This window comes from Argopecten irradians, chromosome 15 (genome assembly GCF_041381155.1).
Source record: "Argopecten irradians isolate NY chromosome 15, Ai_NY, whole genome shotgun sequence".
In the NCBI taxonomy this organism is placed as follows: Eukaryota; Metazoa; Mollusca; class Bivalvia; order Pectinida; family Pectinidae; genus Argopecten; species Argopecten irradians.
In genome coordinates, this window is record NC_091148.1 from 20,862,100 (window position 1) to 21,006,278 (window position 144,179).

Genomic DNA, 144,179 nt, shown 5'->3' on the forward strand with positions numbered 1-144,179 from the left:
AAAGTACTGGTACTCTAATCTCTGTAAAAATTGCTGTGGTTATCATGTTTGAAGAAAGATACATGACATTTTAGTGATACTTATTGTTTTTCACAAAGTTTACATTTAGTTGAAATCTTACTGACAAACCAAGAAGGGCTTTTCATTATTATTATGAGTTTTTTAAGGCGTTGTTTTTATGTCGATTTAATTACAATTTCTACAAAAAGCAACCAGATATTATCACAATTCATTATAAGTTTACATGTTATTTCGACAGCTAAATTGTGTAAATAATTGCAAAAATATCATTGATTCCCCCTTAATTTTACATTAAAAACTTAAAAAAGCCACACACACACACACACACACAAAATAGCTTGTTTCTTATATGAAAGGAAACCTTTCTGTACGAGTTATCTCCCTCCCGAAAACGTAAGGTATACGTTTGATGATACATTCCATTATATGTAAATGAGCTGTTACCACTGGCATCCAACAAGTTTTTATATATAAGAGAAATTATACAGCCGGTGGGAGGGTGGCATATCAGTTACAAGCAAAGGTCACCCCAATCCAACAAAGTAGAGTACTGGAACACTAATCAAGTAAAAATACAATTCACTTAACTCCAACTCAACTTATCACTGTAAAGTACTGGTACGCTAATATCTGTAACAATTGCTCTAGTTTTCATGTTTCAAGAAGGATACATTACATTTTAGTGATACTTATAGTTTTTTTAACAGAGTTTACATTTAGGTTACATCTTACTAACAAACTAAGAAGGGCTTTTCATTATTATTATGTGTTTTTAAGGCGTTGTTTTTATGTCGATTTAATTACAGTTTCTACAAAAAGCAACCTGATGTTATCACAATTCGTTATTAGTTTACATGCTATTTCGACAGCTAAATTGTGTAAATAATAACAAAAAAAACATCAGTGATTCGCCCTTAAATTTACATTAAAAAACCTTTATATGGCAGGATGGGAGGGTGGCATATCAGATACAAGAAAAGGTCACCCAATCCAACAGAATACAGTACTGTAATAAGTAAAAAATACAATTCACTGAACTCCAACTTGTCACTGTAAAGTACTGGTACTCTAATCTCTGTAAAAATTGCTGTGGTTATCATGTTTGAAGAAAGATACATGACATTTTAGTGATACTTATAGTTTTTTCACAAAGTTTACATTTAGTTGAAATCTTACTGACAAACCAAGAAGGGCTTTTCATTATTATTATGAGTTTTTAAGGCGTTGTTTTTATGTCGATTTAATTACAATTTCTACAAAAAGCAACCAGATATTATCACAATTCATTATAAGTTTACATGTTATTTCGACAGCTAAATTGTGTGTAAATAATTAAATTGCAAAAATATCATTGATTCCCCCTTAATTTTACATTAAAAACCTTAAAAAAGCACACACACACACACACACACAAAATAGCTTGTTTCTTATATGAAAAGGAAACCTTTCTGTACGAGTTATCTCCCTCCCGAAAACGTAAGGTATACGTTTGATGATACATTCCATTATATGTAAATGAGCTGTTACCACTGGCATCCAACAAGTTTTTTATATATAAGAGAAATTATACAGCAGGGTGGGAGGGTGGCATATCAGTTACAAGCAAAGGTCACCCAATCCAACAAAGTAGAGTACTGGAACACTAATCAAGTAAAAATACAATTCACTTAACTCCAACTCAACTTATCACTGTAAAGTACTGGTACGCTAATATCTGTAACAATTGCTCTAGTTTTCATGTTTCAAGAAGGATACATTACATTTTAGTGATACTTATAGTTTTTTAACAGAGTTTACATTTAGGTTACATCTTAATTACAAACCAAGAAGGGCTTTTCATTATTATTATGAGTTTTTAAGGCGTTGTTTTTATGTCGATTTAATTACAATTTCTACAAAAAGCAACCAGATGTTATCACAATTCGTTATTAGTTTACATGTTATTTCGACAGCTAAATTGTGTAAATAATAATAAAAAAAAAACATCAGTGATTCGCCCTTAAATTTACATTAAAAAACCTTTATATGGCAGGATGGGAGGGTGGCATATCAGATACAAGAAAAGGTCACCCAATCCAACAGAATACAGTACTGTAATAAGTAAAAATACAATTCACTGAACTCCAACTTGTCACTGTAAAGTACTGGTACTCTAATCTCTGTAAAAATTGCTGTGGTTATCATGTTTGAAGAAAGATACATGACATTTTAGTGATACTTATTGTTTTTCACAAAGTTTACATTTAGTTGAAATCTTACTGACAAACCAAGAAGGGCTTTTCATTATTATTATGTGTTTTAAGGCGTTGTTTTTATGTCGATTTAATTACAATTTCTACAAAAAGCAACCAGATATTATCACAATTCATTATAAGTTTACATGTTATTTCGACAGCTAAATTGTGTAAATAATTGCAAAAATATCATTGATTCCCCCTTAATTTTACATTAAAAACTTAAAAAAAAGCCACACACACACACACACACACACACAAAATAGCTTGTTTCTTATATGAAAAGGAAACCTTTCTGTACGAGTTATCTCCCTCCCGAAAACGTAAGGTATACGTTTGATGATACATTCCATTATATGTAAATGAGCTGTTACCACTGGCATCCAACAAGTTTTTATATATAAGAGAAATTATACAGCAGGGTGGCATATCAGTTACAAGCAAAGGTCACCCAATCCAACAAAGTAGAGTACTGGAACACTAATCAAGTAAAAATACAATTCACTTAACTCCAACTCAACTTATCACTGTAAAGTACTGGTACGCTAATATCTGTAACAATTGCTCTAGTTTTCATGTTTCAAGAAGGATACATTACATTTTAGTGATACTTATAGTTTTTTAACAGAGTTTACATTTAGGTTACATCTTACTAACAAACCCAGAAGGGCTTTTCATTATTATTATGTTTTTTTAAGGCGTTGTTTTTATGTCGATTTAATTACAGTTTCTACAAAAAGCAACCTGATGTTATCACAATTCGTTATTAGTTTACATGTTATTTCGACAGCTAAATTGTGTAAATAATAACAAAAAAAAAACATCAGTGATTCGCCCTTAAATTTACATTAAAAAGTTTTATATATAAGAGAAATTATGGGAGGGTGGCATATCAGATACAAGAAAAGGTCACCCAATCCAACAGAATACAGTACTGTAATAAGTAAAAATACAATTCACTTAACTCCAACTTGTCACTGTAAAGTACTGGTACTCTAATCTCTGTAAAAATTGCTGTGGTTATCATGTTTGAAGAAAGATACATGACATTTTAGTGATACTTATTGTTTTTCACAAAGTTTACATTTAGTTGAAATCTTACTGACAAACCAAGAAGGGCTTTTCATTATTATTATGAGTTTTAAAGGCGTTGTTTTTATGTCGATTTAATTACAATTTCTACAAAAAGCAACCAGATATTATCACAATTCATTATAAGTTTACATGTTATTTCGACAGCTAAATTGTGTAAATAATTGCAAAAATATCATTGATTCCCCCTTAATTTTACATTAAAAACTTAAAAAAGCCACACACACACACACACAAAATAGCTTGTTTCTTATATGAAAAGGAAACCTTTCTGTACGAGTTATCTCCCTCCCGAAAACGTAAGGTATACGTTTGATGATACATTCCATTATATGTAAATGAGCTGTTACCACTGGCATCCAACAAGTTTTTATATATAAGAGAAATTATACAGCAGGGTGGGAGGGTGGCATATCAGTTACAAGCAAAGGTCACCCAATCCAACAAAGTAGAGTACTGGAACACTAATCAAGTAAAAAATACAATTCACTTAACTCCAACTCAACTTATCACTGTAAAGTACTGGTACGCTAATATCTGTAACAATTGCTCTAGTTTTCATGTTTCAAGAAGGATACATTACATTTTAGTGATACTTATAGTTTTTTAACAGAGTTTACATTTAGGTTACATCTTACTAACAAACTAAGAAGGGCTTTTCATTATTATTATGTGTTTTTAAGATCTTGTTTTTATGTCGATTTAATTACAGTTTCTACAAAAAGCAACCTGATGTTATCACAATTCGTTATTAGTTTACATGTTATTTCGACAGCTAAATTGTGTAAATAATAACAAAAAAAACATCAGTGATTCGCCCTTAAATTTACATTAAAAAACTTTATATAGCATATGGCAGGATGGGAGGGTGGCATATCAGATACAAGAAAAGGTCACCCAATCCAACAGAATACAGTACTGTAATAAGTAAAAATACAATTCACTTAACTCCAACTTGTCACTGTAAAGTACTGGTACTCTAATCTCTGTAAAAATTGCTGTGGTTATCATGTTTGAAGAAGGATACATGACATTTTAGTGATACTTATTGTTTTTCACAAAGTTTACATTTAGTTTAAATCTTACTGACAAACCAAGAAGGGCTTTTCATTATTATTATGAGTTTTTAAGGCGTTGTTTTTATGTCGATTTAATTACAATTTCTACAAAAAGCAACCAGATATTATCACAATTCATTATTAGTTTACATGTTATTTCGACAGCTAAATTGTGTAAATAATTGCAAAAATATCATTGATTCCCCTTTAATTTTACATTAAAAACTTAAAAAAAGCCACACACACACACACACACACAAAATAGCTTGTTTTCTTATATGAAAAGGAAACCTTTCTGTACGAGTTATCTCCCTCCCGAAAACGTAAGGTATACGTTTGATGATACATTCCATTATATGTAAATGAGCTGTTACCACTGGCATCCAACAAGTTTTTTATATATAAGAGAAATTATACAGCAGGGTGGGAGGGTGGCATATCAGTTACAAGCAAAGGTCACCCAATCCAACAAAGTAGAGTACTGGAACACTAATCAAGTAAAAATACAATTCACTTAACTCCAACTCAACTTATCACTGTAAAGTACTGGTACGCTAATATCTGTAACAATTGCTCTAGTTTTCATGTTTCAAGAAGGATACATTACATTTTAGTGATACTTATAGTTTTTTAACAGAGTTTACATTTAGGTTACATCTTACTAACAAACCAGAAGGGCTTTTCATTATTATTATGTGTTTTAAGGCGTTGTTTTTATGTCGATTTAATTACAGTTTCTACAAAAAGCAACCTGATGTTATCACAATTCGTTATTAGTTTACATGCTATTTCGACAGCTAAATTGTGTAAATAATAACAAAAAAAAACATCAGTGATTCGCCCTTAAATTTACATTAAAAAACCTTTATATGGCAGGATGGGAGGGTGGCATATCAGATACAAGAAAAGGTCACCCAATCCAACAGAATACAGTACTGTAATAAGTAAAAATACAATTCACTTAACTCCAACTTGTCACTGTAAAGTACTGGTACTCTAATCTCTGTAAAAATTGCTGTGGTTATCATGTTTGAAGAAAGATACATGACATTTTAGTGATACTTATTGTTTTTCACAAAGTTTACATTTAGTTGAAATCTTACTGACAAACCAAGAAGGGCTTTTCATTATTATTATGAGTTTTTTAAGGCGTTGTTTTTATGTCGATTTAATTACAATTTCTACAAAAAGCAACCAGATATTATCACAATTCATTTTTAGTTTACATGTTATTTCGACAGCTAAATTGTATAAATAATTGCAAAAATATCATTGATTCCCCCTTAATTTTACATTAAAAACTTAAAAAAAGCCACACACACACACACACACAAAATAGCTTGTTTCTTATATGAAAAGGAAACTTTTCTGTACGAGTTATCTCCCTCCCGAAAACGTAAGGTATACGTTTGATGATACATTCCATTATATGTAAATGAGCTGTTACCACTGGCATCCAACAAGTTTTTATATATAAGATCCTTTATACAGCAGGGTGGGAGGGTGGCATATCAGTTACAAGCAAAGGTCACCCAATCCAACAAAGTAGAGTACTGGAACACTAATCAAGTAAAAATACAATTCACTTAACTCCAACTCAACTTATCACTGTAAAGTACTGGTACGCTAATATCTGTAACAATTGCTCTAGTTTTCATGTTTCAAGAAGGATACATTACATTTTAGTGATACTTATAGTTTTTTAACAGAGTTTACATTTAGGTTACATCTTACTAACAAACTAAGAAGGGCTTTTCATTATTATTATGTGTTTTAAGGCGTTGTTTTTATGTCGATTTAATTACAGTTTCTACAAAAAGCAACCTGATGTTATCACAATTCGTTATTAGTTTACATGCTATTTCGACAGCTAAATTGTGTAAATAATAAAAAAAAAAAACATCAGTGATTCGCCCTTAAATTTACATTAAAAAACCTTTATATGGCAGGATGGAAGGGTGGCATATCAGATACAAGAAAAGGTCACCCAATCCAACAGAATACAGTACTGTAATAAGTAAAAATACAATTCACTGAACTCCAACTTGTCACTGTAAAGTACTGGTACTCTAATCTCTGTAAAAATTGCTGTGGTTATCATGTTTGAAGAAAGATACATGACATTTTAGTGATACTTATTGTTTTTCACAAAGTTTACATTTAGTTGAAATCTTACTGACAAACCAAGAAGGGCTTTTCATTATTATTATGAGTTTTTAAGGCGTTGTTTTTATGTCGATTTAATTACAATTTCTACAAAAAGCAACCAGATATTATCACAATTCATTATAAGTTTACATGTTATTTCGACAGCTAAATTGTGTAAATAATTGCAAAAATATCATTGATTCCCCCTTAATTTTACATTAAAAACTTAAAAAAAGCCACACACACACACACACACAAAATAGCTTGTTTCTTATATGAAAAGGAAACCTTTCTGTACGAGTTATCTCCCTCCCGAAAACGTAAGGTATACGTTTGATGATACATTCCATTATATGTAAATGAGCTGTTACCACTGGCATCCAACAAGTTTTTATATATAAGAGAAATTATACAGCAGGTGGGAGGGTGGCATATCAGTTACAAGCAAAGGTCACCCAATCCAACAAAGTAGAGTACTGGAACACTAATCAAGTAAAAATACAATTCACATTAACTCCAACTCAACTTATCACTGTAAAGTACTGGTACGCTAATATCTGTAACAATTGCTCTAGTTTTCATGTTTCAAGAAGGATACATTACATTTTAGTGATACTTATAGTTTTTTAACAGAGTTTACATTTAGGTTACATCTTACTAACAAACCCAGAAGGGCTTTTCATTATTATTATGTGTTTTAAGGCGTTGTTTTTTATGTCGATTTAATTACAGTTTCTACAAAAAGCAACCTGATGTTATCACAATTCGTTATTAGTTTACATGTTATTTCGACAGCTAAATTGTGTAAATAATAACAAAAAAAACATCAGTGATTCGCCCTTAAATTTACATTAAAAAACCTTTATATGGCAGGATGGGAGGGTGGCATATCAGATACAAGAAAAGGTCACCCAATCCAACTAGAATACAGTAACTGTAATAATTAAAATATACAATTCAATGAACTCCAACTTGTCACTGTAAAGTACTGGTACTCTAATCTCTGTAAAAATTGCTGGTGGTTATCATGTTTGAAGAAAGATACATGACATTTTAGTGATACTTATTGTTGTTTTTTCACAAAGTTTACATTTAGTTTGAAATCTTACTGACAAACCAAGAAGGGGCTTTTCATTATTATTATGGAGTTTTTAATTAAGAGGCGTTTTGTTGTTTTTATGTCGATTTAATTACAATTTCTACAAAAAAAGCGAACCAGATATTATCACAATTCATATAAGTTATTTACATTGTTCTTATTTCGACAGCATTTAAAATTGTTGTAACATAATAGCACAAAAATGATCCATAGAATTACCCCTTATTTTTTTCTTTCAAACCTTTTAAAACATGCCACACTAACACCTCACACGCACACAAAAGAGCTTGTTTGTATATATGGTATACAATGGAAACACCTCTTCCTTTCACGTAGGTTATTCCCCTCCTCGAATAACGGTCAGGCTTACCATTTATGATGTTACATTTTCATTTATATGTTAAAAAGTTCTAGTTAGGCCACTGGACATACCCAATTCAAGTTTTTATTTATCAGAGTAAAATTAATGTTAGCTAGGGCAGTGGTTGGAGAGTTGGAGCACTACAGTTACAAGTCAAGGTCACCCCCAATCCAACAAAGTCAATAATTCAGTACAGGAACCCTAATCAAGTAAAACTAATACAATTCAACTTAACTCCAACTCAACTTATCACTGTAAAGTACTGGTACGCTAATATCTGTAACTAGTGTTTCAAAAATTGCTCTAGTTTTCATGTTTCAAGAAGGATACATTACATTTTAGTGATACTTATAGTTTTTTAACAGAGTTTACATTTAGGTTACATCTTACTAACAAACCCAGAAGGGCTTTTCATTATTATTATGTGTTTTAAGGCGTTGTTTTTATGTCGATTTAATTACAGTTTCTACAAAAAGCAACCTGATGTTATCACAATTCGTTATTAGTTTACATGCTATTTCGACAGCTAAATTGTGTAAATAATAACAAAAAAAAACATCAGTGATTCGCCCTTAAATTTACATTAAAAAACCTTTATATGGCAGGATGGGAGGGTGGCATATCAGATACAAGAAAAGGTCACCCAATCCAACAGAATACAGTACTGTAATAAGTAAAAATACAATTCACTTAACTCCAACTTGTCACTGTAAAGTACTGGTACTCTAATCTCTGTAAAAATTGCTGTGGTTATCATGTTTGAAGAAGGATACATGACATTTTAGTGATACTTATTGTTTTTCACAAAGTTTACATTTAGTTTAAATCTTACTGACAAACCAAGAAGGGCTTTTCATTATTATTATGAGTTTTTAAGGCGTTGTTTTTATGTCGATTTAATTACAATTTCTACAAAAAGCAACCAGATATTATCACAATTCATTATAAGTTTACATGTTATTTCGACAGCTAAATTGTGTAAATAATTGCAAAAAAATATCATTGATTCCCCCTTAATTTTACATTAAAAACTTTAAAAAAGCACACACACACACACACACAAAATAGCTTGTTTCTTATATGAAAAGGAAACCTTTCTGTACGAGTTATCTCCCTCCCGAAAACGTAAGGTAATACGTTTGATGATACATTCCATTATATGTAAATGAGCTGTTACCACTGGCATCCAACAAGTTTTTATATATAAGAGAAATTATACAGCAGGGTGGGAGGGTGGCATATCAGTTACAAGCAAAGGTCACCCAATCCAACAAAGTAGAGTACTGGAACACTAATCAAGTAAAAATACAATTCACTTAACTCCAACTCAACTTATCACTGTAAAGTACTGGTACGCTAATATCTGTAACAATTGCTCTAGTTTTCATGTTTCAAGAAGGATACATTACATTTTAGTGATACTTATAGTTTTTTACAGAGTTTACATTTAGGTTACATCTTACTAACAAAACCAGAAGGGCTTTTCATTATTATTATGTGTTTTTAAGGCGTTGTTTTTTATGTCGATTTAATTACAGTTTCTACAAAAAGCAACCTGATGTTATCACAATTCGTTATTAGTTTACATGCTATTTTCGACAGCTAAATTGTGTAAATAATAACAAAAAAAAAACATCAGTGATTCGCCCTTAAATTTACATTAAAAAACCTTTATATGGCAGGATGGGAGGGTGGCATATCAGATACAAGAAAAGGTCACCCAATCCAACACAATACAGTACTGTAATAAGTAAAAATACAATTCACTGAACTCCAACTTGTCACTGTAAAGTACTGGTACTCTAATCTCTGTAAAAATTGCTGTGGTTATCATGTTTTTGAAGAAAGATACATGACATTTTAGTGATACTTATTGTGTTTTTCACAAAGTTTACATTTAGTTGAAATCTTACTGACAAACCAAGAAGGGCTTTTCATTATTATTATGAGTTTTTAAGGCGTTGTTTTTATGTCGATTTAATTACAATTTCTACAAAAAGCAACCAGATATTATCACAATTCATTATAAGTTTACATGTTATTTCGACAGCTAAATTGTGTAAATAATTGCAAAAATATCATTGATTCCCCCTTATTTTACATTAAAAACTTAAAAAAGCCACACACACACACACACACACACAAAATAGCTTGTTTCTTATATGAAAAGGAAACTTTTCTGTACGAGTTATCTCCCTCCCGAAAAACTGTAAGGTATACGTTTGATGATACATTCCATTATATGTAAATGAGCTGTTACCACTGGCATCCAACAAGTTTTTTATTATAAGAGAAATTATACAGCAGGGTGGGAGGGTGGCATATCAGTTACAAGCAAAGGTCACCCAATCCAACAAAGTAGAGTACTGGAACACTAATCAAGTAAAAAATACAATTCACTTAACTCCAACTCAACTTATCACTGTAAAGTTGGTACGCTAATATCTGTAACAATTGCTCTAGTTTTCATGTTTCAAGAAGGATACATTACATTTTAGTGATACTTATAGTTTTTTAACAGAGTTTACATTTAGGTTACATCTTACTAACAAACCCAGAAGGGCTTTTCATTATTATTATGTGTTTTTAAGGCGTTGTTTTATGTATATGAAATACTCGGTGTCTTCCACGGTACATGTATACACGGTGATTGACTGAATAAAAGTATATTTGTACATTTAATTGGTATGACATAATGTCCATATCACATTGATAAGGAATCTCATTTTTATCAACGACTTTCTGGTTATATATTTGCGTAAAGATAATACCGTAAGGTCATCAAATATTTACCTTTACCGTATGGAATTTTGAAATATCTTATATTCATTAAATGTTGTTATTTAATGCGAATATAGATACATTACTAGTAAGCTGATATTAAAAAAATATATTTTGTCTTTTTCAGTATTAGGGAATTATCATCCGTGTTGGGAATTACTTTTTGATATTATCATTGGCCATTTTAAAACGCGAAGTTTACAAATCAGTAGATATGGATAAAACAGCATTTCACTATAATTATCTTTCAAAACAGTTCACTATTATGCTTTTTTTATACGGAACTTTACAAATGGAATCTATTGTATCGTATATACTGTAATATCAATAGCAATCTACTCATTGGTAGGCTATACTAATTGTCACTCATTATTTCCATAAATCGACAAGAGCACAGTAGGCGGAACTAAAATGTTGCTTTCGGGGCACCAGGTACATCGACGGATCCAACATTTGCATTAAGTCCTTATTGACGACATAGTTAATTACATACATTTGAAAGATAGTTTTCAGATTATGTTACGTTTATCTAAAGGCATTACAACAAACTCCTGTCACAACTAGAATAGTATGTCATTTGAAATGTCTCGTTATCGTATATTGAGTATACATGCTAGCTAAGAACATAGCTTATTTTATGTGTATAGCTCATATCAGGCTTAATCATGATGTTTTGTAATTAAGTTAAAGATTTTTTTTAGGAATCAGTCTAGTTTGGAGTTCCAAAATTATTGAAGATTGACCCTTTAAAGTATGATATACTGTCTTAATAACTTGAACCAGGGAACTTTTCATGAAATCAATATATTTTCTGATTGGCTGTTGATGACGGAATGATATCGCAGGCTTTTGATTGGTTGGTCTGGCCTGAGGGTACGTATCCCTATATTCGATCAGCAGCCATCTTTAATTTCCCTTTCACACATATAATATCTCAGAAATTTTCAAACCCACTCTTAACCCACCCTTTTGAGTAGCAGTTATTGGTTTTGTTCATAGGGCGGTTTTTTGTTTCATCCCCGCTTAGAATATTTGATAAGCTTTATATTGTCATGATATTGTATAGCATGTAGGTCTCTGTTACGGGTTCTGGGTCAACTACACTTAGGCTAGCATAATTTGGATAAAAAAAATATTGATTAGTTCCACCAAGCTCCAACGCGCTACATCCTCCATGGGTTTCAATAACCCACTACGCCCAATCGAACTACACCCTATGCTTATTTTAATACTGAATTCAGTACATTGCTCTACCATGCAATATCTTTATTGCATGAAGCGAATTAAGTAACTTACATATCTTAGTAAGCTCTAATAACTTCATTTCTCAATGGAGATTTTGGATTAAGCATTTACCTACGACCTGCGTGATATTCCGACATTGTTTACATTTGTGACCTAGTTTAACGCCAATCCAAATTTGAATTGATGTCAAAAGGTATATTTGTAATATTGTTGTTTCAGTAACGGTACACAGTTATCAGTATATGTACGTAACACATTTGCCGATTAATCCTTAATGAGGTGTTCAAATCAGGTGTTGATTACGTGTTCTGAATAATGGACTATTCAAACTTCAAAATGTTATTATTTTTATAAAATGTCACATGAAGCATCATTTAAAGCGTTATATTATTGTTTACATCTTATGATTAGGCGGTTGTGTGATTATGCCAATAGTTTAAGTTAGAAAAAACATATTGGGGGATAATTGTTTTAATTTTGTTAATTTGAGGCGAACAAATCTTAGTCAGTGTAAACCCATATCGATTGTTACCTTAATTTTGACCCTCGTCATTATTATCGAGTCCTATATCAACGAACAACATAATAAAACTGGTGTTTGATATGTTGTTTTATACGGTATACGTATGAAATCTGAATGTTTTACCAGATGAAGAACGAAATTCCCAAACAATTATAGTATGAAAATGTATTTAATTCAGATGTAAATTGTAATTGTTTCAGTTCTCTAGGTTTGAGAAATATGCTGACTTGCATGTTTCCTTCGATTTATAAACGTCAATGTGTAGTAATAGTTTATTTCAAATACAGGCACATCTGTATATGTATTTTCGTCAAATATTTTTCTCAGTGGTTTTATTTCATTTACCTACTCTAAATTGTATGCAATATTATGCCTTTTTCATTCTTTTCGATGCTCTGTGTCGCCCCAATATCACTCAGGATGACCATAGATAGGCTTGATTGTATATCATTACATTATATACCTAGAGGCTTGACATTGGTCCTGTGTTATGAAGGGCTACCATATTTGTTCAAATGATATCCTTGATCTGGAGTAGAGATAAACAAATCTAAAATTGGATTAAATCTTTAAACGACTTATTGTCAATACCTACATATAGCGAAGATGCCGATAGACTATGGGGCATGTTGCAAGATTGAGTGACTACTTCAAATGAAGGACCCTGAAAGTCATGGGGGTCAGTTTCATGTAGGGTGACGTATTAAAACGACTTTTAGTCAGTACCTAGTAGTTTAACTCTTTGCTGATATCGGGGCTTTAGCACTCTTAGGCATGGATCATACGCTACAGTGATTACACGACCAAATATGTGAAGATCTGCAAACAATCTCACATTAAGTTTACAATCTCCAGTATTCCGATGTTAAGCATGTAGTATGATGGATGAAGCAATCCCAAATGTATATACGTGACCTACTTTCAACTTCATAAAATATCCGATGTGTAAGTGATTAACATCAGTAAAAGTGGGCAATTTTACAATGCAGTTACAAATAAGTACTTGTATAAACAAAACACAACATGTCTGATGCCAAACCTGGGATATTTTGTTTTAGATATATTTGCTCAGGTGACCCTGAATGAAGGTCAGGGTAATTCCTGTTAGCAAATTTTATTAACCTCAGCATGATACAAACCCATGATAAGGTATAAATGCGTTATCTAAATTCAGAATAAGTCATTCAAAGATTTTTGATTTGTTATCCCTGTACCCTTCAATAAAAATCAAAGTCATTCATATTCGCACTGTGAATTGACCACACTTATGTAAACATTTATAAGATATGAATTAGCATAAACAAAATTAACGTAAGCGTACCTTTTAAAGCACGTGCAGTTTGGATAGAAAGACTTTGCTACATTGTCAAATACAATCACCAACTGTCCATGACGTGGATCCTGCAAAGATATAGATACCGATATAGAATATGTACATAACAATTATGGCAAGTACATCGATGTTGTATCTCAACTATTCTAATTGAAATTGGACTGTTACATGTAGGCATCTCTTTGAGTGTCAGTTTGTGCATTACTTAAAAGTAGATCAGGAAGATGGAAGTATTCTGGTTAGAAAATACTATCTCTTTTAATGATGTTTGATTGCAATGTGTTGGTGTACCGTTGCCATATCTTTTATCTACTCAAGTATAACAAAACTAACAGACAATTCTTGTTGATTAATTCTAAGATGTTTTCATGGCGGGTACACACAGATATTTCCAATAAATGGCACCGTTTGTGCATGTAAACATTCGGTTTCTCAATTCTGACACCACCAAAAGTCTATTAACTCTTTAAGCATGTATTTTGGAGCGTGTTGTATCAGGTCTGTATCTATGACCCCTATCATAGTGGACATTACTAAAACTACAAATTAATTAGTATTGCTCAAAGTCATTAGTAATATATTATTAATACATTTGAATAAGTCGTTTGCGAAAACATCGTTTTTTTTTGTAATTTTAGAAACCTGTTCTTGTCGACATAGAAAGCTGGTTTGACTGAGCTATAGCGTACATAAATAAGTGCCTGATCTTCTGACCATTTGTTTTACCAATAAAAGTACTTGATAATTCCCCGGAATATGTCAGTGTTTTTTTTGCACTAGTTTCGCATACGTATGATAGAATGATAGGTTTATGCAGTATATAGCCCTCCCTGTGATATGTGAAGGGAATAGCGTCACTAAATTGCTCATTAAATCCATATGGTTGTGTGGATTAGCAAAATTTACCTACATTCACTAATGCGTAAGTAACATGGTTTAATCGGTCAGCCGTGAAAAAAAACTATTCAATATATCTCTGTCTGTTCATGTTTACAATGATATTTGGACGACTGCTACTAAACAATCAATGCCCTAATTAAACATATTCTTTCATATTTGTTCATCTTTATATGTTACTCTACATACACGCAAATTGTTATCTGCCGACCTTCATTTTCATTATATCTTATAGTTGACGACATGCTCGCTGATGTTCAACGTTTGTTTGACATAGTTTTAGATTTCGCAAAAAGAGTAGCGCGGACATCAATCTTACCTCTACCCTTCATTGTGTTGAAACATTAAGTGATCAAGCGCAAAGTTCGACATTTATTCGACGCATTGATAACTGTCGGGGTCCGTGATAGTGGTGTGAACCATTTTATTAGTTCAAAACATCGTTCAACCAGTTATTCTGTATGGACCTCCGACATCAAAATGTCAAGATGATCTACCATCACTCAAGGGTATCGTGCAAAACGATGTCAAATACTTGATTGTTTTATCTTTTCATTTTACTAAAATACCTTTAACCTGTATTTACACTTGCTAGGCTTGTTCACTATGCGCAAATAGTAGCTGATTTTGTTTACCATAACTGCATGATTAGATTGAACTAGTGTAAAATAAACCTGCCAAACAAAGAAAATTTTAGAGATCATTTTATTTAATCAGATCAGAATTTTAAATATGTATTCAATTTTGCTAAAAGTTATTATATAGCGTAATAACATAAAGTATTTGAACTCGGCCACATGTGTGAATTCAGTGACCGTTATTGTGCAGCGAGGCGAAGCTGAACCACGCTTACACACTGGGGTTTGCCGAAGTTGTCAAAACACTGGTGTTCAAGTAGATCTATGCGTTTGAGATTGTCGTCTGACTTGACGATATTACATCCTTGAGAGCCATGTGATTATATAATCTACGCTTAGATCCATCGCCATCGATGAATGGAACAACTTCACTTGTGTTCGATAGATTCAATGTATTTGTGGTGACGCGTAAATGTCAACACGTGGATTACTAGCGGTACATGTTTTATAATACTCACGATTACAATCACAAAGAACAAAGACAAGAGGATATATTTATAACTGACCTCTGTCAGAGTGTCTCACGCCCGTCCAACCCCAAAGACTCGACCGTAGGACGAACACAGACACGGGGGTAATGTTTACATTTGACATCCATCATTTTTTCACAAAAAATGATAGCCCTGCACGTCGCCCCGGTCGGAATATTTATTCCCGTTTCTTTATACAACTGTTAATCTAAAAAAAATATCTGTATCATATATAAATATAAAACATATATGTATTGTTTATTTTGTTTTCCAAAATTCTATGAAACAACAATATACACGTAATGTTGTGCCAAACGTAAGCAAAGCCATGTGTTTCTTTAAAAAAGTAGCCCCTTTACGTTACATAGAACATTTTCGTACGCAAGTTCAAACTTCAATGTTACCATGCAGTTATGGTAAACAAAATCGGCTTGTACTTGCGTATAGTGAACAAGTGAAGCAAGTGTAAAAATAAAGAGTATGGTCCTAACCTCATGTTGAAGTACCCAAAATATGCATAGAAACTTGGAGAGTTAATAAAACTCTCCTATCGACAAGAAAAGGAGACTGTCAATTGTAGGTTATGTAGTAAATCTACTAATGACAACATCACTATGCATTTCTCATATAATGTGATCGTCTTTTCGATAGTCTCGGCACATTGTTGGAATATTTTGTAAATTGTATTGATGTTCATAGATATCTTCAATTTGATCATTTATCCTCGCCAGTAAGCAAGATGCTATAAAGTATGGGAATATGTGGTCAATTATAATGATATCAACAAACAACTTTATTGTTTTTTGTAAATGAAATAATGCAAGAACTGTCAATTTCCATTCATTTGTAAATATTTGACATATATTCGTATTTGTATTTCTCTGTATAGGTACTGCAAAATGAAACCAAAAATATATTTCTGGGAATCCTCTTTTTGGACACACGATTTCATAGAGAGGTGAATGTTTAGGAGCATACTGATTGGGTATTAAAGGTGCACCAGTTTCAATATTCAATGTGTTGGAAGACAGCAGTACATTTGTTTCTGACAGGGGAGATAATGAAGATGGATATTATGAAAATTTTGGTCAAATTTTAGTGCGGAATTCCACGAAAGATGGAACCTCCCATATCAATGTTTAACAAGATGGTACTTGTTCTAGCAAGATGGTACTTCTTCTACTACCAAATTTTATTCACAGTTGTGTAAGATGACCGTCTTCAACATTGGTGATGAATGACCGGACATGTAAACTCCATTTAACCTGAACAGTGGCAAACGTTAACACTGTCGTCAATAGACAATTATTTGGTAATGCGGTCTTAAAATAATGTCTGTCTGCCTGTACAGCGTCACCATAGTATATATTTAAGTATATGGTTATCCTTTTTTCTACATATGGTTATTATGTTTTAGTAAATGGTTATAATTTATTTACTATGTTGTTATATTTTTTTAATTTTTGAATTCACTAAAGCACTGACACGAGGCGTTGAATCTTAGATTGGTTCCCTAAACAGTCATTCAGTCATCGCTAATGCAGAAATAAAAAAAATCGGTAAACAGTTCCAAATCAGAGTCACGGAGACGCTTACCTCAGGCATAATGCAAAATAGAATCATACATCGATAAAATAGGAAAAAATAATATAAAATATGATGAAACCAAATAAAATAAAGATGAAAACCTAAACAATTTGGACAAAAATGTTAACAAAAACAAAATATAAATAGTGGTAATATTAAATCAAATATTGATAAAATGATACTATAAGTTTATAAGATAAATACTTGATAGTTATGGGTTTTATACACATGCACACTATGATATCAATGTATAATGTCCATAAATGTGGTAAAATGAAACAAACTTATTTTGAATAAATGCACAGAACACTTGACACCCAAAGACCAGAACATTATGTAGATGCGAATGATAAAGTAAAATTGTAAACTAACCTCCGGAGAGAAGTAACTATTCAATCCAATACACTACTCCAGAAGTCGCCATTATTGTCCAGTAACCTAAGCCAATACACAATGAAACTGAGCTACGTGTATGGCAAGACAACTATCATGCGTAGACGTATTAATTAAAGGGGTATATCAATATTCTATTTATATCAATATTCTATTAAAACAGCTAGGGTACTGGAAAGGCTGGTTTGCACTGGAAAGGCTGGTATGTACTGGAAAGGTTATTGGAAAATATCATATCTACAATATTGAAAAGTATAACCTTAACACACTCATACGATACATAAAAACACTCAAAAACTTTTCAAATATGAAAGGCTCCAAATTCTTTATATTGACTCGAAATACTGTAAATTACTACCAAAAACAATTACAACACGTACTGTTTCCCCGCACGATTTTTTGATGATGATAATACTGATATGCTTTACAAACATATTCTAGCATTAGTTAACAGATAAAAAGGAAAACGTTATGCTTCAATCGTGACACAAAGAAATGTCCCTTTAATGACCTTACCTAATGACCCTACAAAGATTGTTTAAACAATAGACAAACTGTATTTGTCACGAGACAATGTGCATTATCATCCAAAACACCTTTTACAACAGGGTGTATATGTTATATTGGGTGTCGACCTCGTTGCATATATACAAGCTATTTGACTGAATAAAAACATATGTAAACGTTCAGTTAATTTGCTATAATGTCTGTATCCATATCACATCAAAAACATATCTATTTTTTTATCACCGGCTCTCTACTTATATTTGGGTAATGATAATACTGAAGAGATAGTCAAATATGTGCATTCACTGTGCGGATATGTAAAAATTTAAATTATCGCCCTGTGGGAAAGTGACTTTTAATTATCATTTTTTTTATATTAGAACTTTGTTTTTTTTTTAAATGTGAAGTTTACGATTCCGTAGAGAATGATAAAAACAACGGTTCACACTATTGAACTTCAACAACAGTTCACTATCCCGTTGGACTGTTATACGGAAACCATTGTCTTTATAAATGGAAACATTCCTGTTGTATACTGTAATATCAATATATCAATACCTGTTCATTGGTAAACTCGCTATCTTGTTGCATCGACAACAGCACAGTAAGGGGGAACTAAGATGTTGCTTTTGCTGCGGCAGGTACAGCGATGGTTCCAACATTTGCATTAAGTCCGTATTGACGACAAAGTGAATCACATAATTGTTTTAATAGTTAAGTTTTCAGAATACCTTACGTTAACGTTTTAAAGGCACTACATCAAAATGTTATCAATTTCATAATATGTTATTTGAAATATATCGTTATCGTATATTGATTGTAAAAGACACTTAAAGAATATATAATTGTTATTGGTAAACTGAAGAATTTTCTCGCAATTAACATATCATACAGAGAACAATACACATCTATTGCTTTAATTGTCACTTCAGTTATATTAGCTTGCCTGAGTCCTACTATGTGTCGTCAGTTTTATTCCTGGTACTATTCAAATAATGCGATTGACTTCTAGGTTTAAAGGCTGTTAACATTTCGTAAGGATGTCACTGTTTTATTTAATTTCAATAGGAAATTTACTCAAATTGATGCTCAATCAGCTATAGCGAATACGTCTTGTTTTCTGCATCAGTCGACGTAACCGGGGAATAGATAGAAATGACACTGGTGTGAACGTTGAACTAATAACACAAACCAAATTAATGTTCCATAGACCTTATATAAGATGAAAAATAATTATCCCTAGCAGTTAGTGTGGACGTTAACTGATGTATAGGTTTGGACAATTACGTTGCATGTTCTATTTAAACAGCCTACACATATCTACAGTGAGGCAAAATGTTAAATGATGATGAAATAGAAATGTAGTCACTTTTATATATTTTATTTACAACTAGGAAATATATGTTTTATTCTGATATGTACAAAATGATAGTTGACTCCATTTTAGATATACACTTTATATTCTCAAATTGGTAACTTGGTAACTAAAGTGGTGTACGTAATGCTTATCGATATGTAAATAAAATACTGAGGTCATTCAATGCACTGTGTACTCTTTCATACATGATTAAGAAAACAGACCGAGAACGCCACCTACCCGACAACTTAGAAAAGTTTTTTTCCAGAGTGTTTTCATACCATTATTGTATTGTTAACTAAAAGGTTTAATGTGTGTTATATATATACAGTACAGTATGGAATTTCTCCGTACATATGTTGTTGACGAAAATGTACTACTCTAGTGTGATTATAACAATATGTTTTTGACACACAATTTATCAGTACATATTTTGTTGTCGAAAACGTGTTACTAGTAACACAGTTTCGTCAGACCACTTTCGGGCAACGTAGTAATTCACTATATCCGCAAATTTTAGGAATGAAAGATCGTGGTCATCTAGACGCTATCCTTCCTGGTAATTGGACCTTTAAAGCTATAAGAGTAACAGAGTTATGCCCCTTGCCCCTAACTCTAACAAGACAGAAATAGCTTGATTTAAAGAATATTTTACATTTAATATTAATAATCTCAAATAATATTACATAGATATTTTTTTTAAAAAGTCTTGCTTTAATTATTTTTTTGTGTTTTTCTGTACCTAAATTTTGAATTGCAATCTATTATAATCGTCTCCTTCCCATAAATCCAGTTTGTCTATCGAAATTATATTGAAAAACATCGTTATGCATACACTATATTAAAGGAATATGCAAAAAGTAAAACTCTGTGCCCCTTAACAATATGTAGCAATAGTAATACAATAAAATGGTAGCAAAATAGGGTAATTATTTGTTTGTATGTGTTTTAGTGGTGCAATACATGTCTGTTTAGATAAAATAAGTTGCAATACGTTTGTTCTCATAACATCACATCAAGCACACAAGAGTTGTTTCCCTTCAATTGTCATATGCTAATGTCACATATTATTGACAGCATAAACGAACGTTCGTCAATGTTACTAATGCATTTATATCCACAAGTGTTCTTCATATCATTAAAGTTCTCCACACACAAAATGAAATGTATAAAAAATGAAATGGGTATACTTCTAAAATAGCCTACATGACTGTATTTATCCAGATGGTCACCAGGGCAATCTGACTGACAGTAGAGGGGACTAAAAACATGTTCAGAGTAGTATAATGTCCATTCTCACAACAACGACTTATCAAACTCACATATACTCACTTATAGAACTAGATACTTCAGCATGGTTACTTTGAACACGCATCTGTTCGTTTTGATTACGAAGGGAAGACTATCGCTCAAAAGCCCCTGTAATGGGTTCGTGTACTATCTGTGCTGTGTGCATTGTAGGTCGCGGGTAAAGTTTTAACGCTGCATCTATCAAAATAAAACATACACATTCATTCAACATTCCTGTGTCGCCAAATGTACAATTATATTGAACGATTAATAGACCGTTGATAATAAGTAAACAAGTATCAAAAAGACAGATAATATATTGAATGGTTTTACAGTATCTGGTACTAGATACAGACGTGTAAAAGGAGACAAATCTGCCTCGGTTCCAGGGTCCCAAATGACACTCAATGCAACCTGTGTGTATAATAACCACCTGGCGGCAATACAGACAATGTTCCCTTGGGTGGCCTTTATAAACATGTACAGAAATTACTATAATATTGATTATAATTGTAAATGAAGCAGATAGTGTGTAAACAATACATGTTTACATATTGAAATAGGAGGATATAATCTGTTGACATTGATACTATTGTTATTTTTTTTCATTTTATTCAACTAAGACTCTTGTTGAATAACTTTAATATATCGTCCATTCAGATAAAAACTATACTTCGCGTTTCATATACTATATAGAATATCAATCAATAAAGCTAAATGATATCTTGAGAATATGTCTGTCGAATTAATGTACCTATGATTAAGAAACGTATAGAAAATAATTCAAGATTGCTTTTGTAAGGTGTTCTCCTAAGAAAAGGGACCGGAGATTTTCAATGTGTCCTAAGGGCTTTCATTTACCAGATACTTAGTTGTATTTTTTGCTCATCAATCATATCTACAATTTATTACATTCGATGTAAATTTTCAACTTCTACAGATCGAAATCCCTTAATTGGCTGTGGATATGGTATTACTCGGAAATCTAAACTTCGAAAACGGTGAGAAAGACACGAGCAACCAATTTTCAATGTTATAAAGTCCGGTTTTTTACCACAAAATATTGAGTGTTATTCAACTCTCATGGTATCAAATAAAAGATATAGCTGTTGAATAACAATTTGTTATACTAAACGTGGTATAAATCTGTTTGAATTATGATTGTCTGACACGGTGAACTTTAACCGAGCTGTTGTGATCGCCACTTGACGTTAAAACTGCTGTTGGAAAGCTCGCTAAGGCTTCTGTCTTTCTTAACTTTTAAAAAATAACTCACTCGTGTGGAATAATTTCCATATCCAACAACCACTCATTGTGTAACCTTTATTTATAATGCATCGTGAAAGCATTTGTTTTTGTTAACATGTTTAAAGATGCTCCATCGTTGGGAGAGCTTGACAGAACGCTATTCTCCATCTAAACAATAATAAGTGTCAAATCGTGTACATATACATGTCTAATTAATACACAAAATTAATTCTATAAAAAAATCAATTTGCTTTTCATGCAAGGGCAATCAGTACTTCATTCTATATAGGACACAGTGGCACGGATATATCTATATACAATTAATTATTTTTTATATTTTCATTTTGCAGTAAAATTGAAAGTTTATTTTTTAATAGCGGTAATTGTGTAAAGTTTGTATCTGTTGTAACTGAATAAAAATCATTTAATTAGACGGCCATTTTATGCGCTTAATATTAAACCACTTTTGTTTAGTTTGCTTACGTTACTATTTTTGATTAAATAGTTAGTTTTTAACAGTTCAAAGACCTTTAAAAGCATCCTCTATTTCAACAAATATAACGATTTAACATTGCATTGATATTCACAATAACTGTCTATTTGACATCTACGCAGACAGCACCTCAATCACACAAGAGTTTGTTCCATTTAATTGTCATTTGGTAAAATTATGTTTAAAGACACACATAAATTACAAAGCCAAATATCAGTCAAAGATTATATACCTCAGATAGCCTTGACACATGTACGATGCGTTCATTGTAGATCTCATGCGAACGATTTTGGTCGATACATCTATAACTATAAACTATAAAATATAGATAAAGTGTATATATAAGTTGTCAATTTGTGATCACGTGTTGCTCAATTTGCTGGACAAACTATTTATCATGTTCAAAAAGAATGCGTATAATTGATTTAATTAAGCAATGGAATCTTATTTATATGTATTTAGGTATAAAACATACAAAAAACTGCTATATCTGTTCCCAGAAGAATATACAGACGTGTATATAGGAACAAATCTGCCTTGGTGGCCAACTCTGTGTATATGTCCATCTCAGCTATATAATCACTTGATTGGGTCCCAAATGACACACAATGCAACCTGTGTATAACGACCCACTGGCTATAAAGACAATGTTCCCGATGATCTTTATAGACATGCACAGGTTTTACTTATAATGATTTTAGTTTGTCATCCATTCAAGTAACGACTGTTATACAACAAGTTTGGGCTTGATACAATCTCTAGAATATGCGTCAATAAAGCTGATTAATATCTTGTATTTAAGAGTCCGTCTGTTGAAATAATTTATCTACTTTATAAGGGCACTTTTAGAAAGCCTTTCTAATTTTTATTGTATTTTTCCTAAGGTATACTCCCTAGAATAAAGGCCATAAATCACCAATGTGTCCTAAGAATTCTCAATTGTATGTGCATTTTTATCTGTATTGTACCAGATACTGATACTTAATTTTCTTTTTTCCAATCAATCATATCTATAATAATAAAATATTATATAGGAATATTTGTTAATATGTTTAACTATCACTATTCATTTTCAGAACTAAAAGACGTTTACATTAGTCTAATGAAACCACTTTTTGTGTTCGTTTTTTACCTCTACCTTTTCTATATTTAGTTTGGATAACATATTTTTAAAAACTGAAAGACCTTAAACAATTTCCTCTTAAAGTCGTAAAGGTTAACAGTGGTTTACACATTCTTGCAATATTTTCTGAGAGCACAAGAAAGAATCTCAATCACTCAAGAGTAGTTTCCCTTCAGTTATCAGCAGCATAAACGAAGGTTCTAGAACCTTAACATATATGTTCCTAATCAAACTAAATCCCCTTTGTTTTTGTTTATATCGTCACTGTTCTCCACACAAAATAAAAAGGATACATTTATTGTCTAAAATGTCCTCTGCGGTTGTACATTTCCAGATGCTATGACAGTACGGGGAAGGTAAACATATTCCGAGATTGTCCAATTTCACAGGAGCTGTTAACAGAACAAAGGTACTCGACTATGTTGACTTTAAACGTACACTTGTTTGCATTACGACGCAAAGCATCAAGAAGATAATATCCCTCAGATACCCTTGAAAAGGGCACGTGTACTATATGTGATATATCCTGGTCTATCATTCTACGTGACGGTTTTTATATTTTTTTCAAATATGTTTAACTATCATTCATCATTTTAAGAACTAGAAGACGTTTATACGGAGCCACTTTGTTGTTTCCTTTTTACCGGTTTCGCATTTGTAGTTTGAATAATATATTTTAATAACTGAAATACCTTAACAACCTTCGCTTTCTGAAAAAAACCCAAACATAAATGTTAACAAGAGTTTACATACATGTATCCATGAACGAGTTTTAGTAAGCACAATCAGTGACAGCTGAAAGCGTCTCAATCACACAAGAGTTGTTTCCCTTTAGTTGTTATCTGTTAAAGTCCCATTACGTTATCGGCGGCATAACTGAATGTTCAATAATCTTAGTGTTCATAGTGTTCCAAATTAATTTTCTCTCCGCTTAGTTTTGCTTATGCCATCACAGTCCTCCACAAACACGAAGGAATAGGAATAATATACTGTAATGAATTTAAAAAGAAATTTCTTGTCTAACATATATACCCAATGCGACTTCACGTTTCCAGAGGATATGATAGCATGGGGAATTTAAAACATCTTCTGAGATATTAGGTGCTATGATGATAATAATAGATATTATAATGCCCATTCTCACAGGAGTTTTTAACAGAGCTAGGTACTTCATTATGTTGACTTTAAACACATACGCGTTCGCATATATTAAGAAGCGATGCATCAATAACGACATAATATACCTCAGATGCCCTTTAAATGGGGGTATGTACTATCTGTGATGTGTGCATTGTAGGTCGCGTGTAAAATAATGTTCGCTTCATCTATAAATAGAGAGACACATGCAAATGGTTAATGTGTCCACGTGATGCTCGATTTGTTGTACAAACTATTTATATTTCAAATATAATGTTTCTAACTAAAATGAACGAATAACGGAATCTTGTTTATATGCATTCAAGCATCAAAAAGGCAAAGACACACTGCTGGATAGCCGGATAGTATCAGGTCCTACAAAACATACGGATGGGTAGATAGAGACAACACTCTGTATATACCTGTATTTGCATTTTGCAGAGTTATCTGCTCTTGCAGATAGATTTTGATTGTGACGTAAAGTGTTTGCGAACGAAACGTCATACATATCAGAGAAAAAGACGTGAATTGCGCTCACAAAAAATTACGTAACAATCTATACCTACCCGCAAGGAAGCTAACTCTATCATATGCGAAGACGGAATACCCGAGCTGAGTGATACATATTTTTGTTATATTTTATGTCACTAATACCCCTGTTGAAAAACTGAAATGATGGAAACATTCATTCAAATAATGACATTGTGATACACATAGTTCTCATTTCATACATTCTCTGGGATATCCGTCAAGCATGTTGTAATTTGTCGAACAAAAGTAACATGTTATTGATACATTTCTACGAATAACCTTATATGTTTAAGTTTCAAATAAACTAAGATGATTTTTTCTCCTTTGTAGAAAGGCCGGATATTTGTTTGAATGATTCCCAATTCAATTTGAAATTTAAATGCATTAAACCAGATAATGAATAAAACTGTTTCTTTTTTTCTAAATACACTTAATTTTACACTTCTTTAGATAAAAGGAATATTGAGAATATTGACGTAAATCATCATGAAGTCAAACTTGAAGCCAGCTTTGTAAAGGTGACGTTGATACTCCGGATGTTTTTGAAGAATGTTTCCTTTCATTGATTTAATATAGCTTTTTTGAACTGAGAAGAAATAAACAGAAACAAAAACCGTTTATTGCATGCTATATAGTGTTTATTTCATTCTTTGCAAATTCTCAAGATTATTTTGTGGTTTTAATGAGGATAAGGCTATTTTTAAACAAAAGTAAATTTTGCTTTGTAAACAAGTAAATTGTTTCTAGTTAAAGTAATACAGTAAAACAAATTATCCATATTAGTAAGATCAAATGAAATGATTCAGAATTCGTTTGCAATCTTTCAATATCTACAAATTGAAAGTTAAATCATCGTAAAACCATGTAGATAAGAACACACAAATACATCTTAAGACATGTTAATTAAGTAAAGAAATGCACTTAAAGTCAAGTTTCTTTTACAATATATACGACTTGAATATAATCATAAAAATAGCAATGTGATTATTAAACAATTAGTTACCTGAAATGGGAGAATCATAAGACATGCCAATTACGACATTTTACTATGGCAATTTTAAGTCTACATACGGTCAAATAACTTCATTAAAGTATTAATACTGAAGCATTTTACATTGGAATTATAAACGTACATAATTTGACGTCGAATGTGAGAATTAATGGCTGTTTTTGTATTCGCAGTGCCCCCTTTTTACTGTTAATTTTGTGGAATGTCTCCGTATTGATGTATCGTATCGATATGTTTTTTTATTTAGTATAATACTCGTTAAATGTATGACTGGCCGATATATTACCTTTCAATTATGCGATGTAACTACAATGTATATACCAATTTTATCACACGTAAGCCAAAGTTTCTGATCAGCATTTAAACATTTCTTGTTTGATACTATAACGAACAAACATAATAAACTTTTTACATAAACAGATAAATACATTCATACCATGTATTTCATAGCGACATACACATTTCTTGTGTGATATCTTGTAAACATATATGTCAATAACGAACAAATACAAATAAACCTTGTCTCTCACTGAAGGACTCAGTTACGTAAGTATATAAATACATTTATATAATATACTTTAAAGTAATAGCAAGTAAGGTTTTACATCAGTGTGTTTGATTAACTATGTTCCAGAAGACTATCAACGTACATATTTTAGAGGCATTCCTATATTGTAACGCCTTTCTCTCCAGACAACTCTTAAATGTTGACCTAAATGTCTGTTTGTAGCTCGTCCATAATTACATTGAGCGGGTTCATTCTTACCCTAACCTGGTCAATATTATTTTTTGTGGAAAAAATAAATTGCATCAAAATAAGTACGTTTACGCTAGTGAGAAACATAGTTGATTTTAATATAATTACAAAAAATAAAGTTGAAATCATATCAAAATGATTAAAATAAAAACAATAATAACTATCGAAATTACATTATAGTATTAAGATAAAATAAGATAATAAGATAGAATCGATCATGCATCAATGTTAAAAAAATAAAGTGATTATAATAACATGTAATCAATTCCCAACGGATAAAGGAATATACAGAAACTGTAAATTATTGAAAAAAGAAAACGAAAAAAATATAGTGATTCCGTAAATTGGAGATCTTTACAGTTGATTGTTTTTTCAGCGTTCGCATAAAAAGTCTGAGAAAAATACAATCATTACTTTAAAGGCAAACTACCTTTCCGGAGCAAAACATAAAGGTTTCTTAAAAAACATTAATAACATCAGCAAACCGATGGCCTAAGATGAGGTTACAACATCAAATATATGCAAGATTTCCTGCGTAATATATGAAAACAGTAGAGAGTCATTTCGCTGTTTTGCCGTCTTGCGCTGTGATAGTCAACTACCGTGCGGTATTTAGGACGACGGTGGAAAACATTAGATAATCGACGTTATAAAAGTTAACATTTTATTTATCTGACTTAAATTGTTCAGAAGTTGATGATAAATGTAGTATTACCAGTAAATTAATAACTTTTGCGACTCTACAAAATTATCAACCTTGTCTTATATTCCCATTTCAAAAATTAAAAGCCGCTTCGGAAAGGCAGTGGGCCTTTAGTATAATATTTATCAGAAAAGAATTTTGAAAAAAAGTCAAATAATATTACCATTTATTTACACACTAAATCTGACCAAATCTGCCAAATCGAAAATATTCTAATTCATGTTAATAATTCGATTGCTGTTACGACCTATCACTGTGAACTTTATTTATTTTGCATCGATTGCGAATCTAGTCATATCAATGATCCCTTTCCAGGTTCGTGATATAAGCGCGCAAGTGGTCAAAGAGTAGGATGAAACCTATTTGTAATAGTTATGACAGTAATATGGAACTCAATTTGTCATAATTTTGATGAGATTAGACATTTTCGAAAAACATGTCGTAGCATGAAAACCTGCCTAAATACTGATAAATGTTGCTTATACGTTGTGTAAAGGATGATAGTATTTTACCCTTATACGGATTGATGATTAGAAACATTTCATTGGGCCCCTAAATGGTATTAAATTATCCAAAGCAATATCAGTAATTGAAGCATGATTAAAGCATATTGCAATATACAAAATAAAAAAACACATACATTTGAATACATCTTCAAAGAAAACACAAAAGATAAAATCATAATTATCCAGCGATGCAAAAAGCATTCATCAATGAACTGCAAAGTAGACAAATCTTAAAAGTATGTAACCTTCTTCAAGGTGGTACCATGGAATCGATTAACTGACTCATGTCGGTTGATAAGATGTCACTTTCCCTATGTGATTTCCTGGCAGAACTGATAGCACTTAACGACAATATGTCAAGGCAGTGTCAACCCAGTCCATGTGGCACATTTTCATTGCCTTCAGTATCCTGATGACGGTTGCTTGATCTTGGAAATTAAATATCCAAAGCTTAAGGAGAGCCTCGAACCGTCGTTCAACATCAGGGTGATTCAGTTCACATCTTTCTATGGCAGAGGCGGAAAGGCCAAGCTCCAGAAATAAGTTGAAGTAATTTTTACCGATATTGTTCACAATACATGTGATTTTATCGACGTCTACAGGTTTCACAAGCTCCTCATTTGATTCCATGCCATCTGCAACAAATAATTTTACACGGTTGTCAATAACTGAGTATTGAATCAAATTAATATGTAGTCGTAAAATATGTCACCAAAATACTCATGTACCCTAAATCAGTTAATGGGACGTCTACTAAAGATTATACTTGTATTCATATTACACCTCGTGATCTTATTATATCCTTTACATGCGCCATTTTATTTATCTTTCATCCGGATTGGTTTCATATCAACTGTATGTCCGATCTGGACACCGGTTATTACTTCTATTTCTATCATGATCATTACAATTCAAAACCATACGTGTATATCTTTTTAATTTCCCCGCTTGCTCTAGTAGTAATGCCACCAAGTTCAATAAACGAAACAGCCATACCATCAGCTTCTAAATAAAGCCCCCCACCCCCTTCAAACAAAAAAACCGGTTGGAAAGGTAATTTTCAGTCCATGCTATTTTGTCAACACGGTAATACTATTCGAATTTAAAGACCGCACACTTTTACAAAACCACATTTTAAATTTTTGACCGTTATATATAGGCGTATGTATACATTTTCAGTGATGCGACGGAAACGTAAAATATGCATACGCTTGACCAGATGGGAGTTCATCGCCTGATATATTCCCATCTGGTTTAACATAGATTAAACGGGAAACTGAAAGTAGAATAGAAACATATGTGAGCAGTTAAAGCAATCAAGTTACTTGATTAACTATTTTACTGTAACAGCTATATTTATGTCAATCGGATTCAGTGATAACATTTAACACAGACACGTTTAGTGATATGACATTGATTACATGGATTACTACGCAAATGGATAAACATAGGAATATTGTAGACCAGGTCATTTTCGAGAGCGATTGGATTTCGCGAATTTGCGAAATAACCCGATGCGAAAAAGATTTAAACCAAAATTACAGAAATCTTGTGACCTGCAAATGTGATAAATGAAGGTATGAAAATAATCAGGAAAAACTAAGTTTGTTTACGGCAATCATGATTTGATAATTTGAATGGATAAACATGAAATGTACAGTGGGAAGTGCATAATTGAAATAATAATAAATATGGAAAAAACTAATTGTTATTTACAGCAATCATGTTTAAAAAAAAATTGATAATTGGTATTATTTAAATCAATGCATTCTTATACAGTCTATTGATTTCCAATAAATATACCTAGTGTGAGGGTTTCTGAGCCTGCATGTATAGCGTTGCCTAGGTCATCACAAGCCATTTGAGCTTTCTCCATGGCAAGTTGTATGTGACGAAATGTGTGGTTGGGATAACAACAAGTCCAAACCAGAAACATCTTTGTAGTTTGTGTTTGAACTCCTGAAATCCTGGCTTCGTCCTTGATATTCGAAATCTGAGCTTCTGAAAGCCCAAGTTCGATAAAAAGCTTGACACAAAGAGATGACTCTATCACAAAAGAGAGTCGGCCGAGTTCCTTCGGTGTTGGCCTCCTGTCAAGGAATGTCTCCTCTAAAATAAAGTATAAATGATATATTTAGTGATATGCATTGTATTTTCATATACATTTACATGGGATATTGTGCATATCATTGTCCTTTAAAGTTCAGGCAAAAATAAATGAATGTGTCAATAAATGATGCGTAGGTTTTCATTAATCATTTATCTTTCCGGTGTTTACGTACCGCTATCGAATCCGAGTCTCTGTGGTGTTGTTCCGGCGGCCTGCACGATGATTGAAAAGAACAGTGTAGTACAGAGAAGTGATGTTAACGCTTAACTCGCATGGGAATATTGATGGTATAGATGATACGTGATACTGACGTTGATATTTAGTTGAATTATATTTGAATGAAATTTTAATTTTATTTTTTTAGAATAGTGTTACATAAATGCAAACAAGTATTTTTCTTTTCATATTTCAATTAACAGAATTATGGTATTGTACAAGTACAATGATATAAATATCAAATACGTTATTTAAAACGAACTGTATCCAATATATATAATATTTACAGATTATTTATACCTCTGTTATGCCCCAGACCAGTAGATCCGATCCTGTCAATCTGTGTTTCCCTCGACAGTCGTCTCCTTTACAGGGCATCCCTCCGCGGGCGTACATCACGCTGTACATATCTACTGGGGTGTCGTATGGATTCAGGTAAAAGTCGCAGTGCATCTTGTACGAATATTCATAATGCTGCTGACAGCTCATTGCCAACGTCTCCTGTAATATCCGTTCCAGAGTTTCCCTAGCATGACGCCCCGATCCTGGAGGAAGTTCTGGTTGTGAAGGACTGAACACAGTGACCGCTATGGTTGATCGTTCCCAGTGCATGGACAGTATCATGCTGCAAAGATTGTTGATCTCGAAACATCCAAATCCCCTGAAAAGGTAGATTGTATCTTGTGCAGCTGTTCCGGGTAGTGCTGATATTTTAAAAGTCCGTAAGATCACAGCAAAGACTCTGTTAAACAACTCTTCTGGTACCAAGTCATTGAATATCAAACACAAAGTTTTTGAGACAGCAAGTTGTTTCAGAGAGTAGGTGATCTCCCCGAGATCTCGGAGTTCTTCAAGTTTGCTTGGGACGGTATATGTCTCACTGAAGCGTAAATCACCCGTAGTGTTGTCAGCTATTTGCATTTTCACAATAAGGCCAAACTTCTCCATCAATGCAAGCAGATCATCTGTGTGACTCATGAAAGCGTTGTTTTGTCTTTGGTTGAGAATGCCAGTGATCAACTCTGGAGTCAGCTCGCCTTTAGTCTTATATTGTTCTAGATCGCGGGTCAGGATCATATCGTCTTGCTTCAGAAAAAAATCATCCTCTGTTATCAGCACAGAGAAAAAATCCACAAGGAACTGTGGATCATTGACTATGCAGTCAATCTCCCTAAAATAGATCACCGACCTCGTACAGTGTAGATATCTAGAAAAAAGATCACAACACTCTCAAATATCTACTGTATCACCATAAACATGATAATATAACAACACCCTCTATCATACTCAAAATGTGTCGTGACTGTCACTATTAAAGTAATAAAAGTATCCTTTAACGTTTTGTCGTTTTAATATTTCCCTATCAGGTAACATGTCGATATTTTGATTTTTTGTTTGTAGATCTTGATTATATCATACAGTATTTCGACCTTCCAACTCTTAAACGAACATTGTTTCAATGACTATATGCAATTGATGTAGGGATTGGAAAACACTTCAAGGAATTACTAAAACTATTAACAGACGGTTTCCAAAAAAGTCGAATCAAATACTTTTAAATTGCAAAATCTTATAGATACGAAGTATCAATATGCAGTAAATGTTTCAATGTTGACTTAAATATCACTGCACTTGTTCTTAAAACATGTTAAATGCAGTATGTATTTTCTCTTGTGAAAAACATAATTCTATGTTACCAAGTAAACGTCAATGATATAACATCGAATGTGATAACCAGTACTTTTACAAAGACGTTGATTAGTCGCTAATGTTTGTTTGGAATGCTGAACATGGTTCTGATGCTGATAAAACACTAGCGTTATATAGTTTTGATTGTAATGCGTAGCTGTAACGATACTCACTCCAGGGCTATTTTAATTTCTTCCTCATCTTTAAATGGGGCTATTGACTTTTCATTTATTTCCAGTACGTCATTCAACGTCAATATCTTGGTTCCGTGTTCTCTTTTTAACATTATCTCCATCTCGAGATGGAGCCATTTGTAAGGAAGTTCCCTGCCCCATTGGTCTTGGTGTTCTGCTAGATCTGTTATCTGCTGACGCAGCTTTCCAAGGTTCTCATTACCTTGTTTAGGCTCTAAAGTGTTATCTATTGTACAGAACCGGACATGTTTGTGGGACGACAGCTCCGGAAACTTCATTATGCTTGACTTTATATCGTCTATCCGACTTTTGTAGTCCTCCTTAACATAATCACAAAAAATTACCTGTTAAAACCATTATCAACAGAAAGTCAAACAACACAGATTAATGTCTTTTGTTGTTAACCTAAGTATATAACAGCAATTCGTGATTGTTAAACTAAATTATTCAGACTTTAGTGTCATTCTTGATGTCGCCATACAATTTGATAAATACTGATTAAACAATTAAAAGAGTTTAATGCAACAACAAGTAAATAATCATCTATTTTCATTGGAGTCTTCCTTTGTAGAAGATAAAATTGTACAATTATGTATGGATTGAAATTCAAAGGAAGACATAAACAGTGTGTAGTGTTCGCGTGTTGGAACTGTAATTATTGAATGATGTGCTTACAGCGGATTTTAGATAGTATTTTGGTATAAACATATTCATGTATATTGAAATTTATTAATTTTTCGAAATATTTAGAAATTTAAGAAATTTGAATAACGTATCTCCTGCTAGCATCACATGCCGAAAATTAACATGTATGTGTATGCTATATAATGTTGGAGATCTAGATTAATTTGATGATATCGTTATAAATATTGATGATTAAAACGTATCAGCAAAGTGGAGTATCTCTATTGGCCGCTTTAAGGCCACTCCGAGTTAAGCAAAATATTTTGCACGAAGATACCTTAGGGTCAGCTGCATATAGTATGCTATTCAGAAAATCCGATTTTTTTTCTGGGCTCATGGTAATTTCATAGGTCAAATTTTCATTGTTTCAGTCCAAATTAATTTTAATTTTAGTATAAAGATTTTTAAAATTTTATTTTTGCATGAAAATCTTTGTAAAGGTTTGTGAGGTTTAGTTTAGAGAAAATTGATGAAAACTTTTAAAAATGTTGTGTTGTGGATCTTGACATGGCCTGCATAAAATCATTATATCCTAGGGTCATATTTGCTGTGTCACGTGCATAAATTAGGTCATATGCAATGAATGGTATAACATTTACACTTAGCATACTATTGTTTGCCATGTTTAAAGCAGATTCTAAAACTATATATTCTTGTTATATAAGTTTATTGCAAGTAAAGTCTTCACTGAAGGTGGGAAGTTACAATTGTGCCTGTTGCCCCATTGTATGATCGGAAAAGTGATTTGTATTTTGTAACAATGTATTTTAGATTATTACGTCCTAGGGTCATATTGGCTGTGTCACGTGCATAAATTAGGTCACATCCAATGAATGGTATCGTCTGTCAAACTAAGTGTCTTCTGGATGTTCTATGTTTAAGTTGCTTTAATCACTACAAACCAGTTATTTTCAAGATAACACCCTCTAATGGTGAATGCTAGATGTCAAATATACTGTATTGTTTTCTAAAGTCATTAGATATTCAATATTTAGGCGCCTTTTACGAGCATGCAATGGGGGCAGCATGGCAAAATTCTAACATCATATTTGTATTGTAGGTGTTTCTTCAGATTCTTTCATAAAACAAACTCAATTAGCTTTAACACTTGCTTAAACATGGGAAACCTTTAAGTTTGATAATTGAAAAAGTATGCATGACCTAATTCATCCACATCGCCCGCCTCATGTGACCCTAAGATGCAATCATCTTCAGCAGATGATGACAAAATCTAAATTAAGCCCAAACATCAATCTATAAAATGGTGGAAAAATTAAAGAATTTCCATCTAAGTAATCACAACATTAAGATTCCAAATTTAGTGGCCTTTTTGGTCATGCAGATTATACAATTAAACATCATACCATTAATGAAGATGTTGCATGAAATAATCTCATAAAACAAGCATAATTATTTTATAAACCTGCTGTAAACATTGGGACAACAGAGGATGCTTAGTGGCCAGATGATTCAATTAATTGAATATGACCTAATTTATACACGTGACCTGGCCAATGTGACCTAGGATTTAATCATCTTAAGCAAGTCAAGATCCAATTGCAATCTTAAACATCAATCTCAAGCTATGAAATCGTTGAACAATTCTTCAACAATATGAAAATATTTAGTGTTAATTTAGTGTGAGACAAATACTTAGCTAGGTCACTGTGACATACTTTTAGAATTGTTCATCAGTTTTCTGAATTGAACTTCACAAACTCAATATTTACATCCAAAAGCTAAAACAATATTATCTATTTTCTAATATTTAATTAATTATTATTATTAAATTCACTGAATGGCTGTAAAACGATCCAAAGTGTTACCCCTCCGTTGGGATTCCAAGTTCAAATTCACTAGAAGATTAGACAATTTTTTGAATAATGATTTCAATGCAACCCTCGGAATATAAATTTAAAACGAAATGATAAACTATAAACCTACCGTCAAAATTATAGATTTAAAATTTTAATTTTAAATCAACAAACACAATCAACAATTCTTGATGAATGCAATTACGCGTAGAGCTAGGTTCATGTATATTGTTCTACATCAAAATTAATTTCGAAATGGTTCTTAGGGTTCTTGTTCTGTAGATTATAGGAACGCACTTCGAAGGATTTAAGAACCAACTTGAAGTTCCAAATGAGCCATAATACCATTTAAAAAAGATTATTTTTTTGTTTTATTCATTTATTATTTTATGTTATTTCATTTTTTTTTTTATAAAATTGTATTTCAAACAAACTCATTTCACCAGGAGTCAAATATTCTCTTTCTCTGAAGACAAAATAACGTTGCGTTAGATAATTAAGTTAGTAAGAGTTAATTTTACAATACAATCTTAGCATTTTATCAATTTCCCAATAGCCTTTAGTGAAATTATCGATATGTCGATTTAAAACAAATCATACTGAAAATCAAAAACGATTTTATTTCTTCCCTTTTCCGTATTAGGCTTAATGTTTTACAATGTTTTAATGTCTTTAACAACACTTTCCTTTTGTTTCGCGAATTATTTCCGATTTTTATACAGAGTTACCTCCCCTTGATCGATTGCTTTTACAACAAAATCGTCACAGGTGTTCTATCATACCATTCTACACTGAAAATGATAATACTAAAAACATGGTTATTGAGTCACTTTGAGTGCAACCTGTAATATACATCTATTGTATATACATACCATTCAATTATGAACAACAATAAACCATAATCAAATATAGCTACGCTCTAAACTTCCACGTTGTCTAAGTGTACTTACCGAAAATTGTTTCTTTAACTCGTCAAGGAATGTTCCTACCAATATTAGTGGGGGGTGATGTTTCATCCTTCTTCCTGTATTGTACTCTACTGCCGAGAAGGTTCCAATCATCCTTATCCATTTCTTCATTCGATCTTTACACAGAAAATATAATTTTGTCAGTTCAATATGATATAATTTTTATATATTTATATCTACTAAACTTAAATAAGAATAAAATAGTTATATTCAATTATATACCATCCTTATTCGATTTCTATTATACCAAAAGTAACATACATTTGATACGCATAAAGGCAGCAAATGATGTCAAGTAGGGTCGCTCTTAAAACATTGAAAACAATAATAAAATGGAGAAGAGATAGCAAAACACGCCATTTGTAATATAGTTTATTATCATACTTCACATGACTACATGCATCTGTTCTATTTACCTGTCTCCTGTTTGTCTTTCAGAAATTCTGGTAACTTGAAGGACTAGTAGTATATGCCATGTGACGATATGAAGACATTGTGTGATGTCTGGAACTGGAAAGTGGACCACCCATATCCCAAAGGGACACAAAAGCCATATCAGATATAGCGGCGTGTGTAGCAATTTTCAACTTCTATTATTTCCTTAAGCATTTCGGTTTGTGGCTGAGTACTGCTCGATGAGAACACTGGAATACGAAAACGAACATATATATACATTTTATCTTTAATTCGATATAGTCTAAAATGCTTTGCTACATCAACATTATGTAGATTCCATCGTCGGTATTGACCATTTCATCAAAATCATGCATTGAAATTATGCATGCTGAGTGGGTTAAAGGTAGAATCATATAGAAAGAAAAACACGACCAAACGTTAAAAACTGTTCGGGAAATGAATATAATTGGAGCCATTGTGTAATGAAATACCAAAGAGTATACATTATTTCAGAAACAACAAGAGGTACGAAGAAAAAAAAAAAAAGACAACTGTACCTAACTATCTGTTTTTTTCTGTTACATATGCGGCACGAATAACAGTTTTGACATCGGTATAACGTAAACATCATGTTATATCAACGTCAAGTCACGTCACCACTACTAAAAATTGTCAGGCGCGCTGCTGATACGGTATTTTTTCAAAGAACGTACTGCAAATGAAGGTACGGTGTAAAACAGTGTAAATGTTTTCCAAAATATGAAAACAGAAAACATGAATTGACAGAAAAAAAATGTATGGAAAACTTCTCATGGTCGAGAAATATTTTTCTCTAAAGGTGGTATTATCAACACTTACAGTGGCGCCACCTAATATTTCCCTATAATTTGGCTGTTCTATCACACAAATCGCCGCTGTCCTTCTGATATATTTCTTCAAATATAATATAGAATACAGTAGTTACCAAGTGTAAGTATATGCAAACGAGCTTCACACAATAACATTTACATATGCCCTTGTAAAGTCAACGGGAGGGGAGTTGCGTTCAAATTAGCATAATCGCAATGATGTATGAATACAAACGCAGTGCAGGTTCAGACTTCTCTAGTTCACGCTTTCGATAAGTTTTTTGCGTCATATAGTTGTCGGATTTTCAATATTAATATAAAGGTGTCTTTGTATAGATCCAACTATATTATGTATTCGACATCATATCTCAAATGATGTGATCCAAGCATTTGTAACTGGTAATAAACTACTGATTGAAATCGCAGGACGGGAAATACAAACGGGAGGGCTTTCCTCAGGAGAAGTGTCGGGGAATCCCAATAGTTACGTTAGATTGTAGGACACTACGTGTATGTGTGTACGGTTCACTCATCTTCAAATAAATTTACAGTATCATCTGATTGTCGGTGAAAAAAATGCTGGGATCGGTATAAAGCGAAAAAATGGGGTAAAAGATAATTTACAGGTTTCCAGTAGAAAAAACTGACAATTACATGTAGCCTATCCAGGGAAACAGTATCTATCAGTTTGAATTAGGCCCCCTGTCTTTGCATTCAATAATAAGGCATACACACACGCAAACACGTGTCTATTCTCCGTATAATAAAACAAAAGTCATGACTATGACCATTTTGTCTAAATCGCGTTCTTAGACCCGATACATACATGACATAAACCTTCAGTCAGTCTCAACGATCATACCATCTATAGGTCTATATAACAGTAACTTTCCCTCGGGTTGAAAAATCAAATATGGCGGCTCGCTACACTTCGGACCGCCTCGATACCCTGACAACGATACATACCGGTAGTTGTTCCGCCTATGATTATCTCAATTTCTTATTCGAAATGGACATTATTGATATATTATCAAAATTATAAAATGAAAAATTAATTTGAAAAATATTTGAAAAGCTGAAAGAAGAGGAACTATATATCTATTCGGCCATCCTGACTACCCAGTAGTTCAACCCAAACTAGCAGCCATCACCGTTTTAAATTTGACGTCAGAGTGGTTTTATGTAATGTAAATATATAGATTGAACAGTGTTTTAATTGCGTTAAAGGTAGTATGAACACAATGGGATACAGGACATATTGAATGTAGCGCCGTTAGCGCTACATGTAGAATATGTCTGTATCACATTTTGCGTTCATACCACCTTTAACGCAATCAAAACACTGTTCAATTTTTTTTTTTTCTATATCAAAGTACTAAATTTAAAAAGTTTAAATAGCTACAGTGTCCAATATTACCATTAGTCTCATTATCTTCACTTATAGGCGGTTTTCGTCATCATTCCGGGTCATTTCGTGTTCTCAATACTTCTTTTGGATCCCCTGTCATAATCATGGCTCCATTCTTTTGATCCCAAGTCTACTCGTAAAACCAATGCTGATAATAATTCAGCTCCTTCTGTTGGGTTACGTGACGCTAATGTCGGACATCACTCTTTTTTTCCGAAAGGACGGCAACTATGAGTTGTCTATTACCGATCCATTCACGGCCACATAAGGGGGACACACACTGGTGGTTGTTGAATACCTTCTCCCGGTCTGTCTTTAAACTTTGCCAAAATAGGTTTCGATGAAACCTGACATGATTCCGCATGTATTGTATGTTATTTTAATTTCAATAGTTGGGCCACCACTTATCAAACTACAGTTTGCCATCATTTGATTCGGTATTATTTCTTCCATTTTATTAAATTTCTCATGGAAATTAATGTTTTCTAATGAAATTACAGATATATTGTCTCGTGTAATAATACATTTCCATTCGTCATCATAGACGTATAAGGTAAACTCAGTAAGCTACCTTTACATTCAATAAATGGTGTAGACTGATGTATCTCTTTGACCGACTTGTAAATTGAATACTAAGTAATACCATTTTTAGATTATCTTAGACAATGGATATTAATTACAATTTGGTTAATTTGTTTTGTTCATTTGTCGTAAATTCTAAATGTGGTAAGAATGCATATTCGATCATATTCTTCTCCTAATTATATCGCCTCTTCATAATAATCTCGTTGAAACATTGATTTTCTATATGAAATATAGTAATGATTACTTACCAACTGTTTCCGGATCAAACCACAGCAGGGAGGTAGTGAGAAGTGAAACAAAATAAATAAATACGTTAGGAGTATAATATTGACAACAAGAATGTTAAGACTATGCAGAACAATTTACAGTAAAATTATTTTATTTTTAAGAATGCATGATGAATCAGGTCAATTTTCATATTCTATCCCCTCAACATACTTAATATTGTAGCTGTGGTATATTAATTATCATATGTATGTACGCCATGTTTTCAGATTTTATCACGACCGAAAAGAAGTAATGAAGTGAAACAAGAAATGAAAATTAAAAATTAGATTCATAACATTATCATGAATCAAATGTCGATTTTTCTAAAAGAAACTTATAAATAAATATTCAAGTCATGGTAGTGATAGAAGGAACAACAAATTTGTATAACAAAAGTTAATATATTTTCAATATTTTTGTTGACTTTGATTTATTCATCTGCATACGATTTCTAAATCTTTTATCACATTTCGGTTACATTGTCTATTGAACGTTAACATACCTTGATGCCTGATAATCTATACCACATCAACAACATAATACACGATATGATTTTATCATGTCATATTACATATCAATTTAATATCCGAAATTAAAATAAATAAATCCATTTTTTTTTCTAAAAATGTTAAGTTTCTCCCGAAGGAATGAATTATTGTAAAATATCAAAATATATTTTATTAAACACTATGATATCAAATTAAGGTTTCAGCAGTTTTTAAAAAATACTACCAACATATTGTCTAATGTAATATCACATTTCCATTGGTAATCATAGTTGTCTAATGGTAACTCGAAAAAGTAGCTTTACATTCAGTAAATTATGTCGACTGATTTGTCTCTTTGACCGACTTGTAAATAAAATAAAAAGTAATACCCATCTAAGATTTACATACAAAATAAACTATAATTACAATTAAATAACCTTGTTTTGTTCATTTGTCGTAACATCTAAATACTGATAAGGATTGCATAATCGACCCATTCGTACTTCTTATTCTATCTCCTCTACATAATAATCTCGTTGAAACATTGATTTCTATATGAGATATAGTAATGACTACTTACGTCCTGTTTCCGGAACAAACCACAGCAGGGAAGTAGTGAGAAGTGAAACAAAATAAATAAATACGTTAGGAGTATAATATTGACAACAAGAATGTTAAGACTATGCGGAACAATTTACGGCAAAGTTATATTATTTTTAAGAATGCACAAATGCACGATGAATCAGGTCAATTTTCATATTCTATCCCCTCAACATACTTAATATTGTATAGCTGTGGTATATTAATTATCATATGTATGTACGCCATGTTTTCAGATTTTAACACGACCGAAAAAAAGTAATGAAGTGAAACAAGAAATGAAAATTAAAAATTAGATTCATAACATTATCATGAATCAAATGTCGATTTTTCTTAAAGAAACTTATATATATTAATAAATATTCAAGTCATGGTAGTGATAGAAGGAACAACAAATTTGTATAACAAAAGTTAATATATTTTCAATATTTTTGTTGACTTTGATATATCTCTGCATACGATTTCTAAACTTTTTTTTCATTTTCGTTACATTGTCTATTGAACGTTAACATACCTTGATGCCTGATAATCTATACCACATCAACAACAAATCACTTCTTATGTTATCTCCTCTACAATAATTATCTCGTTGAAACATTGGTTTCTATTTGAGATATAGTAATGATTACTTACTTCTGTTTCCGGATCAAACCACAGCAGAGAGGTAGTGGGAAGTGAAACGAAATGAATAAATACGTTAAGCGTGTAATATTAACAACAAACACATTAAGACTATGCAGAGCAATTTTTAAGGAAGATTATAGAATATATTGTCTCGTGTAATAATACATTTCCATTCGTCATCATAGACCTATAAGGTAAACTCAGTAAGCTACCTTTACATTCAATAAATGGTGTAGACTGATGTATCTCTTTGAACGACTTGTAAATTGAATACTAAGTAATACCATTTTTAGATTATCTTAGACAATGGATATTAATTACAATTTGGTTAATTTGTTTTGTTCATTTGTCGTAAATTCTAAATATGTTAAGAATGCATATTCGATCAGATTCTTCTTCTTATTCTATCTCCTCTACATAATAATCTCGTTGAAACATTGATTTCTATATGAGATATAGTAATGATTACTTACTTCCTGTTTCCGGAACAAACCACAGCAGGGAAGTAGTGAGAAGTGAAACAAAATAAATAAATACGTTAGGAGTATAATATTGACAACAAGAATGTTAAGACTATGCAGAACAATTTACGGCAAAGTTATATTTATTTTTAAGAATGCATGATGAATCAGGTCAATTTTCATATTCTATCCCCTCAACATACTTAATATTGTAGCTGTGGTATATTAATTATCATATGTATGTACGCCAAGTTTTCAAATTTTAACACGACCGAAAAGAAGTAATAAAGTGAAACAAGAAATGAAAATTAAAAATTAGATTCATAACATTATCATGAATCAAATGTCGATTTTTCTAAAAGAAACTTATATATATATAAATAAATATTCAAGTCATGGTAGTGATAGAAGGAACAACAAATTTGTATAACAAAAGTTAATATATTTTCAATATTTTTGTTGACTTTGATTTATTCATCTGCATACGATTTCTAAATCTTTTATCACATTTCGGTTACATTGTCTATTGAACGTTAACATACCTTGATGCCTGATAATCTATACCACATCAACAACATAATACACGATATGATTTTATCATGTCATATTACATATCAATTTAATATCCGAAATTAAAATAAATAAATCCATTTTTTTCTAAAAATGTTAAGTTTCTCCCGAAGGAATGAATTATTGTAAAATATCAAAATATATTTTATTAAACACTATGATATCAAATTAAGGTTTCAGCAGCTTTTTAAGAAAGACTACCAACATATTAATTGTCTAATGTAATATCACATTTCCATTGTTAATCAGAGTTGTCTAATGAAAACTCGAAATAATAGCTTTACATTTAATGAATTGTGTCGACTGATTTGTCTCTTTGACCGACTTGTAAATAAAATAAAAAGTAATAATCATCTAAGATTTACATACAAAATAAACTATAATTACAATTAAATAACCTTGTTTTGTTCATTTGTCGTAACATCTAAATACTGATAAAGATTGCATAATCGACCCATTCATACTTCTTATTTTATCTCCTCTACATAACAATCTCGTTGAAACATTGATTTCTATATGAGATATAGTAGTGATTACTTACTTTCTGTTTCCGGATCAAACCACAGCAGAGAGGTAGTGGGAAGTGAAACGAAATGAATAAATACGTTAAGCGTGTAATATTAACAACAAACACATTAAGACTATGCAGAGCAATTTTTAAGGAAGATTACAGATATATTGTCTCGTGTAATAATACATTTCCATTCGTCATCATAGACGTATAAGGTAAACTCAGTAAGCTACCTTTACATTCAATAAATGGTGTAGACTGATGTATCTCTTTGACCGACTTGTAAATTGAATACTAAGTAATACCATTTTTAGATTATCTTAGACAATGGATATTAATTACAATTTGGTTAATTTGTTTTGTTCATTTGTCGTAAATTCTAAATGTGGTAAGAATGCATATTCGATCATATTCTTCTCCTAATTATATCGCCTCTTCATAATAATCTCGTTGAAACATTGATTTTCTATATGAAATATAGTAATGATTACTTACCAACTGTTTCCGGATCAAACCACAGCAGGGAGGTAGTGAGAAGTGAAACAAAATAAATAAATACGTTAGGAGTATAATATTGACAACAAGAATGTTAAGACTATGCAGAACAATTTACAGTAAAATTATTTTATTTTTAAGAATGCATGATGAATCAGGTCAATTTTCATATTCTATCCCCTCAACATACTTAATATTGTAGCTGTGGTATATTAATTATCATATGTATGTACGCCAAGTTTTCAAATTTTAACACGACCGAAAAGAAGTAATAAAGTGAAACAAGAAATGAAAATTAAAAATTAGATTCATAACATTATCATGAATCAAATGTCGATTTTTCTAAAAGAAACTTATATATATATATAAATAAATATTCAAGTCATGGTCGTGATATAAGGAACAACAAATTTGTATAACAAAAGTTAATATATTTTCAATATTTTTGTTGACTTTGATTTATTCCTCTGCATACGATTTCTAAACCTATCATCACATTTCGGTTAAATTGTCTATTGAACGTTAACATACCTTGATGCCTGATAATCTATACCACATCAATAACATAATAAACGATATGATTTTGTCATGTCATATTAAATATCAATTTAATATCCGAAATTTAAATAAATAAATCCATTTTTTTCAAAAATGTTTAGCATCTCCCGAAGGAATGAATTATTGTAAAATATCAAAATATATTTGATTAAACACTGTGATATCAAATTAAGGTTTCAGCAGCTTTTAAGAAAGACTACCAACATATTAATTGTCTAATGTAATATCACAGTTCCATTGTTAATCAGAGTTTTCTAATGAAAACTCGAAATAATAGCTTTACATTCAATACATTTTGTCGACTGATTTGTCTCTTTGACCGACTTGTAAATCAAATGAAAAGTAATACCCATCTAAGAATACATATAAAATAAATTATAATTACAATTAAATAACTTTTTTTGTTCATTTGTCGTAACATCTAAATACTGATAAAGATTGCATAATCGACCCATTCATACTTCTTATGTTATCTCCTCTACATAATTATCTCGTTGAAACATTGGTTTCTATATGAGATATAGTAATGATTACTTACTTTCTGTTTCCGGATCAAACCACAGCAGAGAGGTAGTGGGAAGTGAAACGAAATGAATAAATACGTTAAGCGTGTAATATTAACAACAAACACATTAAGACTATGCAGAGCAATTTTTAAGGAAGATTACAGATATATTGTCTCGTGTAATAATACATTTCCATTCGTCATCATAGACGTATAAGGTAAACTCAGTAAGCTACCTTTACATTCAATAAATGGTGTAGACTGATGTATCTCTTTGACCGACTTGTAAATTGAATACTAAGTAATACCATTTTTAGATTATCTTAGACAATGGATATTAATTACAATTTGGTTAATTTGTTTTGTTCATTTGTCGTAAATTCTAAATGTGGTAAGAATGCATATTCGATCATATTCTTCTCCTAATTATATCGCCTCTTCATAATAATCTCGTTGAAACATTGATTTTCTATATGAAATATAGTAATGATTACTTACGAACTGTTTCCGGATCAAACCACAGCAGGGAGGTAGTGAGAAGTGAAACAAAATAAATAAATACGTTAGGAGTATAATATTGACAACAAGAATGTTAAGACTATGCAGAACAATTTACAGTAAAATTATTTTATTTTTAAGAATGCATGATGAATCAGGTCAATTTTCATATTCTATCCCCTCAACATACTTAATATTGTAGCATGTGGTATATTAATTATCATATGTATGTACGCCAAGTTTTCAAATTTTAACACGACCGAAAAGAAGTAATAAAGTGAAACAAGGAATGAAAATTAAAAATAAGATTCATAACATTATCATGAATCAAATGTCGATTTTTCTATAGAAAATATATAAATAAATATTCAAGTCATGGTAGTGATAGAAGGAACAACAAATTTGTATAACAAAAGTTAATATATTTTCAATATTTTTGTTGACTTTGATTTATTCATCTGCATACGATTTCTAAATCTTTTATCACATTTCGGTTACATTGTCTATTGAACGTTAACATACCTTGATGCCTGATAATCTATACCACATCAACAACATAATACACGATATGATTTTATCATGTCATATTACATATCAATTTAATATCCGAAATTAAAATAAATAAATCCATTTTTTTCTAAAAATGTTAAGTTTCTCCCGAAGGAATGAATTATTGTAAAATATCAAAATATATTTTATTAAACACTATGATATCAAATTAAGGTTTCAGCAGTTTTTAAAAAATACTACCAACATATTGTCTAATGTAATATCACATTTCCATTGGTAATCATAGTTGTCTAATGGTAACTCGAAAAAGTAGCTTTACATTCAGTAAATTATGTCGACTGATTTGTCTCTTTGACCGACTTGTAAATAAAATAAAAAGTAATACCCATCTAAGATTTACATACAAAATAAACTATAATTACAATTAAATAACCTTGTTTTGTTCATTTGTCGTAACATCTAAATACTGATAAGGATTGCATAATCGACCCATTCGTACTTCTTATTCTATCTCCTCTACATAATAATCTCGTTGAAACATTGATTTCTATATGAGATATAGTAATGATTACTTACTTTCTGTTTCCGGAACAAACCACAGCAGGGAGGTAGTGAGAAGTGAAACAAAATGAATAAACACGTTAGGAGTATAATATTGACAACAAGAATATTAAGATTATGCAGAACAATTTACGAGAAAGTTATATCATTTTTTAAGGATGCTTGATGGATTAGGTCAATTTTCATATTCTATCCCCTCAACATACTAATTATTTTAGCCGTGGTATATTAATTATCACATCCATGTACGCCATGGTTTCTTATTCAAGCACGACCGCACAGAAGTAATGAAATGAAACTTGAAATGAATCATATGTTGAATCATTGTCATGAATCATATGTTGAATTTTATATCAGAGAAAAATAAAAAATATATTGAAGTCATGGTAGTGATAGAAGAAGCAAAAAAGCTAATTTGTATATCAAAAGTAAATATATTTTCAATATTTTTGTTGATTTTTATAAATTCATCTCCAAATGATTTCTAAATATTTTGTCACATTTCCGTTACATTGTCTATTTGACGTTTATCTATCGTGATGCCTTATCTAGATCACATCGATTTCATAATGAGTGATATGATTATTTTCAAGTCAATTTAATTATCGATTGAATATTTAGAAATCGGCATGAATGAAAACAGTTTGTTCAAAAAATGTTAAGCGTCTCGTGACCTAAGGAAAAATGGAAAGATGTCAAAACATATTTAATTGAAAGCTAAAACAGAATGAAAAAAACATTGAAATCATGGTAGTATTAGAAGGATAAAACAAATTTGTATATCAAAAGTATATATATTTTAAATATTTCTGAAGACTTTTGTCATCTACATATGATTTCTAAATCTTGTATCACATTTCGGTTACATTGTCTATTGGACGTTTGTTGATATACCTTGATGCTTGATCTATATCACATCATTAGCAAAATGATTGATATGATTTTTGTTAAGTCTTTTTAATGATGAATTTAATATCAGAATTTGGCATGAATGAAACAATTGTCTCTAAATTTCTTAAGCGCCTGCCGACGGAATGAAATATGGAAAAAATATCAAAACATATTTTATAGAAAACTGTGAGATATCCAATAAAGGTTCCAGCAGTTTTTTAGAAAGACTCTAATATATTGTCTATTGCAATTCAAATGTAATACATTTCCATTCGTTATCAAAATTGTCTAATCAAAACTCGATAAGACTGCTTGATCTCTTTCACCGACTTGTATATTAAATGCAAAATAATACCCATCGATGATTTACATTGACAATCAACTACAATTACAATTCAATTTCATTGTTCTTTTAATTTATCCTGAAATCAAAGTATTAATAAAGAATGCATAATCGATCAGATAAGTTATCTTATTCTATCGCCTCTACATAATTTTCTCCTTCAAGTATTTATTTCTATTTGAGATATATTAACGATTATTTGTTTCCAGATCCAACCACAGCTGAGAGGTAGTAAAAAGTGAAACAAAATGAATAAATAGGTTAGGAATATATTATTGACAACGAGTATATTAATAATATATATATTGATTTAACTATTTGTATCTACTGTTAATATCTAGGGAGACGGAAGTTATAGGCATGAACTATAACATCTGACAATAAAATATTCTGAAATGAAATATTCACAATGATTACTTTATCAAATGAAATATTCACAATGATTACTTTATCATTAAAGACCTATACCAATGTTAAACATACTTACTTTTCAATTTTTCAATCTCACTCTGATCAGTCTCCATTTTCAGGTTTTGATTTTGTTCCTAATTCACTGTAAGTATAATTGTATGAATCATAGTTCGATTCATACTTGATCATAGTTGTTTTTTAAATTTCAATATATTTATTTCAGAGTTCAACTACTATATATTTGATAAAACTGATTTACTACCAAACTAAAAACTGGATAAGCTAGTAAACTTAATGTGTATGTTTTATTCATGATTGGTTTTAGTAGTAATTTAGACTTAATTGTCAATACCATGCAACAAAGTGTAACATCGTTCATACCGCTATGTTTACATTGAACATTACCCACATTGAACATTTGAATCTATAGAGTATAATGTGTGTTATCGTGGTGTAACAGTATGAGGTCATTGTGACGTCAATTTTATAATACCTCATTAGTGTAAAATTACTTTTTTGATTATTAGTTGATGAGTGTTTGCTGATGTATCAGAATAAAAATGTGTTGATAAACATTCATTTCATAATAAACTTACATAACGATATTAATGCAAAAATGGATAATTCTTTGCTGTTCACATTACAGTTATTTTATTACAATCATCGAACTTTAAAATTCTCATGACCTCTATTTCAAAAATCACACAGTTACAGCTTGATATAGGTAATTGCCGTTTTTGCATGGGTTACATTCACTCTTGGCATTACTTACATATTACTGTGTGGTATGTCCATTTACGTAAAGCGCCATTAATTATCATTTCGTTGCTTGATATTGGTATTTACCCCATATATACATTTTAACTGATGTCAGGATTTATCTAAAATATTTGTATAATATTCAATAAATATAATACACGTATAACTTACGAAAAATGACAGTTACGCAACGTTTTAGTGAATGAGGCGACAATTATAATTAAACTGCCAAAATGACAATTATCTCCAGCTATAAACAACCTCATAAAGAAAAAAAACTATTCTTAATCATGCATTTGATAATCAAATGTAGGCTTGCAGTGAGTTCGAAAAAAAAATGGTTCTTTAATTGAATGATTAACTTGTTAACAAGTTAACACTAATATAACATTAGAAATGTTAGTAAAACATACACATGTTGAGAAATACACGTCACTAAATCATTACGAATACACACCTCTACATGTAGTTGAAAGTTACAATACGACACACTTGTTCACTATCCCAGGCTACCATAACTCAACCATGGTGTCGGATCTGACAAATATAAGAATGTACATAGTATTACGCAATTGTACAAATTGTGTTGATAAAATGATATACATAAAAACGAAGACAAACTGTTTACCATAGGTCTCCCTTTTCTTCACTTGTTTGTTTAAAACTAAGAAATCGATTTCTTTGACGATATATAAGTTCACAGTAAATAATATACACCAGATGTATGCTTGTCCTGGGAATTTCGAAGTCAACATGTCTCAAAACTACCCTGTAAAAACTAACACAAAACTGTATTGACAATTAAAACTGCATCAAAATCAAATTAACCTTACATTAAACCAGTCTGGAATGCAAGACCTGTGAAACAACTAATTACGTAAGCCATGGATCCGTGTAACATGTCTTTACATGAAGAATGCAGGCAAACACAAAATAATAGCATCGCTCTTTCTTCAAAGAACAGTCAAATTACATAACAAGGGCTCATCCAAAAGTAACAAACTAACACGCTTCCATCCGTCACGGTGCTAAAAGTCAAATGATATTGATTTGGTCAGTGAAACTGCTTTAAATTAGTAAGTTTCGCTGAACAAGACCATTTAATATCGATCACATGTTTCCACTATTTAATCTAGGTTGTACTCAATTTGGTTCTTACGTTTTCTAGCTCCACTGTGCTAATATTCTGTGTTCTATTATACCTCAACACACCTAAACTCGAATCAATATATTCGGCTATTCCATCGGATGCGAGATAGACAACTCCATTAAATAACAGTAAACACAATATTTGGTTGATAATTTCTGACCAAATTATCGATAGTGATGTTAGCGAAATTTACAGTGAAGGAGAAAACTCTGTGACAGACTAATACTTACTTTTACACACTTCAATGTAAAAATACTTCGGTCAGAGTTTGTGTTCATTAAACACTCATTCTGTAATTTTATTACCTTGCATATTAATTTATGAAGATTAAGGCCATTCATTTAGAAAAAAACTTTGAAGCCGTTCATTCCAGTATGTACATGTTCGATATCATGTTTCTTGGTCTCATGTCCTGATAATTATTGACAAGAAGTCTTTTAGATAATTAAGCTTATTTTATCCCCTTGACCTTGAATTAAGATCAATTCATTCATTTGAACAATCTTAATAGCTCCTCGTTTCGGAAAATCACGAACTTGCATTAACTGTGAAGTCACCAATGCCCGTATTCCAATATATAAAAAAGCAATAACATAACGACCGATGCTATGGAATTTACGTGAATGATGCTTGATAAAATATCCATATTAATATACCATAAAAATATCAGGTTATTATATTTAGCCGTATCATTGCTACGCCACAATTCATTTTACACTAAAATAAGTGTACAACATTGAGTCTGAGAAGTTGCATCAAACCTATGTATGTCTGTTGTATACTAATTATAAAAGAGTAAATATGGGGCAACGATATAATTCTAACAGTGTGGACAGAAACTTGTGTCGCATTTTCAAGATCTATTTAATGATTAACTTGAATATATTTTTTATGTTATGGAGATATAACACAAAAATCTGAGTGTTTATGATGAGAGTACACTCAGATTTTTGTGTTATATCTCCATAACATAAAAAATATATTCAAATTAATCCTTATAATTCAATTTTCTAAAGATAATCTCTTCAATATTCAAAATTCATTTTGGGACTCTTTTGTCTATGAAATCATTATGCCGTCATCTCAGCCAATCAGAAGCAACGTTACAAACGGCGACGCCATTTTTTCCTTTATGGGCTGATAAAATAATTTTTTAAGCCAATGGAAATGCTCGTAACAAGCAAAATTGAATTATCTCTTTATAAAGACAAAACAACCTATACTTATCTTATGGACGAACATATCTGACTTGATGTTATCAATTAATCAAAATATCAAATACCTACAAGCAAGGGCAGATAATCCACTTATACAATATGCAAACATAAAATACTAAACAAAACCTACTTATGTTTGATACGTCTGGGTTAGATACATACATGCTAGAATAGACTTAAAAGTTTAAGAACGTCCGATAGCACAAAGGCTATAATGAATAATTACAAGTTAAAGATACTATTAAGAAATGAAGTGATGATAGAATACTCCAAGAATTATGCATTTATCTAATAGATACAAATATTATCTTGAATTAAAAACAGCTTTAAATTCATGATTAGTTTTAACAATTTGTACTATGCGTTACCATACTTACGATGTGTAAAGCATTATTTGATATTTGAATTAGCGTGTAAGAAGTGTAGACAGTGTAAGCGTACCTTCTAGTCCACATAAAATTTGGATAGACTCTGGTACGGTGTCCAATACAATCATCAACTGTCCATGACTTCGATCCTACAAAGATATAAATATGGATATAGAATATATACATGAATAACATATGGTATGTATGTCGATGTTGTATCTCAACTGTTGTTATATTATGCCTTGTGAGTAGATATACATTGTAGCAAACTGGCGTCGTTTTCTGTGAACAAATATGAAGTAAGTATCGCGCCTTATGATTAAAAGCAAGGACAGATAACTCTACAATATGCAAATACAAAGTATTAAAGAAAATGAGGAAAAAAATATCAAGGAAAAAACTTTAATTTGATACGTGTGTGTTGAATGCATGCATACATACTAGAAAAGACATTTAGAGCATTTGATATTCGATTTAACATATAAGACAGTGGCTACAATTTATTACATTTACCATGATTTATAGATATATTTCTAGAATCATGTGAAGATTATTTGCCATAAATAGCAAAAAGAATACAACCGTCATCTGCTTAATGACATTAATTGCATTTTGATTAATATTCAGTGATTATATTGTTTCTGCTTTGAGTTGACTACATTTGTCTCGATTATTTTAGAAGAGGTCAATTCCCGTGAATATAGTGTAAACAGTGTTTACTTACCTTTTAGAACACGTGTTATTGTGATAAAAAACCGATGGAATAGTGTCAAATACAATCACCAACTATCCATGACTTGGATCCTACAAAGATGTAAATATGAATATAGAATATATACATGCAAATGGATTACATTTCATTTCATCAAATTTTATTGACAAAGATCGTACATGTCAACTGGATTAAACAACAGGCGAAGCCTATATAAGTTCTCTCCAATAGTGGCGAAAACGAGAAGAAAAACAATGAAACAAATTACACATAAAAAAAGAAATGAAAATAATGCGAAACATTCATAACACGGGTAAGGGGACATAACTTGTATGGGAATACCTCACACACCTGATACACACTACAGTCACAACTACATGTACAACAAAGGTTAGATTATAATAGTACCTAAATATTAAACATATATAGTCACTGGCAGGCTTGAACCAAAAGTCCATGTGCAATTATTGCTCTTGTCACTGCTACCAGCAACTATGAATAGGATTAATTATTATTAAGAAATTATATAAATATGTTTTATTTACAATTTAAGGATACTATTAAATGTACAGGTGCTGTCAATAGTGATGTTCAACCTGACTCTTATATCAATTAATATGAAATACAAATATTTTATCATTTATTCATTTCTTTCCATCCTGGCTTTAAAGTCCTATATAAATTAAAACGGCGAGTTTTCCCAATAAAGCATGGATTACATATGGTTAGTATGGCGGTGTTTGATATCAAACGATTTAATGCAAATTGAAGTGTTCATCATCGCAATAAGCTGTACGCAATGTCCATATATGTGATTTTGTCCATTGCGAAATAATCGTCTCTGCATTATAATCGTCTCTGCATTATACGTACTGTGAGGTGCAGAGACCGGACAAAACACTTGAACATGTCATATTTGTTATATATATTCCATGCATTTTGACAAATTTTCAACCAATGATCATAGCTCGTATGGCTATACTGACCGGCATGTCTATGTTACTCATATAATAATTGCCTGTATTTTCTCTTGGGGTTGTAGAATTATAGCGTTATGTATCGTGAAATGAGAGGAAATAGTTAATCAAAATGCCCCCTAAGTCAATATGATTGTTTATACTAAACATTAATTGAAAAGAGAGTACCTAATAATAACAATAGAACACAACACAATATAATTGAAATTTAACACGCAGTTAGTATATGTAATTTGAAATATTTTTTTGAAAATTATGTATCGTCCCATTCCACTCTATTCAGGGAAAGGGGGAAATCATCAGTTTAAATATAAGCCCATCAAACAATTTAATATTCATTAATAAAAAAAAATCCATATTCCGATGACTTTTTTGTCAACACCTATAACACCCAATCTTCTGGTTCAAAATTATGAACGTTTTTTTCACAGTTTATTCAAATTAACTCCAAATGAGCATTTCTTGGATCTGGATAATATCACTACTAGCAGAAATCTCTAAAATGACAATGTTCTTTCCACATTAACTTAACTAAGAAAAGTGTATTGTACATGACATGATCTTGCAATAACAGTTATTTCTTTTGTTTTGTGGTACAGAGAGAAAAGTTAATGCTGGTCCATTAATCAAATTTACCTGTATCACCACTCGTAAATGATATTGCAACTAGTTAGAATTAAATCCCTAGACTGACTGGGCTATATCGATGGTAGAGTCTAGATCTAGAGTATCTTAAACGGCAGCGGACATTTGAAAGAATTTGTTTTTTATACAAATCATATCAATAATTTACTTAGACAAATGCATTTTTATAAATGTTTTGTGCTAACGGTATTTACCTCATTAAGCCATGATCCGAATATAGTAGTCATGTATAGATTTCATGAAATAAACTTATTTATACGCAACGATTTCAGCATTATTCAGATTGGGTATTATAAACCTGGTGAGAGAAGAAACTATTAAACTCGGTACACTACTACTCCAGACGCCGCCATTGTTGTCAAGTAACTCAACATATTACTGCGTATGTGGGGTACATGTATAATTAGACCACAAGTATACACTAGGTAGACGTATTCATGAAAGAGGTATATGTATTTTTCTTTAAATAGCGAGAGTGCTGAATAGACTGGTGAAAAGTATTATATTTCCAGAGTGCTGAAAGGTATAACATATAAACATAGTGACAGACTTTATACGTACACTCACGTTAACAAAAATTCAAATATGCATAAAACCTCAATTTTATTAAATCGATCCAAAATATCACAGCCAATTTACAGCAAAAGCACGGATGAACCGACGATACAATAGCATGTATTTCCCGACACAATTTATTGATGGTTTTACCACTGGTATGTGTTCTAGCATTCATTAAAATATTTGTTTAAGACATAAAACAGTGACATAAGAAGAAATGTCCCTTTTATGACCTAAATCAATGGCCCCACGAGTGTTGTTCAAACAATATACTAAATGTATAGTGCACGAGGAAATGTCTTATTATAGATGCATTCAAAATAACATACAGTGGTTACATACATACATTATTCTTCCTGTAAAATATAACAAGCTTGGGAAGGAAGCTAATATTAGAGATTTTGAGATTAGAGATTCCCATTTTGCCCGACACAGAGTACGGACACCGACACCGACACGGACTTCCAAAATTCGGGGGCTGTCTCAAAATATAAATTCAACCAATTGAACTCGCCTTACTTTTTCATGTTCATTCCATGTTTATCAGAACATATATGTATATAGAATACAGTAATGATTATAATTCAGATAACTCAATCAGGTACTAATTAGGCATAAATTTCCTTGATTTTTTTATACGCTACTGATCAATATCACCTTTGTATTTAAACCAAACAAATAAAATATATCAGAAATTGATACACTTGCTTTCTACTCTGTAGATATACGGACACCTCTATATGTGAAATACTGGATAGATATTTAGAGGTCGTCCTTATATCAATAGTCAAAAGCCTGTGTATCAAATGAAAAAAAACTAAATGATATCGGTCTGGATATGCACTCAAGCATGACACAGGTAGATACTTAGAGACAGTGCTGTAGCATACGTAACTGCGAAACAAGCATATCAAATCAAACATGTATACTAAAGAAACTTAAACAATGAACACAGTTAGCAAAATTGAAAGTACCCCTGCGAGCCGTTGATGAATAATTCATGAACATTAATAAAATTCATGAATATTCAATTATTCATGCTAATTGTCATGCATTCATGAACTTAAACATTCATGAATAATTTAGGAAAAATATTTCATGAACACTCATGAATCTTTTCTCTTTTATTTTAAGAATATTCATGAACTTAAAACCATCATGAATGATCATGAATGTTTATTCATGATCATTCATAAGTTATTCATGAACTACAACTCGCAGCAGTATGCACAAACAATTCATGAATATTCATGAACTTAAGTCGTGTTCATAAAGTTTAATGAATGCAAGTTGGAGTCAGCTACATCTGAATTTCATGAATTCTACTGGGGGTCCAGGATTGAAATTTTCTATCAAACCAATTACAATTCTATTGGAATTAATTCAATATTTGATTAAACGATTTCTTATGACAATAGGTATAATTCATATATCAATATATAGCACCAGAAGAGTTTAAAATTGAATCCCCAATTGTTTACTGTGTTCATTATATTTTCATAGTGCCACGGATAAGCGCTAACAAAATCTGTTTGCAGGGATATGCAGCAATCAATTTCATAATACATTCCAAGTAAATTAGTATTTGTCCAAAACAAACCTGTAGCTGTAAAGCACGATATTATATGTAGATATTTCAATTCAATAACATTTGACAACATGTCACAAACCAATATATATGCATAATCGCTATAGCAATATCAGTGTGCAACAATTTCATGTTAAAAAAGAACTGCAGATAAATCCAAACTTACTGAAAGTGTTCATCTGTACTTGAAGAAATCTAGGAATGGAATAATTTGTTCACTAATGTGCCAAAACTTCCATTTTAAAATGAATTATGTTTCCCCCTCCACATGCCAGCAAATACAACAGACATTTTGGATCGTGACTGTTTTGACGGGAAATATATATAAAAGTCATGTGCCTCATGTGGTCATGTGACAAGTCATGCGATTTCAGTGGATATTCATTAAAATTCATCAAAATGATGAAATAGCATTTCAAGAATCATTCATGAATGAAACATTTTCATTCATTTTAAAGAATTTTAATAAATATCAGTCATGCATAAAACTTCATGAATAAATCTTGACACATTGATCATGAAGAACCCTGAATGTTTGATGGATTCATAAAACTTCATGAACAGTTTATGAGAGTCATTTGATGAATATTCTTGTTTTTTTCATGAACACAATCTGCTAATATTCTTGAAAGTTCATGAATTATTCATGAATATTTATGCCGTCATGAGTACCATCTCGCAGGGGCAATCACACATTTAAAGTTATATACAAGTTGCAAGCAGTATTAAATTTATGACAAAATATCAAGAACATACATATTTTGTATATCATCGACGAAATTTGATTGCAACCCCTAGCGGAGCCAATGTAATGACGAGATGTTGGGTAATGAATATGTATAATTAATAACGGGTTTTATTTAAAAACAGCAGTTTATTTATTCTGTTTTGTATCATTTACATTTAATTGATATTCAGTGTAACCTGACATTATAAAATGAAAGACAATACACAATCATTTCAATTGCCTTTTTTTGTTCTGAAAATGCACATTTGAAAGAAAAAAGGGTCCTCCTGCACATTTTTCGTACTTCGTTTTAGAACATTTTGGTAGGTGCAGAGCGCAGGGGGGAGGGGGGTGGAGTTACAAAATATTGAGAACTTGCCCCCCCCCCCCGCACACACACACACACATTAGGTTTCATCTTCCTACGCCACTGAGTATAGTGTGCATTACTTGTTCAAAACGATAAACTATTCAAAATTATACCTTACGAGTTATTCGTATGCTAATGACAGACCCACATATTCACACCAAACGATTTTCTGTGGCATTGTTATCTATTTATCTAAGTGGCCCTGATTTGGTATTTAAAGTATAAGATTGCATTATTTCATAGTGTCTATCGGTGACAGCGGACATCACATGTGCGCAGTGAGGCGTTGGGTATGGCGACTAATAAAAACAATAACAGATACATACATCCCTGCTACACAATCGATACTTTGACAAAACTGTGCACGTCCATACTTGCAAATTCTGATTTTAAAATGGTTTCTTATTGTTAGATAGGTTACAGACATTTACATTTTTATATTTACTATTGTTTATTGCTAAATATATATGTGTGTAGATTTAGTGCTGAAGTCAGCTTGCGAAGCGCAGCCGGTCCGGTACCCGTTTTTGTTCACACACGTAGAAATTCATGTTGTGGAAAAGTTGTTATGAATAGAGAATTGATTCAATGTATTATATTTCTGTTAAACATGAAAAACTTCACCGCAGGCCATAGCCCATAGTTGGGGGAAATTAATCATATTATTAAATAGCAAAACATATCTCAATAAGTACTTTTTAAAAATATATATATTGTTCTTAGCCATGCATATGTTGTTTTAAAGGAATGCTCTTGTATCGTTACAAAATCACGAATAGTAAAACATTGTGTTACACGTACGTACTGTACACGTACACGTTTTTGTATGGCTGTTGATCTCGAAAAATAAAATGGAGAAATCGTTCAGGTCATACTATAGATTCTATATTTTTTTTATTTTTTTTAAATTTTCACCCGCTTATATTCCATGGGCTGTTATGTGAAGTCTCAAATTGAAGTGATATTACTTTTAAATAGTTGAACACATATTATGCAGACGTACTACATTTCGATTTACGAATACCGGGAGATCGTAGACTGTAAATGTCGACCAGGACACATTGCGTACGGCTTCGAGAATCCTAAAATACTCAAAGTTTTGTTTGCAAAATGGATAAAAAATAACTATAAACTGTCCCATTTGTATGTCAAAAACTAAACTCCAAAATTTCTGACGAAAAAGTCATCCAGAATACGTAATTTTTTGACTCCGAAAATGGACGAAATTCGAGATCTCAGCAGTATTGTAATGACTGCCGTTCGCTTGGGGTAACCATCGGAAGCCAATGTATCATAATCACACATTGTAAGATGTTTTACCAAGAAAGACTTAAAACAGTAATCCCATATTATGATATTTCGGGAACTTAAATTGTAATTTCAAGCTTATATTTGCAATATTCTGTCAATGTAATAGGTAATGACGACCTTGTTTTTCTCGTGGCGGTCGAAAATGGAGTATAAACAGAGTAAAATCTATAAATACCATATGTTTATATCTATATATTATTGTTACATATTTTTATTTACACTTTTTGAAATTAAAATAACGCAATAGTTCTCGGATTGCCCTAGTATTTATTACAATAAAATGCAAACAAATATCGCAAGCGGCTGTGTTCACACCGTGTTCATTTGTACAGATATACGGAGTTGTACCTTTGAGCGCCCGGATGTACCTTTGTGTGACGTCATCGCCATCTTTTCTGAAATCTCCTATTGACATAAGCGGTAGCAGCTGCATGTGTATCTGATAGATTCCTACACTAAATGCAATGCTTATGAAAATGACATATCTAACTTTGTACATACGTCTTATTCTGCAGTTTTTCTGGTGCATACCAATACATGCAAAATATGTAAGACAACATTTATTTTGCACTGATTTTTTATTATTGTTGAATTCAAAATCAACATTGCAGCTGTTGTTAAGGCTAAATTAGTTCGTAGGTGGACCCTATATCTAGTAGTAAAGGATTGTTTACCTAGGGTGCTAATTATCAATTATGGTTATGATCTATGGACTAAATATGTTTATCCCCAGAGCACTTTTCCCTAGAATCACATATTGATATTGAAGATGTATGTGCCTTATGTTTCATACTCACTAATCAAGGGGAGCTTTCATATGGTATTTACCACCAACTTTGTGGGAATTAAAATATTTACAATGCGTATGTTTTGATTTCACAAGTACAAAAGAGCTGTAAAGGATATTGGTAGTACTGTCATACATCATTATAATTACATCTACATTAAAATGGTCACTACATGATGTCAAGTTTTGTCTACAATTTCATTCCAGTTTTTGACATCAAGACATCTTTAAGGCATAATAAACAAGAATTTTACAGTGCTTAGCTTCAAGCATCAATAAAACCATTTTATGATTTAGCAGCTCTGGCATTGGGTAATATCCCACGTCATTACATTTAAAGGATAGTAACCTATCTGAGATTGAATCAAACATATTACGAAACATCTAGAACTCTTCAATATTGAAAACAGCCATTTATCGACATGTGGAAAAAACTCATCTACTGGTATATCCACCTAAGCTGAAATGTACTATGCAGAAAATGTGTCGTCAGGGTTTGAGTGTATCATGGTGAACTAGCGGTCCAGACTGTTGTCCGAGTACACTTAAACATAACTCCTGTATACAGTACCGAGGGAATATCCACTTAATTACTTCCTGGTAAGATACCAATTACACATAATCAAGTTTGCAGTCGTAATACAAATATAAACAGATTGATTCATCACTAATAAAAACTAAATCTAGAATAGAAAAGGTTATACGTACTGTTCTTCAGAACATTTCTGTTAACGTGAGAGAATCTAGTTCATTGTTGGAAACGTCGCCATGTTTATTACCTTTCTGTCGATAAACCCACATTAAGGCGCATGCCAACTGTGAGGGACATGTGTATTGATCTACTAATTCCCTACCTACCGTACTATCTTTTGTGGGATATTTAAAGTACATGTATTATGTTTCTACAAGGTATTGTCATGTCTGATTTTTTCAATCTCTATTTTGGCAACTTTACAATAGAAAAGCACGGAAAACAACGCATACTATAACAGAATTGAAATGTAAAGAAAACATTCTTAGGGAACCTTCTGATATATTAGATGCGTTACATTCACATTTTAGCACAATATTTAAAGATAATCATAGTGATTTATTTAATGTTGCATTTGCAGATTTTGTCAATACAAAAGTTGAAAACATAAAGGCGAATGTCAAAGCTGAGAAGGAATGTTTTTTTTCGATACGGCTGTTACAAGTGTTGAAATATCTAATTTATGTAAAAAAAACTAAACACCAACAGGGCCGGAGGGCATGATGGCATAGTTTACGAACACTTGAAATATGGTGGCAAAAAACTGTTTGATTATATTGCATGTTCATTTAATATAGTCATAGGTAATGAGTATGTACCTAACCATTGAAAAAAAAAGATTTGATCATTACCTTATATAAGGGCCAAGGAAAGCCAAAAGAAATTCCGGACAGTTATAGGGACATTTCATTATTACCAGTGATTTTTAAGTTGTTTGAGATGATAGTTTTTTGGACAGAATAAGCTCTATTTTATGTTCGAAGAGCTTTCCAAACAGACAGCAGTCCGCGTACCAAAACCAGTAATGTAGTCTATTATATCCTTTAATTTACACGAATGTATTAATTACAATTTAGAACACAATTCAAATGACATGACTGTTTCATTGCTCAGGTGTGTTACCATAGAATCATACATTGACATCAGAAAATTATTGTTTGTAAGAAGAATTATTGCCATGGATAGTGGAATCTTGATTCACAAAATTTTTGTCACCATAATTTTTACGTCTTTTTTGAATACAGAAAAACAACAAGGTTTCATACCAGACATCATAAGTATATTACGAAAATACTCATTGTAGGATTCTTTTACTAATTATGTTAAATTTGATACTTCTCCTAGTAAAACATATTGCCGAAAACTTGTTTATAAAAATGTTTACAAATTTGATGAAAGATCACGTCTAGAACGTATGTCTGATGATATAGATTTTATTAGATTCAAATGTATTCACCCTAAAAATAGGTTGCACTTTCTTTGGGAACTCGCTGTAAAGTTCCCACAGCATAATAATCGTATACATTGTATTTTAAATGTCACGAATATCAAATTGTATGGAATTATGTCAATAGTGTGGAATGCTTTTTAATGATCATGTCACCCATATTATTTTGCATTGTGATAAAAATAGCGAAATTCGTGACAAGTCCAGGTGTTCTTTGGTGAATAATTTTGGATTATTAGAATTCATGTCATCGCTTCACAATTTAACAGATTTTGATTTATGTAACACCTTGTTGGGCAAAGAATTTGCCTATGATTTCTCAAACAGTGCCTTAGAGGAGTTTAGATTAGGAAATGTATCTTTTTGTATAGATCCCTGAAAGCATACGATCCTTATTGCTTTGAATAATCTTAATAACATTACGAAACATCTAGAACTCTTCAATATTGAAAAAAGCCATTAATCGACATGTGGAAAAAACTCATCAACTGGTATATCCACCTAAGCTGAAATGTACTATGCAGAAAATGTGTCGTCAGGGTTTGAGTGTATCATTGTGAACTAGCGGTCCAGACTGTTGTCCGAGTACACTTAAACATAACTTCTGTATACAGTACCGAGGCAATATCCACTTAAATACTTCCTGGTAAGATACCAATTACACATAATCAAGTTTGCAGTCGTAATACAAATATAAAACAGATTGGTTCATCACTAATAAAAACTAAATCTAGAATAGAAAAGGTTATACGTACTGTTCTTCATAAAATTTTTGTTAACGTGAGAAAATCTAGTTCATTGTTGGAAACGTCGCCATGTTTATTACCTTCCTGTCGATAAACCCACATTAAGGCGCATGCCAACTGTGAGGGACATGTGTATTGATCTACTAATTCCCTACCTACCGTACTATCTTTTGTGGGGATATTTAAAGTACATGTATTATGTTTCTACAAGGTATTGTCAAGTCTGATTTTTTTCGTACATTCTGCAAAATGATATGTTAGGCTCATGGTCTCACTGCAGTTCTAATATCGTAAAATTGAATTTATATTTTCGTTGTTGACACATGGCAGTGCAGCTGCAAACGTAATAACAGTCTGGGTGTTACAGTTAAATTCCCGTCTACTCCAGGTTATAGATAAACTAAACACGGCTATAAGAGCAAAATAAGTGGTACATATAGCACTTCCCATTATTGGATATTAAGTGGGAAACTCATTAAGTTCGTTTACTGATTTGATATACCACAAAGGTTTAGTGATAGCGGCATATCAAATGATTTAATTTATTTGATAAGTTCCATATCACAATCGGCGCGGTGGCTGATTGGTGTCAAGAAATATTACAAAAGCGGTTCACCTCTGGATCTTGAATTATAATCTGATGTGGGGCAATTGCAAAGTACTGACCGCTGGTCGGTAGTTTTTACCGGGTACTGCGACTTTACTCCACTGGCAAGTCCTTTAATTACATTGGCTGTTAATAAGACGATGCGATGAACTAATGAAACCAAACCGAATAAAAAATTCATTAACCCTACTGTAAGATTATATTAGCAAAACCTATTCCCATCGCATTAAATAATGTACCTCTGTGTAATGTAGACGTGATCACGTATTTAATTATAGGTTTCGACTATTATGTTAGATGTCCTCTTTATACAGCTAAATATGTGTACATATATAATAATAGTAGCGTTTGTTACAGGATAGCAATAACGCTTTTCTGTTGTTTCATATATATTTTAATTGACACCGGATAATTAGGACGCAACACATAGAATAATATAAACCTGAAAAATAATAATATAAGTACGATACATGGCATACACGTACTTTGTAAATGTCGATTATACATAGACAGGACTAGGCTTTATGAAACGTCACTCAAAAATATAATGTTTAGCTATGTTTATAGTTATAAAATTATAATGACAAGGTGTATTGTTTAAACAAGTAGACACCTTCCGAGACTGTTTATGTCTGGTCAAAATGATTAAATCTGTTTTTGGCCTATACCCCAGAGGTCATGTCCTTGGACCCTTGTTATGGCAAACGTGGCCTTTTCCCCCTAAGTCCATGGTTTTATTCACTCTTACTTTCACTTTTGCATGCTTCTTACACTTCCACACCCTGTCTGACATACATAATGCATAACTCGTCAAAACCACCCACTATAGACATGCACAGTACAGACTAAACAAACATGACACCACGATACTAAAACTAGAAAAAAAGTACTTTCCGCATTACACAACAACACAGACAAGTATATGTAATATAATAGACAGTTCGCAACCAACACTTAACTAATTAGAACGCTATTTTTAGTACTATTTTAATATACATATTAATATAATTAAAACATTTTTTTATCATGGTCATGTAGTTTTTTTAGTTGATATGTTTATTGTGCCACATTGTGTCTCTTTCATTGTTATCCATGTTAGGTGTCGACCCCTTCGGATATGGGCCCTTGTTCAATGGATCATCGACATCTAAATAAAGTTATCATAATCATCATTGATAATATTTAGTATCATATTTATATGGAGTTGATCAAAGTCAATTACAATGAAAGCAAATCAATAACAAATAAGCATCACTTAATTAAATCTTCATTCACATTGAATAGATATGTTATTACTCCAACACCTACAATAAGTTATCTTGTTATCATAAAATGCAGAAGATTTCAACCGCTAAAAGTGATAATTATAGATTTGCAGAAGAATCTGTGGATAAAGGCTCTGTGGTCAAGTCTAGACCACGTAGGTTGTAAGATGTTCTACTTTGTATACACGTATATACATGTATTTACTATATAAAAAGACACGGTCCTTTTATATCCTTTGGACGGCCGTAACGTATTTATGCGTAATTATGCATTTGCCCCTTTTCATGCACCCTTCTGGAGCCCCACTGATACCCTTGAAAACTAAACACAAGTTTTTTGAAAAGGAAATGTTCATCATTATGTGACATGTCAATATCCATTCGGTCAATGCATTAGTGACGTCACAAATTTGAACATTGAACGTGCTTGAATAAGTAACAAGAGGCCCAGAGGGCCTGTATCGCTCACCTGGTTTGTAATGCCAAGTAATGTTCTGAATGCTCTAAATCCCCTATTGGACCACACCCCTTCCGCCCCCCGGGGGTCAGAGCCAAAATTTATACAAGTTCTGTTCCCCTTCTTCCAAGGATGTTTATGGCCAAACCTGGTCACAATCCAAACAAAACTCTAGGACAAGAAGTGATTTATATGATTTACCTCTATTTCCCCTATTGGGCCCCATCCGTCCTGCCCCGGGGGGCCAGAGTCAAAATTTATACGAGTTCTGTTCCCCTTCCCCCAAGGATGTTTGTTGCCAAATTTGGTTACAAACCATGCAGAACTCTATGACTAGTAGTGATTTAAAGGATTTACCTCTATTTCCCCTATTGGGCCCCGCCCCTCCTGTCCCCGGGGGTCAGAGCCAAAATTTATACAAGTTCTGTTCCCCTTCTTCCAAGGATGTTTATGGCCAAACCTGGTCACAATCCAAACAAAACTCTAGGACAAGAAGTGATTTATATGATTTACCTCTATTTCCCCTATTGGGCCCCACCCGTCCTGCCCCGGGGGGCCAGAGTCAAAATTTATACGAGTTCTGTTCCCCTTCCCCCAAGGATGTTTGTGGCCAAATTTGGTTACAATTCATGTAGAACTCTATGACAAGTAGCGATTTAAAGGATTTACCTCTATTTCCCCTATTGGGCCCCGCCCCTCCTGTCCCCGGGGGATCAGAGCCAAAATTTATACAAGTTCTGTTCCCCTTCCCCCAAGGATGTTTGCTGTCGAATTTGGTTACAATTCATGTAGAACTCTAGGACAAGTAGCGATTTAAAGGATTTACCTCTATTTCCCCTATTGGGCCCCGCCCCTCCTGCCCCTAGGGGGTCAGAGCCAAAATTTATACAAGGTCTGTTCCCCCTCCCCCAAGGATGTTTGTGGCCAAATTTGGTTACATTCCATTCAGAACTTTATGACAAGTAGCGATTTAAAGGATTTACCTCTATTACCCCTATTGGGCCCCGCACCTCCTGCCCCCGGGGGATCAGAGCCAAAATTTATACAAGTTCTGTTCCCCTTCCCCCAAGGATGTTTGTGGCCAAATTTAGTTACATTCCATTCAGAACTCTATGACTAGTAGCAATTTAAAGGATTTACCTCTATTTCCCCTATTGGGCCCCGCCCCTTCTGCCCCCGGGGGACCAGAGCCAAAATTTATACAAGTTCTGTTCCCCTTCCCCCAAGGATTTTTGTGGCCGAATTTGGTTACATTCCATGTAGAACTCTATGACTAGTAGCGATTTAAAGGATTTACCTCTATTTCCCCTATTGGGCCCCGCCCCTCCTGCCCCCGGGGGACCAGAGCCAAAATTTATACAAGTTCTGTTCCCCTTCCCCAAAGGATGTTTGTGGCCAAATTTGGTTACATTCCATTCAGAGCTCAATGACAAGTAGCGATTTAAAGGATTTACCTCTATTACCCCTATTGGGCCCCGCCCCTCCTGCCCCCGGGGGACCAGAGCCAAAATTTATACAAGTTCTGTTCCCCTTCCCCAAAGGATGTTTTTGGCCAAATTTGGTTACATTCCATTCAGAGCTCTATGACAAGTAGCGATTTAAAGGATTTACCTCTATTACCCCTATTGGGCCCCGCCCCTCCTGCCCCCGGGGGGTCAGAGCCAAAATTTATACAAGTTCTGTTCCCCTTCCCCCAAGGATATTTGTGGCCAAATTTGGTTACAATCCATGCAGAACTCTAGGACAAGTAGCGATTTAAACGATTTACCTCTATTACCCCTATTGGGCCCCGCCACTCCTGCCCCCTGGGGGACCAGAGCCAAAATTTATACAAGTTCTGTTCCCCTTCCCCAAAGGATGTTTGTGGCCAAATTTGGTTACATTCCATTCAAAGCTCTATGACAAGTAGCGATTTAAAGGATTTACCTCTATTACCCCTATTGGGCCCCGCCCCTCCTGCCCCCGGGGGGTCAGAGCCAAAATTTATACAAGTTCTGTTCCCCTCCCCCAAGGATGTTTGTGGTCAAATTTGGTTACAATCCATGCAGAACTATAGGACAAGTAGCGATTTATAGGATTTACCTCTATTTCCCCTATTGGGCCCCGCCCCTTCTGCCCCCGGGGGACCAGAGCCAAAATTTATACAAGTTCTGTTCCCCTTCCCCCAAGGATTTTTGTGGCCGAATTTGGTTACAATTCATGTAGAACTCTATGACTAGTAGCGATTTAAAGGATTTACCTCTATTACCCCTATTGGGCCCCGCCCCTCCTGCCCCCGGGGGACCAGAGCCAAAATTTATACAAGTTCTGTTCCCCTTCCCCAAAGGATGTTTGTGGCCAAATTTGGTTACATTCCATTCAGAGCCCAATGACAAGTAGCGATTTAAAGGATTTACCTCTATTACCCCTATTGGGCCCCGCCCCTCCTGCCCCCGGGGGACCAGAGCCAAAATTTATACAAGTTCTGTTCCCCTTCCCCAAAGGATGTTTGTGGCCAAATTTGGTTACATTCCATTCAGAGCTCTATGACAAGTAGCGATTTAAAGGATTTACCTCTATTACCCCTATTGGGCCCCGCCCCTCCTGCCCCCGGGGGGTCAGAGCCAAAATTTATACAAGTTTTGTTCCCTTTCCCCCAAGGATGTTTGTGGCTAATTTTGGTTACAATCCATGCAGAACTCTAGGACAAGTAGCGATTTAAACGATTTACCTCTATTACCCCTATTGGGCCCCGCCACTCCTGCCCCTGGGGGACCAGAGCCAAAATTTATACAAGTTCTGTTCCCCTTCCCCAAAGGATGTTTGTGGCCAAATTTGGTTACATTCCATTCAAAGCTCTATGACAAGTAGCGATTTAAAGGATTTACCTCTATTACCCCTATTGGGCCCCGCCCCTCCTGCCCCGGGGGGTCAGAGCCAAAATTTATACAAGTTCTGTTCCCCTCCCCCAAGGATGTTTGTGGTCAAATTTGGTTACAATCCATGCAGAACTATAGGACAAGTAGCGATTTATAGGATTTACCTCTATTTCCCCTATTGGGCCCCGCCCCTCCTGCCCCCCGGGGGTGGGGGGGGGGGGACAGAGCTAAAATTTATACAAGTTCTGTTTCCCCTCCCCCAAGGATGTTTGTGGCCGAATTTGGTTACAATCCATGCAGAACTCTATGACTAGTAGCGATTTAAAGGAAATGGGACGGACGGACGGACGGACGGACGCCGCGCCATAACATAAGCTCACCGGCCCTTCGGGCCAGGTGAGCTAAAAAATTGAGGTATGAAATCCGGATTTTAGTGTGTGCCCGGAAACCTGTCGTTGTGAGCTTAATTATCAAGATACAGATATGTAGATGATCTTAAACGATATAAGAGATATCAACGTAACAGAAAATAGTGAGAAAGGGAAAAGAAAGGGGAAAATAGCACCGATTTCAAAACAAAAGTCCCACATGCAGGTATCTGCCTCCCATGACCAATTTTTGGTGACCTTTAGGGGACTTCCGGTGACTGTTTTTGCTTGTTTGCAGTGTGTACTGTTTGTTTGTGAAAATGGCATCAATCTAAAATTTAGATACAAACTGCTTTGAAATTCATGAATGGTATTTGTTATAACCTACTATCAAAATTAAGTCAGGTTCGAATCCTGACGGCCGTCGAAAGGATATTCAGTAGTATATATACATGTGTAGACACAACAGACAACCTACATTACTACAATCTGATTGAAATACAGATCCTTATAACCACTCCGTTCAATAGAGGATCTGACAACACTCCATATGGGGTCATGTTCGGATGACCTTTATACTACGAGATAACTACGTTCGTGAAAATAATTCTGACAGCTTTTGTGAACAATTTCGTCCCCTGAAATTCATCTTCAAGATTTTGTAGGCAGCAATTTGATTGGCCATTCCCAGAGGTCACCTGGACATTACACCTAATAGGCTGTTGTCAGATCCTCTTATCCAACGCAGTGATAATAAGATGATGATTTTGTATCTTACTGGTATGTATAACCCTTCTAAATGAATCCCGTGTCCTTCAAATTCATAGTATTTAAATTGGTTTGGTTTTATGAACAGTTAGGGTCATTAAGGACGGCCTCCGTGTATGTGGTGTCTTCCTTGTGTGAAGTTGCGTGTTTTGGGAGACTGCGGTATATTCCTGTTGTATCTTTCTGTATAGTGGGACTCTTGCCCTTTGTATAGTGTTAAAACACTGAATCATGCCGCCGTAGACACCATGCAATACACCTTATCCGGTCACATATACTAACAACGAGCGAACCAGTCTTCCGACTCCCTGAATGCTGAGCGCTACTTAGCAGCAAAACCTACCAATTGTATGGACTATGGTGTGTCTGCTGAGGAATAGAACACAGAGTCTACCTTACAGGCTAAGTGCAAGGCGTTGTCAAGGAATACGAACGTTAATAAGGAAGAAAAGATAAAATAATATCCTAAATTTAGCCGCCTTTTTCGATCATATAATAGAGGCAGCAGGTACAAGTATAACGCCCTATTTTCAGGGCAACCAATTATGCGTAATAATGTTTGGTTCTGTAGATTTGTTGATATATAGCATTGTAAAACATACTTGTATGCGTCTCTATCCAATGCTATTATTAAAACGATTAAAAAAACCACTTTTAAAATAATGAAAAAGCCGTAAATCGAAATTTCATTGACATGAATGGTTTGCCATAATTTGAGGTCATAGTTTTTGAGTGTCAATAACTAAACTAACCCGTATTCCTCGAAGTATGGACCAAGTCCTCTGAAGCTGAGTTTGAGATATTCTACTGTATTTGAAATGAAAAGTCATTTACAAGTCTTTATTTTATATATTTGTTAAAATCTAATGTATACTATGTAGGAGGAATGTTGTTATTGACAGTCAAATTGATATCAGGAAATGCTTATGATCGAGAGAGGAATACATATACTTACCTTGAACAATATATCATATATCAATTTATCAGAATGAAAAAGTAACAAACAAATATACAACTTAGTGCGTAAATTAATCACTGGTTTTAATGCCATATCATGGTATCGAATGAATATCCGTTTGACATTATGCATTCTTACTTTTCGATGGTAATATTGATTTTTTTTTCAATCACAAAATAATTTTTTCCCTTTATTTGTGTATCTCTGCTTAAATTCATCATGTAACTAGGGTGTCTGGGTACATGTCCTGGTGTTAATGTATGTTCTGTACATTTACTTATATATACATTTTCTTCGTGTTCTTTTGACATATGAGAGGTGAGTGAAAGTGTGACTCTGTCCCTTCAAGTGAAAAGTTGATATGGTCCCCACCGTGGTGAAAGACGTCAACGGAACACTGACATTAGTCAGTGAGTCTAACATTAGGCGGAGTCATGTAGGGGAAAAATCACTAACTAACAGTCATAATGTTATTAAGGTTCGTTGTTTTAAATTATCTTTATACAAATGAAATATTTAATCTTTCATTGTATAGCGGCTAAAGATCGCAGAATTTTAGTTTCGCTTTATCCACATTTCTTCTAAAATCCGCGAATTATAAACTCAAGTGACCTATTTCAAAATTCACTGACGTTTTGAAAAGGTATGTAAAGAGTACAACAACAATATCACATTGCTAAACAAATCAATGAATAAATATGTCGTCGGAATTACAGTATCGAGTTAAATCACTGATGTTCACTGTATTACGGCCTATTGATAATTTAACTGTAAACAATATACCCAAAAACGAATTAATCTTCATTACAAAGAACACAGGACCAACGATGTCAGTAATGCCATAGATCTGCAAATTATAGGTGTCGGTGTACTTGGAAATTTAAACCCGATAATATGACCTGTGAAGGAAACCACAAAATATTGACGCTGCCAATTTAAAGCTGTACACAATATTCAGTTAACTATGAACAATATAGTTTTTATTTTTACTATTAACGTTTTAGATAATCTAGTAAGGATCTGCATGTGTTCATATAGTAAATATATCTGTATATGGGTCAAAGTGGTTTTAAATATACATTGTATTGTTAATAATTGTATGACTATATTAAACTAGAAAATACAATAAAATGTAATTCATTATGAATAGGTATATGATAAACACCTACATATATAACTACATGACAGCATTCAATACATAATTTAAATTTATTATAGGTATCATTTTTTTGTGTTTTTCTTGTCCTTGTTTCTATTTTGTTATTTTCTTATTTAAACACATATATATACTTATTAATGAATGGTATTCGTTAAATACAAAACATTCTATAATTGATATAAATTCCTTATATTAAAGGGATAAGCGAAAATAAAATATATTTGGCCCTCAACGATACTAATACATTCAATAATAACAACAAATAATATGGTAAATATGTGTGTTACCGTCATGTATGAGTTTAATTGGTGCAAAACGTGTCAGTTACATTACATTGGTATACGGTAGTTCTCAAAATATCACATCAAGCACGCAAGAGTTGTCTCCCTTCCATTGTCACTTGTTAAAGTCTCATTACGTTATTGACAGCATAGACGAATGTTCTTATCTTAACATCTTTGTTGCTAATGCACTTAGTGCTGTTCACATCACAGTTATCCACATACACAAAATAAAATATATAAAAAAAATCATAAAGGTACACTTCTTGTCTACAATATCCTATGTGACTGTATATATCAAGATGCTCCCAAGATACATCGGATTGATAGTAGTGGGGAGTTATATATTCTGAGTTATTCGATGTTTTATGGTGTCGCTCCTCACAGGCTCTATAGGTCAAACTGGAAATGTGGAAAATGTGATACTTAAGTATGACTAAGTACTGTATTACGCCGAGTTAGTCTGTAAACAATAAATATAAACAAGGAATAAGAGAATATATTATCTGTAGACATAGTTACAGACATGCTAGTTGTTCCTATTGTTTTTTTTTTTTATTCTATGCCAGTAAAACAATTGATGAATAACTAAAATGGTAGAATCATTCCTTCAAACAATGGCTGCAATACAGACAATTCCCACGGTAATAAAAATATAGTATGTAATGCAACGTTACAACTCTTCATTTTTTTAGAATTAGACGACGTTTGCATGAGTCTAATGAAAACCACTTTTGTGTTTGTTTTGTTTACTCGTATTATCTGTGTTTGAATAATCATGTTTCAACAATACGAAGATCTTGAGAAAATCCTCTATTTCAACAAATATATAGGTTAACAGTGTTAAAAATTTCACACTGACTGTCCGTGTGACATTTCAGCCTGAAAGCTTCTCAATCACATAAAAGTTGTTTCCCTTTAATTGTCATCGGGTAAAGTCTTTTTTATATTCATTATGTTGACTTTAAACACGCACTTGTTCGCATAATTCACAAAGCTAAATATCAATCAGAAGATAATTTCCCACATCTGGTCTTAAAATGTACGTGTGTGATACTTGTACAATGTAGACATAAGTGGTCAATTTGTGTTCACGTGTTGCTCCATTTGCTGGAAAAACTATATATATTATATATTAAGTTTTAATAGAATGCATGTAATCAAAATATTTAAGCATTGGCATTTTATCTATAGGTATTTAGGTATAAAACAGACAAAGAAACTGCTAAATGGTTGAACATATCTGGTCATAGAATAAAACAATACAGACTTGTATATAGAAACAAATCTACCTTGGCGGCCAACTCCGAGTATATGTCCATTTCAGCTATATAATCACTTGTGTCCCAAATGACACACAATGCAACCTGTGTATAACGACCACCTGGCTGTAAAGACAATGTTCCCGATGGTCTTTATAGACATGCACATGTTTTACTATATAATGATTTTAGTTTGTAAATAATAAATGTAAACATATTGAAAGAGGAGGACATATTTTGTAGACATAATAAAAATTGGTTGAATGACTATTGAATCATCCGTTCAAGTATTATGTCTCATGGCAGGAAACAAAGTGTACATGTCGGAGACATCATAGTACTTATCTCGTATGTGTTTAAAATACATACAATGCAATGAATCATGCTCCACTGTGAGAGGAGAATCACATGCATGATGTATAGGAGGATCCTCCCCTTTAAATAGATAGAATGTGTAAAACATGTGTGTCCATGTTTGTTTGTTTGAGTTTTACGGCCCATCGACAACTAAGGTCATTTAGGGCCAAACTACAAGTCATGCATTATTATCAGGATAAAAAATCAGGGTAAGAAAAGGCAAGTAAGGATTAAATAAAACACAGATTGTAAACGTTTATTTGATAAAAAAGGGTTTGCATGGGATAAAATAGTTTTGGCTAAAACACACGAGAAAACTCATGCCAAATGTTGATGAAACGATGAAATGTTGAGTTGATACGATGATATGATGAGAAAAACGTTCATATTTTATCTAAAATACCGATTTCTCTGAGATAATTAAAAATACGATTATGTCTCACGGCATGAAACAAAGTGTACATGTCGGAGACATCGTAGTGCTTATCTCGTATGTGCTTAAAATCAATACAGTGCACTAAGATATGCTCCACTGTGAGAGGAGAATCACATGCATGGCATGTGGGAGGATCCTCCCCTCTCAATAGATAAGAATGTGTAAAATATGTGTGTTCAGTTCGGAGCCGAGAGAGAACAACGTCCTCTCTGCGGTCTCTCCGACTGGACAGTTTAGGATTAAGTGTAGGTTGAATTTTAAACCGTAGAAGCATTTCACGGTCTTCACCCCAATCAGAATGGGAAAGAACTCGTAGAATGTTCAGCGCCTTCGAGCACTTATCTTTCAGATGTTAAATATGTGGAACTAGTGGAATTTTAATTCCACTGAATGTGAGTCAGGATCATTGTGTGGTTTTCGTTTTTGACAGAGATGCATACAGACAGTTTTGATCTTGAAAATCTAAAGCCATTTTCGTCAGCCCAATTATGTAATTTGCCTAAACATTGTTGTAGTTGTCGTTCTATAGTGTGCATGTTTCTTGATCTGTAACGGATCAAGAAATCATCCACAAATAGAGACCCTTCCGTAAATTGGCCAAGACATTTAGTTATGCTAATAATTTTTAATCCAAAAAGTGTGACGGACAGGATACCACCCTGAGGGATGCCTATCTCCTGTGTTTTTGTTTCTGAATAAGTTGAACCCGTTCGAACTTTGAAATGCCTGTCAGATATAAAATTTGAAATAAACTTTGGCAAATTACCACGTATACCGATATCATGGAGATCGTTCATGATTCCATATTGCCAAGTTGTGTCGTATGCCTTTTCAAGGTCAAAGAATACGGCCATCAGATGTTCTTTCTTGGCAAATGCTTCTCGTATAAATGTTTCTAGTCAAACTAAGTGGTCTACCGTTACCCTGCGGTTTCTAAAGCCGCTTTGCAAAGGACTTAAAATATTGTTTGATTCCAGGAACCAAACTAATCTAGTATTTATCATACGTTCTAGAGTTTTACAAAAACAACTCGTCAATGAAATAGGACGATAGTTATTGGCATCAGTAGCATCTTTCCCGGGCATCGGAAGGGGTAAAATAGTAGATTCCTTCCAAAACTCGGGAATTGTGCCAGAAGAGTAAACTTGGTTAAATGTAGTTAAAAGACATTTTAGTGAAGAGTCTGGTAATTGTTTTAAAAACATATATGGAATTTCGTCTGGTCCAGCTGCTGAGTCATTTGATTTCTCAAGGGACTCGAGCAATTCTGGTATCTCGAAAGGCCTATTGTAACTTGCACTATTGGAGGATTTGAAATTAAGACGTCTCTTTTCCTTTTCTTTTTCAAATTTTTGATTTTTTTTTTAATGATTTTTGACGGATGAATTTTTAGCAAAATGTTTGGCAAAGGCGTCAGCTATTTCTGATGTTGAAGATAATAATAAATAATAATAATAAACTCTTCGATACGCCTACCTCTATCGTCAGTGCCTGGGGAGCCCCTGAGGCTATTATGACCGTTAAAGTTACCCATGATAATATATGGCACTGGTAGTTGTGATACGATGTCACTCAGTTCATCACAACTAAATGGAGTATTTGGAGGTAAATATATAGAACAGACTTATTTTTCGGTAAAAAGTTGTGCTTATAGCAACAGCTTGTAAGGTGATATTTAGCTGAATGTGTCTGTGAGGGACGTTTTTTACACCGCCACCGCCACACCACAAGATGCGCGGCCACCTGTTGTTGGAGTTTTTGTGTATAGTGTAAATTGTCTGATATTTATGGTGTCTTTCAGCATTATTTCTTGAAGGCAGAATATGGATGGGTTCTTTGATTGTATAAGATGTTTTAATTCTTCTATGTTCGCTTTAAATCCGCGTATGTTCCATTGTATGATAGTGTTTGTCTCTATGTTGCTCTCTGAGGATAGTTGATCGGACAAACAGGACTACTTGAAGTAGGTTGTTTGGTGGCGATTGTTGTCAACAAACTCGCTGTCGTCCGATAGAACATCATAGATATTCCGTCCAAGGATAATAATATTGTAATTTTATAAATATTTTGGTAAATTTTTGGTGCGGAATTCAACATGAGATGGCACCCCCTACGTAAAATTTAGCAAGATGGTAGAACTTAATTTCTTTTTATTCACGGGTATGCGATATGCCATTCTTCAAAATTAGTGACAGGTGACCAGACTTGAAATCTCCATTTAACCTTGACAGTGGCAAACGTAAACATATCGTATATAGGGACATCATTTGGTTCTGCGGTCATTTTACATCACTTAAATTGATGCCTTGCGAACGCTCAATAGAATTGCCTAGTTCATCCCAAGCCATATCGGTTTCCTTCATCGCATCTTGGATGTAACGAAATGTGAGATTAGGATAGTGGCATGTCCATCTAAGGAACATCTTCGAAGTCTGTGTTTCAACCCCTTGGGTTTTGGTTTCTTCCCCGATGTTTGAAATCTCTGCTGACGACAGACTTAGCTGAATAATGAACCGGCGAGATGACACTACGTCAAACGACAGTTGATCTAGTTCCTTCGAGGTTGGCCTCCTGTCTAAGAAGAATTCCAGTAAAACGAAGTATACAATTGTATTAAGAGTAACAGTTTTACAAAATACAGACTTCATCATTGTATCAAACTGGGGTATATATGATAATCATTTATGATATCTGAGGAATAATTAAATAAAATCCATGCGAATTTGAAATTGAATATTTCACTAAAATGTTTTGTAGTTGGCTGTGTGACATTTATATACTGTCATTGAATCCGTGTCTTTGAGGTACTGTACCAGTCTGTAAAATGCATGAAAACAATATAACTTAAAACAGTGATTCTATTACATTTGTTATTCATTAAAGGGACAATTCAGTCTAAGAGAACGTTAAAATTTGTACATGTATCGGAAAAAACAGTTCTAATGGTAATTAGATCAGTCGGTTTTACTGTAATATGCCTGAAAAGCCCACGGTGGCGACTTGTGTGTGAAATGTTCAAAATCGCTCGCTGTCCGCCATTACACACTGTGGTCAAACTTCTTGTATGCCGAACCCTGTCCCTTGCTCGTAGAGTAATGCAACTTTTGTCTAGAACTGCTTAAATTGCTCTGACAGTAGTGTGTTTACCTTGACTTGTCTCAATGGTTATGTTGTTCATTTGTTTAACGGGCGAGACTTTTGCTCGGGTAAAGGTACAGCGTCCATATTGTACCTGCTTAATCGTATTGATCAACGATTTGATATTTCAACGATATAAATTAAAATACTTAACAAAGTCGAGGAATTTATAAACGTTTTACGTTATATGTTTCATAAGAAATGTAGAACAATACATTTATGCTATATTTTGCTTCTTGGTTATGTAAAAGAATTAGCCTGAGTGAATTGTCTCTTTAAGATGTTTTGGTTTGTAGTATTTATCTTTACGATTTGCTATTTTTCCTTATAGAAAACTAATATGGTTTAGTTACCGATAAATGTTCTTAGCATCCAAGTACAATGAAGCTGATGTTAGACATATTCTTCCCGGTAAACGAGCATTACATATTTTAACTATTTAAATATTGTGTATACCTCTATTATACCCCAGACCAGTAGATCCGATCCTGTCAATTTGTGTTTCCCTCGGCAGTAGTCGCTTTTACAAGGCACCCCTCCCTGGGCGTGTATCACGCTGTATCTACTTGGGTGTCGTATGGATTCAGGTAAAAGTCGCAGTGCATCTTGTACGAATACTGGTAATGCTGTTGACAGCTCATTGCCAACGTCTCCTATAATAATCGTTCCAGAGTTTCCCTAGAATGACGTCCCGATCCTGGAGGAAGTTCTGATTGTGAAGGACTGAACACAGTGACCGCTTTGGTTGATCGTTCCCAGTGCATGAACAGTATCATGCTGCAAAGATTGTTAATCTCGAAACATCCAAATCCCCTGAAAAGGCAGATTGAAACTTGTGCAGCTGTTCAAGGTAGTGCAGATATTTTAAAAGTCCGCAAGATTACAGCAGACACTCTGTTAAACAACTCTTCTGGTACCAAGTCATTGGATATCAAACACATAGTTTTTGAGACAGCAAGTTGTTTCAGAGAGTAGGTGATCTCGTAGCTATTTGCATTTTTACAATACGGCCAAACTTCTCAATCAATGCAAGCAGATTATCTGAGTGACTCAGGAAAGCGTTGTTTTGTCTTTGGTTGAAAATCCCATTGATCAACTCGGGAGTCATCTCGACTTTAGTCTTATATTGTTATGATCGCGGGCCAAGGTCATATCGCCTTGCTTCAGAAAGAAATCATCCCCTGTTATAAGCAGAGAAAAGAAATCCACCAGGAACTGTGGATCATTGACTATGCAGTCAATCTCCCTAAAATAGATCTCCGACCTCGTACCTTGTAGATATTTAAAAAAAAAATCACAAGACACTCGAATATCTGCAGTATCATTATAGACATGATGATATCTCTATAATGTAACAACAGCCTCTATCATACTCAAAATGTGTCGTGACGGTCACTATTAAAGTAATCAATTGATTAGTTTACGTTTTGTCGATTTTATGTTTCCCTATTAATTAACATACCGATATTTTAATTTTTGTGTGAAACTGCATTTACATGTTTCAGTTTTGAATGTAAGATAAGGAGATTTGAAGTATTTACAGTATCTATACAAGATAAATAATATTTGTTATTCAAATAAAAAAGGCTAAGAAGATGATCTTTATGTACAGTGATAATTGTATTGATATTTTCCCATTGTTTCCAACAGGTACAGGAACTGACCCGCTCGATGACTAGATAAGGTCATGTCCATCCTAACCCTCGCTTTAGGTTCATTTTGTCTTCTAAAACTCAAATTACTTATCTCTGGATTCCCAGCCATGTGGGTATAAAGGGGAGTGAAAAGGCCGATAAAGCAGCTAAGACTGCTCTTCTTCTAGCACAAGCAGATTTGAAACTACCTTACACTGATATCAAACCTTCAATTCAGTCGGCCATTAAACACCATTGGCAACAAAGGTGGTGTACCGAGAAAAACAATAAACTGTTTGAAATACAACTTACACATAAAGCTGACAATGCAAGTTAAAAAGTATACAATTGAAAATAATTTTTTTTTCAATTTTCTTTTCAAAATTCGTTTCTGAGACAACCCCTCGCGTTTCTAAGGACGGGCAGTCGCCATTTTGTTTTAGCTCTGCTTGGATACAACACCAGGTACCGACCCCTATATAAAGCGCGTGAACCACACACACGTGCAATCAGTCGAACGCTTGCTGTTCAAGGTGTAACAACTAACACCTGACCGGCTCTAGATCTACTGTACTATATACCCAAGAGGTAATAATAATAAAATGGTTAGTTCTTTCAATGTTTTCTCAAATAATTTTGTTTGTTTGTTTGATTTATTAACGTCCTATTAACAGCTATGGTCATGGTCCCATGTATGCGGTGTGTTGCGTGTATGTTGTGCGAGGTGAGTGTACTGGGAGACTGCGGTATGTTCGTGTTGTGTCTTCTTGTATAGTGGAACTGTTGCCCTTTTTATAGTGCTATATCACTGAAGCATGCCGCCGAAGACACCAAGCAACACACCCCACCCGGTCACATTATACTGACAACGGGCGAACCAGTCGTCCCACTCCTTTTTTGCTGAGCGCTAGGCAGGAGCAGAAACTACCACTTTTATAGACTTTGGTGTGTCTCGGCCAGGGGACAGAACCCAGAGCCTTCCTCACAGGGGCGAACGCTCAACTCAAGGCCAAAAGTGAGGCGGTGCCAAGGGAGGCATTGGGAAAGATAAAGTCAGTTAGGAAGAATAGAAAAGATAAGATCCTAAATTTAGTCGCCTTTTACGATCATGCAATAGGGGCAGCAGGTACAATTCTAACGCCCTACCTGCAGGGCCATTTCTCAAATAAAGTTTCCAAGAACCATTTCTCAAATAAAGTTTCCAAGAACCATATAAAGATCTATATAGTTAAATTAAAAGTAATGGATGAATTTATACCTTCTTTCCACGTGCGAGATCCATTTTCATTATATCGTAAATAAACACGGAAATTCTAATATGTTGTAACATTGTCAAACTAAAAATAAACACTGCACTCACCTGACAAGGTTTCATTGAAGTGATATTGTCCGCTAGATCCCAAAATATGTCACATACGAGCTAATAAAACACTTCAATATACATTTCATGTATATATTACACTCACATGTACACGTGTGTACCTTTGGTAGTTTATATATGGAAGCGTCACTTGTTCGGGACAGGTGGTTCACGTGGCAAGTGGCCATGGTTTGTTTGTTTGATTTATTAACGTCCTATTAACAGCTATGGTCATGTAAGGACGGCCTCCCATGTATGCGGTGTGTTGCGTGTATGTTGTGCGAGGTGAGTGTACTGGGAGACTGCGGTATGTTCGTGTTGTGTCTTCTTGTATAGTGGAACTGTTGCCCTTTTTATAGTGCTATATCACTGAAGCATGCCGCCGAAGACACCAAGCAACACACCCCACCCGGTCACATTATACTGACAACGGGCGAACCAGTCGTCCCACTCCCTGTATGCTGAACGCTAAGCAGGAGCAGAAACTACCACTTTTTATAGACTTTGGTGTGTCTCGGCCAGGGGACAGAACCCAGAGCCTTCCTCACATGGGCGAACGCTCAACTCAAGGCCAAAAGTGAGGCGGTGCCAAGGGAGGCATTAGGAAGGATAAAGTCGAGTTAAGAAGAAGAGAAAAAGATAAGTTTCCTAAATTTAGTCGCCTTTTACGATCATGCAATAGGTGGGCCGCAGGGTACAATTCTAACGCCCCTACCTGCCAGGGCCAAAGTGGGCCGATGGCCAGTCCGAGTACATCGGGTACGATAGTATACGTGGAGATATTGGGGACGGATTATTATCAGGATTTATATGCATTTGTGTGGAAAGTTAATTTGTTGAAACATCTAAATGACAGCTTAGAAGAGTTGTCATGTTTGCTTGCTAAATCAAGCCCTACACTTATTTACAGGTAAGGGGTTTTGTTTATGTATTAGTAGGCGATACACAGTGGTTAACCTCTAGGTGTATATGTACATGACTGAGCGCACGTGTGTCGATTCACGCACTTTATCCAAGCAGAGTTCAAACAAAATGGCGTCTGCCCGTCCTTAGAAACGCAATGGGCTGTCTCAGAAACAAATTTTGAAAAAAACCTTTAATATTTTTTTTTTAATCTCAAATGTACATTTTTTACTTGCATTGTCAGCTTTAATCCTAAACTTTCCAGTCGGAGAGACCGCAGAGAGGAAGTTTTCCTCTCTTGGCTCCGAATTGGACACACATATTTTACACATTCCTATCTATTGAGAGGGGAGGATCCTCCTACATGCCATGCATGTGATTTTCCTCTCACAGTGGATCATGTTTTATTGCATTGTATTGATTTTTAACACATACGAGATAAGTACTGTGGTGTCTACGACATGTAAACTTTGTTCCATGCCGTAAGACATAATCGTATTTTCAATTATCTCAAAGAGATCGGCATTTTAACAAAATTTGAACGTTTTCTCATCTCATCTTATATTCATATCAACGCAACACTCATCGTTTCGTCAACATTGTGCATGGGTTTTAGCCAAAACTATTTTATCCTATGTAACTCATTTTTATTAAATCAACATTTACAATTTAGTTTTAGTGTTTACTTGCCTTTTTATTATCCTGATCTGATCTTTTTAGATAGAGTCCATGTGTATATCCTAATACTAATGCCTGCCCTGTCGTTTGGCCCTAAATAAACTTAGTTGTCGATTGGCCGTAAAACTCAAACAAACAAACAAATTCCCCACTAACAAATACAACTTCCAATATATGTATATATTTACTTACAGCAATATCATTTCTTCCTTAGCATCATTTGAAAATGACACAGGGCATCCATTAACCCGAGACCACGGGTCATTGACGCAGCAAAATTTATTTTGACTCATGATCTTTGCATGCCGTGCGTCAATTTGACGCCTCCCATTTCAATCTGATTAAAATACAGATCCTTATTACCACTTCGTTTAATAAGAGGATCTGAGAAAATCCCATTAGGGGTCATGTCCAGATGACCTTTGGAAATAGCCAATCAAATTGCTACTTGCAAAAATTTGACAGTGAATTTCTGGGGACGAAATAGTTCGAAAAAGCTGTCAGACTTATTTTGGTTTACGTAAGCATCTCGCCCAAAGAACACAACAAAGCTAATTGTATATGTATACTGGGACGAATTATCGTTTTCTATTGATGTGACAAGTGTAGAAAATGTATCTTATATTAAGACCACGTGGTATAAAGGTCATCTGGACGTGACCCACTACGGGATATTGTCAGATCCTTTATTTAACGGAGTGGTTATAAGGATCTGTATTTTAGTCAGATTGACTATTTTACCCTGCAGGTAGGGCGTTAGAATTGTACCTGCTGCCCCTATTGCATGATCGTAAAAGGCTACTAAATTTAGGATCTTATCATTTTTCCTCCTTCTATCCTAAACTTGACCTTTATCTCTTCCTAATGCCGTCCCTTTGGTATCGGTCTCACTTTTTGTCATCGTGAGTTGTAGCGTGTCGGCTAGCCCTGTGAGGAAGGCCTCGGGGTTCTGTCCCCTGGCCGAGCACACAGCCAAAGACTATAAAAGAGCTAGTTTTCCTGCTCCTGCTTAGCGCTCAGCATCACAGGGAGTTGGGACGAACTTGGTTCGCCCCGGTTGTCAGTATAATGTAGACCAGGTGTGGTGAGTTGCTTTGGTTGTCCTTCGGCAGCAAGCTTCAGGTGATAGTAGCCACTATAAAAAGGGCAATAGATTCCACTATGTAATAACAAGAAGAACACAAACGACATGAATATACCGCTGTCTTCCCAAAACACACGCACCTCGCACAACATCCATCGCAACCCCCATACTGATTACAAGGAGGCCGTCCTTACATGACCATAGCTGTTAATAGGACGTTAATAAATCAAACAAACAAACAAACTACCAGCTATGGTCATGTAAGGACGGCCTCCATGTATGCGTGTGTGTTGCATGTATGTTGTGCGAGGGGCGTATTTGGGAGACTGCGGTATAGTCATGTTGTGTCTTCTTGTATAGTGGAACTGTTGCCCTTTTTATAGTGCTATATCACTGAAGCATGCTGCCGAAGACACCAAGCAACACACCCCACCCGGTCACATTATACTGACAACGGGCGAACCAGTCGTCCACTCCCTGTATGCTGAGCGCTAAGCAGGAGAAGAAACTACCACTTTAATAGACTTTGGTATGTCTCGGCCAGGGGACAGAACCCAAAGCCTTCCTCACAGGGGCGAACGCTCAACTCAAGGCCAAAAGTGAGGCGCGTGCCAAGGGAGGCATTAGGAAGGATAAAGTTAGTTTGGAAGAAAGAAATGATTCTCAAGATTGTAATTAAATCTATTTGTTGCACAGCATTAAGAAGAACAAAAAAAAAAAAAAAAAAAAAACCAGAAAGACAAATTTGAACTCAAATCCTGAAGAGCATTAGGATACTACCAATTTATTTGAGACAATGTAGTTTTAAATCATATTTACCTTATACTTTGTTGCAATATACCTTGACAGGATGCCTGGTTTTGGCACTGCATATGAATGTCCTGTGGTGAAATATTCAATGCAATAATTATCCAAATAAACTTTATAAAAAACGTGAATTTTAGTAGTTGTAGATTAAATTTGATATTTTTAGAACTAATTGGTGTAAGGCAAAATAAACTTTATAAAAAAAACGTGAATTTTAGTAGTTGTAGATTAAATTTGATATTTTTAGAAATTTGAATTCAAGGAATACCAGTAAAAAAAACTTAAAATAACAAAAATCTGAGAAGCAACACATTGTCCTCAACAGGTAGTAATAGTTCATTTTCAGAGGGGATGATGCAGAACTAAGTCAGTGTTACATGATTTCTCCACTGTGCTGGCAATATGTATGCATCAGATTTATTACATACATGGAATTTTTGTGTATGATCAACAATCTATTATCTGAAAAGAAATAAAGAAATGAACACGGTATTGTCATGATTTACAATAAGAGCAATGTATAAGCATGCTTAAAAAAAGGTCTCCATGAAAGCTGGGTCCCACGTCCCGAGACTGTGTGCATTGGTCTCTTGCGGATGCACACCACTTTTGGGGGTTGTGTGTCGGTGCTGCGTCCCGCGTGATATAAGCGTAGCTGAGAGGCTTTCACAGTAGCATCCAATTTGAGCAAAAACCTGTTTGCCGTGGGTTTGCATCTCGTTATCCGGGGATAGAAGGTCCTGGTGGTGGCATTGAAACAGGTTTTGATCTTTTTTCTTCCTTTTTTTACTCGCTACACACTACCTTACGGCTTCAGACTCCGTGTTTAGACGAGAGGTAATATTGACCTTGTATTATCAATCGCCTGGTCATGCCCGTGCCCCTTGGTATTTCAGTAGATTTCACAAAGAAGGCCGGAGGCTTTAGGTCAATCGTGAGTCTAATTTGGATTTTGTCTTTATTCTGATCACGAGTCTTGTGGGTTTACTAAGTCTTGCGAGCGTGCTGTCCGCCAACCTTGATTTTGGAATTTTGTTCGTTCACGAAACATATCCTTCACGTAGTATACTATCTGTGGTAACCCTTGGCACTTTGGACACTGGATATTCCATCATAGTCATCGTGAGTGTCCCCCTGTTGGGCTCTGGGGTGGGTGGGGGCACAGCTAGCGAATAGTATAAACTCTTAAAGATGGCTTCCCAAAACAAACAAAATGATCTACATCCAAAATCTCCCCAAAAGGAATCAACCACAAATCAACAAACAAAAAGCGGTACAACAAACATATTCCCACAGTTTCTGGTCATGTCCTCTACACAGGCAAGACCACTGCAGGTTTATCACCCTTAATATTGCGAAAGGGCATCAAAGGCATTGCCGGCGATGTCAAATCTGTTAAGCCTTTGGGATCGGGTGATCTCCTAATAGAGGTTTTCCGCAAGCAACAAGCGGAGAACCTCCTTGGAACCACCAGTTTTGCCTGCCTCACTGTGTGTGTAAAACCACACTCATCATTGAATTGCAGCAAGGGGGTAATCAGGTGCCCAGCCTTGTGCAATGACAATGAGGCCGACATACTGTCATACTTCCAAGAGGAGTGCATTCCGGTCACGTACGTGAAGAGAATCATGACCATGAAATTTTAATCAATTTGACCGTTTGGTCCTGCCCCTCTGGTCCCCCAGGGGGTCATCGAGGACGGATATGGATGTTAAAATGCTATATCTTAGGCTAATAATTCTAATCAAGTTTGACTAATTTCCTACGGACATTGGGCAAATAATGTTCACAAATATGTTTTTCCTATATAAACTAAAGTAAACTTGACCCCTCCCCAGGGGGTAACGTAAGACCCCAAGGTCATATAATTCACAGTTTTTATAAAATACCTGAACAACAGGTGGCCGCGCATCAGGTGGTGTGGCGGTGGCGGTGCATAAAAACGTCCCTCACAGACACATTCAGCTAAATACCACCTTACAAGCTGTTGCTATAAGCGCAACTCTTCACCGAAAAATAACAGTCTGTTCTATATATTTACCTCCAAATTCTCCATTTAGTTGTGATGAACTGAGTAACATCGTATCACAACTACCAGTGCCATATATTATCATGGGTGACTTTAACGGTCATAAAAGCCTCTGGGGATCCCCAGGCACTGACGATAGAGGTAGACGTATCGAAGAGTTTATCGATAAAAACAGCTTATGTCTTTATAACACCAATGCCCCAACATATTTACACTCTGCCTCTGGCTCGCTTACCCACATTGATCTATCGTTATGCCATCCATCAATTCTTCTGGATTATGATTGGAGGGTCAACGATGATCTTTGTGGAAGCGATCACTTTCCAATTATATTAAAAAATATAGGGTCACCAAAACTTGAGGAGCCTATTCCTCGTTGGAATTTACATAAGGCGGATTGGGCTCAGTTTAAAACCTTATGCGCCGAGGAGCTCATCGAGGATATTTTTTTGAACCTCGATGACCCCATTAAAATTTTCACAGAAGCGCTCACTTCTATCGCTATAAAAACCATACCAAAATCCGTGCCAAAACCTACTAAGTTCCTTCTGTCAAATGATTCATTTATCAATAGATCTGGTAGAAATGCAGCTCTGAGGCGGTACTTGGCTTCGCCAACTGTCTCAAACTATAACAATTTTAAAATATGGAGAGCTAAAGCTCGAAGGTCTATTAAGTCCGACAAGAAAAGTACTTGGAAAGAGTACGTCTCAAAAATTAATTCCAATACATCTTCGAAGAAAGTTTGGGAAATGATTGGTAAAATCAGTGGGAAAAGAAAAGCAACACCATCCTCCCACCTCATTAACAAAAATAAAATATTTTCTTCAAAATCCGAAATAGCTGACGCCTTTGCCAAAAATTTTGCTAAACATTCATCCGTCAAAAATCATTCCAAAAAATTTCAAAAAGAAAAGGAAAAGAGACGTCTTAATTTTAAATCCTCCAATAGTGAAAGTTACAATAGGCCTTTCGAGATACCAGAATTGCTCGAGTCCCTTGAGAAATCAAAGGACTCGGCAGCTGGACCAGACGAAATTCCATATATGTTTTTAAAACAATAACCAGACTCTTCACTAAAATGTCTTTTAACTATATTTAATCAAGTTTACTCTTCTGGCAAAATTCCCGAGTCTTGGAAGGAATCTACTATTATACCCCTTCCGAAGCCCGGGAAAGATGCTACTGATGCCAATAACTATCGTCCTATTTCATTGACGAGTTGTATTTGTAAAACTCTAGAACGTATGATAAATACTAGATTAGTTTGGTTCCTGGAATCAAACAATAGCTTGGTTCCTGGAATCAAACAATATTTTAAGTCCTTTGCAAAGCGGCTTTAGAAACCGCAGGGGAACGGTAGACCACTTAGTTAGACTAGAAACATTTATACGAGAAGCATTTGCCAAGAAAGAACTTGTGGCCGTATTCTTTGACCTTGAAAAGGCATACGACACAACTTGGCAATTTGGAATCATGAACGATCTCCATGATATCGGTATACGTGGTAATTTGCCAAAGTTTATTTCAAATTTTATATCTGACAGGCATTTCAAAGTTCGAACGGGTTCAACTTATTCAGAAACAGAAACACAGGAGATGGGCGTCCCTCAGGGTGGTATCCTGTCCGTCACACTTTTTGGATTAAAAATTAACAGCATAACTAAATGTCTTGGCCAATTTACGGAAGGGTCTCTATTTGTGGATGATTTCTTGATCCGTTACAAATCAAGAAACATGCACACTATAGAACGATAACTACAACAATGTTTAGGCAAATTACCAAATTGGGCTGACGAAAATGGCTTTAGATTTTCAAGATCAAAAACTGTCTGTATGCACTTCTGTCAAAAACGAAAACCACACAATGATCCTGACCTCACACTCAATGGAATTAAAATTCCAGTAGTTGAACAAACTAAATTTCTTGGACTAATTCGAAACTGTCCTTTGTTCCACATATCAAACATCTGAAGGATAAGTGCTCGAAGGCGCTGAACATTCTACGAGTTCTTTCCCATTCTGATTGGGGTGCAGACCGTGAAATGCTTCTACGTATCTATCGGGCACTTATTAGATCAAAACTTGACGACGGCTCTATTGTCTATGGATCGGCTCGCAGCTCCTATCTACAGACGCTTGACTCTATACAGAATCAGGGACTGCGTCTCGCACTTGGAGCTTTTCGAACAACACCTGTGAAGAGTCTCCATGTGGAAGCTAATGAGCTATCTCTAGACGATCGACGAAAGAAATTATCCTTACAGTATGCTGCTCAACTGAAATCCGATCCCAAAAACCCCGCATTCGATCTTGTATTTAATCCACAACACCAGGACATATTCAGACAAAATCAAAAGCTCATCCCAACATTTGGCATAAGAATTTCAGAGTTTTTGCAGGAACTAAATATAAATTTCGACACCATTGACGAGTACACCGTATCGGATGTACCACCATGGCTCATTCAAACACCTGATATCAATTTATCTCTACATGAGAGGGCAAAATCCAGTGCATTACCCGAAGAACACAAATCCTCCTTTCGGGAGTGCATTAGGGCTTTCCCTGATCATGTTAAGATTTACACTGACGGCTCAAAAGATGGTGATAAAGTTGCGGCAGCATGCTGTACATCTAATCACTGTTCCTCTATCCGACTTCAAGATGTTGCATCCATTTTCTCTGCAGAATCTTGTGCTATCGGTCTGGCTCTTGACCACATCGAAGAACACCGCATTGAAAAGGCAATCATCTGTTCAGACTCTCTTTCGGTTCTTCAGGCTTTGAAATCAAGAAACCCTCTAATTCAAAATCTTTTAATCCGAACCTTTCGATTATCTTCTAAAACTCAAATTACTTATCTCTGGATTCCCAGTCACGTGGGTATAAAGGGGAATGAACAGGCTGATGAAGCAGCTAAGACTGCTCTTCGCCTAGCACAAACAGATTTGAAACTACCATACACCGACATCAAACCTTCAATTCAGTCAGCCATCAAATACCATTGGCAACAAAGGTGGTCTACCGAAACAAACAATAAACTGTTTAAAATTCAACCTACACTTAATCCTAAACTGTCCAGTCGGAGAGGCCGCAGAGAGGAAGTTGTTCTCTCTCGGCTCCGAACTGGACACACATATTTTACACATTCCTATCTATTGAGAGGGGAGGATCCTCCCATATGCCATGCATGTGATTCTCCTCTCACAGTGGAACATATTTTAGTGCACTGTATTGATTTTAAGCACATACGAGATAAGTACTACGATGTCTCCGACATGTACACTTTGTTTCATGCCGTGAGACATGGTCGTATTTTTAATTATCTCAAAGAAATCGATATTTTAAACAAAATATAAACGTTTTCTCATCATATCATCGTATCAACTCAACATTTCATCGTTTCGTCAACTTTGTGCATGAGTTTTCTCATGTGTTTTAGCCAAAACTATTTTATCCGATGCAAACCTTTTTTTTTATCAAATAAACGTTTACGGTCTGTGTTTTAGTCCTTGCCTGCCTTTTCTTACCCTGATCTTTTATCCTGATATCAATGCATGACTCGTAGTTTGGCCCTAAATGACCTTAGTTGTCGATGGGCCGTAAAACTTAAATAAACAAATAAACAACTTGGCCATTCGACAACCATGTCCATACCATACTGTGCCTGCTATTGCCATGTTCCTCACTTTTTTAATTTCCTCTAGGTTTGTTTGTTTGTTTGATTTATTAACGTCCTATTAACAGCTATGGTCATGTAAGGACGGCCTCCCTCTAGGTCATGAGGGTACACAAAAACTGATGATGCTGGTACCAGCTCTACCATCTAAAATTAACCATAGCATGCATCAGATATAAACTGCAATACATCAACTGGTGCTCTGACAGTCGTTGGGATAATAGAAATAATTTGTTTGTTTGATTAATTAACGTCCTACTATTTGGCCCTGCAGGTAGGGCGTTAGAATTGTACCTGCTGCCCCTATTGCATGATCGTAAAAGGCGACTAAATTTAGGCTCTTAACTTTTCTCTTCTTCCTAACTGACTTTATCTTTCCTAATGCCTCCCTTGGCACCGCCTCACTTTTGGCCTTGATTTGAGCGTTCGCCCCTGTGAGGAAGGCTCTGGGTTCTGTCCCCTGGCCGAGACACACCAAAGTCTATAAAAGTGGTAGTTTCTGCTCCTGCTTAGCGTTCAGCATACAGGGAGTGGGACGACTTGCTCGCCCGTTGTCAGTATAATATGACCTGTTGGGGTGTGTTGCTTGGTGTCTTCGGCAGCATGCTTCAGTGATATAGCACTATAAAAAGGGCAACAGTTCCACTTTACAAGAAGACACAACACGAACATACCGCAGTCTCACAAAACACGCACCTCGCACAACATACACGTAAAACACCGCATACATGGGAGGTAGTCCTTACATGACCATAGCTGTTAATAGGACGTTAATTAAACAAACAAACAAAGCAAACAAGTGCACCTCAACCAGGGGTATATCATCCTCAACCAGGAGGGACAGCTCCACCCAGTTGGTGCACCTGTACATGATGCAGAGAAATGCCCACAAAGCCCGAAAAGCTTTGTTGTGGAGGCTGTCCTGAGCACTGCACATCACAATTGGCAGTAGGTATTTGTAGATCATTTGAAATTATATTTTATATAATGTTTACTCTATTTGTTGTATTTCTATGTATCTAAAAATTATTTGTCCGGAATAGTACATGTGTTGATCAGCATAAGTAGACTATCAGTCGTTTATGACAGGTTTTATGCTAGCAACAATTGCTTTCTTTCATTGTAAATAAGTTGAAAGAAATAATTTGATCTTGTGATCATTATTCATTTCTGTGTGACGTTGGAATAATATCACGTTTATGTATTACTGGTTATAACTGTTAGGCATGAATCATTTGGTTTTATTTCATTACTTTTTGTCTTCAGGTACATATGTATACAGGTGTTGCGAGATCCCAAAACATTATGGGTAAAGAACAATTTAACATTGATAAGTCCCACCTTCCTATGATTGTTGTCATTTTTTTATGTAAACGTTGTGACATCATAATCATCAGTCGAAAGGTGCGACGAATCGATTGTTAATTGTACACTACTTTATTTGTGTCAATTTGGGAACCCGAAACACCTGTATTACATCAAAATGCGGTCTTGATTTTGGACGAGACCGTATTAGCCCTAGCTCGGCTTTACAGAAACGATGTCCTTGCTGTTGATGAACTGAATTATTACAATAAAGCAAATCGTCATGCTGCCTACAGGCAGTTCATCCTTTGGCAGCATGGAAGGCTCGGCGTTGGAATTCGCAGAGTGATTCCAAGCTGTTGTGTATAGAGAATTAGAGATAAATACTCTGACCAGTTTGGACAATATACTGGATACATTCTTTCATGTTTGGAATAAATTCTTAGACAATATCAATGTTGTAGGTAATGTGTTAGACTGAATAATCATCAGGCACTGATATTTTAAACGAAAAATGGGGCATTTATGGAATCAAAGAACTATACTTTCATCAAATTATTGTTTAAATTTGGTTACATTCCATGCAGAACTCTATGACTAGTAGCGATTTAAAGAATTTACCTCTATTTCCCTTATTGGGCCCCACCTCTCCTACCCCCGGGGGATCAGAGCCAAAATTTATACAAGTTCTGTTCCCCTTCCCCCAAGGATGTTTGTGGCCAAATTTGGTTACAATTCATGCAGAACTCTATGAGAAGAAGTGATTTAAAGGATTTACCTCTATTTCCCCTATTGGGCCCCGCCCCTCCTACCTCCAGGGGATCAGAGCCAAAATTTATACAAGTTCTGTTCCTCTTCCCCCAAGGATGTTTCTGGCCAAATTTAGTTACAATCCATGCAGAACTCTACGACTAGTAGCAATTTATAGGATTTACCTCTCTTTCCCCTATTTGGCCCCACCCCTCCAGCCCCCGGGGGGGCCAGAGCCAAAATTTATACAAGTTCTGTTCCCTTCCCCCACGGATGTTTGTGGCCAAATTTGGTTACAATCCATGTAGAACTCTATGACAAGTAGCAATTTAAAGGATTTACCTCTATTTCCCCCATTGGGCCCCGCCCCTCCTGCCCCCGGGGGTCAGAGCCAAAATTTATACAAGTTCTGTTCCCCTTCCCCCAAGGATGTTTGAGGCCAAATTTTGTTACATTCCATTCAGAACTCTATGACAAGTAGCGATTTAAAGGATTTACCTCTATTTCCCCTATTGGGCCCTGCCCCCCCTGCCCCCGGGGGGTCAGAGCCAAAATTTATACAAGTTCTGTTCCAATTCCCCCAAGGATGTGTGTGGCCAAATTTGGTTATAATCCATGCAGAACTCTATGACAAGTAGCGATTTAAAGGATTTACCTCTATTACCCTATTGGGCCCCGCCCCTCCTGCCCCTTGGGGACCAGAGCCAAAAGTTATACAAGTTCTGTTCCCCCTCACCCAAGGATGTTTGTGGTCAAATTTGGTTACAATCCATGCAGAACTCTAGGACAAATAGCGATTCATAGGATTTACCTCTATTTCCCCTATTGGGCCCCGCCCCTCCTGCCCCGGGGGGACAGAGCCAAAATTTATACAAGTTCTGTTTCCCCTCCCCCAAGGATGTTTGTGGCCAAATTTGGTTACAATCCATGCAGAACTCTATGACTAGTAGCGATTTAAAGGAAATGTTGACGGACGGACGAGGGACGCCACGCCCGCCATGACATAAGCTCACCGGCCCTACGGGCCAGGTGTGCTAAAATGGAAAAGAAAAAATGAAGGTTTCAATAAACTATCTTTTTAGGGATGGCGTGGTAGTGGGGGAAGATATTCTTACTGTTATTATTTTCTTGCCCAGGTTCTTTGCAGCATGTCAGATGTCATGGGAATGTTTGATTTCCTTGTGGTCTTTCTCTATAACACATTATTATATGAATTAGTTTTCTCTCAGACTTATCTCATCCGCCTAAATATGAAAATGGTTTTGACAAAATATCTGAAAGCTGAGATACAAAAGTATAATTCTGATCAAAACTAGAACTATAAGTCGTTGGTTGACTAATACCCCCACTTCCTCTTATTACAGGTGTCTGACTAGTTCTTGACAAATTTTCAAACCTGTGTATAATGGCCTGGTTACCATGGCAACTAAAATTTTGAATATAGAAAACCTGCATGCCCACCCCACAAAATCCAAAACAATATTGCCAAATTTCATTGAAATCGATCCAGTAGTTTTGTAATAAAAGGAGTTATTCTAAATATTTTGAAACCTGTGTATAGTGACCTGGTTACCATGGCAACTAAAATTTTGGAATACACAACAAAACCGTCAAAATCATTCATATCAGAATTATAATGGATTACTTTCATTCACACAACTTACTCATCATGGCTCCAATTTGGAGATGTGCATCAGTCACAAGTTCACAGACATCATTTTCTTCACTTTTAAAGTGTTCAGGGATCCTCTTAAAACCGCTAGTTCTAAATTTTGTGCTTTTCTCTTCAGTTTCTTCTTTTGTCCAATATGACGATGGACAGTTTTTTTGTGTGTCATTTTCCCATTACTGTTGTATGAGCAGTACTGTGCCACAGTGTCCGGGCTGTCCATGTCGTCCATCTACTTGCACAACACAAAAACTCATAACCCTCACCTTTGACTTTGTAAGGAAGGCTGTGTTCTGTCATCTGGCCTAGATTAATCTATATAAAATAGAAGTGTTCAGTTTCCTGAGTGCTTAAATGGATGTAGGATGACTTGTTTGCCCCTTTTCTGTAAAATGCTCCACGTAAGGTTTTGCTGTTTCAGTGTATTTAGCAACATGCTTAACTGAACTACAACATTTTACTATTGCTTCTCATACAAAAAAGAAATATAATAATAGATTGCTTACCCAATATAACCGGTTCTTTGTCCTTGAATCCCTTCTAGCACTTCTTTCTGTTTATCTGTCCAAAACTGATCAATTTGTGGTACCAAGTATCTAGACTGCATCCTTTCAAATGATGAAGCACTTAGGAAGTGTGTGTAAGTTGCAAAACTTTGCGAATAAAGGACATCTTGCTGATGTTGTTGCCTGATTGCTAATATAGCTGTTTTGCACATAGCAGATCAACTCCATTTAGCCCTCTGTTCAAGACAGGTTGGGAGCACCATCGAAATATGGTGTGACCAGATGAGCATGCCTGAAGAAAAATCAAAGAAATCAATCAGCACAATATTCAAAATCAGATGATCAGTTTTAAATATGGAAAAAAAACACCTCACAAGTGTTAATGCAAAATAATTCCACCAGTGCATATATTATCTCCATGTTCATGCAATAGGTAGGATTTGATTGGCTGGCATACAATTAACAAGGTTACATGTCAATTAGGTAGTATGTAAGAGGTCACTATAATAATTCTATTGGACAAAAAATAATGCAAGTAAAGGGGATAGTAAAGGGGATGTATGTGAAAGTTTTCAGATTAGTTTGATAATGAAATAACATACCCATGTGAGATATAATGCAGGACCCAGTTGAACTTGTTTCGGATGGTGGCTTCCTCCTTGCATCCCTTTAACCTGGCAAGACAGACTGATTTTAGTTTTTAGCCGACAAAAGCAACAGGCTCCAAGAAAGCTATGCAACTTTGGTCCTGTGTCAGCTTTTGGTGATCATTTTCATGAAGAATTCTTTCAATCCCTGTGCACCAACAATGTCTTCCTGATCCTCACCTGGGTTCGTCATCAATCTCTTCCTCCAAAGTATCAAATTACAAATACTATTTACATCAATATGTCATTTATGTAATGCTGTCATTTTATTGTCTAATTTCACACAAGGTCCAATATCAAAATTATCATAATAACAAAATTTTCTTGACCCATAACTACTAAGTGATTGTTAAAAAGAAACTTAATTTGAAGGACAGACAATACACTAAACAAGTTTAAGCCCATAATTCCCTTCCTGTGTAATTGATTATATTGGGAACTAATACACCATACATATAATTTTTAAGTACAGTATGTCTATCTTAAGTAACAAGTTCTATTCATTTTACATGAGGAACATACTTACCCTATTGTAAACATTTGAAACTTTGTTCACTAATCATAATTTCATCAATGTCTTCATCCCGATTTTCTTCACTAACTTCTACTGGTAAGGCTGAAATGAATATTATTATTTATTAGATTTGCTCTGATTTTCAACTTTTTTCGTTTGTCTAATATATGGTCACATGACATTCAATATATAGCATATTTTGACTCTGCGATTTCCATATTTTTAGAAGCACAGCGTCAATATTTTTTGTGGAGCCCTTCTTAGACACAACACTTTTCTTATCATAAATATGCATACATAATAAGAGATTGTTTTTGGCATAAACAACATATCTACCATAAGAAATAAGGACATTTAATTTTGTTTCATTCCATATGGTGTTACATCGCCCTTGTAGAATTTTGAATAATGCCCTCGGTCATTCTTTATTCCACTCGGGCGATATTACACCATATGAACCTCAACAAAGGTCCATTTATAATTGATATACATGTCATTAAAACAAGTATTTGCACTTACCAAGCATTGACTTAATAAATATAAACTATCCCCAAATCTTTTCGCTACAAAGTGTTTGGTGTAAATCAGTAAAAAAAAGTCACTGGAGTCCAAACATTGATTACCTAAAGATAGCAATAGTCTTTACCTTCACCTAATTATCATAAACAAGAGGCCCAGATGGCCTGTATCGCTCACCTGGTTTGTAATGCCAAGTAATGTTCTAAATACAGGTTCATTGTTTCTTTTCTGAAGGAATTCGAATATTTACCTCTAATTCTCCTATTGGGCCCCATCCCTCCTGCCCCCGGGGGGTCAGAGCCAAAATTTATACAAGTTCTGTTCCCCTTCCCCTATGGATGTTTGTGGCTTATTTTGGTTACAATCCATGGAGAACTCTAGGACAAGTAGTGATTTATAGGATTTACCTATATTTCACCTATTGGGCACCGCCCCTCCTGCCCCCAGGGGGTCAGAGTCAAACTTTATACAAGTTCTGTTCCCCTTCCCCAAAGGACGTTTGTGGCCAAATTTGGTTACAATCCATGTAGAACTCTAGGACAAGTAGCGATTTATAGGATTTACCTATATTTCACCTATTGGGCACCGCCCCTCCTGCCCCCAGGGGGTCGGGTCAAACTTTATACAAGTTCTGTTCCCCTTCCCCCAAGGACGTTTGTGGCCAAATTTGGTTACAATTCATGTAGAACTCTATGACTAGTAGCGATTTAAAGGATTTACATCTATTTCCCCTATTGGGCCCCACCCCTCCTGCCCCAGGGGGTCAGAGTCAAAATTTATACAAGTACTGTTCCCCTTCCCCCAAGGATGTTTGTAGCCAAATTTGGTTACAATTCATGTAGAACTCTATGACTAGTAGCGATTTAAAGGATTTACCTCTATTTCCCCTATTGGGCCCCACCACTCCTGCCTCCGGGGGTCAGATCCAAAATTTAGACAAGTTCTGTTCCCCTTCCCCAAAGGATGTTTGTGGCCAAATTTGGTTAATTCCATTCAGAACTCTATGACTAGTAGCGATTTAGGGATTTACCTCTATTTCCCCTATTGGGCCCCGCCCCTCCTGCCCCTGGGGGATCAGAGCCAAAATTTATAAAATTTCTGTTCCCCTTCTCCCAAGGATGTTTGTGGCTAATTTTGGTTACAATCCATGCAGAACTCTAGAACAAGTAGCGATTTATAGGATTTACCTCTATTTCCCCTATTGGGCCCCGCCCCTCCTGCCCCTGGGGGATCAGAGCCAAAATTTATACAAGTTCTGTTCCCCTTCTCCCAAGGATGTTTCTGGCTAATTTTGGTTACAATTCATGCAGAACTCTAGAACAAGTAGCGATTTATAGGATTTACCTCTATTTCCCCTATTGGGCCCCGCCCCTCCTGCCCCTGGGGGATCAGAGCCAAAATTTATACAAGTTCTGTTTTCCCTTCTCCCAAGGATGTTTGTGGCTAATTTTGGTTACAATCCATGCAGAACTCTAGAACACAAGTAGCGATTTAAAGGATTTACCTCTATTTCCCCTATTGGGCCCTGCCCCTCCTGCCCCCGGGGGGTCAGAGCCAAAATTTATACAAGTTCTGTTCCCACTCCCCCAAGGATGTTTGTTGCCAAATTTGGTTACAATCCATGCAGAACTCTAGGACAAGTAGCGATTTATAGGAAATGTTGACGGACAGACGGACGGACGGACGACGGACGCCGCGCCATGACATAAGCTCACCGGCCCTAGCATAAATGGAGTAGGATGACTTGTTTGCCCCTTTTCTGTAAAATGCTCCACGTAAGGTTTGCTGTTCAGTGTATTTAGCAACATGCTTAACTCAACTACAACATTTACTATTCTTTCATAAAAAAATAATAATAGATTGCTTACCCAATATAACCGGTTCTTTGTCCTTGAATCCTTCTAACACTTATTTCTGTTTATCTGTCCAAAACAGATCAATTTGTGGTACCAAGTATCTAGACTGCATCCTTTCAAATGATGAAGCACTTAGGAAGTCTTAGTAGCAAAACTTTGCGAATAAAGACTGTTCAAGACAGGTTGGGAGCACCATCGAAATATGGTGTGACCAGATGAGCATGCCTGAAGGAAAATCAAAGAAATCTATCAGCACAATATTCAAAATCAGATGATCAGTTTTAAATATGGAAAAAAACACCTCACAAGTGTTAATGCAAAATAATTCCACCAGTGCATATATTATCTCCATGTTCATGCAATAGGTAGGATTTGATTGGCTGGCATACAATTAACAAGGTTACATGTCAATTAGGTAGTATTAAGAGGTCACTATAATAATTCTATTGGACAAAAAATAATGCAAGTAAAGGGGATAGTAAAGGGGATGTATGTGAAAGTTTTCAGATTAGTTTGATAATGAAATAACATACCCATGTGAGATATAATGCAGACCCAGTGAACTTGTTTCGGATGGTGGCTTCCTCCTTGCATCCCTTTACCTGGCAAGACAGACTGATTTTAGTTTTAGCCGACAAAAGCAAAGGCTCCAAGAAAGCTATGCAACTTTGGTCCTGTGTCAGCTTTTGGTGATCATTTTCATGAAGAATTCTTTCAATCCCTGTGCCAACAATGTCTTCCTGATCCTCACCTGGTTCGTCATCAATCTCTTCCTCCAAAGTATCAAATTACAAATACATTTACATCAATATGTCATTTATTATGCTGTCATTTTTGTCTAATTTCACACAAGGTCCAATATCAAAATTATCAAATAACAAAATTTTCTTGACCCATACTACTAAGTGATTGTAAAAGAAACTTAATTTGAAGGACAGACAATACACTAAACAAGTTTAAGCCCATAATCCCTTCTGTGTAATTGATATAATTGGGAACTAAACACCATACTTATAATTTTAAGTACAGTAAGTCATTTAAGTAACAAGTTCTATTCATTTACATGAAGAACATACTTACCCTATTGTAACATTGAAACTTTGTTCATAATCATAATTCATCAATGTCTTCATCCCGATTTTCTTCACTAACTTCTACTGTAAGGCTGAAATGAATATATTATATATGCTCTGATTTTCAACTTTTTTCGTTTGCTAATATATGGTCACATGACATTCAATATATAGCATATTGACTCTGCATTTCCATATTTTTAGAAGCACAGCGTCAATATTCTTTTGTGGAGCCATTCTTAGACCAACACTTTTCTTATCATAAATATGCACATAAGAGATTGTTTTTGGCATAAACAACATATCTACCATAAAAATAAGGACATTTAATTTTGATTCATTCCATATGGTGTTACATCGCCCTTGTAGAATTTTGAATAATGCCCTCGGTCATTCTTTATTCCACTCGGGCGATATTACACCATATGAACCTCAACAAAGGTCCATTTATAATTGATATACATGTCATTAAAACAAGTATTTGCACTTACCAAGCATTGACTTTAATAAATATAAACTATCCCCAAATCCTTTCGCTACAAAGTGTTTGGTGTAAATCAGTTAAAAAAAGTCACTGGAGTCCAAACATTGATTACCTAAAGATAGCAATAGTCTTTACCTTCACCTAATTATCATAAAAAATATAATGCATTCAAATTTTATTTTGATTCTTACAAAATAAGTGTGATTTGGAGGAAAGTTATGAAGATGGAAAATACCTTATATCTTACACCAGGTATACATTGTAAACGCAAATAACATCATGAATAAATTCTTACTCGAATGGGTCAAGGATGCTTTCTGATTTTTTCTGTTTCAATATGCGCCCTTGCCGATACCTACAATAAGGAAAACAAACCATAAGCACACTGCATTGGTATTCAGATGTACATGTACACACATATATATGTATATAAGCATTTTGACACAAGAATTATACTCATTCCAATGTATTTTCATGTAAAATATCAGATTTATACAATCGTATAAACAATTGAATATCAATGTGTAAAATATGATAACTACATACACTTTATGAAATAAAAAAAATAAATAAATAAAAACATGAGAACTTTTATAATAAACACTTCACATATAGTTTTTTTATTATATGTTACTGTGTGTATAGCTTTTCTGAAGCAATGATTACTTTTTATAACAAGTTACAACTATTAATGTGAAATATACTTTGAAAAAACTTGTGTTATAAATCTTTCAAAACTGAAAACAGAATCATAGATATGCAGTACCTTGAAGGTTCTACATCACTTGTTGATGAAGTTGATTCTTGATCTTTCAATTCTTCAATTCCTGACATTCCAGATTCACCTTTAAGACAAAAAGAAATCAAAGTACTGAAAGTACTAAATGGCTCGGTCTCGATGATAGGAGGAATATATTTCTAAGGTCAATACTACTGTAGTTTTGTACAATAAGAAATAAATTTGGCTGGTGTTCCTTCCAGTTTGGACTATTGAGAATTCCTTGGACACCAAGGTGTAAAATAAGAGACGCACATTAAAATCTTGGAAGCCCATTCTAATCTTTCCTATGATGTTATATGTCAAATGATTTTATAACACCTTTAGCATTTTCCTTGTTAATTTGATGTTAATGAAAATATCCATTCTTAATGACTATTGTCATCAAGTTCCTGGGACCACAGTATCAGTTAACAAGTATTGTTTTGCAGCAGAGAAAGACAAGGGGCATACTTTTCTATGCCAAAATGTCTTAAATATAGAATATGTCTGTCCTCTAGAAGACTTATCAATATCACCATGTGATTTTTGAATAAATTGGTCAATTGGTCTACTCTTAACAAGTTTTGTAATTATTCTTTTGTAAAACAGCAAGTTGATTGATATACATTGTATCCGAACTTCAATTCAAACCGGATAACTTGTTAGCTCACCATAGACCATGAAATTGTTTGTACACTTTCTTAACTTCAGGATCGTTTTACAAAATTACAAATTAATTTTTTCACCTTTTTTTTAACACTTTTTATTTCCAAATCCCCATACCTCTGATGAGTATAATAAAACTGTCATTACAAGTGAATCAAATATTTTCAGTTTAAGATGAACAGGAAGAGATACATTCCTTTATTTCTTATAAACAGCAAACACCGATTTAATTGTTTGTTCAGCAGGTTTTTTCCCTTTCTTTAAAAACGCTACCATTAACATTATTTTCTGTACCTAGATATGTAAACAATTCTTATAAATCTAATTCTGTATTCCATAACATCAACTGGTGTTGTTGTACCGATTTACGTCTTGAGAATATCACAATTTTTATCTTTCTGATATATAGTTCTGATTTCCATGTTATGCAAAATTGTTAAAATTCATGTAACACTTGTTGTCGACCATCAGATATTTCTGATATCATAACAGTGTTATTGGCAAATAATATGATAAAAAGTTTGGGATACATTCCAATATCATATACCTTAACAAGAGGCCCAAAGGGCCTTAACGGTCATCTGACTACCTTGGCAATAGTAAAATTAATCGTATATGGTGTCACTTTGTCAGGACCATGTCAGGATTATTTTCAATTTCTTTCAACCAATTTTATTTCAAACAAGAGGCCCAAGGGCCTTAATATATAGGAAATTAATTGAATATAGTGTCATGGTAGCCATCTTCGATTTGGGATCAACCAAAGATGTAACAATACTTTGTCGGAACCATGTTAGGATCATTTCATGCAAGTTTCTGCCAATTCCCACTGGTAGAACTTGAGAAGAAGTTCAAAATGTGTTTTCAAGATGGCGGCTGTGGTGGCCATCTTGAATTTCGGATCAACCCGAAAAATAACAACACTTTGTCAGGACCATGTGAGGATCAATTCATGCAAGTTTCAGCCAAATCGCACCGGTAGAACTTGAGAAGTTCAAAATGTATTTTCAAGATGGCGGCTGTGGCGGCCATCTTGGATTTCGGATTGACCCGAAAAATAACAACACTTTGTCGGGACAATGTCAAGATTATTTCATGCAAGTTCCCCAGCCAAATCGCACCAGTAGAACTTGAGAAGAAGTTCAAAATGTGTTTTCAAGATGGCGGCTGTGGCGGCCATCTTGGATTTCGGATTGACCCGAAAAATAACAACACTTTGTCGGGACCATGTCAGGATCATTTCATGCAAGTTTCAGCCAAATCGCACCGGTAGAACTTGAGAAGAAGTTCAAAATGTGTTTTCGAGATGGCGGCTGTGGCGGCCATCTAGGATTTCGGATCGACCCGAAAAAAACAACACTTTGTCGGGACCATGTCAGGATCATTTTATGCAAGTTTCAGCCAAACCCCACTGGTAGAACTTGAGAAGAAGTTTAAAATGTGAAATGTTAACGCACGGCGGACGGCGCACGACGACGGACGAAACATGACGACTATAGGTCATCCTGACCCTTCGGGTCAGATGACCTAAAAACTGGTATAATTTTGCGCCGGTAATTTCTAGGGCTGAAAATGCTTAAAAAAATCTACTATCAGTATATTTTGCGCATCAAAAAATTGGGGAAAACAATGTCCAGGGAGTCCCAAAACCGATGTATGAAGGTGACGATTTCAATGCAAAATATTCCCCATAAATGCTTGACAACTTGCACAAAAAATGTTGTATTTAGCAGAAATAACATATAAAAACCGCATTGTGTTTGTTTTCTTTTATTGGCCACCGTAACCTGAAACTGAAATATCTAGCAGATGTCCAAAACATCGGCGGTCTGGTCCGCCGTACTCCGTGCACATGTCAATGTTTTGAGATATTACACATGAATAGTAATCAGGAATATTTGAAAAGAGTAGAATATATTTACTTAAATTGGCACAGTAAGTAATTAGTGTGTTTGCGGTCATTAACAATCAACAGCAATCAGCTAGCGGATACGTAGTTTAGCTTGCAACAATCACAGTGTACATAATTTGTCAAGATTTGTAAGACAAAATATTCTTTTCCACCAGGTAAGATTCTAAGTCATAAAGGTAGATAAGGTAGATTGAAAATAGGAAGGGAGATAAAATAACCAGATAAATATTTGTAGCGGGATCAGACTGGGTTGATTATCGGTGATCAGGTAGCTCAGTCGGAAGAGCTACATTTTCTTCTCTCCTGTTACAGAATTGGCACCCAACTAAATAATCAACGGTTGTGGTGTTTGAAAGGGTCTCGTATGTATTCAAAAAAGGAGGTAGGAGTGTAGCGGGACTGGACTGGGTCGATTATCGATGACCAGGTAGTTCAGTCGGTAGAGCACTCAGCTAGTGTTCAGAGAGTCCCGGGATCGAATCCCGGTCTTGCCGCTACATTTTCTACTCTCCTGTTACATATTGTACCATACTGTGCATGTAGATATTCAATGTTAATCAACTATGTTCGCTGATCTTGCAGAATTGCCATAAAACAGTGTTATAATGAATGCAGTAAATGTATGTCTCATTGGTATGATTGATTTAAAGGCAGTTCATGTGGTGATCGAAAAAAAGGGTAAAATCCATTCTTTCAGAGTGATCAGGGAACATTGATAGTCAAGGCGGGGAAAACATAAGACGATCTGTGTTATACAAATAATGTTTAATTGATTTTCATTAATTAAGGATTAAAGTCTCTTTCTGGTGGTTCTATCGAAGGATAAAGTTGAGTAGGGTATCGATATTTGGAATGGACCGCGAAGCGGTCCATGAAACAAATATCGATACCCTACTCAACTTTATCCTTCGATAGAACCACCAGAAAGAGACTTTAATCCTTATATTTACAGTCTTAACTATTATTTTCATAGCTCAAAATTTACCCTTAATAGTGTTTATGGCATTTATAAGACTAAAATTGAATTATATCGTTTGGTTCCGACAGGCATTTCGAACAGCCACTTGAAGTGGCGGAAATTCCCGCCAATTTATCAATGAACATACCAATAAAATGAGTTCCGTCTGATGAAGCATATATCTGAGGTTTTCCCGGTATAGAACTATAAATCATTTTATTTATCTGTTGTTAAAAACACCATGGTGCAAAGCAGTTTGGTTTTAATATTTTGCTTCGTATGATTTCACACGCTTACACAATTCATAACGTGGCAGGATATTTAACGTAGTTGTGACGCGGCGTCCGATTCAAACCGCCTGTGTCAAGGAGGTGTGACAAACAAAGAGTTTCTTCAATTATGTGATCACTTGAGTTCTACTTAATCAGTTCACGTTTGAAATTTCTTGAATACACGGATGTTTACATAGTTCCATGTCATTATTTCCGGATTTTAGAGATTTTCAAATGTATCGGACGTCGTTTCGAGGAACATGTACAAAACACAGGTAGGCCCACTACTGTAAACGTTTACTGTACCGCTCTCAAAATGTTAGCTATATTTATATTGTTGATTTAAACACTTCAATAAATATTAGAGGTGTCTATTACAAGTATTGTAAAGCTACAATTGAAGGATTCCGTTTCATTGATATTTCGAAACACCCAAACGTACATTGTGTATGTAAGTCCTACTCTCGCCGATTCACAGTAGATTCTAGATAACGTACAGGACTTGTCTGTCCGCCGAGGTGAACAAAAATGCATTGTTGTGCTAGGTCGTTTTGGTTACACTTATCCAACTCAAATACTGATTGTTGTTCTGACATATCTTATCCATTCGCGTACAACCAAAGATGTTAAAAATACGAATATAATGTAGATCTAGGCTACATGTTGTAGAGAACAACACAGACTCACAGACACACAACATGTAAACATTGCGACGTCATCGGAATGTGCAAAACTGTACATTGTACAACATTGTTTATTATCATACGCACGGAAGCATTGCTCAAAGAGGTACGGTAGTAGTAACATAAACAATGTAACTTTTCTACATTTGTATTTACACACATACATGTATATGTGTTCAAACCTATTTTGATACATGTACATGTTCATCGAACGTACGTTCGGTTACTGAAAACACCAAAAGTTTCTGATTTGGACCATCATAAATTCATCCGCGCGGCTCCAAATTGCGCGTGACATACTCAATTTATCGAGAAATAAAGTTGAGTAGCCTTTGGTTGAAATCAACGGGGTTTATACTATCAATTCACCACTGACTGTAAATATATTGTCTCGAAGGTGATGATAAGTGTGTTATGAACGATAAGCTCAATATGTTTTTGACAAAAATATAAACAGCTAATGTCATATTGTGTTCTAAATTTAAATAATCTTTTATTTATTCATTTCATTTCAAGCATGTACATGTCATAGAATATACATGTATAAACAAATATGAGGTATAAGCTTAAATCATATTACAGTTAAATTCACAATAAGGTATTTGAAGATGATAATAGTAATTATTTTCGGATTGAAAATCATTACAATATTAAGCTTCCACAGTTGAAAATTACTTCTTTTTGGTCACACAATTCTTCTCCTAGACTGTATCCAGTTGAAATGATACACGCATGCTGACATTCTGTAAAACATAAGGAAACAATAAATGTATTAACAGAGCAAGGATTTATAAGTGTTCATATACGTCCTTGTAACAGAGTACTAGTAATTACTGAAAAGGCTAATATCATATAATTAAACATTGTAATCATAAATAGCAATACCAGCATAGAGGAAATATTATTGAAGTTTAATTCCCGCTGTTTTCCAGTCCTCCTGTTCTTACATGTAAGAGTTTTGTCCTTCATAAATTGATTGTAATATACAGTCTATAGCAGTTGTTATATAATGTGCACAAAGAAGTATAAATACACACGTATGCATGGGTACAGTGGTAAATTAATAAGTTATGCAGAAAATGATGGTGCTGATCATGAAAAGCGTAAAGTATATTTTATGGAGTAAAAAGTTAAAAAACTAATATTGTTCACACTCTAAGATGTAATCGCACTAAAAACAGTGATCATGTGGGCTTTTGTGCGATTGCATTTGTAAGACTGTGCCAGGTGGTAGAGATTAGTTCCGCTCGAGTGATCACACAATGCAAGTGAGAGTCGGGAATATGTTTATGTAAGTTTTAATTGCTAATCTCTGATGCTTGTTGGTAAAATATAACTCAGGATAATTGCTAAACAATTAACTGTTTTCTCTACATTTGTTACAGATTGAAGCAGCTTTTTAAGTGCCGTTTTACGTAAGAATTATGAAGAAGAAATCGGCATTTTCGTCTATCTAGTAGTCCAAAAATATCACTTCGAGTTATATGAACATTCCATATATGATTTATGTCATTCGGCCATAAATTTACTTTGTATTACCTAGTTTAATGAATATGCTGTATGTATATGATCAGAACGTCAAGCTCCTGTGGTGAAAATAACTAAAATGTTTTAAAAGTATGGTTTAGTTGTAATCTCTGAACGTGCTTTAGTATATAAATATAATCTGATATTTATACATGTGCTTATAAAATTTTCGATAAAAATGGATGTGGTAAATATTCATACCTTATTAACTGCCGTTAGTTATAAGATTACGCCACCTTGGACATTTACAAAATGTTCACCGTCTGTCACGTGCTATTTTATCAGTAATCCAAGTTTGTCCAAAATTTTGTTAGAGTTGTCTTTCTTCCATTGTGGATTTACACGTACATGTGACATAACGCAGCCGTGATAAACATATCTCCATATCGTCCTGAGATATATTTGCTCCCGAACTAATATGATTCAACTTGCAAAAATCATTATTGTAACAATTTTAATGTTTGAGGTGAAATATAGATTTCATTTTTCCGTTGTGAGATATTTGTCACTAGTAGGCACTAAACGCGTGGGGCGAAGCGAAGCATTTTCGGGACGAAACGTCTTCATGTATTGAAAACAACATTTTCGGGACGAAAAGTCTAGATACATTGTAAACAATTCAAGTGAAAATTTTCCAACCTAAGATCATTTAGATGATGTATATGGGAAGGATATGAAAGCAGTAATCTACTATTCCTATTTCAACATTACAGATACGCTTATTTCAGTAAATTTCATATTCAAAATGTGCTATTTAAAATTCCCGGTAAAATCAAAGTTGTTGAATACACTGCAATCTGATTAAAATACATATCCTTATAACCACTCCGTTAAATAAAGGATCTGACAATATCCCGTAGTGGGTCACGTCCAGATGACCTTTATACCACGTGGTCTTAATATAAGATACATTTTCTACACTTGTCACATCAATAGAAAACGATATTTCGTCCCAGTATACATATACAATTAGCTTTGTTGTGTTCTTTGGGCGAGATGCTTACGTAAACCAAAATAAGTCTGACAACCTTTTTCGAATTATTTCGTCCCCAGAAATTCACTGTCAAATTTTTGCAAGTAGCAATTTGATTGGCTATTTCCAAAGGTCATCTGGACATGACCCCTAATGGGATTTTCTCAGATCCTCTTATCAAACGAAGTGGTAATAAGGATCTGTCATTTAATCAGATTGAATACACTGCCGCTAGGAGCGCTAGTATCTGCGAGCAAGTTCTTAGCCAATCATATTGAGGAAATTGACTGTAAGACAATTTTGCAACCACGATCACAATGGCGAGGTGACCCTCGCCAAAAAAGCTGATTAAAAAAACACATCACAGGTAACTTGTTGCAATAGCATGAGTACTATTACTGCATCCAAAATCAGATTGCTAGTAGAGAGTAAATATTTTTGTATACATCATAATATCACATACCATGTTGACCCAGTTTAAACAGTTTTACATGTACACTAAAAGCAAAATCATGTTTGGTGTTTTCGTATATTGGCCATGATAATTGTATCATAGTCAGTCTGTACAGTATATATCATGGATAACAGGATCTTACCCAATACCGGCACAATTCCATTGTAATGTCAAATGTAACATATAACATATAGTCATCTATCAAAATATATTCATATATTATGATATATCCAGTAGATGTAAACACAATTACTACCTCTGACAGTGATCAAACTCAGGACCTCTTGGTTATTAGTCTGACACTCAAACGATCAAACAAAAGATAAGTTATCTCTAGCCGAGCAGTATATTGTGGCTAATATTCACCATGGTTACATAAATATCTTCATGGTTTGTTCATAGTTAGAATTTGTAAACAACCTTGGCTTGTTTGGTAGGCCTATTACCTCTGTAAGAATTTGCCTTTTCTTTTCTTTTTCCCAATTCAGGTATAAGAACAATCCAATATGAAATACCTTTCTTGTGTAGATATTTCTGAGAGTTCTGCGTGCAGAACGTCTTTTGGTTGAGGTCACTTTGACCAGGTCATCGGCTTGCTTGTGCTGGCTATTGCGATCGGTGGGCCTTCTGGCAACTGGACTACAGGTATTCCCTCACTGGCCTCAGCAATTACTGCTTGTTGTATGTCATAGCTACAAAGTCAACAAACCCCATTTATAAATCAATCGTGCGATAGACGTTACAGGCCTCAACGCCAAATACAGGAGCTTGACACAGACAAGATTTATGGCGAAATGATCCTTGCTGCTAACAGATTTAGGGAGAAACGACATCAAGAAAGAACAGCTGTAAAGAATATAGAGATAGACCGCCCACTTGACATTAGGTCTATGTGACTTGACTAAGACCTACCTCTCCAATAAAAATTGTGCCATTTCAGTATGTGTCGCAATGCCGTTGTCCTTCCTAACTGTGTTCCACTTGTCTATTGTATCTCCTTTTGTGATTCTTCCTGTTCGCCTTTCCTTTTCGTAGTCTACTTTCCGTTTTCTCCTTTCTGGCGAGGAAAATATCAGTGGCCTACCACGTTTCTTCCCGCCGTCCCGCCATATTGTCTAGGTTTGTTTTCAAATTTGGCGCAAGCGCAGACAGTACTTACCCTCAATATGGGGCGGAGCGACAAGGAATTTTTTTGGGATGCAAAGACTTATTTTTATTTTTTTAATTTAAAAAAAAAATTACAAGCACGAACTTTTCAAGCATGGTAAAAAGTGGAAAGTTTGTAACTTTTTGTGTTTAACAAAAAATATTGTATTGTGTATTCTTGTTTTTTTAGGGGAAAAATACTATTTGTAGGCGGTGGAGCATCTTTAACAAATTTTCAATTACTGACCTCCAGGGGCCTTAAGGGCAATTTTAGTTCACACTCAGGCAAGCACAGGAGTAAATGCAATACTTTCATCAAGACTCTGAAAGTTTTCTTTTTTTCAATTAAATAACTAAATTTTATCGTATTATGAAAATATAGCAAAAATGTTAGGAAACACATCTACATAATAATCTAGGAGTGGTTTTCAATATGTTGGCAGAAAATATCTTCACATCTCTTTGGAGAGAACTAAGATGATTAAAATAATTTTGTATGGCCGTACCTTCAAACTGTATATCAGAATTGTTTTCTGTTCGCAGCTACGTGTTGCAGCATTACCACCAGGGTGCCTTCACTTTCAGATACGCCTTCAATGACACATTTCAGTTCAAATTTAATGTCAACGGCTTTTATAATTGCGAAAACATTTACAGATACGGTCGTCTTATTATTGAATGTTGAAAAATGCACTACGCCATTCTTCTATACGGATGGTATCCCCGGATTTGTTTGGTTGTTTGATTAATTAACGTCCTATTAACAGCTATGATCATGTAAGGACGGCCTCCCGTGTATGTGGTGTGTTGCGTGTATGTTGTGCAAGGTGCGTGTTTTGGGAGACTGCGGTATATTCTTGTTGTGTCTTTTTTGTATAGCTGAACTGTTGTCCTTTTTACAGTGCTATATCACTGAGGAATGCCGCCGAAGACACCAAGCAACACATTCCACCAATCTGATTAAAATACAGATCCTTATTATCACTTGGTTTGATAAGAGGATCTGAGAAAATCCCATTAGGGGTCATGTCCAAATGACCTTTGGAAATGGCCAATCAAATTGCTACTTGCAAAATTCTGACAGTGAATTTCTGGGGACGAAACAGTTCGAAAAAGCTGTCAGACTTATTTTGGTTTACGTAGTCATCTCGCCCAGAGAACACAACAAAGCTAATTGTATTTGTATACTGGGACGAAATATCGTTTTCAATTGATGTGACAAGTGTAGAAAATGTATCTTATATTAAGACCACGTGGTATAAAGGTCATCTGGACGCGACCCACTACGGGATATTGTCAAATCCTTTATTTAACGGAGTGGTTATAAGGATCTGTATTTTAATCAGATTGCACATCCCACCCGATCACATTATACTGACAACGGGCGAACCAGTCGTCCCACTCCCTGTATGCCGAGCGCTAAGCAGGAGCAGAAACTACCAACTCAAGGCCAGAAGTGAGGCTGGTTGCCTAGGGAGGCATTAGAAAGGATTAATTGTCATGTAGAATGAAGAAGAAAAAGTGCTGTTGTGAGAACTGCAAAGACTCTCCGCTAGTCCAGAAGACAGCTTGATGTTAAGAATATTTTACTAATTTTTAAATACAGGGACATTTGACAAAGGCTACAGACTCAAAAAAACCCTCTAAATGGGCCCCAAACTATTGGTTGTATTATCACGTTCTGCACTCAATGCTAACTTTGAATGAATTATGCTTAAAACAATTGGACCAAAATTTAGATACATTGCTCAAAATCTTTCCAACACATGGAATTATGACACAAATTTAACCGCCTCTCAAAAAACCCTAAAGAGCCCCAAATTGGCTCTTGAACAAAAAAAATTTAAAGTGAAATGGGACGCAACCGCTGACGCCAGACGCGGGGTGGTGACAACCATTAGCAATCTGATTTAAATACAGATCCTTTTTATCACTTTCAGTTTGATAAGATGCTGTGAGAAAATCCCATTAGGGGTCTTGTCCAGATGACATATGGAAATGGCCAAATCAAATTGCTACTTGCAAAAAATTTTGAGTGAATTTCTGGGGACGAAATAGTTCAAAAAATGCTGTCAGACTTGATTTGGTTTAGTGTTAGTCATCTCGCTCAAGAACACAATAAAAAAACTTAATTGTATATGTATAATGCGTTTCTGCTTGTTTATATTAAAGGGACACTTTCATTCAGTTTCAAGAAGTTCGGGTTCTGAGATTCACAAGAGGGCCCAGAGGGCCCGTTTATCGCTCACCTGTCTTGTTTTTTTCTTTGAGTAATTATGTTATATAGTAATTAGTGGGTTCAAGAAATCACAGACAAATTGACCCATGATTTGTTTAATTTTGAATCACCCAACCATATATTGATGCTATAAATTACCATACGAATATGCTATCCAATACATAGTTCCGAAAAGAGGATGGAGTACATATATTTAATTAGCCTAATTAAACTTTGTGGCCCCGCATCTAAGGGCCCCAGGGGGTCAGGCCCCATCATTTGTACAATTTCTTTAGAAATCCCCACTTTATACAGTTGCTACCATTGGCATTATGAGTGTGTTCCTATGCTCAATTGTAGGTGAAGAAGTTATTTATATTGAAATAGCCTAATTGATCCCCTTTTGTCTCCCACCCTTCAGGACCCTGGGGGTCAGCCCTATCTATCCAAGTAGTACAATTTTTGAATCCCAATACATAATAAGCAGATGCTACTTTTGCATTATAATGTGGTTATCACTATAACTCAGTTTGAGAGCAAAAGTGATTCTTTTTCTAATATTCAAATAGATAAAATTTGAAACTCACCTCACCCCTCAAGCGTCTGATGGGGGGGGGGGACAGCACCCCAGAATTTGTCTAAATGTTGCGTATCCATCAGCCATATACAGGATGCGTAATCAATTGCAATTTATCGGGGGATATTGGCTTCCAGGCTTTAGTTTCAGAGAAGTAGTCGTGGCGTTTTGGACTCCTGGCTGGAAATGCCATGCACAATGATAAGATTACTCTTCCACTTTGCATGCAATTCCTTGTTGTCATAAGTACAAGGTTCAGACACATGACTCTTAAATCTTAAAAGCGAAACATATTCCACACAATCTCCAATAGGCTGCTTCAGTAATCAACTAACAAAGAGGCCCAAAGCGCACTTAATCGGTCATTGTGACTACCTTAACCATAGTAAAATAAATAATATAAGGTGTCACTTTATTTGTCAGGACCATGTCAGGATCATTTTCAATTTCTTTCAACAAAATTTATTTCAAAGAGGCCCAGGGGCCTTAGCATATAGGAAATTAATTAGATATAGTGTCATGGTAGCCATCTTCGATTTAGGATCAACCAGACATGTAACAATACTTTGTCGGGACCATGTCAGGATCATTTCATGCAGGTTTTAGCCAGAACTTGAGAAGAAGTTCAAAATGTGTTTTCAAGATGGCGGCTGTGGTGGCCATCTTAGCTTTTCGGATTGACCCGAAAAATAACAACACCTTTGTCGGGACCATGTCAGGATCATTTCATGCAAGTTCCAGCCAAATACGCACCGGTAGAACTTCAGAAGAAGTTCAATATGTGCTTTCAGGATGGCGGCTGAGGTGGCCATCTTGGATTTCGGATCAACCCGAAAAATAAAAAGACTTTTTTTTGGCGGCTGTGGCGGCCATCTTGGATTTCAGAACGACCAGAAAAATAACAACACATTGTCGGGACCATGTCGGGATCATTTCATGCCAGTTTCAGCCAAATCGCACAGGTAGAACTTGAGGAGAAGTTCAAAATGTGTTTTCAAGATGGCGGCTGTGGCGGCCATCTTGGATTTCAAAACGACCAGAAAAATAACAACACCTTGTCGGGACCATGTCGGGATCATTTCATGCCAGTTTCAGCCAAATCGCACAGGTAGAACTTGAGAAGAAGTTCAAAATATGTTTTCAAGATGGCGGTTGTGGCGGCCATCTTGGATTTCAGATCGACCCGAAAAAAAACAACACTTTGTTGGGATTTTTGTTTGTTTGTTTGATTAATTAACGTCCTATTAACAGCTATGGTCATGTAAGGACGGCCTTCCATTTATGCGGTGTGTCAGGATCATTTCATGCAAGTTTCAGTCAAATCACTGGCCCTGCAGGTAGGGCGTTAGAATTGTACCTGCTGCCCCTATTGCATGATCGTAAAAGGCGACTAAATTTAGGATCTTATCTTTTCTCTTCTTCCTGACTGACTTTATCTTTCCTAATGCCTCCCTTGGCACCGCCTCACTTTTGGCCTTGAGTTGAGCGTTCGCCCCTGTGAGGAAGGCTCTGGGTTCTGTCCCCTGGCCGAGACACACCAAAGTCTATAAAAGTGGTAGTTTCTGCTCCTGCTTAGCGCTCAGCATACAGGGAGTGGGACGACTGGTTCGCCCGTTGTCAGTATAATGTGACCGGGTGGGGTGTGTTGCTTGGTGTCTTCGGCGGCATGCTTCAGTGATATAGCACTATAAAAAGGGCAACAGATCCACTATACAAGAAGTCACAACACAAACATACCGCAGTCTCCCAGTACACTCACCTCGCACAACATACACGCAACACACTGCATACATGGGAGGCCGTCCTTACATGACCATAGCTGTTAATAGGACGTTAATAAATCAAACAAACAAACAAACAAACAGTCAAATCACACTGGTAGAACTTGACAAGAAGTTCAAAATGTGTTTTCAAGATGACGGCTGTGGTGGCCATCTTGGATTTCAGATCGACCCGAAAAATATTAACAGTTTGTCGGGACCATGTCAGGATCATTTCATGCACGTTTGAGCCAAATCGCACCGGTAGAACTCGAGAAGTTCAAAATGTGTTTTCAAGATGGCGGCTGTGGCGGTCATCTTGAATTTCAGATCGACCCGAGAAATAACAACACTTTAACCATGTCAGGATCATTTCGTGCAAGTCTCAGCCAAATTGCACCGGTAGAACTTGAGAAGAAGTTCAACATGTGTTTCAAGATGGCGGCTGTGGCGGCCAACTTCGATTTTAGATCGACCTAAAAAATAACAACACTTTGTCGGGACCATGTCAGGATCATTTCATGTAAGTTTCAGCTAAATCGCACTGGTAAAATTTGAGAAGTACAAAATGTGAAAAGTTAACGCACGGCGGACGACGACAGACGGAATATGATGACTATAGGTCATCCTGACCCTTCGCGGATTGTGAGATTGGTCATTCTATATTTACTTGCCAGCACTGATTTTGATATGTCCTGTTCCCATTATGTTAATTTTATGGATCCAGAGTCGTCACCAATGATTGCATCACATTTCACTAATATCTTGTTTACTTTGGTGGTTTGTTTTGATTGTCCTTTTTCTACAACCTTTGCTTGTACACGCACCAAAAAATGAAATTAATATATAGTTAGTAAAGGTAAATTAAGCATATTCAGCCTGAGCACATGAAAACAATAACAAGAATCCGCGATGAAAGTTAATTACTGATTTGTTACTTTCACACCCTAATTGAAGCTAAAGAATAATAAAACACACACGTACAATAATTGTCACAACGATAATCGATGTGTACAATTAAGCAATCAGTGATGTTTTCCAATATTTACTTACATGTAGAACTATTTCGTTTTGATCTTGGTTCAGAGATTGTGTATTCCCGAAAATCACACAACGCCTTCTTGATTTATTCCTCCGCAGTAGATTTTCTAAGTTTTTCTATCTAATTGAATGGTACAAAATTAATATTATAAAAGATGTTTAATTATATTTGTTTTAATGATTTATACAAAAAAACAAGAGGCCCAAGAGGCCTTGACGGTCACCTGAGTGCTGCTACAGAAAGAGCATTGCAAAATTGGTAAAATCTATAAAAAATTAATTTACAAATCAAAATAAAACTTTCAAAGTTGAACTTTCCGTAATTAGAATTTTTATTTTTCTGTTTTTTCATTTTGATAGTTAGTGTATTATGTTACCAAACTAGAATGTCAGTTCAGTGTCAGCGATCTTTATAAATTTCACTTTTTTAATCTATGGAGATTTTTTGGTTCAATCAAACATGTGAATTCAGAAGATTTTTGAAATAATAACCATTTTGACTTCATTTTGGCCCCACCACCCTCTGGTCCCTGGGGGTCGGACCAGGACCAGTATTGTTTATGACGATAAAGTGCTATCTCATGCTAATAATTCTAACCCAGTTTGACTAATTTCCTATGAAAAATAAGTAGATAACATTTCATAAATGTGTTTTTCCTTTATAAACTATAGTAAACTTGATCTCCCCAGGGGGAAACATGATACCCCTGGGTCATATAATTCACAATTTTTGTAAAGGGCCTTAAGACCTTTCTATCTATGAAGAGTATTTGATTCTACCAGTTCCAGAAGTTCAGAAGATTTTTTAAGTTTTAGCTTATTTGATCCCTTTTGGCCCCACCCCTTAGGCCCCTGGGAGTCAGTCATGGTAATTTTGTTAATATGATTCAATGGCTATTTCATAGGGATAATTCTGACAACATTTGAATCATTTCCTTTTAAATAATTAAAAATAATGCTCAAAAATGTGTTTTCCCTATATAAACTATAGTAAACTTAACCCCTTTTGGACCCTCCCGCAGCTCCCCTTGCTGGTGGGGACCTTATAATTCACAATTTTGATTGGCCTTATGCCTTAAAAGTTTTGTGCAAAATTTTATTGAATTTGCTTCAGCGGTTTTTGAGAAGAAGTGGAAAATGTAAATTGTTCACGGACAGACGACGGACGACGCACGACAACGGACAAAAGGCGATTAGAATAGGTCACTTGAGACTTCGTCTCAGGTGATCACCTAATAAAACTTTAATGTGCTTGCAAAAGTCTTTTATTTAGTTTACTTTGTGAACTAAATCTGTTGCAATTACTACGCTCTGTTCCATCTAGAGATGTGAAATCTCGAGTTGCCTATTGCTATTCGGCCTTTCATTACAGGAATTTATAGCCACCTTTTAATTATTTAATTAAAATCAAATCGAACAAATTCATATAGAAACTAGATTTGATCGCGATCAAAACACGGGATTTCCACCTATGTGATGATAAAGTAATATTAGCGAACACACGATTGCTTGAACGAACGGACGATCTCACTCAATATTAATCAGAAAGCGTTTCTTACGAAAGTAGTCTGGTTCAGCCGAAAAACAGATTTAGGGGAATCCCCCTTTGGGCACAAGATTTCATAGAGAGGTGAATATATAGGAGCCTGCTGATTGGATATATTCAGGGTACACCAGTTAATGGTTTATGTGTGGGTCGGACAATACATGTAGATGTAAAATTTGTAAAGAATTTTGATAACTTCATTTAACCTGAATAGTAGCAAACGTTAACACGGTCCTCTATGGGAATTTATTTGGTTCTGTGATCTCAAAACGGCCGGGTAGTTTCTCAAAATAGCACCGGTTGTGTTTGAACATCCGGTGTCACAGGTGACGGCTCTGCCACACACATAAAAGGTTTTTTAAACCTGTCAGTTATTATGTTTGTGCATTACTTTTATTGTTTGTTTGATCAAATGTACGTCCTATTAACAGCTAGGGTCACGTAAGGACGGCCTCCCATGTATGCGGTGTAGTTACACATGTACGTGTATTTAGGCAAACACGTGTACATTGTTCATATATACGTGTATATGTAGTGTGATAGAACGGGTTTCTATCATTGTTGCATTTATTTCTACAGTATGTATATTTTGTTATTGCACTCTTCTAAGTCTTCACTTCAGTGATCTGTTTATGTATATTTGACCCAAATTCAGGGGAACACCGTGAGAACAGGTCTTATCTAGGGTGTGTTTGCTGTTTAGCAGTCACATTCATCAACCTAGTTGTCCCTCATGATCACCCCCGATGATGACCGCTGGCCGGAGTACACGTGTGGTACACTTGGGAGGTGTTTATCAGTCAGTTGAGTCTTGTCTGTTTTAAGCGGAAGTTATATTTAGTGTGTAGGTGTGTTTGTTGTAGCAGCGGTTTCACCTAAATATGGTGCTCTGTCCGGACATCCGGACATTGACCAATCAGTGGTCACTTTGGGGTACTGGGTTGATGAGTTGTTATAAAAGGGGCTGCTTCTAAGGAAGCTTTGGTCTTGACTTAGGGAATAGGTAGGGAGCAGAGCTAGTTGGTTCCGTAGGGTGTTAGGCTTTGTTTAGGGAACGGTGGTAATCACACAGGACTGAGCTAATTAGGCCTAAAGTTTGGCTATAGTTAATCTTGGATACATTGTAACTGCTTCGGCACTTATATCTCTTATTGTTATCTGTCTTAACGGGCACTATTGTGAATCTTCTATGTAATACTTAATCTACTTGTCTTTTATATAATAAATAGTTATTTGTACCTGTATTTACCTAGTTGAGTTATTGGATTAGTGTCAGTGCTTCCGCTACATCCTAGAGATCGAACCTGTTGAGATACAGGCCTGTAACCTGTGGAGGAAACAGGATCCGTAGAGGATTTGTGACGACTGTGGACTCTTTGTATACTAAAAATACTATACGATCACGATTTGGGACTTATACATATAACGGGAGATACAGTCGGATCGCCCCTCCTGGTCTCTTGTGGAAAACCCTCCCTATTACAGTAGCACTTAAAACATCCCGAAAAGTATTGAAAACTAGATGTAAAAATACATTCGAAACGGCCCTTGTGTACCGAAGATTGAGCCCAGGACAGAATTTTAACCCAGCCGCTGATTGGCTGGCTAATTATGAATTTCAAAATTAAAAATGTTTTCTGACAGGTAATTATTCCTTGATAACCATGATATGAATTTGGAAATTCAGATTGAGATTTAGGTTCAAAATATCAATTTTGATAATGAATAGGTAAAAACATTAGAATTTCAGGTTTTTTAAAAGTGCAAAAATTCTCCTTATCTTATGAAGATCTTGGACCAATGCGGAATAACACGTACGATTAGAGTTTTAGTATTAGATACCGATTATCTCCCTTTGGCCACATGCCACATCATGTAATCACAACTCAAAATCGCTGAAAGTTCTATACCTCCGCCATTTTGAATCATATGACATTGAAATTGGTCATTTTATGTGTCTGAAAGCATGATCTTTCACATCCAATTCAAAACATTTCACCTTTGAATTTTCATGAATTACCCTAAAATTTACGTTAAAAAATGAACGAAACGCCATATTCGGAGGTCTATATTTCCGCCATTTTCAAATTCATGTCTTTGAAATTAAAAACCTGTACAGACAATAGGCTAAAGCTTACATTTACAAAAAATCAACACTCTAAATGAGATGATAAAGGCCCTACGAGCTCACAAATAACGGACAAAAATAAGAAAAAGAAACAAATTGCCATATTTGGAGAGCTATATTTCCGCCATTTTTCTATATAACCCCTTAAAAATAAATAACTTGTGAAGACAAAAGTTAATACAACATAGGTATGAAAAATCAACACTGTACATACAGGTATTAAGGCGCTGAAACGTCTCGGGCAGGGGCAAATATAAACTAAAATTTCGATTTTTGATGTCCTATATCTCCGCCATTTTGGATCATATGACCTTGAAATTGGTCATTTTATGTGTCTGAAAGCATGATCTTTCACATCCAATTCAAAACATTTCACCTTTGAATTTTCATGAATTACCCTAAAATTTACGTTAAAAAATGAACGAAACGCCATATTCGGAGGTCTATATTTCCGCCATTTTCAAATTCATGTCTTTGAAATTAAAAACCTGTACAGACAATAGGCTAAAGCTAACATTTACAAAAAATCAACACCCTATATGAGACGATAAAGGCCCTACGAGCTCACAAATAACGGACAAAAATAAGAAAATGAAACAAATTGCCATATTTGGAGAGCTATATATTCGCCATTTTTCTATATAACCCCTTAAAAATAAATAACTTTTGAAGACAAAAGTTCATACAACACAGGTATGAAAAATCAACACTGTACATACAGGTTTAAAGGCGCTGAAACGTCTCTTGCAAGGACAAATAAAAACTAAAATTTCGATTTTCGATGTCCTATATCTCCGCCATTTTGAATCTTATGACCTTGAACTTGGTCATTTTATGTGTCTGAAAGCATGATCTTTCACATCCAATTCAAAACATTTCACCTTTGAATTTTCATGAATTACCCTAAAATTTACGTTAAAAAATGAACGAAACGCCATATTCGGAGGTCTATATTTCCGCCATTTTCAAATTCATGTCTTTGAAATTAAAAAACCTGTACAGACAATAGGCTAAAGCTTACATTTACAAAAAATCAACACTCTAAATGAGATGATAAAGGCCCTACGAGCTCACAAATAACGGACAAAAATAAGAAAAAGAAACAAATTGCCATATTTGGAGAGCTATATTTCCGCCATTTTTCTATATAACCCCTTAAAAATAAATAACTTGTGAAGACAAAAGTTAATACAACATAGGTATGAAAAATCAACACTGTACATACAGGTATTAAGGCGCTGAAACGTCTCGGGCAGGGGCAAATATAAACTAAAATTTCGATTTTTGATGTCCTATATCTCCGCCATTTTGGATCATATGACCTTGAATTTGGTCATTTTATGTGCCTGAGAACATGCTCTTTCATATGCGCCCTTCGAAACATTTCTATGGTAAAGTTCATTTTTGACCTTTGTTTGACCTCATTTGACCCCCTAGTGAACTCGTGACCTTGACATAATTTCTGATAACATGTAATGAGAAAAAAACGTGAATTATCGTGATCTACATGGAGAATGAAACGTACATGTTGTGTAGCGTACGGTTATGAAATTATGAGCGTTTAAAGTTCGTTCGAAAAAAGCATGTTTTTACGTCTGTGACCTTGACCTTGAACGTTATCCTCCAAAATCGAGAGTACATTTTAAGAACTCATGTACGTACATAACGTCTCCAAATTTCAGCGCTCTACACCTCTTATTTATTGCGAAGATGTCGTTTAAAGATTTAAAGCTTTTTGAACCCTGTGACCTTGAATGAATGTCAAGGTCAATAAAACAGCATAAGTTCTGTAGACATTCGTCCATGCTATCTCTATACAAAAATTCAAGCATGTGTGTTAAGTATTAAAGGCGCTGAAACCTTAAATATTTTTGGCGGGAAAACGCCAAAATAGCCTTTTTTCAAAGGCCTATATCTCCGCCATTTTGGACCACATGACCTTAAAACTTGCCATTATATATTTCTGAGGGCATGCCCTTTCATATCCAACTTTCAAAACTTTTCTGTGGTGAATTTCGTTTTTTGACCTTTGTTTGACCCCGTAGCGAACTCTTGACCTTGACATAATCTCTGATAACATGGCATGGGAAAAGCACGCGCAATGTCAAGATCTATCTGAATAACAAAACGTGAACGATGTACACCGTACGGTAATGAAGTTATGAGCGCTTAAACTTCGTTCCAAAAAATTGTTTTTTACTTCTATGACCTTGACCTTGAACATTTTTGTAAAAAATCGAACGTACATTTCAAGATCTTATGTACATTCATAACGTGTCCAAAGTTGAGCGTCGTACCTTATTTCGTTCCTGAGATATCCTGCGAACAAGATTTGTGGAAATAAGAAAAAGAAAGAAAAATAATAAGAAGAAAAAACAGAACAATAACAATAGGGATTTCCATCCTAAATGGAAATCCCTAATTATACATGAGACGCCAATCTCTAATCAACATTAATTCCTTCTTTTTTTTCTTTTCAGCATACAGGGAGTGGAACGACTGGTTCGACTGTTGTCAGTATAATGTGACCGGGTGGGGTGTGTTGCTTGGTGTCCTCGGCGGCATGCTTCAGTGTGATATAGCACTATAAAGTTCTACTATACAAGAAGACACAACATGAATATACCGCACTCTCTCCAAACACGCACCTCGCACAACATTCACGCAACACACAAACTCTTCCATCTAGAGATGTGAAAACTCGAGTTGCCTTCCTTTATATTACCGTAGTGAAATTGCACTGCATAGCACTTGCTGTTCGACTTGTTCAAGACGTGTTTAAACAAACAAACACAACATATTTGCATTAATGTTTTATAACATCAAAGGATTGTTGTAATAGGTAACTAAATTATGACTTTTATTTGACAAAAGTATCTGGCCTTGATTTATAAGCCAAAAGTCGGCAAAGCAAAGTGATACACTTGCAAGCAGCCATGATAGTCTTTCTGACAAGGAAATCACTACATTATCTGGAAATTACAATATTTCTGTTGTTATTTTATGGATATAAGTAATGATAAGATCTTTTCAATATTTTTTTCAATCTGAATTTTAATTCTATTCAAAGATATTCTGAATAAATTTGTAGTAATTGAAGCCTTTTACCAAACTACAGTTGTGTCATGGACGTGAGGTTGGGTTGGGGAACTTAATGAACCTTTCTGGAATTTTATAAGTACTACATATCTCTCTCTCTCTCATTGTGCATAATGCACCAATGGGAAAACGCGGTAGTCGATAACTTGAAGCTCGTTACCATGTAAACATACAATTATCAATTGCAAATAACTTGTTCGATATAGATTTTTTTTATAATAATTTTTAACATAGGATTGTATTTATTAATGTTCATTTTTGAGACAGATAAGATTACAAAATAATGAATATTTGGCTATCTTGAAATTATTTGACGACCACGATGCTTCAAAGCATTCATATACATATAATTACTTTTTCACTGCAACCCTTATATGTATACTTACCAAGCGCATTTGATTTGCTTTATTAATTTGTTTGCATATGATCATTTGTGCTATTGTTTTTAAGATATATTTTAAGTACATTTTCAATCGTTACTGTGTGTTAAATCTGTGGAGAAATTATTAGTGAACTGACATGTAGAACTGTACTAACGCTCTCAGCTAAAAACCCTCAGTGATCCTGTCTATCATGTATTCACGTATTTCTGTGGCTTATAGATCAGTGTTTTTCCTTTTGTTTAAATCGGATGCCTTGACATCTTTAAGTTTTATGTAGTTTCTTGTATATTGTCATTGCAAAGTTTTTAGATTATAAGTACTTTAACACAGAAACGTACTTCAAAAGAGTACAATGGTACTCCATGGAGATGTAGTTTGTCTGCTTGATAAGGGTTGCCTCAGTTCTACTTTGCTTCAGCCAACATTCCACGCAAAGACAATGCAAGAAAAAAGGGTGTGTACAAATACATGTATAGACAAAAACAAAACAATATACAGTGTACGAATAACCAAAGTATGCAGAAAAAAAATAGTTACGATAATAGTTAATGATGTATCATGTATCTCGGTAGTGTTTCCTCTTTACCTGAATGATTAGTTAGGGAAAACAACACTGCAATATTTCAGCAATCTTTACGAAGCGACAAACCATTTCAAAATCTTGACATATTTTCGGTGAATAAAATGTGACCAATAGCCACGCAGTGGAAAAAAGACGGACGAATGGAGAGCAATAGACGAAAAGCGATTTCAATAGCTCGCTTTACCATTTGCTGATAGGGGGTTAAAATATCGTCTACCAAGATCAGAAAAATTCAACAAAAGTATTTTGGCGTCTTATCCACAGTTTTCGTAACTTTGGATGTGACCGTTACCCCTAAAGTTCTAAGTGTGACCGATATCACTTTCATAATTTCTAATTAAGCATCGTATATGATTCTCCACTATCAGATATAATGAATGAAATATTTTCTTTCAACAGTCCTATAATACATATTAGTAAACGGGACAGTTTTGTGGCAGCAAAATTTATTTATTTGCAATTTATAACGTTTTAGTGATTAAAATGTGACCGATATCCCTGCTGTCGAAAGTTATTGTGTCGAGGTGTTTGCATAATCTGAGCTAGTTTGATGATATCTAATAATGTACCAGAGTCTCTAACAATACACTGTCTTTGACGCACGATAGATTTAGAAGAAGCAATGCTTTTATGTCATAATTTCAACCAATTTTCATTTTAAAGCGGTTAGAATTGTACCTGCTGCCCCTATTGCATGATCGTAAAAGGCGACTAAATTTAGGATATTATCTTTTCTCTTCTTCCTAACTGACTTCATCTTTCCTAATGCCTCCCTTGGCACCGCCTCACTTTTGGCCTTGAGTTGAGCGTTCGCCCCTGTGAGGAAGGCTCTGGGTTCTGTCCCCTGGCCGAGACCCACTAAAGTCTATAAAAGTGGTAGTTTCTGCTCCTGCTTAGCGCTCAGCAAAAAGGGAGTGCGACGATTGGTTCGCCCGTTGTCAGTATAATGTGACCGGGTGGGGTGCTCCAGTGATATAGCACTATCAAAAGGGCAAAAGTTCCACTATACAAGAAGACACAACATGAATATACCGCAGTCTCCCGAAACACGCACCTCGCACAACATATACGCAACACTCCGCATACATGGGAGGCCGTCCTTACATGACCATAGCTGTTAATAGGACGTTAATTAATCAAACAAACAAACATCATTTCCTATTACAAATGATCATATTATACTCAAAAACGTGTTTTCCCTATATAAACTTTAGTAAACTTTACCCCCTCCCCAGGTGGAAACCTGAGACTCCAGGGTCATATAATTCATTTTTTTGTATAGGACCTTTCTACCGATGAAGAGTATTTAATTCCATCACTTCTGTGAGTGGAGAAGAAGATTTTTAAATTTTAGTCAATTTTACCGCTTTTGGCCCCTCCCATAGCTCCCTGGGGGGTGGGGACCATATAATTCTTGTTTGTTTGTTTGTTTGAGTTTTACGGCCCATCGACAACTAAGGTCATTTAGGGCCAAACTACAAGTCATGCATTATTATCAGGATAAAAGATCAGGGTAAGAAAAGGCAGGTAAGGACTAAAACACAGATTGTAAACGTTTATTTGATAACAAAAAAGGTTTGCATGGGATAAAATAGTTTTGGCTAAAACACATGAGAAAACTCATGCACAAAGTTGATGAAACGATGAAGTGTTGAGATGATACGATGATATGATATGATGAGAAAACGTTCATATTTTGTTTAAAATACCGATTTCTTTGAGATAATTAAAAATATGATTATGTCTCACGGCATGAAACAAAGTGTACATGTCGGAGACATCGTATTACTTATCTCGTATGTGCTTAAAATCAATACAGTGCACTAAAATATGTTCCACTGTGAGAGGAGAATCACATGCGTGGCATGTGGGAGGATCCTCCCCTCTCAATAGATAGGAATGTGTAAAATATGTGTGTCAAGTTCGGAGCCGAAAGAGAACAACTTCCTCTCTGCGGTCTCTCCCACTGGACAGTTTAGGATTAAGTGTAGGTTGAATTTTAAACAGTTTATTGTTTGTTTCGGTAGACAACCTTTGCTGCCAATGGTGTTTGATTGCCGACTGAATTGAAGGTTTGATGTCGGTGTATGGTAGTTTCAAATCTGTTTGTGCTAGGCGAAGAGCAGTCTTCGCTGCTTTATCAGCCTGTTCATTCCCCTTTATACCCACATGACTGGGAATCCAGAGATAAGTTATTTGAGTTTTAGAAGATAATCGAAAGGTTCGGATTAAAAGATTTTGAATTAGAGTATTTCTAAGGGTTTCTTGATTTCAAAGCCTGAAGAACTGAAAGAGAGTCTGAACAGATGATTGCCTTTTCAATGCAGTGTTCTTCGATGTGGTCAAGAGGCAGACCGATAGCACAAGCTTTCGCAGAGAAAATGGAGGCAGCATCTGGAAGTCGGATAGAGGAACAGTGATTAGATGTAAAGCATGCTGCCGCAACTTTATCATCTTTTGAGCCGTCATTGTAGATCTTGACATGATCAGGGAAAGTCCTGATGCACTCCCGAAAGGAGGATTTATGTTCTTCGGGTAATGCACTGGACTTTGTCCTCTCATGCAAAGATAAATTGATATCAGGTGTTTGAATGAGCCATGGTGGTACATCCGATATGGTGTACTCGTCAATGGTGTCGAAATTTATATTTAGTTCCTGCAAAAACTTTGAAATTCTGATGCCAAATGTTGGTATGAGCTTTTGACTTTGTCTGAATATGTCTTGGTGTTGTGGATTAAATACAAGATCGAATGCGGGGTTTTTGGGATTGGATTTCAGTTGAGCAGCATACTGTAAGGATAATTTCTTTCGTCGATCGCCTAGAGATGATTAGCTTCCACATGGAGACTCTTCACAGGTGTTGTTCGAAAAGCTCCAAGTGCCAGACGCAGTCCCTGATTCTGGATAGGGTCAAGCATCTGTAGATAGGAGCTGCGAGCCGATCCATAGACAATCGAGCCGTAGTCAAGTTTTGATCTAATAAGTGCACTGTAGATACGCAGAAGCATTTCACGGTCTGCACCCCAATCAGAATGGGACAGAACACGTAGAATGTTCAGCGCCTTCCAGCACTTATCCTTAAGGTGTTTTATGTGTGGAACAAAGGACAGTTTCGAATCAAATAATAATCCATATAATTCACAATTTTGATTGGCCTTATGCCTTATTTGTGTAAAATTTTATTGAAATTGCTTCGGCAGTTTTGAAGAAGAAGTAAAAAATGTAAATTGTTTACGGACATACGACGGACGACGCAAGACGACGGACAAAAGGCGATTAGAATAAGTCACCTGAGACGAATTCGTCTCAGGTGACCTAAAACCTCTAACACCCTACATTAAATGATAAAAGCCCGACGAGCTCACAAATTACGGAAAAAATAAAGAAATGAAACAAATTGCCATTTTTGGAGAGCTATGATGTAACACACAATGTTCTGTCACTTTTACGTCACGCCGGAATACCATTGGAAAAAGCGTTTAACAATAAAATAATATAAGCGCAATACTATTTTTTTTAATTGAAAAACAGAAAGGATATGGTCATGCAGTTACGGGACGATTTTTTATCAAATTATCTGCAATATATTTCTTCTATTGATGCGTTTTTGGTGAGAAAATGACGTTTTTTTGGCGTGACAGATGTAACACACATCTCTATGCGGTTTGAACACCACATGACAGTAAAATACACTATTATGACGTCATTTCGTTATTATGAATTGTGACATCATACTTCAAAATGGTGGACTTTGTTTATAGACTTGCCGATCGACAGATCCAAGGAGAAAAGGAAAGAAAGTGAAAAACCACAAATGTACACAGTACAAACCAGTACTAATTCATGACATAGAGACATGAATTGTTTATATAAAAATACGTTTTTCTTCTATTTTAATAACATGTGAGAAAATATAGTCTGCGACGTTGTTTTACTTTTTTATTGAATTTCTCCTTTGTCTTACAGAAATGACACAAAATGCAATTTTTTTGATTGACCGCTCTGTCACGCAAGTTCACGACCTATTCGAAAAATTGTGTTTTTTCTTCGTCTTGCAGGTTTGCCGAATAACGGAAATGACGTCAATTGCGCTCGTCACGTTATTTTAACATACAAAATGAAAATTACGTTGTAAAAATGTCAAAATAATGAGGCGATTCCTTTATTTCGACAAGTCGTTCGCTGTCATTTTCGACATTTGTCGTGACCTGATGATTTGGGATGTGATTGACGTTCATGCGTTATACCGATGAAAGGTTAAATTATGTCGTATTATTTTTCAGAGAAAACAAAGAAAGGTGTTAAATTAAAAGATGCAACGAATAATTCTTTTGCGTGGTACAAGAACAAACGCATTGAACGACGTAAAAAACAAAAACAAGAATCATGCGAAAATCGTAAAAATGTTTATAATGAAAAACGACGGCTGGCAAGACTCTTAGTGATAACAGGTACGCTATTTATTCGCCCGTTGTCGATATAATATTGTTATGTATGACACTAAATACATGTAGTTATGAGATAAGGGAGATAACTCCTATAGCTTTTTTATCAATACATCCTATTAAGGTCATATCATTGATTTAGGTTATAGAACTTTCTAGAATATAATCATGTATAAACAAATATGTTTGTAAACATGTTGATTTTAAGTAGAGATCTAGAAAGATCTATTTCCAGAAAGTTATGTGTGTTTGCTTGTTTACTGTTTTTAGTTAGATATTTCTAGAAGTAGAAGGTTCTCCAATATTCTTGAATTACGGTTTAGCTATATATACTCCAGCTGTCCAAGGCTAATCAGAACTGTAATGAGACCTGTAATAAGACATATCAAGAATTGTACAGCGCCATATAAGATTCTATTGGGAGAGCTATTGTGACTTTATCTGTGGATTATTACAACACTTTGTGTGGATTTATTCATATTGCCTGGAACTTTACAAATCATCGGTGGACATTCAATTTCCTTGTGGATTTGTGATTATTGTGAATTTGAAACCTGGAAGGATCAAGGATTATACCAGGACATTCGCATACAGATAAGTTACACTTTAAATCATCGTATTACTCTTGTATCACCACCAATTACTTTAGATATTGTAAACCATCTCTGTATAATATTGTATATATAATTAAATTGTGTTTTGAATTTAGCTGCTGGTTTCTCCTTTCTGTTATTCGTTAATGTAACAATATGACCGGGTGGGGTGTGTTGCTTGGTGTCTTCGGCGGCATGCTTCAGTGATATTGTGATTCAGTCTCCCAGTACACTCACCTCGCACAACATACACGCAACACACCGCATACATGGGAGGCCGTCCTTACATGACCATAGCTGTTAATAGGACGTAAATAAATCAAACAAACAAACAAAAATCTAGAGAACGCCGGAAACGTGCGAAATGCCTTCAGGAGAGAAATAAAAAATACTGTAAAAACTACAGAAATAAAAAGGAAGAATGTTGGATGGAGGCTTTCGACCGAGATGATTTGGACAATTCATTTGAAAATCGTATGTCAAAATCAAGAGCTTTGAAAAAATGGAAAGATGCTTTACCCTCAACACCAAACAAACGTGTATCGCGCATTGCTTCTTACATTGAAGAGAAAAAGTCAACTAAATCGCCAACCGTGACAGACAACATTGAAGAAACTTAACATCGTGACATCGAAAAAACAAGCAGACTTGTGTATTTTCGCCGAGTCACTCTCGGAAGATGTCAAAACAGCATTGAATCATTCAAAGAGTCAGCGAAACGACGATGCTCGAAAGACAATTTCTGTTTTAACGTTGGCAATAAATGGAAAGGAAGTTAAGAAAAACCGACTTCAAGCTACTGTTGCAAGAAAGCTAGGATTACCTCCGAAGTCATTGAGCAAAGGACGACGTATTCGAACGGTTTTGAAATAGGAAAAATCGTGTTGGACATTTACATCTAGAAGAACCGGATCCGATACTCTGTCTGAAGATGATAAAAAACTGTATTCGATTTCTGGTTTTCAAGCTCTATCTCGAGACCTAGTGGTAATAAAAAAGACATAAAGCGTGTGAGTATGGCACCAAATATATGCTCTGGCCGCATGGTACATGTACTCGGAAAAAACTCAAACTGAAGCCTATATAGATTTCAAAGTTTCCTACCCCAACATAAAAATTTCACAACGGAAATTTGAAAGTCTGAAACCTTATTATGTGCCCCCAGCCGGAATACAATCAGGTTGGAAAAAACACGGAAAGAAACACGGACCTTAGACGGACACGGAATTTTCAAAGTAGATTCCGTCTTATGTCCGCCTAAATGCTTCACCTGAATCCATCTTATATTCAGGATTTATTAAGAGGACTTAGGCGGACAAAGACGGATTTAAAATCTGAGAAAACTCATAGGCATAATTTTCATCTTTGCCATTTCCAATTGACGGAATTCAGGCAGAAATTTCAACTTTGCCATTTTCAATTAGCGGAATTTTGAACTTTATCATTTTTCTAGCAAAATTTAGACTTAGGCAAGCAAGTTATAGAAACATTGAAATTCTTGATTATGTCATTTAAACTACTTGCCTGAAGCTGGATTTGAAAAGAGTATAATGATAAGTAACTTCATACATTTGCTCATTTTTGAGAAGACTCAAACTTTTATAGTATTAAAATAAATTAATATTTTTTCATATTTCTTTTCAAAATTCTTTGACTTATTCAATAGCTAGCAGTAGGTAAATTAGGCAATTTTTAACACTGCGCTAGCATAGCGCTTGTGTTTATGTCGTCTGGTTCGACCTCATTTGTAAGATGAGTTGTAGGACTTGCCCCACAACGACACCTAGTGGTGATTTTGTGAACTATTTCATTCATAAACTTCCATTCATAAATTTCCATTCATTTCCTTTCAACCAATCAAAATGCTGTCTTCCAATTACTGCTTTACTAATCATTTTAATGAATGTGTGAAATTAGTGAATAAAATTAATAAAACAATAATAAATGTTTGCTGTATTTTATTGCACGCAGATTCGCATCGTAATGTGAAAAATGCGTATTTAATATATTTCAACGGAAACGTTACACTAGCTCGACCGTATTACAATCATATCGTTACCTGAAATATAGTTCTGTGTTCTGCACATGCAACATTACTATTGTGCACGGAGAAGAATTATGGAGCAACCAAATTACTTAATAAATTAAAGAGTAAAATTGTTAATTGGGTAGTCTATGTGGTATAATAATAATTCGTACACTGTTTGTAACTATTCGCCATCGCGTATTTGATTTTATATCGGGCTCGCTGCCTTTCTGAACTCATTCGGGTGTTACGCGAGAATTCTAGTCCTTTCCCGAGGAGTTCCGGATGTTTTTTTTCCCGTCGCCCGTGCAAGTGATTTTGCCACCGTCGTCCGGAGAGATATCCACTAAACAACCACATGGAATTTGCATCATCGACTGCTAAAAATGTAATGTAATGTACAAGAAAACATATCGTGTGCGGTGCTGCCTATCGTCTGTACATGCCTGAGATATTGTATTATGACTCATTAATAATACTTTTGCGAGAATCCATTTTTATCGCACATTTATCACCAATTCAAAAAGTATATCGCCATGACTTGAAAGCAAACTGATGCTGTTTATCATACATTACAAACCTGGTTTCAGGCTCATAGCTAAATGCGTCTATCGCACTATCGACAGTTATCTTTGTAAATTACATGACGGATCCTTTTTTGACACATGTTACCCCTGTTCTGATAGGATTCGAAGGAAAAAAAAACGATTTGGCATATCTGCAAGTGCTCGCCTATAATAAATAGCCGATGTGCACGAGACAGTTGTCTATCATAAACGCATTTGATTTGTTGACAATTGAGAAGAAAACTATCTTCATCGCTCATCAACGTTGCCTTCAAAGACAGTGTCTGAGTCGTTTACGGTAACAGTTGTCGAGATAGTTATTTCATATTCTGCTGTGATATCCAGATCTTCCGAATTGACTGGAGACTGTAGAAATTAGCAAATGCTTAAGGCATTGTGATGTAGTAGGTGTTTTTGTATATGTGTGAGTGAGACAGTAGGTATAATTAGTATGTAGTTTTATGAGAGGATTGATATTAATTTACCCCAAATTGATGACTGCTGTATGTTCGTTCACGACTACAGCGTCCCATTAGCCTATTATATCTTTAGCTAGAATTTAAATAGTGTTTCAGATGTTTAGCATTGTTCCCAATACACATGTATTCAACAATGTAAATATGCGACCGTATATTCCATTTCGATATGTTTTTTAGTGCCAGTTTACCCCATCTTGTTTCTAGACACAAATTAATTTTGATTTTTAACCCCCCCCCCCCCCATTGGCATCTTATTGATTTATTAATGGGTTATTTTTTAGTCTTGTACTAGAATTTACAAATGTTAAATCATATTTATTTGGGGAGAAATGTAAACTGCATCTATTTGATAAATATGATTGTGCATGAGATTTTTTTGTCAGAATAATAATCTGGCTAATTGTAGCAGAACTCAAAATTATAGTTTATGTAATAATAGACCATCAAATTTTCAAATGACATTTAATTTGTGGTGTACTTTCATATTTAAAACATCTTTAGGCTACTACATCACGTCTTTATGTTTTTCAGAGATGAAATTTATATTCTTAACCAGATATTGAGATTGTAATTAAATCCTGATGTGAATTTAAAATTAGTCCATATAATGTTTGATTTACGATTATACCTGAGCAAGAAGGCGTGTCATTTGGCTAGCAAAATACAAAACAGGTTAAAAACACAAAAAAAACTGTCCAATCTTATTTCAATTAATCCTTATGATTATCATTATCTTATCAAATTTCAAATATAATTTTAATAACTGATCAGTGATAATGATTGGCACTAATATGATAGTTGAAAGATGTTTATTCTAAAGATGGATCTAATTTACCGTACATCTAGATAGACTGATATGTCATGAACAATATTGACCATCAGAAAGCTGACATATATATGTAGTGTTGGGAATCGATTGAAATTCATGGTCCAGTCACAGGGGCCCGTAACTACTGTTTATATTATAAGATGTATTTTCAGTCACTCAGGGTACATTATATCCCAGTATTGGGAAGGGATATAACGTATTGGGATATAACGTACCCAATGACTGAAAATATATATTACAATATAAACAGTAGTTACGAGCCCCTGTGATCCTCATCAGTTTTATTTAAACCAATCAATGATCGATTAAAATTGATTATTTTATTCCTTGATGTGTAAACATATAAAAAATAGCCTTCAAAGGCTAACTGCTTACGATCGCAAGGCCTCTCTGTGCTGTAATGTTTTCATGTCGATTATTTTCTTCACAAATCATGCTCATCTGAACATTTAGATTACTACATAGTGCTTATAAAATGCGCACTTCAATTCGCTTAGACATTTGAATTGATATGAGTGACAACCACATACAAGGGAACGATTTTAACGAGCTTTCTATGATTTTTTTTGGCATGTTTTACTGATCAGCTACCTTTATACTTTGGTTTATCATGGTGTCGTAAAATTTCCACGAAACTGGATTACAGATTTCTTACTCAATTAATTGATCAAACACCTCTAACCTTACGATACTCGACGAACTCCATTAATCTGAATACCACTATTATCATATAATAATACATTTTTTTACGTGATTATATGCATAAAGTGTGAACCTTGTTTTATGATGTTCAAATAGTGCATATGTTTGATAAAAGTTTTTGCTCAGATCAAAGTGAACATGTGTTTCTCTTGCATTCTATCAACCGGCAACCCTCTGTCTTAGTGTTTCAGTGATAGCTACCTTTGGAAATATTTATTATCCTATCAGTGCAGTGTTTTTCATCTTTTAACAGATCCAGAAACCTGATGCATGAACTGTTCGGCAGATCAATATACGAAAGTGGCAAACAACCAACTTCACATGATCAGATAACCTGATCCATAATTCAACTTCTTGTGATGCCACCCAGCATTGCTGAAGTAAAGGACCATGGAACTATGGAATCCTTTCACCATTGAGCAAATTTATCCTCGGAAAGATCACAGATCAAGAGATGTCTAGATATTTTAGCCGCCAGATGTCATCATATCTTGCCATATCATCAAGTGGCAGAGACAAGGTCTCAAGGTAGATATAGTCCATATAAGCTAATATTAACTTGCATGCGAGGAAAACATCTGTTTTACAATGTCATTTAGGATACTTTTATCTTGGATAGAAGACAATAATAAAAGATATATTAAAGTATACTACAAATTGATATTTTAGCACTGCATATCACTTGTTTTAAGGTATGTTAACAATTCATTAAAGATATCATAATACATGAAAATGATACTACCAGTCATTTCATTCTAACAATTCATCTTCTTTTATTTCAGCACAAATTCTTGGTTTGGAGAATAGTACATGACATTCTGACAACATGAATAGATAAAACCCCTTTAAAATTCATAAGGAAAATGCTATTGGTAAGTATTACAAAACTTTTTTTTCCCGAACTTACATGTTAATTTTGATGTATAAATAAAGTGTTGCTAAAAGTAATATATCTGAGCAATTGTTTGATGCATTTGCAAGACATTCTCAGACTAGCAACAATAGGAAACTAATGTGTTTAATAATGATGCATATTTGACTCATTGAAAACTATTTCTTTTCTTCCAGATAAGAAAGATTAATGAACTGGAACAACAATCAACAATTCTACCCTTGTGAGACGGAAACAATGACCTAACATAAATAATAGAAAATTCTACGAGACGATTTATTAGCTAGCAGCAAAAGGAGTTCAATTTAATCATGGAAATAATTTATTCTTGGCCTGAGTGAAAATCATTGTTGATTGCTTGAGAAGAATCTACGTGATTGTTATCAATTTCCAATTAATGATATTGCATATTACATACTGTGAATTGAACATTATATTGAAAGAAATGTGTACCAATATGCATGTAATCCATGTATCTGTTTTTGTTAATTTCTGAATTGTATGTATTTAGGCCAATTTCCACAATATCAATAACAAATATCAAAAATTGAATGGCATGTTAAGATCATATGTTACAAGAATGAGGTACATATCAATTTACCTTCTATATGTTTAATAATGTTGTAGACTTGAGCTAAGCAAAATATCCTATTCCTAACAGCAGTGTTATATAAGCAGAACTTTGACAGCTCAAAATGCAACATTTACACAATTAACAGAAATATTACATGGAAATACAATAACCTTGTGACTGCAAAAATGTGCATAACATGTTATTTAACCGTGGTACGATTGTGAAGTTATCCTTGTCTGTGATTTCTATTTGTTTCAAATATGCAGGATATTTACAGTGATGCTTATCATTAATAATTCATATTAATTAATCCATATTGTTGATGTTTACAATTAATAAGTATTGAAAGACTGTCTTGATGGCAAGTTAACTTAAGCACTCGTAAAGGTATTGCTTCAAATTCCATCTATGTAAATGTATTATCAATGCATACATCTACATAAGAACAATTTGATGCTAAATGTGTGAGGTTTTGCATTGTCTGATATTTGAAAATTGGTTGCAAAGGCTGCAGCATTATTTGTATCCTAAAATTGAAAATATATTCATGTGTTCCTTTAATATAATATCAATGTAAAAATAAATATGCAATACATGAACAGATTAAATATCTTTGTTTTTTTATGCTTTTATCATTTCAAATTTTCTTAGTCACATCACATATTGACCAAAAAGGATACTTGCAGGAAGGTTACAGTGATTTCAACTTCCATTCAAGCAACAAATACATGTTCTTCAGATTTCATTGTTGAAAATGGAAGTTAACTGAAATATAATGTCTTAGTAGCTTTAAAAACTGTTTATTACTTCCATGTATATCAAAATAAAAATTTCAAAGATCTCTTTGGACAAAAAAATATTTTAAATTAACTAGGTTAGACCACAGGGGCAAGTAAATTATTCATTAAGTATAATAGTCAAAGTGCATCATATCCTAATATTAGGATATGACATAATGTGCTGTCCAGTATAACAACTCGTATTAAAGGAATTTCTTTGTTGTAGTTATACAATAAAAACATGTTTATTATAATAGCATTACAACAGAATGCAAAGTTGTAGAGAGCAAAATGGAAAAATGTTTTACTCTGCTTTTCCTGTTGAAAAAAAATGATGTACAGGAAAAGGAAATATCACTTCCAAAACTGTGTCTAATTGCATTGTCGTGACCTATAACTACAAGGATATCACATAATTTTCGTTCACCTTGTAATCAGTTTAACAGGCATATTGATTTCTTTAATGACTGTCTCTACATAATTTGGTTTGAAACCTTTAAAGGTGCTCCTCTGCGGACAGCATAAACAGTACTATTAATTTTAACTATAATTGGTGTTTAATTATGTATGTATATGTCTAATTAATACAACAATTAACATAAGATAATTTATTTGGCTTTTGGAGCATGCGCAATGACTATTAATTCAGTATAGGACATAGTGCCATGGATTTTTTACGGGATGCAATTAACTGTTTTTAATATTTTTTATCTTTAGTAGAATTAGAAGCTCAAACTTTCCAATGGTGATTAATCTTTAGTAGAATTAGAAGCTCAAACTTTCCAGTTGTGGTAATAATGTAAAGTAAGTAACTGAAGAAGAATACTTATTTGTCGTCTCCTGTTTTTGATAGAGAAAGCATACCATTTTCAACGGCGGAGCATTTTTAAACCATAATGATAATTCTCTATACTACTGAGTATCATACAGTTGGTATGTCATACACAACTGTAAAGGATCCATTGAAACATCTAAATTTGAAAGGAAGTTTAAAGAGACAATTCAGTCTAAGAGTATTTCAAAATTTGGATATGTATCGGAAAGAAACCAATTTTAACGGAAATTAGATTACCGGTAGTTGGTTTAACTGTCAAACCCTGGCCCTTGTCAGCGTATACGTAGTAAAGCAATTTCTGTCTAGAACTACTCAAATCTTTCTTACAGTAGTGTGTTTAGATGCATGTTCTTGTCTAAATCTTATTTCACCAACTCCTCAGTGGTTATGTATTGCATTTGTTCAACGTACGTGGCTCGGGTATGGGTACAGCATACATGTTATGCCTGAATATCGTATTGATCAACGTTTTAGAATTTCATCGGTATCAATCAAAATACTTATGACATTTAGCAATATTTTTTGTTATATGTTTTATAAAAAATGTAGAACAATACATTTATGTCATATTTTGCTTTGTGGTTATGTAACAGAATTAGCCTCATTGTATTGTCCTTGTAGTCACTATACATTTATATATGGATATGGTTATACAAGTGTATGCATATATGAATGTATAAATACAGAACATGTAATCAAACAATTTCAATATATGGCAAAATTATTAAAAAGATAAGCAAAAATTAAAATATAAATATACATATATCATTAATTCAAAAGAAATTTCAAGCGTTGTCTCTTCACTTAATAATACATTTACTTATCTATGACGATTCACTATTCAGGAAAATAGGAAGATAATGAATGATAATGGCTCATGTATTCTAATTATGAAAAGACATTTGATTTCATTAAAAATTTTCTGTTTCTGTTGAGCAGTGTTTTCAGTACTTTCAGTACTTTGATTAATTTTTCTGTTTTGATATTATATAAATACTGTATTTATACACTGTCTAAGTCCAGCTCCCAATGTGTTACCAGTATATATGATGCTAGCATCTAGATCTGTTTATCAGTAGATCTAGATATATTGGCCTCCCAGTTGGGCACTGGGCAGGGGATTCCCAGAGGTCAAGGATTCTATCAGTGAGTCATCAAGGGGCCAACCATAGGGTATAGGTTTATATATAAGCGTGTATGATTTACTTATTAAATCTATTTGTTGGAATATATATGTACATGATGACTGAAGTTCACAAAGAGGATAATAATAAGAACATGTTTGTAATATATTTGTTTCCAATCAGATATAGCAAATGAAAAACAAAATCACTTTTTAATTACTATGGTAGTTAGAATAAAAATCCTTTCTTGTGCCCCAATTTTTCCATTCTCCAACGGTGAATCTACTTTCCAGCACTTTTGAAAGTGAATGCAGTGGATGGAGGAAGACATTTTTCTCTGTGATTTTGTGTTAAATATATCCCTATCAAAGTTTTCTAGAAATGGAACTATCTTGTGTTATTTTGGATTCTATGGAACAGTAAAAGGTAATATGCAACTGCAGACACTTAGCAGATACAGAAAAGCGTTTATGGATGTATTATCAGAATGAGATGAAGATTTCAACCATGGGAGCAACATTCATACTGGTGAGTTTTAGATTCATAGTTACATTTGGAGAGTATATACCATGTAATTATTTTGATACTTGTGTGACATATATTAAGTTAAATGGTGAGAATGTTATTTATATATAATATCCTTCTTGAGCATCAATATTGTTGGGTCATTTATAGGCACAGAGAATTTGCATTTAAGTAGCATCAGTATATTTGGAACATACTATAATTTAAAGCTTATACAATTGGATTATTATAATGTGTCAAATTCAGCATATAGGAAAAGTGTTTGAAAACTAGGTCAAATATAATTGCTACAAATTATTATACAATAACCATAATTTTTATCCAGCTTGGTTTACTGAAACCAATGAATTTGTAGAATTTGCTGAATTTATAACACTGATGCAGCTTTCACTATATTTATCAATATGAATTACATTATAGGATTAGGATAGCTAAGGTATAAGGAAAAGAATGAATGATTTTTGAAAAAGTAATTGAATGTTGTTTTTTTCTACTATATTTCAGACAATAATAAGTGAATGAAGTTATCTTCAACAAAAGGAAGGATCAGTTATCTTCAACAAAATGAAGGATCAGTTATGCCAAGAAAAAAATTTCAATGTGAAGAGGATATCATGGACAAATCATGGACGATTCATATACCATAATATTGCTATATACAGGACTCTATATGAAGAGGCATTGAAATATGATGGTTAAATCAGCTAAGAGCCATATGTGGTTAAAAGACTATATTGACTTTTAAACTCTAAAGTTTATTGATAAAAAATCCTGTATACTGACTTTCTTGTTTGTTTTTGTTTAGATTATTTTTACTTTTATTATTAACAGTTTTGAGACTTCAGTCACAGAATACTTTGGGCTAACAAAGGCGGAATGTTTAGACGGACAAAGGCGGAATTTTTAGGCTGACAAAGGCGGAATATTTAGACGGACAAAGGTGGAATGTTTAGGCGGACAAAGGCGGAATGTTTAGGCGGACAAAGGTGGAATGTTTAGGCGGACAAAGGCGGAATGTTTAGGCGGACAAAGGCGGAATGTTTAGACGGACAAAGGTGGAATGTTAGACGGACAAAGGCGGAATGTTAAGGCGGACAAAGGCGGAATGTTTCGATGGACAAAGGCGGAATGTTTCCCACTGGCAAAGGCGGATTTTTAGCGGAATCATTTTGTGGGATTCTTGCTTATCTCATTTAAATAATTCGCCTCATATTCCTGCTGAAGTCCGCTTGATTTCCGTCTTAATTCCTGTAATAATGACGAATTCCGCTTATTCTACTCAGTGTTCCTGTTGTATACCTTAGCAGGATTCCTGTTTATATAAAAGCAGGAATTTGTCTTAAAATTCCACCCTGAATACGCCCGAATTATTTCGTACAGGCAGTATCACGTGGAGGCAAGGAGTTTATTCCGGACATGTATGGATTTCAGAAAAGCCATACTCCGCCAGTCGGAAGGTGAGGACACTTCATATGTTGTATACAGCACTCTATCAAGAGTCGGTGAATGAAACGCTCTGTTTACAAGACAATGATGGCAGTCACAGTATGGCAAGTTAGCTTTCATGCCTGAAGAAATAGACGATTCGGATGGGTCACCAGACATTAAATGGGAAAGATACGAATACAAAGACACCAATACAAAGGGTACTGTCAGACGAAAGTTAATGCTTGTAAAGAAAACTACCAAGGTCAAAGACGTGTTTTCCTACTTTTTAGACATTTTAAAAACATTCCCCGCTCACCACTTCCGTGCAAACTGGCAAAATGAACAATTGAAGCAACGTAAAGAAACTCTCAGGGCAAACCACTGTATTCTCATACATGATTTCTCCGAGAATTATCGCTGTTTCGACAAAACTGAAATCCAATCATCCTACTTCCAAAGGACAGAAGTATCCCTTTTGGAGGTTGATGGAGAGGAAAGCACAGAAGAACATCCACGTATCATCACGGAACAGTATTTCGCAATTAGTCCTGATGAAAGCCATGATATTCATTTTACACCTGCTGTTCGACAAAAGGTGACTGATTATTTACAGTCAATATCCGCAGATATCAACGTGTTACACAAATTTACTGATGGTTGCCAATCGCAATATAAAAGCCGACATTGTCTGGGCGACTTTAGTTACTCTTGTGACAATTTCGGATTCATGTCTTTAGAAACTTCTTCGAAACCAGCCACGCAAAAGGACCGCAAGATGCCGCAGGTGGATTCATTAAACGACAGGCCGATTGTGCCGTGCTGCGCGGTAGGTATCACATTAACTGCGCAGAAGATCTGTATGACTATGCACAGGAGTGTTTGCAAAATCCACATGAAACGTCGGCTTGCAAAAGAAGAATGTTTGTTTTGTTACCTACCATAAATAGGGATGTATGCAAAAAGTTCAAGCCTATACACGATAACAGATCAATTCACCATGTGAGATGCCCTTCACGTGAAAACTCTATCCTGTTACTCGTGTGATGCGTGTGTTCGTGCAGACTACGATAATTGTAGTAAGAAAAGTATCACAGGAAACGACAGGTTATTCAGGATTGTCCGTGAAGGAGACGTGGAGAATGAGGACCCAACACCAGAAGATCAAGAGGATAGCCTGAAAGACATGGTCTCCCAAGGATGTATTTTCGCTGTCCTCGCGGATGACCCGGATTCAGATTATTACCTCCTGAAAGCATTGGGACAGTCACATGTCCTAGAATCCGAAACGAACGACAAGTGGGGAGTGACATACCCCACAGGGACTGAGGTTATAAGGGGGGAGGGGCATACTTTAAATTCGTATCTGCCGACGAGCATGTGTTAATTTATAAACTCCTGAAGAGGAAGAGTTCGCTCGTCCCGGCCGTGGCCATCCGATATATTGGTCTGGAACTATCCATTTCGGAGAACGGGACACTTCTCATGCCACAGGAGATCCACCGTGTGATCATGGATAGTTTATAATTCTGCAGATGATTTAAACGGATCATTACCATTTTCCCACTAAAACCAAGACACTATTTTATAGAGATACAACTTGTATAAATATTTAATAATCGTTATCACAATTTTGTAAATTTCATTTTATTCCCGTCAGATTGTAAATATTTCTTATAAAAGATGTGGTTATTCATTTCCCAGTGGTATCAAATTCAAGATTTTTAGCTCACCTGGCCCGAAGGGCCGGTGAGCTTATGTCATGGCGCGTCGTCCGTCCGTCCGTCAACATTTCCTTTAAATCGCTACTAGTCATAGAGTTCTGCATGGATTGTAACCAAATTTGGCCACAAACATCCTTGGGGGAAGGGGAACAGAACTTGTATAAAGTTTGGCTCTGACCCCCCGGGGGTCAGGAGGGGCGGGGCCCAATAGGGGAAATAGAGGTAAATCCTATAAATCGCTACTTGTCCTAGAGTTCTGCATGGATTGTAACCAAATTTGGCCACAAACATCCTTTGGGGAAGGGGAACAGAACTTGTATAAAGTTAGGCTCTGACTCCCGGGGGCAGGAGGGGCGGGGCCCAATAGGGAAAATAGAGGTAAATCCTATAAATCGCTACTTGTCCTAGAGTTCTGCATGGATTGTAATCAAATTTGGCAACAAACATCATTGGGGGAAGGGGAACAGAACTTGTATAAAGTTTGGCTCTGACCCCCTGGGGGCAGGAGGGGCGGGGCCCAATAGGGGAAATAGAGGTAAATCCTATAAATCGCTACTTGTCCTAGAGTTCTGCATGGATTGTGACCAAATTTGGCCACAAACATCCTTGGGGGAAGGGGAACAGAACTTCTATAAATGTTGGCTCTGACCCCCCGGGGGCAGGAGGGGTGGAGCCCAATAGGGGAAATAGAGGTAAATCCTATAAATCGCTACTTGTCCTAGAGTTCTGCATGGATTGTGACCAAATTTGGCCACAAACATCCATGGGGGAAGGGGAACAGAACTTGTATAAAGTTTGGCTCTGACCCCTGGGGGCAGGAGGGGCGGGGCCCAATAGGGGAAATAGAGGTAAATCCTATAAATCGCTACTTGTCCTAGAGTTCTGCATGGATTGTAACCAGATTTGGCCACAAACATCCTTTGGGAAAGGGGAACAGAACTTGTATAAAGTTTGTCTCTGACCCCCCCGGGGGCAGGAGGGGCGGGGCCCAATAGGGGAAATAGAGGTAAATCCTATAAATCGCTACTTGTCCTAGAGTTCTGCATGGATTGTAACTAAATTTGGCCACAAACATCCTTTGGGGAAGGGGAACAGAACTTGTATAAAGTTAGGCTCTGACTCCCGGGGGCAGGAGGGGCGGGGCCCAATAGGGGAAATAGAGGTAAATCCTATAAATCGCTACTTGTCCTAGAGTTCTGCATGGATTGTGACCAAATTTGGCCACAAACATTCTTGGGGGAAGGGGAACAGAACTTCTATAAATGTTGGCTCTGACCCCCGGGGGCAGGAGGGGTGGAGCCCAATAGGGGAAATAGAGGTAATTCCTATAAATCGCTACTTGTCCTAGAGTTCTGCATGGATTGTGACCAAATTTGGCCACAAACATCCATGGGGGAAGGGGAACAGAACTTCTATAAATGTTGGCTCTGACCCCCCGGGGGCAGGATGGGTAGGGCCCAGTAGGTGAATTAGAGGTAAATATTCGAATTCCTTCAGAAGAGAAACAATGAACCTGTATTTAGAACATTACTTGGCATTACAAACCAGGTGAGCGATACAGGCCCTCTGGGCCTCTTGTTATATTCTAAAATTATCTCTAAATGATAATATCCCACGTTGACTGATATCTTGTTACCAATACCTCTCAGATGTTGATACGTCAGATCGTTTTCAATTGTATTTTTTATAAATAGATGGATCTTTTCACGACGAAGTTAGTTTACAGTTAATAAATCTCTATTTCAATGATGTCCGACTGCGCGCTGCATATTTAACTTCCATTACGTCGACAGGTAAGGAAAACAATAAAATAATGACGTTTCTTACATTCAATGACGTTACATAAAAGTGACAGAACATCGTGCGCGAAGTCTATATTTCCGCCATTTTTCTGTATAGCCCCATGAAATTTATAAATTTTTAAGACAAAAGTTTATACAAGACACTTTCGAAGAATCAAGACTGTACTTACAGGTTTACAGGCGCTGAAACGTCTCGAGCAAGGACAAATAAAAACTAAAACTTCGTTTTTTGATGTCCCATTTCTCCACCATTTTGAATCATATGACCTTTATATTACGGAGAGCATGTTGTTTTATAGGCGCCATACAAGACATTTGTTTGTTAAAGTTCATTTTTGACCTTTGTTTGACCTCATTTGACGCCCTAGCGAACGCGTGACCTTGACATAATTTCAAATAACATGTAATGAGAAAAAACGTGATTGTCGCGATCTACCTAAAGAACGAAACGTACACGTTGAACAACGTAAGGTTATGAAGTTATGAGCGTTTGAACTTGTTTGAAAAAAAATAGTTTTTTAAGTCTATGACCTTGACCTTGAAACTTTCCGTACAAAATCGAACGTACGTTCCAAGCACTCATGTACGTACATAACGTGTCCAAATTTGAGCGTCGTAACTTGTTCCGTAGCCCTACAGGTAGGGCTTAAGAATTGTACCTGCTGCCCCTATTGCATGATCGTAAAAGGCGACTAAATTTAGGATCTTATCTTTTCTCTTCTTCCTAACTGACTTTATCTTTCCTAACGCCTCCCTTGGCACCGCCTCACTTTTGGCCTTGAGTTGAGCGTTCGCCCCTGTGAGGAAGGCTCTGGGTTCTGTCCCCTGGCCGAGACACACCAAAGTCTATAAAAGTGGTAGTTTCTGCTCCTGCTTAGCGTTCAGCATACAGGGAGTGGGACGACTGGTTCGCCCGTTGTCGGTATAATGTGACCGGGTGGGGTGTGTTGCTTGGTGTCTTCGGCGGCATGCTTCAGTGATATAGCACTATAAAAAGGGCAATAGTTCCACTATACAAGAAGACACAACACGAACATACCGCAGTCTCCCAGTACACTCACCTCGCACAACATACACGCAACACACCGCATACATGGGAGGCTGTCCTTACAAGACCATAGCTGTTAACAGGACGTTAATAAATCAAACAAACAAACAACTTGTTCCGTTCGTGAGAAAAAGTCTTAAGAAGGTTTAGTGGAAACAATAAGAAAAAAACAGAACAAAAACAATAGGGATTTCCATCCTGAATGAATGGAAATCCCTAATTAATATGTGTATATAAATGGCTTACATATGTATTATACGAAATTGGCACTCAGACTTTTACCAGATTTACTAGTTTAATAAATCTACTAATTTCAGAAATAAGAAATTTTAATATATGAAATACATTGGTCATGAACCTATTTAACTTATGGTTGTTGAATCAACTTTAGTTTTAATAAATAATAAGAGGGTTAAGCATAGTTTTAATAAATAATAAGAGGGTTAAGCACATTTTTTTAGCATTTTTTGGTTATTTGTAATAATAATCTTATTAACAAATTTTCCATTACTGACCCCAAGGGGACAATCTGATTAAAATACAGATCCTTATAACTACTCAGTTAAATAAAGGCTCTTATCAATACGAAGTGATAATAAGGATCTGTATTTTAATCAGATTGCCCAAGGGGACTTAGGACCGGGGTCAAATAGGCTTAAACTTCTCATAAATCTTCTTATATTCTGGAAATGGTAGAATCATATACACTTTATAGATGGAATGGCTTTAAGTCCTTTATAAAATTGTGTTTTACTGATAGTCTAATAAAAGGAAGCAACAACATTATAACAATAATGGCTTTAGTGGATACCACTTCCAGAGTACATCTATTAACTGTACCAGACCTGTATCTATCAATTGAAAATTGAGAATACAACAAAAATGAGTGTTTCAAATGTCATGAGATATATAGGTCTAACCGGAAAGGTAAACATAGAACAAACATTTTCACAAAAAAAAGTGTTTTAAGCAAGAAGCAGGCACAACACACCATGGTAATACTACCGGGAGGGTGGGAGTGGGCAAAAAATAATCAGCCTTTAGCGTGGCTGTTGAAGCCCATGTCAATTGAAAACGAGGCGCGGTAAAACATTGCGGAAGTACATCAATTTTACAAGCACTAAAAATACAGAATGCGGGAAAATAGCGAAACGATAATTCTAAAATTATATTTACATGGAAATAACACTTTACTATGGAGCCCGCGAAGGTACATAGAAATATATTTATTAATACGTGCACACGGTTTGTGAATCCGTGCAAACGGTTTGTGAATCCGTGCACACGGTTTACCAATCCGTGCACACGGTTTGTCAATCCGTTCGCACGGTTTATCAATCCGTGCACACGGTTTGCGAATCTGTCCGCACGGTATGTCAATCCGTGCACACGGTTTGTCAATCCGTTCGCACGGATTATCAATCCGTGCACACGGTTTGTGAATCCGTGCACACGGATTACTAATTCGTGCACACGGTTTGTCAATCCGTGCACACGGTTTACCAATCCGTGCACATGGTTTGTCAATCCGTCCGCACGGTTTACCAATCCGTGCACACGGTTTACCAATCCGTGAACACGGTTTGCCAATCCGTCCGCACGGTTTACCAATCCGTGCAAACGGTTTACTAATTTGAGTGCATAGATTATCATTCAATAAGCAATATCCGGTCAGTTCTGACATGCTTATCACCGTGACACTCTTATCGTGTTAATGAATACAGATCTAATTGCAACGTCTAATCAATGTAAATATCAGTAAAAACGTAAGTACTTCTTATATTTATATATAATGAAATCCCTATATATCATTGCGCGAGCATTTGCTATGATATGTGTACTTGATTATTGAAATTTACATCATAATACAATTACATAATACGGACACTTTTGCTTGGGAGGAGGGGGAGGGGGAGAGGGCACAATTATAAAACCTGAATTAACGTGAATTTCAATGAAACAATAAGAAAATCAAAGGCGTATTTTTTTCGTCTTATTTCTCCATTACGTTTTTTTATTTTTTCAAAGGGATCACCCCTAAATCCACCACTGATTGTTTGTAGATTGATTTAATATTTGATTATTTGTATTTGCTCACAAAAGATGTAGGTACATGTACTTAAAACTCGGGATCTGATAATTGAAATGTTATTCGCATTGACATTATTTGATAATAGATGTCATAATTGGCTTGTTCAGTAATGTTTAATATGTGGTCTGTTCAAATCCCCGTACATGAACTTTTCACAGCGTGAGCGTTTCCCACTATACATTCATCTTAATATTAGGATAGCAACAATAACGTATTGCTTTAGAATATTTCTTACCTAAAATTGTGGGTTGAATAAGACGCAGACTGAAAAAATAGCAAATTCTAATAAGTTTTAAATGTTATCATGTTCAACATCGAATGGATTTGAAAAGTTATCATTATATTATGCACGAAATCTTGCATACATGTATGTTTGGTGTTATTACCTCATCTTAGGCCATCGATATGTATTTACTTATGTTATCAATATTTTAAATTTTGCTCCTGATAGGTAAATAATAATTTATGCTTCAACACTAGGCGAAATCATAATAATTGTGTTTGGTTGTGTTTTCCGCCGTTTTATTTTTTAATGTATTGTGATATACAGTTATGCTTTAATATATTGTATATACATTAAGAAATGCAATTATTTTTGCGCACTGAAATGCACTGTATTATGATATTTTTATGAAAAAATAGACTGGTATACACATTGTTATATAACTTTCTAATTGACATTTTCGTATTTAAGATTGAATGAAGAAGTAGAAGACTTCAATGTACATGTACATGTAGCAACTATTACGACTACATGTATACATAGAGACGAAGTTTTAACTTGTATACATTGATGTAAGAACTTTCAAGCGAAAAATGTTCTTTCGGCAAAAGATAAAATAAAATACAGTCAGAAACTATTTGTATCATGTCATTTTAATTTTAACTACTTCAACTTGATTACGTCACACATTCTAACTATGCACTTAAAAGTACCTGAATGACACCTGTCATGGCGGTAAAGACCTCCTACTTTCACTGCTCTGCCCTTCCGTAGTTGATGATACTGTAACATAATCTGTGATTGGATAAAATGGTTATCACGTGTGCTTGTGACATACACCATGTGCTATTCGTTTCGTTATCACTCCGTTTCAGCCTAGATAGCAAGACCACAATCGTAAGTTTGTGTATAATAATATGAATTGATGCAAATTATAAAAACAATCAAATGCAATCGAAATGCTCTGCTACTGCATGCTATCATGCATATGTACGTCGGTCGTTGAAACGTTAAGTAAGGTTTTGGTTTACATTTAAACATTACATGTGTCCTATGTTAACGAGGTTATATGTATTTTTTAAACAAAATTTAATTAGAACTTCAGAAGCCATTTTTGTTACATAAAAAACCATACTATATAAACATCTCGGAGGAAATTTCGGCAATTTTCGGAAATATACATACACATGTAGGTATGCATTGTAAAATCCTTGTACAAATATTTAGACAGTGGCGTCACTAACACGAAATTAATTGCCCAAATTTGCGCGAAATTTTAGTGTTTGGTGGTACGGGGGTCTCCCCAGGGAAAATATTACTAATAAGAATGGCCGAGATGAGTTTTACGATGTATTTTGGTGATTTGAAAGCGTTCTTAACACGGTAATTGTTCGATTGAAAGTTACCTGCATTTAAAAATGATAATTGTGAGTACCGTCATATATCTTGATGGACAGTTTTAGTCTAGTTCATGTGTATTGAATTTTTACTATTAAAAGGTTTGAACATTACGTGCTTGAATGTTAAAGAAAATGCGCCGCGCAGCGGAAAAAATTCTAAAATAAATTAAAGTGTGACAAATGTGCAGGGGGACACATTTTCTTTCAAATGTGCATTTTTAGAACATTTCACTCGGCGAAAATGGGGGGGAGACATGTGTGCAACCACCCCATCTCCCTCCCACTCCTCCCCCTGCTTCCTTTGCCCCTAATCACCCTCGAGAACCGTTGCAGTGTCTAAACCTCACTACGCTCC

General features: G+C 34.9%; 1 protein-coding gene, 3 long non-coding RNA genes and 1 pseudogene across 5 annotated transcripts; 2 read left to right on the top strand and 3 right to left on the bottom strand.

Moving 5' to 3' along the window:
- Positions 1-27,571: 27,571 nt before the first annotated feature.
- LOC138308439 (uncharacterized) lies at positions 27,572-36,667 on the bottom strand. Its single transcript, XM_069249420.1, has 7 exons — positions 36,633-36,667; positions 36,199-36,332; positions 32,730-33,070; positions 31,168-32,074; positions 30,824-30,863; positions 30,345-30,650; positions 27,572-29,176 (listed from the first exon to the last, which is right to left on the bottom strand). Exons 2-7 carry the CDS (start codon positions 36,325-36,327, stop codon positions 28,884-28,886), a joined length of 2,016 nt encoding a protein of 671 aa, XP_069105521.1. The 5' UTR covers positions 36,328-36,332; positions 36,633-36,667; the 3' UTR covers positions 27,572-28,883.
- An 11,155-nt stretch (positions 36,668-47,822) lies between these two features.
- Positions 47,823-61,759, bottom strand: LOC138309202 (uncharacterized). Its single transcript, XR_011206221.1, has 5 exons — positions 61,650-61,759; positions 51,965-52,044; positions 51,314-51,389; positions 48,963-49,042; positions 47,823-47,888 (listed from the first exon to the last, which is right to left on the bottom strand). It is a non-coding gene; the product is annotated as an uncharacterized lncRNA (long non-coding RNA).
- A 12,936-nt stretch (positions 61,760-74,695) lies between these two features.
- LOC138308662 (uncharacterized) lies at positions 74,696-97,888 on the bottom strand (annotated as a pseudogene).
- Positions 97,889-127,166: 29,278 nt separating this feature from the next.
- On the top strand, positions 127,167-131,843 carry LOC138309270 (uncharacterized). Of its 2 annotated transcripts, XR_011206232.1 has the most exons (4): positions 127,167-127,193; positions 129,635-129,909; positions 130,164-130,253; positions 130,450-131,843. It is a non-coding gene; the product is annotated as an uncharacterized lncRNA (long non-coding RNA). The 2 variants fall into 2 exon arrangements; XR_011206231.1 differs by lacking the exon at positions 127,167-127,193 and having other exon boundaries at positions 128,181-129,909.
- Positions 131,844-133,609: 1,766 nt separating this feature from the next.
- Positions 133,610-134,892, top strand: LOC138309369 (uncharacterized). The gene is made up of 2 exons (XR_011206255.1): positions 133,610-134,113; positions 134,615-134,892. It is a non-coding gene; the product is annotated as an uncharacterized lncRNA (long non-coding RNA).
- The last annotated feature ends 9,287 nt before the right edge of the window (positions 134,893-144,179 follow it).

Excerpts from the sequence above, each read along its gene's own strand:
- LOC138308439 (XM_069249420.1), bottom strand. The coding sequence starts at position 36,327 with ATGAAGAAATGGATAAGGATGATTGGAACCTTCTCGGCAGTAGAGTAC. Across the intron at positions 33,071-36,198 it reads AGTTAAAGAAACAATTTTCG|GAGGACTACAAAAGTCGGAT; the intron begins GTAAGTACACTT and ends GATTATGTTAAG. Across the intron at positions 30,651-30,823 it reads GAGACTCGGATTCGATAGCG|AGGAGACATTCCTTGACAGG; the intron begins GTACGTAAACAC and ends ACTTTATTTTAG.